The sequence below is a fragment of the Arvicanthis niloticus genome, chromosome 5 (genome assembly GCF_011762505.2).
Source record: "Arvicanthis niloticus isolate mArvNil1 chromosome 5, mArvNil1.pat.X, whole genome shotgun sequence".
NCBI lineage: Eukaryota > Metazoa > Chordata > Mammalia > Rodentia > Muridae > Arvicanthis > Arvicanthis niloticus.
This window is the reverse complement of record NC_047662.1, coordinates 20,461,004-20,582,899: the sequence shown is the minus strand read 5'-3', so window position 1 is coordinate 20,582,899 and position 121,896 is coordinate 20,461,004. Positions and strand designations below refer to the sequence as shown.

General features: G+C 48.4%; 8 protein-coding genes, 2 long non-coding RNA genes and 1 pseudogene across 17 annotated transcripts; 4 read left to right on the top strand and 7 right to left on the bottom strand.

Moving 5' to 3' along the window:
• Positions 1–312: 312 nt before the first annotated feature.
• Positions 313–16,128, bottom strand: Catsper4 (cation channel sperm associated 4). 2 transcript variants are annotated; one of them, XM_034503297.2, is made up of 11 exons: positions 15,446–16,128; positions 15,277–15,351; positions 14,735–14,878; positions 10,756–10,857; positions 5,876–5,973; positions 5,608–5,728; positions 5,281–5,414; positions 3,191–3,365; positions 1,982–2,187; positions 1,540–1,702; positions 315–789 (listed from the first exon to the last, which is right to left on the bottom strand). In XM_034503297.2, the coding sequence occupies exons 1-11, from the start codon at positions 15,509–15,511 to the stop codon at positions 739–741; spliced, it is 1,335 nt and encodes a 444-aa protein (XP_034359188.1). In that variant the 5' UTR covers positions 15,512–16,128; the 3' UTR covers positions 315–738. The 2 variants fall into 2 exon arrangements, with proteins under 2 accessions (XP_076790123.1, XP_034359188.1); XM_076934008.1 differs by having other exon boundaries at positions 313–789; positions 5,608–5,973.
• A 124-nt stretch (positions 16,129–16,252) lies between these two features.
• Cnksr1 (connector enhancer of kinase suppressor of Ras 1) lies at positions 16,253–27,115 on the bottom strand. Its single transcript, XM_034502679.2, has 21 exons — positions 26,886–27,115; positions 24,296–24,453; positions 24,007–24,188; positions 23,190–23,274; positions 22,734–22,775; positions 22,553–22,657; positions 21,939–21,998; positions 21,755–21,817; positions 21,311–21,412; positions 21,167–21,228; positions 21,018–21,091; positions 20,769–20,875; positions 20,660–20,690; positions 20,092–20,264; positions 18,620–18,693; positions 18,389–18,460; positions 17,823–17,896; positions 17,623–17,684; positions 17,449–17,533; positions 17,182–17,363; positions 16,253–16,854 (listed from the first exon to the last, which is right to left on the bottom strand). The coding sequence occupies exons 1-21, from the start codon at positions 26,935–26,937 to the stop codon at positions 16,594–16,596; spliced, it is 2,106 nt and encodes a 701-aa protein (XP_034358570.1). The 5' UTR covers positions 26,938–27,115; the 3' UTR covers positions 16,253–16,593.
• A 1,801-nt stretch (positions 27,116–28,916) lies between these two features.
• LOC143442325 (large ribosomal subunit protein uL11 pseudogene) lies at positions 28,917–32,477 on the bottom strand (annotated as a pseudogene).
• On the top strand, positions 32,446–34,669 carry Znf593os (ZNF593 opposite strand). 2 transcript variants are annotated; one of them, XM_076934007.1, is made up of 3 exons: positions 32,446–32,552; positions 32,675–32,740; positions 33,017–34,669. In XM_076934007.1, exons 2-3 carry the CDS (start codon positions 32,696–32,698, stop codon positions 33,161–33,163), a joined length of 192 nt encoding a protein of 63 aa, XP_076790122.1. In that variant the 5' UTR covers positions 32,446–32,552; positions 32,675–32,695; the 3' UTR covers positions 33,164–34,669. The 2 variants fall into 2 exon arrangements, with proteins under 2 accessions (XP_076790122.1, XP_076790120.1); XM_076934005.1 differs by having other exon boundaries at positions 32,521–32,590.
• Znf593 (zinc finger protein 593) lies at positions 33,431–34,298 on the bottom strand. Its single transcript, XM_034502400.2, has 3 exons — positions 34,099–34,298; positions 33,812–33,874; positions 33,431–33,715 (listed from the first exon to the last, which is right to left on the bottom strand). The coding sequence occupies exons 1-3, from the start codon at positions 34,296–34,298 to the stop codon at positions 33,574–33,576; spliced, it is 405 nt and encodes a 134-aa protein (XP_034358291.1). The 3' UTR covers positions 33,431–33,573.
• A 34-nt stretch (positions 34,670–34,703) lies between the features above and the next one.
• C5H1orf232 (chromosome 5 C1orf232 homolog) lies at positions 34,704–39,040 on the top strand. Of its 2 annotated transcripts, none has more exons than XM_034502398.2 (4): positions 34,704–35,911; positions 37,253–37,336; positions 37,439–37,536; positions 38,683–39,040. In XM_034502398.2, the coding sequence occupies exons 1-4, from the start codon at positions 35,705–35,707 to the stop codon at positions 38,978–38,980; spliced, it is 687 nt and encodes a 228-aa protein (XP_034358289.1). In that variant the 5' UTR covers positions 34,704–35,704; the 3' UTR covers positions 38,981–39,040. The 2 variants fall into 2 exon arrangements, with proteins under 2 accessions (XP_034358289.1, XP_034358290.1); XM_034502399.2 differs by having other exon boundaries at positions 34,704–36,208; positions 37,255–37,336.
• Positions 39,041–39,121: 81 nt separating this feature from the next.
• Fam110d (family with sequence similarity 110 member D) lies at positions 39,122–43,188 on the bottom strand. 2 transcript variants are annotated; one of them, XM_076934004.1, is made up of 3 exons: positions 42,994–43,188; positions 42,098–42,178; positions 39,122–41,240 (listed from the first exon to the last, which is right to left on the bottom strand). In XM_076934004.1, the coding sequence occupies exon 3, from the start codon at positions 41,145–41,147 to the stop codon at positions 40,329–40,331; it is 819 nt and encodes a 272-aa protein (XP_076790119.1). In that variant the 5' UTR covers positions 41,148–41,240; positions 42,098–42,178; positions 42,994–43,188; the 3' UTR covers positions 39,122–40,328. The 2 variants fall into 2 exon arrangements, with proteins under 2 accessions (XP_076790119.1, XP_034359340.1); XM_034503449.2 differs by lacking the exon at positions 42,098–42,178 and having other exon boundaries at positions 42,994–43,187.
• A 9,079-nt stretch (positions 43,189–52,267) lies between these two features.
• LOC143442323 (uncharacterized) lies at positions 52,268–56,052 on the bottom strand. Its single transcript, XR_013110397.1, has 2 exons — positions 54,859–56,052; positions 52,268–52,595 (listed from the first exon to the last, which is right to left on the bottom strand). It is a non-coding gene; the product is annotated as an uncharacterized LOC143442323 (long non-coding RNA).
• LOC143442324 (uncharacterized) lies at positions 55,252–61,853 on the top strand. 2 transcript variants are annotated; one of them, XR_013110399.1, is made up of 3 exons: positions 55,252–55,385; positions 56,832–56,900; positions 60,237–61,853. It is a non-coding gene; the product is annotated as an uncharacterized LOC143442324 (long non-coding RNA). The 2 variants fall into 2 exon arrangements; XR_013110398.1 differs by having other exon boundaries at positions 56,832–56,941.
• Positions 61,854–62,130: 277 nt separating this feature from the next.
• Positions 62,131–74,043, bottom strand: Pdik1l (PDLIM1 interacting kinase 1 like). Of its 3 annotated transcripts, none has more exons than XM_034503837.2 (3): positions 73,919–74,043; positions 70,415–70,716; positions 62,131–65,729 (listed from the first exon to the last, which is right to left on the bottom strand). In XM_034503837.2, the coding sequence occupies exons 2-3, from the start codon at positions 70,697–70,699 to the stop codon at positions 64,989–64,991; spliced, it is 1,026 nt and encodes a 341-aa protein (XP_034359728.1). In that variant the 5' UTR covers positions 70,700–70,716; positions 73,919–74,043; the 3' UTR covers positions 62,131–64,988. The 3 variants fall into 3 exon arrangements, with proteins under 3 accessions (XP_034359728.1, XP_034359727.1, XP_076790118.1); XM_034503836.2 differs by lacking the exon at positions 73,919–74,043 and adding an exon at positions 73,455–73,610; XM_076934003.1 differs by lacking the exons at positions 70,415–70,716; positions 73,919–74,043 and adding exons at positions 70,302–70,414; positions 73,455–73,533.
• A 25,037-nt stretch (positions 74,044–99,080) lies between these two features.
• Positions 99,081–114,448, top strand: Trim63 (tripartite motif containing 63). Its single transcript, XM_034502708.2, has 9 exons — positions 99,081–99,464; positions 100,507–100,679; positions 105,164–105,332; positions 106,266–106,361; positions 108,129–108,362; positions 109,942–109,964; positions 110,271–110,395; positions 112,566–112,637; positions 113,719–114,448. Exons 1-9 carry the CDS (start codon positions 99,306–99,308, stop codon positions 113,727–113,729), a joined length of 1,062 nt encoding a protein of 353 aa, XP_034358599.1. The 5' UTR covers positions 99,081–99,305; the 3' UTR covers positions 113,730–114,448.
• Positions 114,449–121,896: the final 7,448 nt, after the last annotated feature.

Below are 121,896 nucleotides of genomic sequence, written 5' to 3'. Positions count from 1 at the left end.
GGGGATCATCAGACTAACTGGCCATTTTTCCACCACAACCCCAAAACAAGTTCCCATTGGGAACTCCAGGCTAGCCTCCGACTCTTCAATATTCCTATCTTAGTCTCTCAGGGGCTGGGATTCTGTAGTTGTCACCACATTCAGCACAGACCGGTGGGTTTGTATGTACTGTTTTGTTAGAGATAGTGTCTCATGTAGCCAGGCTGGCCTTTCAATTAGTCACGTAGCTGAGGATGCCCTTGAATTCTTGAGTCTCCGGCCCCTATTTCCCAACTGGGAATAAGGTGTGAACCACCAAGCCCCAAGCAAGGAGGCTTTTATGATATGAGATCTTCTCTTTTCACCAAAGGCAGGGGTGCAGAACAGGTAGAGAACTAGCAGTCAGATGCATTGGTTATAACACAAAAGTTTATTTTTGGTGCACACGGTCTCACTGGCCTGGCTCTTCTCTTTATGGTGCTTGGGCCCACATAGGCCTTATCCAGCTCTGGCTGAAGCAGAGGTCAGGGATACTCATCTTTAGGCTAAAGCCTGGCTACGCCTTTGTGTACTTCCACTCTCTTCCAGAATCCTGACTCCTCTGGACTTGAGGCTCCCAGGCATAAGCCCTGCAGATGCTGCCACCTTTCCAGCCCCATGGCCTCTGCTGCCCGGGTGTAAGGGAGAGGGATGGGCTTCAATCTGGGCTGCAGCAGCTGGCCCTGTGTGTGCAGGCCCCTCGGTTCTCACTCTGCCTTCTCAGTGGCTGATCCTGTGTTTGGTAGCCATGTTTGTGGTAGATTCATACACCTGCAAACCAACAGATCTTTTTGTCATTCCACTTACCTTAATGGGAGAGCCTGCTTCTTCTTCCTCCTGTCTCAACAGCTGCCCCATCTGGGTAACTATAGCATGCTTAGTACCCACTCTAAACAGGAGAACTCAGGCATCCCCAAGACTCCGTTCCATTCCAGTCCCATGAGATAGGAGTCACAGACACAGACACACACACACATGGACACAAACACACAGACACAGACATGCACACATAAAAACACACAGACACAGAAACACACGGACACAGAAACACACAGACACAAACATAAACACACAGACACACACACACAGAGAAACACATAGACACACACACACAAGAGACACAGACATATAAACACATAGATACATAGAAACACACAGACACAGACACACACAGAGGCACATACAGACACAGACAGAGACACACACAGAAGGCCTTTTGCCCAATGTGGAGCTAAGCATCTGTTTCCAAGGAAGAGCTGAGCTGGCAAAAACCACTTAAGAATAGATTTGTAGGTGCAGAGGGTGGTGAACAACATGGACTGGCTCCTAGGGTGGAGCCTGATGGAAGGAGACAGGGCTTCTCTGAGAGAGAAATGGTGAGACTTTACCAAATTGGGTGGCCAGCTAAGATGAGTGGGGATTTTAATGGGTCTACGGGAAAAGGAAGGGCACCTTAGCTATGTGCCTGTAGGCTGTTGGTGTGGGGGGGCAAGGGGGCGAGGTAGGGAAAGGAACACGCACCTTTTCCCTGCTGACCAGCGCAGTGATCAAGTCTTGCTTGTTAGCCACCTCATGCATGTCTGGGGAGGACTCGCTTAGGAAGGTGCTTTTGGAGGTATATTTGCGCATTATCGCACTTTCCTGCTCCTGGTTGAAAAGGATGGAGCGCACCTCACCTATGATCCTGGGGGAGAAGAGATGCCGTGTTGGTGAGTGTTGTTGAAGCCTTTCCATCTCTTCCCTGGTGTGCACCCTCTTTTCCCCTCCCCACTAACTACTTCTACTGGCCTTTGAAACATCCCTCAAGGAGACCCAAGCCATGTTGGCCCCTCCTGGTAGACAAAAAACGACCCAAAGGTCAGGATACCAGCTCCTGAGCTGGGAAGCATGAACCCTGGGCATGCTACTTTGCAAATGAGCTTGAGGCCAGGCCCAACTCAGACTCCCCAGGACCCTCCCCTACATGTCAAGCTCCTCTCGGATCTCTTTGTATTCCAGCAAGTTCTCCTGTATTGCTTCAAGCACCAAGCAGAAGTTATCGAAGGTCTTTTCCGTGAGGTTACACAGGGGGCCCCCAACCAGTGGTTCCTTGGGAACGGTGGAAATATCCTTGCGGACCTCTGTACAATGCACCAGTGGCAGCTCGTCAGTCCATTCCTCTTCCTCTGTCTGGGGACAGTGGATGGAGGGAGAGAGACAGCTCAGGGTCATGGGGCTTCATGGAGGATGCATCTCTTAGAACACGTCCCCTTTAACTTTATTTGGTATTATGACGTTTTAATTTGTGTATGGTAGGGATGGAACCCAGGGCCTTCCAGCAAGCTAGGCAAACTGAGATGGACACCGTCCTTGGCTACAGTCAGTCTTAGTCTCCCTAGCTTGCTGTAGTAACTCACTCAATTTCAAGCACATAAGTCCCCCTCTTACCTCTGGAAATTCTTACTCCAGCAAACCTAAAGCCCTACCTATTCTAAAGTGATGGTGGTCATGATCCTTTAACCTTTCCAAAGTCCACTTCTACTCCATCTTATACAGATTCTGCCAAGTGAATACTGGGTAACTAACATTTACCCACCTGCCCCTGCAGGGGTTAATGGTGTGCACCACCATGCCCAGCAAGTATTTACTTTTATTTAATGAGTATGAATGTCTTGCCTGCTGTGTATATATAAGTAAAGGCACCATGTACATGTAATGCCTGTGGAGACCAGAAGGCTAGGGAATCCCTGGAACTAAAGTTACAAACAACTGTGAGTAGTCTTGTGAGAGGGACCCGAACCCAGGACCTCAGCAAGAGCAGCAAGTGCTCTTAACCACTGAGCCATCTCTCCAGTGCACTGGTTGGGTTCTTATGAGCCGTCATCAGATCCTTTGAGATTCTCATTAGAGTGCTGGCAAGCAGAGTATTGTTACCATTACAAATGTGTGGGTCTTGCCTCCAGGTCTTGGATTTGGGACGCACACCCTCACAACACATTCTCCTCCCTCCTGCCCTCCCCATCCCACACCTCACTAAAAGTTTCTTGTTCTGAGACAGGATTTTCCCCGAAACAGTCCTGGCTGTCCTGGAACTCCCTTTGGAGCCTAGACTGGCCTCAAACTCATAGAGATCCAACTGCCCAGACCTCCCAAGCACTGGGATTAAAGGCATGTGCAACCACACCCAGCTCACCTCATTAAAACTTATGTGCAGATGCCCCTCATCCTCGCCGGTCTTCATCATTTGTTCCAGATTTGTGGTCACCACGACAACAAACAAGTTAAGACCAATGAAGGCACCAAGGGTGATAAAGACAGCAAAGTAGATGGCAGCCCCGACCTCCATCGCTATCTCTCTGTTGTCTATTCTGGGAATGGCAGTCAGGAGCTCCATCACTTCCCTGGCCCTTTATGCCTCAGAGAATTAGAGCCAACTCTCAAACCAGCTGTCAGCACTCTATTGTGCGTCAAGGACAAGCTACAGTTGTACAAGCCACAGTCACACTTAGATCCACTGGAAATAGAAGCACTCTATGCCGAGCTGCGTTATAGAAGAGTTTGACAGAGTCTACTTTCTAGACTGTGATGTAGTCAATACTGTATTGTACTCTCTCACTATAAATGGCTCAGATAAGTAATAAAGCCCAGCTCTCAAGAAATAGAGGTAGGAGAGCAGAAGTTCAAAGCTAGTCTGGGCACCTGAGCTTCTGTCTCAAGCAAAACAAAACAAAAGCTGGAAATAAAACTTGGTTGGTAGAGTGTTTGCCTAGTATGTATGAAGGCCCTGCACAGCATGGGGGTCACATGTCTGTAAGCTTAGCATTTTGGGAAGTGAGAGAAGGAAGAGCCTGAGTTCAGGACTATCCTGGGCTATGCTAGACTCCATTTAAAAACAAAACAGATAAAACAAACCCCTCCAACTTTTAAAGGTTAGAGGTTGGAGCTATAGCTCAACAGTAGAAGGCTTGCCTAGCATGCCTAGGGCCGGGACCGTAAGATAAACAAATACATAAATAAATAAGCACATCTGTAACCTCAGCATTTAAGAGGCCAAGGCAGGAAGATCGCTGCGAGCTTGAGGCCAACAATGGAGTCGTTGTCTAATGGTCAGGGCCAGTGTGAGGGAAAATACATGCAGTGCAACTTCACTGTGAAGTCTACATAGGCCAGGGTGGCCTTGAACTGACATTACACTGCCTCTGCCTCCCCAGTGCTGGGATTAAAGGCAAGGCCACCAATTGTGCTCTGGCTGTTAGTGTCCCAACTTTTGTTGTTTTTGGTTTTGGTTTGGTGATATTTTGTGTTTGTTTGTTTGTTTGTTTTGAGACAAGGTCTTACCATGTAATTCTGGTTAGCCTGAAATGGGCTATATAGACCAGGCTGGCCAAGTTCTTTCAGAAATCCTATTGCCTCTGCCTCCTGAGTGCTGGGACTAAAGTGTGCCACTGTGCTAGCCTTTTTGTTTATGTTTTTAGACTGGTACTCATGTTAGCCCAGGCTGGCCTCAGACTGTACAATATAGGTGAATGCCACCAGTCTTGTTATATTCAGTTCTGGGGATTGAACCCAAGCTAGGCAAACACTCTACCCATTAATCTTTAGCCTAGCATGCCTCTCCTCCCACCTCTCCTCTTTTCTCCTTTTTTTGAAACACGTCTTCTTAATTATAGCCAACAATTAACTTGAACTCCTGATTCGCCTGTGTTTCCTGAATGCTGGGAATTCTGCTCCCTGTGTCCCTGGATGAACCATGACTGCAGAAACTCAACTTGGCTTCTACGCCATGGCAGGGAGTAGGATGGATTGAAACTGGACTTGGACTTGACAGAGAGGAAGCAAAGAGCAGAACACAAAAATGACCTTAGGGAGCAGGTCTGAGCATGAGTGGATTGAACCCAAACTTCCCGGGAATCTAGGGGGTTTGTCGTGCTCTGGTGCAAGCTGGAGACCACCTAGGAACCTCAGGCACAACCACAGACCTGCTTCCTGGCCAGAGGTTGAGTCAGCTATGCCGCATAGCTGAAGTCTCCATGAACAGGGTCAGGTGGTCCTACAGAATGTGTGACACTTCTATGGCAATAAGGTTCGTGCACCACAAAGCCAAAGGTCCTGCCCCCATGTTTCCTTGGGTATTTACTTCCTGTGAGGCCAGCTTCATGGAAGTCCCAGGAGCTCCCTCTCATTTCCAAGGAGCCCCCTCTCATTTCCCAGGATCCCCTTCTCCAGCCCTACCCTAGCCAGGAGGAGACGAAACTCAAGAGAGCTCCAGTGAGTTGTACTCACTGGAAGTCAGAGTAGATGTCCAGCCAGCCATCCTGGGTGATGCAGATGAAGAGCGTATACAGGGCAACCCCCATGTTCTGGAAGTGCTTGGGCACAAATGCACCAAAGAGGGTGACTCCAAACACAGAGAACACCTGTCAGAGAGACCGGAACCCACCTAAGCTCACCCAGCAGCCTTGGAGCTTGGCAAGACATGCAAATGAATGCAAGCAAATACTGCCAAGGATTCGGACCCAAGTCCTTTGCTTCTCTGGGCACCTGTCCCGCCCCACTGCCCTACAGGACATATTCAGGGAAAGAGACAGGCTGGGTCTGGGAAATACTTACCAGCATGAAGAAGAGAATGAGGGCCATGACGTTAGCCAAGTCCGGCATCGACTGCAAGATGACATTGATGATTCTGGCCAGGGGCTCCACTGCCATGCACACATGGACCAGCCGAAGGACCCTGTGGGAGGTGCCTCTCAGGGGTGCCTCTTGACCATTCCCAGACCCCTTCCTCCTCGTTGCCTCCCTCCCACCAATGGAACAATTTCTCTTCTCCTTCCTGGGAGCCAGACAGATGCCCCTCTTACCTTCAGGGCTCCCAACCCACCTGAGAGGGTAGGTGATGGAGATGATGTTAAGTTGTTTTATGAAGAACCCCATAAACAAGATAAAGACAATTGCGAAGTTGAGGATATTCCAGCCATCCTGAATGGGGGAGCAGCCCATAATGGTCTGTCAAGCCCAACCCGTGTGAGCATCCCATTGGCCTTACCACACCCCAAGCATGGGAGAGTCAACACCTCTAAGAACAAAATTAGATAGCTGCCAACTTGTGGCTGTCACCCTATTGTTGTCCCAACATGCTGCAAACATACAGAATCACAGTGTGACACCTATGTCAACAGCCATTCTCAGATACAGTTAACACACGCGCACACACACACACACACACACACACACACACACACACACACACAAGGCTAGCCTCTTAGCCAGTGACTTGACCTACAGTTCAGTGACTTGAAAACTCCAGGATGCTACTGCCTTAGTGTGATGTGTAACATACACTATAATTAATACAATTAAAAGTAGCTAGGCCTAGTGGTTACGTGTTTTTAATGGAAGCACTCAGGAGGCAGAAGCAGTTAGATCTCTGTGAGTTTGAGGCCAGCTTGTTCTACAGAGGGAGTTGCAGGCCTGGCAGTGTTACATAGTGAGACCATCTCTAAATAAGTTGAAGACTACTAACGGGGCCAGCAGTAAGAGGTTGATAGGAGAAGTGACTGCACAGCTATCATGCGGTAATATTAGAGACAGGTTTCTAGGACCCCCATAAGTACCACCAACTTAATGCAAAGCGCTGTTTACCAAAGGCTACTGTCAGAAAAGGAAGCACATGCCTAGTTGCCTAGGATTATAACCCAGACACTAAGCAGATAAACAGGGGCTGAAGAAGATTACTTAAAGAGGTGATTGAAGACAACAGGTTGAGGGGTTGGAGTGGACCTAGGACTCCACATGCTTTTCAATAAACTTTTGGCCACTGTGTCTGAAGAAAATGTTTTCAAAACAAACAAACAAACAAACAAACAAACAAACAAACAAAAAACCAGCCAGGCAGTGGTGGTGCACAGCTTTAATCCCAGCACTTGGAGGTAGGCAGATTTCTGAATTCAAGGCCAGCCTGGTCTACAGAGTGAGTTCCAGGACAGCCGGGGCTATATAGAGAAACCCTATCTCAGAAAAAACAAACAAACAAATGTAGAGTGAAAAATTATAAAAATCATTTTATAAAATGTATACAGGCTTTTCGTTAGGCCTCACTTTAAAGGGCATGGAAAATTTTCTCCGAAGCAAGCTAAAAATGTAGACTGGCCGGTTTCAGGAACCGGCTAACCAAAAGGGAAGAGAAGAATGCAAGTCATCTAGGTGGGGCTGAGAAACTAGTGACCACGATGACAGGGCAGGGCCGTGTTCAGAGCAACTGAGAAATAGTTGAACAAGTGACAGGGCAAGACCACAATGACAAGGCAAGGCCACAGTGACATGGCAAGACCACATTTTTGAGGAGAATGAGTATACAGAGTGTTTTCCACATGACCCTGACTCACTTAGGTTGGGCTCCTCTGGAATTTTCCACTATTTTTATGTTATGTTTCCTTAGCAACCCCTCACCCCCTCCTCACTCCCCTGGCTTGTGGTTTTCCCCTTTTAAAAAGCCCCTCAGCCAGCCGGTCTTTGTCAATTCAGCTCCTGCATAAGCAAACGAATTGACCATTAGCCAGCTAACTCTCCAGAATAAAGCCTCTGCTGTTTGTATCCAGATTCGGTGTCTTGCGAGTTTTTGGGTGGCCGTGACTTCCTGAGACTTGAGTGAGAGTCTCCCCAGAGAGGGGGTCTTCACAAACAAAGAAACAAACCCTAATTTTTTAATGGAGGATGTTTTTAAATTTGGGAGGCAATCCAATAAATATAAGTCTGCCCCCTGACTGTGGTCTGTGCCACATACCACACATACAGGGGATGTAGGTCTGCCCTGCTGTGGAATCAAGGTCTATAACCCCAGCCACTCAGGAGTCTAAGGTGGGGGTTGCGGCAGTGAAGTGGGTAAGGGTTCTTTGGAAAGTCAGTTGTGTTGGATGATATTTTGCTGGGGCAAACACGTGAAGGAGTGTTTTCACTGAAGCAGACACAGGTAAAAGGATGTTCTGCTAAAGCAAGCACATGAAAGGACGCTTAAAACTTCTGGTGGTAGGCTGCAGCTTCTTGCTACTTCAGCAGACTCAGTCTGATTGGCAGAGTGATGTCAGCTAAGACAGACTCACTTCTCGCTGAGGTAAGGCACGTGGTGAGGCAAGACCCGTGTAGGGTGGAGGATCCATAATGTTTTGGAGGACTCCATGGAACAGTGACGGAGGCGGAGCTGCTTATAGAACTAGCTGTGCAACGTTTGTTGGTCTCCTGTCTTCTCTGATCTCTGCTTCACTGAGAGAGGCATGGCCAAGAAAGCCTCTTGGCATCCTTGCTGGTCCAGATCCTTCCTGCAGACTCACGTTGAGGCCTGGTTGTTCCTGCTGAGTCATGCCACCGCTGCTGCTGTCCAGACGCTACTGAACTGGACTGCCGGCATATTCATGAAGTATCTGCAAGTGGACTGAGCTATCGCTGCAGACCTGTGAACTGAACTGCTGATTTCCTGACAACGCAGAGAGTTGCTCCAAAGAGCCATTTCTAACAGGTCCACTTCCCCCATATCTTTCTTATCCACTACCTCTGGTGGGTGATAGGCTAGAAGGGAGGTTAAAGCATTTAAGAACTATCATTAAAGGTAGATTTAAAAAAAAAATTAAAGTGACAAAGATGTCTCCCCTAGTCAAGGCTTGTCTGGGCTACAGTGTAAGCTTGGGGTCATCCTGTCTCAAAGTAAAAAGAGGGCCACAGGACAGGACATGATGGCACACACTTTTAATCCCAGTACTTGGGAGGCAGAAGCAGGCAGATCTCTGAGTTTGAGGCCAGCTTTGTCCAAAGAGCAAGTTCCAGGACAGTCAGGGCCACACAGAGAAATCCTTGTCTTGGATTAAAAAAAAAAAAAAAAAAAAAAAAAAAAAAAAGAGGGCCAGAGTGTAACCTGGTGGATGAGTAAATAAGCCTAGTGTGGTGGTTTGAATGAGAATGGCCCCATAGGCTAATATATTTGAATGCTTGGTCACCAGGGAGTAGAACTGTTGGGAAGGACTGGGAGGTGAGGCCTTGTTGGAGGAGATGTGTCATTGAAAGAGTGCTTTAACATTTTAAAAGCTCATGACTGGCATCATCTCTCTCCCTCTCCTCCCCCCTCTCTTTCTCTTTCCCTCTTTCCCTCCCTCTCCTTCTCCCTCTTCCCCCCTCCTCCCTCTTTCTTCTCCCTCTCTCTCTCTCTCCTCCTCTCTCTCTCTCCCTCTCTCTCTGTCTACTGCCTGTGGAGCCAATGTAAAGCTCTCAGCTATTGCTTCAGCACATTGCCTGCCTGCCTGCCTGCCGCCATGCTTCCTGTCATGATGATAACGAACTAACCCTTTGAAACTGTAAGCCGGCTCCAATCAATTCTTTCTTTTGTAAGAGCCTTAACTGCGTCCTAGTGTCTCGTCACTGCAATAGAACAACGAATGAGACACCTGGTGAGTGTGAGACCTGGTCTCAGTTCTCAGCATGGAGACCACATTGGCTTGTCTACAAATCCACCCAGAATTAAGCTCCCGCTGGATCCCCTATCTTGATCCATTTTCTGAGGAGACAAATTTTCGACTTGCTGGGCTCCCAGATTCTTTTGAGAGAGGCAGATAAAGAGTACGCTTTATCTCTACCAGACAGAAACTCGGAAGGAGACTCAGAGCAGCACAGGCCTATCCTGGAAGAGCCTTCCTGAAGACATCCTAAGGAGTCAGCATGGGATTTTTAAAGCAAGGGGAGAGAGGGGAAATGAGCAGAGTGGCTTGGGAAATGGGAAACTTACATGAAACTCAAACTGCAGTGTTCACACACAAAGTGCTTTGTCTGTCTTCTGGAGACAGTGCCCCATTACTTAGGCCAGGCAGGCCTTGAAATCATAACCCTTCTACCTCAGCCTCCTGACTACTGGGATTTAAGTGTGCATTATTGCGCTTGGCACAAATCAAGTCTTACTGGACGAGAGCCAATCCTGATAGTAGTCCCAGTTAGTTGATGCTCAGGAGCTTGGGGTCAGCCTGGGCAACAGTAAGACTCTCAAACAAACAAACAAACACTTAATCAACACACCTGTGGGGGAAAAAGCTTTTCTGGAATATAGCCACTCCCATCCATCCATGTTCTGTCCGGTGTGGCTTTGTGCTTACCTGACAGAGATGAATTGTTGCAACAGGGACTAGAACCCATAAAGCTTAAAATACAAATGACCTTGTTACAGAAGATGTTTAGAGACTACTGATCCAGGTCCATATAAATGAAGGTAGGTTCTCTCAACCCCTCAACTCCATTTCCCAGATACAGAACTCTGGGTTTGGGTGAAACAGAGAGAGCCGGGAAAGCAGGAGCAGGGGTTACAACACACAGAGGGGGCATTTCCTGAACAACTCATATCCTGCTACAACACACACACACTCACACATACATACTCACACACATACACACTCACACACACACACACATACTCACACACTTGCTCACACTCACATACTCACACTCACACACTCACACACACTCACACACACATACACACACATACACACACTCACACACACACACTCAGTCACACACACATACACACACTCACATACACTCACATACACATTCACATATATACACAGTCACACACACACACTCACTCACACTCTCACACACACACACTCACTCATTCACTCACTACCTCTCTCCAGACAAACCCTTTACTTTGCAGGGCAAAGACTCAATGTAGTACAGACAGCAACGGAGGGATTAAGTGCAATGCCAGGGATTCCCGGAGCTCACCTTCCAGAAAATCCAGAATCCGTTAAGCCAGCCAAGGAGAACCTCACAGATAAGGATGGTCAACACAATGTCATCTATGGTTGAAAATAACTCATAGTGTTTCTACGTGGAAGACAGAAAAAAGGAGAAAAAGTGTCAGTTAGCGGGACTCAAGCCAGACTGGAGAGAGGGTGTGTGTGTGTGGAGGGGGTAACCCCGGCTACTCTTCCTCCTCAATATCTCCATGGTTTCCTTCAGGGGACACTGCACAAAAGCCAAGCAGTACTAAGACTGTGTCATGTGACTCAATACTGTTTTGGATAGCAGTTTCCTCTTCTGTCGCATCTCACAGACAGGGAATTAGGAGACAGGTGCACACAGCCGCTGACCTTCAACCCTAACATCTAGAGAAGGCTGTTTGGGAAAGGCAGGTAGAAAAAGGGCGAAGCAGACTCTGGGACTTAAAGAAAAAGGCATGGCCCCCAGGAACTGCAGAACCCCAAATTCCAGGGAACTTCTCTGCTTGTCTGGTCCCTACAATCCCTACTGATTCCAGCATCTCAAGTTCTCTGGATCAGGTCTGAGGTGTCCTCCCCATTGTAGATCAAGGACATGTACCTTGGGTGTGTGATTCGGTGGATGGATGCCAGGGTCTGTCCCAAACCAAATTTACTCCTACCCAACCTAAATCTTGGTCGTTCTGCTTTCTCATAGCTGTGACCTACCCCGCCCCCCAAACAACTCCCAGTCCACAGAGTTAACCCCAGCAAACCAGTCACTGTGCCCCCTCTCTTTCTATACCCCAGCAGCTAACAGATTCCCTGCCCCTTGTGCGGGCCTCTCACTGTTCACACTCACTACTGCTGGATCTACAGGCTTCTAGGGATTGACCTTCATAGTTGCAAACTCAACAGTAGGGTCTCAGGCTTTATTTTTTTTTTCCTGTTTTACTATATTATCTGAGACAATCTCATGTCGTCCAGGCTGGCCTCAAAACTATGTAGCCAAGTACCAACTGAATTAGATCCTCAGCCCCAGTTCCGACAGTTTTGACTGAGACCCATAATAAGAGCTGTTTTTTACATCTTACAGAATGGTCTTCAGGGACTGGCAAGATGGCTCAGTGGTCAGAGGTGCATGCCCGAACGCCGCACAACCTTAGTTGGATCCTACAGTGGAAGGAGAGAGCCAACCCCTCCTTTGAGTTGGTCCTTTGACATCTACAGTCTTGTCATGGTACACAGACACACACACACATATGAAAAAATGTAATGTTGCTCCCCCTCCCCCTCCCTTCCTTCCCACCACCTCCTTTTATATCCCCAGCCCCATTTCACTCACAGATGCCAGCATCTGCAGTCTGAATTCATTTCATAACCCAACAATGGCTTGTGCATGGACCTCTACCATCCTCGCTGTGTAAGTTACATACGTGAGTTGCTGCCTCCCTGAGAGCTGGTTCTGGGAGAGGCCAAGGGTGCTAACTCTGGGAACACCTGTAGTCTCTGTCAGGCCTGCTTCTCACCCGGGCTAGCCTAATGACTGCTCCCTTAGCTGTGACTCTCCTGAGCTCACTCTTTGCCATTGGCCACTCCTCGGTTAGCTTTCCAGCTCCTCCAGTCCCTCATCTCATGGGGAAGCTGTCTTGGCCCTCTCCTGCCTTCACACTCAAAATGCCATCTCCACTCGGCCTTGCCCCCAACCCGACACTGGCAGCTCTCAGTGTCTAGTCTTTTCGATCTATCCACTCCCCTTGAGCTGTCCCCATAAGCACCAGCCCCGCACCATTGCCCATGCCAGAAACCCAACTTGCTGCAGTTCCTTTGACTACCTGCACGACATGATGACATGTGGTAACATAAGGTGGTACGTAGTAAAGGTTCACCAAACAGTAACTAGCAACTTAATTCATCAGAGAAGCCCGTGGTGTTGGGGCTACAGGCTGGTGGTATAATGGTAGCCTAGCATGCGCAAGGCCCTGGGCTGAGTCTAAGTACCATGAGGAGGAGGCAGAAGAGCCCATGGATATGATGCTCTTCTCAACTACCGCCATCATCCTGGTCCAGGTCACAGTATCTTTCCCCTGCACATCTCTGACTCATCTTGGTTCATCTTCTTTCATCCTTGGCCCTCTTCACTACATGGTCCACACTGTGGCAACCTGTGTCTTTTACAAGATTTTTTTTTCTTTTAAAAAGTGTGTGGTTTGTATGCATACCACACACTTGCAGGTATCCTCGGAGACCAAAAGAGGCCTAGACCTTGTGCTATAGGCAATTGTAAAACTGCCTAATGTATGTTCTGGAAACCAAGAGCAGCAAGTGCTCTAACCACTAAGCCATCTCTCCAGCCCCAGCCAGGACATTTTCTAACATTCAGTTCAATTAAATTCTAAATTTTATTTCACTTCAATGCTGCTTAAATCCTTTCCTGGGTATAAACTTACCACCCTTGACATAAAGACCATATGTGATCTGGGCACTGAGAACCTTTCTGAGCTCGTCTGTCATGGCCACCCTGGACACACTGAATCTAAACAGTATATATAAATACATCTCATAAGGAATTAAAGCTGCCAGGTGTGGTGACTCACACCTGGATTCCCAGAATTTAGGAGGAGGCTGTAGGTTTTCAAATCTGTCCTCGGATTATACATATACACACATACATACATATACACACATACATACATACATACATACATACATACATACACATATATACGCATACACACATACACATATGAAGTTGTCTTGGGCTATATGGAGCTCTGTATAAAGAACAAATAAAAAAACAAACAAACAAAAACCCATCAGGTGTGGTGGCATATATCTGTAATCCCAGGGTTCAGGTTCTTGAGACAAGAGAGTCATAAATTTGAGACCAGGCTGGACCACATAGTAAGATCCTGTCTCAAACCAAGGAGATAAATAAATAAAAACAAAAAAACAAACAAACAAACAACAACAAAAAAAACCAACCAAGAAATCTATCAAGTATCATGGCGCACAACTATAATGTCAGCACTTGCAAAGCTAACGTACTTTTGAGTTTGAGGGCAGCCTGGGAGAAACGGGAAGTTTGAAGCAAGTCTGGGCTCTCAAGATGGACATACACATGATGAATTCTCTCATGTTTCCTTTCTCTTTCTCCTCCTCTTCCTCTGTTTCCTATGTGTGTGTGTGTTCCTGTGTGAGTATGTGCCTGTGTGTATATGTGCCTGTGTGTGTGCCTGAGTGTGTGTCCCTGTGTGTGCACACTTGTGTGTGTGTGCCTGTTTGTATGTGTGCCTGTGTGTCCCTGTGTATATGTGCCTGTGTGTGTCCCCCAGTGTGTGTGTGTGTGTGCGCCTGCGTGTGTGTGTACACCTGTGTGCTTGTGTGTGTGTGGATGCACACCCACCTCAGTGTGTATGTGGAGATCAGAGAACAACATAAGAACTGGCCTCTGCCCACTTTGAGCAGGGTCTTGTCTTGCTGTTTACCACACTGGTGAATACTCCAGGCTAGCTAGCCTGAGTTTCTGGGGGATTCTGCTGTCCCCCACTTCCCATGTCTCCACAGGAGATCTGGGATTACAGACATGTACTGAACCATGGCCTCCAGCTTTTATTTCTATTCTGGAGATCCATCTTGGGTTCTCTGGAAGAGCAGCAAACACTCTTAGCTCTGAGCCATCTCTCCAGCCCAAAGAGTCTTTCTCAATTTGTAGATCCCATGCAAGGCCAACAATGACACACTTATTTACTTTAACATCATCTCGCTAGCCTAGCATAGAACCTTCTGGACAGATAAGAGGTCCATCTGCCTCTGTCTCTGCCTCTCTTCTCTGCCTCTGCCCCCTTAGCACTGGGATCAAAAGTTTGCTGCACCAGGTCTGGGTGGGGACCACACTTTAACAACCAATTCAATCATCACACACAAAGAGCCACGGGCCTGAGAGGAAAGCATCTTGTCCCAGGTCAGAGCCAGAGGGGGTAGAAATCAGGCCAGCATCCCACCTGATTGAGATAAGCATTGGTGCGGAGGGCAATGGTAATGGCGTTGGTCAGCAGCAGCAAGGCCAGCAGCAGCTGGAAGGCTGGGTGGCGAAGCAACTGCCTGACATACATTTGAGTGATGAACTCCTGCACGTCCCAGGCATCCTGGAAAGAGATGAAAGACCTTCCTTCGGGCAGGTGTCACTACAAGTGGCCTCTACCAGGACTGTTTAACTCCTTTGCCCCTTTCTGGTGAGTGGGAGTACACAGGGGTCTGCCCTAGAGGGTGATGTGGTCTGAGTTCATGAGATGCTGGTATGGGTGTCACAACCTAAATGGTCATCAAAAAGAGGACTACTACTGGGGACCGTTGGGAGCTTGGGGTCTCTGCTGATGAATGGCTATCACATTCTAGGGGTTTCTGTGAAGAATCACTCCAATAGGCATTATCTCCTAAGGGCTTCAGGGAGAGTACTTAAAGGGCAGAGAGCTGCAGAGGGACCTAGGGGTAATGGTCGCCTCTGATCTCCGCCCTGCCTGTTGCTGCCTTCCTCCTCTCTTACCTTCTTCTCCATGATGTCCCTGCGGTTGATGAGCACCTGCTCCTCATGCCGACCCATGAGCTCATAGGCTTTTTTCTGCAGAGGAAAGGAACAGACCTTCAGTGTGGCCACCGCCCCCACACAACCTAAGATGGCAGCTCGATGGCAGTGCCAGGCAGGGGCTCCCTACCTTAAGGCCCGTCTTTCGGCCCTCGATGTTCTCTGCATGCTGCCACCACTTTTGTTTTTCAGACATCTTTGCTCTGTCCCCTTCTCTTCAGAGACTGACTCTTGGCTGTGAGCCGTCTTTCTCCCCCTTGTGGTGAGATCACAGAGGCAGCTGTTACCAACCACCTTCTGTGTTCCACCCAGACATTCCAAGCAGAAAAAAAAAACCCAAAAAACAAAAACAAAACAAACAAACAAACAAAAAAAACACACACACAAAACATCTCCTCCCATGAGGTGTACCTCACAGAGAGAACCAAGTATTCATTCAGCCAAGGGCTTCAGGATGGGCTCATAGGTTAGAGGCTGGTGGGAATAGGTCTGGTCTCCCATACCATCTAAGTACAGTAAACAGAGGTCCCCTTTCTGGATCCAGTTACTAGAGATGGGGCCGAGTGAAGGGAAGACAAGAGAGATGCCCTTGTCTCCAGCTACATGTCCCACTGATGCCCACCTGGCCTTTCAAAAAGACAAGTTTCCTTATCTACTAAGTGGACGTGGCTCCCTGAGGCTAGGACAGGTCTGACCTCTAAGGTCTAAGGAGAGATAGACAGGCCAGATGCATGACCACAGAGCTTGGTACCCTGGCACAGGGGCCTTGAGTATATAACTCAGGGTAATGGGCTACACAGAGAGCTTGTCACCCACCCTTGATGGAGAAAGCATTCGTCCTAGCCTGTCATCTCTTTACCCCTGTGTGTGTTGGGGGTGAAGGGGGGCTGGGTGGAAGAGGGCACAGATTCCCCATTCTAAAGCAAAGACACATGGGTTCACATCAGAGAAATCAACTTTATTTGGTGGAAAAGCATCTCTCACGTGCTATAACACCTATCTAGATCTGGTCTGGGAAACCTTTTTGAATGACCCAGGGAGACAAGTACATGCCAGATCTGAGCATGAGTTGAGGGATTTCTACCTCACAGAGAGGAGGGGAGATTTCCTTCCACTTTAGGCGACATGTGAGCAGAAGTGTGGAATCCCAGAATAGAGAGATCCGTTTGGGGGTAAAGCTGAGGGCTAACAGTCCTTCCGGGCTCTCACAGACCCTTTGGACATGTCTTAAACACGTCAGAGACCAGGAATGAAGTAGTCCTCAGCCAGGGTCAGAGGTCAGGAGGTTGGAGGCTGTTCTCTGGGGTCAAGGGTTAGCTGGGAGGGCTCTTCAGGGTCAGGGGGTAGGGGCTGTGGGGAATGACCCCTAGAGTCAGAGTTGGGGTCTGGGGAGCTAGTCTGGGCCCACATCCCTCCCCAGGTCCTCAGGCCCTCTGAGTATAGCTCCTGGTTCTGTTCCTTCCACTGGCGGAACTTTGCTGCTGTGAGTTCAGGATCACCCAGCACTTCCTCCAGGGCCTGCAGTTCCTGCAGCTTTGCCTGAGATAAAAGTAAGGGGACAAAGATACACAGTCACCCAAGGAGGAGCAGAACCCAGACGTAGCTCTAAGTCCTGTGCCCACCACCAGGATACCCTGGCCCAAGAGTCTGGGTAAATATATAATCTCTTTACATGAAGCCTTCTAGAACTTACCTCAGAACACAGTTGAGCCTCGAATGGAGTATGGAGCTCAGGATTAGGCCCCAGAAAACCCAGGGTTTATAGCCTGCACTGTCCAGGGCTCACAGTAGAGCTGGGAACCAGACACCACCAGGGCCTGAAGCCCAGAGCCTTAACCTAGCTGGTGCCCAGTGTGCTCAACTCACCTTGAGTGTGCTCTGTAGTGCCCGGACTCGGTGCACACGCTCATTGAGATGAGGGTCACGGTTGCGTCTCATGAAAGAACTCCGCCACTGTTCATGGGTCAGGGGCTGTGGCTGGCCCAGGAGGGACACACCCCCCTGCCTCAGCCCCTGTACCATTCCTTCCAGGGCTCTGTCGCTGCTGTCTGTAGAATCAGGATGCAGGATGAATACATGTGAATATGCTCAGGACAGCCCCGAAGCCCAGTTCCCTGCTCCCAAGGGCAGCACCTGGCGAAGAGCCAAAGGAGGTCCTTGGACTCTGCAGCGGTGAAGCCACGGGCGATGTGTCACTCCAAGCATGGGCTGGGCCAGGCTGTGTCAAGGCAGGAGAAGGAGGATTAGGTGAGCCCCCCACAACCTGCCATCCAGCCCCAGCTCCTGCTGTGAAGTGAGACTACTCACAGAAGCTGAGCGGGACCCGGTCTCCTCATCAGGGTCTTCTGCTTCTGTCTCACTGTAGCAGTCTAGAGTGGGGAGTTGGAGAATCACAGACTGGGTTTGGAGAGCCATGGTCAGGGGATTTGAGTTCCTGCACCCAGTCTGAGGAATGGCAGGGACTCCATGGTGCCTGGGCTCCTTCTCCCACTCTGTGACACACTCACCTTCCTCTCTGGCAGAGGGGGCCCGGCCTGGAGCCTGATACTTGGAAATGCAGGTGATGAGATGCCGCACCCACCTGTAGGGAACGTGTGGGCTGTGGGTTTCCATTCACTCAGGCCCACGTAGGTCTGAGCTCTCCAGCCCTTACCTACGTCTTCTGATTTTTTCCCCCTGAATTTTTTGTCTGATCCTGAAGCCCACTTGAAGGAACCACTTGAATTAAGCTGTATTTTCCACTGTCTTTCCTGTTTTCTTGAGACAGTGTCTTACTATATTGCTCTGGTTGGCCTGAAACTCACCATGTAGCCCAGGCCAGCCTCATACTTGCAATCCTCCAGCCTCAGCCTTGTAAGTGCTGGAACTAGAGGGGTGAAACACCATGTCCCAGATCCACAGATCTGACACTCAGAGAGCAAGTGAGGTTGGGAATACTTCTTTGCCCATTTTTCAGATGATGAAACTGAGGCTTTCAGGGGGTTAGGGTTTTAGTCCAGTCCCCTGAGCTCAGCTCTTAAGCGCTTGGTAGCTGGGGACTGCATGGGAGTAGGGATGAAGAAACGGCACTTACATGCTCAGATCGGACAGGGTCTCAGCAGCAAAGATGAAGGGCTTGTACACATCATGGGTCAGCTGGAACACACTGCCAGGGAACAGGAAGAAGTTACAGCCTCCTCTGGGCGTGTCCTCCAGAAGCCAGAGAGAGGCTGGATCAGGAATCCCAGCCACTTGCCACATGTCCACACCACCTCTCTCTCCCTCTCCCCCTTTCTCCCAAGCCCATCTCATTCCACAACTTAACTATTTTTTCTTCTGGTCATATCCACTCTCCAGGCTGTAGTTGGAGACATTGATAAGCCCTTCGGCCTTTTCATCCTGGGGGGATCACAACGTGAAGGTCAGCACGGAGCCATGGGCCCTCAAGGCTCAGCCAGCTCCCTAGTTACTCCTCTGTGTTCCTGTAGCTCAGGACTGAAGGTGTGGTCAAGGGGTACCTCCATGCAGGGAAGGGGAGCAAAGGTATCCAGAAAAACAGCCAAAGGGGAGGAGCCCTGCTCAGGCATGCCCTTTAGCTGCCTTGTCTGGTAAAGCCTTTTTCTCTTCCTGGTTTTCCTTTCCTCTTTCATCTGACAAACATGAGAAGCTTCTAGGGTCCTTGGACCAGAATGTGGGGGACTGGACTCCCACATATCACTGGGGATTTCCTTTATCCTAGCACATGGTCCATTGTCATTAAGGATGTATTCAGCTGGGCTGGAGAGATGGCTCAGCTATTAAGAGCACTGGCTGCTCTTCCAGAGGTCCTGAGTTCAATTCCCAGCAACCACATGGTGGCTCACAACCACCTGTAATGGGATCCGATGCCTTCTTCTGCTATGTCTGAAGGCAGCTACAGTGTACTTATTCATATATATATGTATATATATACATATATATGTATGTATATATATATGTATATATATACATACATATATATGTATATATATACACACATATACACACACACACACACACACACACACATATATATATATAATCTTTAAAATAAAAAAGGATGTATTCAGCGCTTTCCCCATGGGCCTCTAAGATGCAGAGGGCCAGGGACTATCTGAACTTCCCTGTGGGCTTCAGTGCTCTCCCTCAGAGCTGGATCCAGCAGGCACCTGAATGTCTACTGAATGGCCTATCCCTAGGATGGATAAAATATTGGGAGAGAAAGAAGGGGTAGGGAGAATAAATGTGACTTTTTCTACACTTAAAAGAATGTTTTACATTGATTTACTGGGGATAGAGGCACCTTTCCACACATGCCACAAGATACATGGAGATCAGAGGACAGCTTGTCAGACCATGTGGGTTATGGGTATCATAGCCATCTCACTGGGCTATGTTCTCTGAAACATGCGTCTCACTCTGTAGTCTGGGCTGGCCTGAGATTTGCTGTGTAGCCCAGACTAAGTACCCACAGAAGTCAGAAGAGGGCACCGGATTCTCTGGAGCTGGGGTTACAGTTGTGAGCTACCAGGTGGTGCTGGGAACCAAACATCAGACCTCTGTAAGAGTTACAACTCAACTACTTCTTAACTACCGAGCTGCTTTTCCAGTCCCCCTAGAACATTCTTTCATATGCGTATAAACTTATTTCTTTACCAAGAGCCACCCCCACTTTTACAACAGGAATATTGGGAAAGTATGGGGCTCCCCTGTGCAGAAGATAAGAATGGTGACCCTCAGGTTCCCTTGTTACCTATGCAAGTGTGTATGGGGTCTCACCTGGGGTTGGCGGTACCAGTAGAGGGTGTGTCCCTTGAGCACAAACCAGCAGCGGCGCCAGCGTGGGCCCATAAAGCCACCAGGCACCTTACGCAGTAGAAGCCATCCATCACAATCTGGCAGACCCAGCTCTCGGCAGGACACCCGCCGGCGGCTCAGCCTCGTGGCTATACCTGCCCCAACACAGCAGACCCTGTTGAAGACGGGCTGACAAGTGTCCTTCCCTAAGTCAACCCCCACCCCACGGGACTCCCCAGCAGAGCTGAAGTCATACTCAGGGATTATAATGATGTTACAGACATCCTCAGATAGTGACTTTGACTAGAGAAGCTGAGCATATAGCTTGTGGTAGTGGGCAGAGCTCTGTGTTTCACACACACACACACACACACACACACACACACACACACACACACACACGATGAGAAAATTGACAACCAGAGGGAAGCTGGGGTCCATGTTTCCAGAAAAGGTTGTTGTATGAGTAGCAAGTATGTGCAATGATGAGGGGGTCATACCCAGCCCTGTAAAGATTTCTAAGACGCCACTCAGTCAAGGCCTCTCATACCTTTAGATTTCTTCTGACCAAGGATGGGACTCTGAAAAGACCATGAAGAGCTTAGAGAAGGGTCCAGATCCAGAGCCCACACCCTTCCCTGCTGACTCCTTGCGTTTACCTTGTCAAGGTGTCGAGAAGACTCCAGAGGTTCTGCTGTTTCTTCTGGAAGTGTGCCTGGTGGTCCAGGGGGAGTTGGCAGGGACTGAGCATCAAGGGAGGAAGAGTCTGTCAGACAGGGAGGAGGGAGAGGGAAAATCCATGAGTTTAGGCACAGGACTTTGGGCAGAAATGTTAGCATGGAGAGTTGGTCAGGCACTCAGGTGACTTGCCCAGAGCTATAAGCCACCTTCTGGGGCTGTCAAGCTACCTGTCCAGGCTGGACTGGGTCCAGGATTTCCATCTGCAGACAGGTTGAAGGCACAAAGACCTTCAGATGGAACCCTGTGGAGAGCAAGGGGACATAAGATGAGCCCATGGTCCTTGCTTCAAGACACACCCTAAGGTAAAGCTTGTTACCTGGGGGACGGTGGGTTCAGGGGCAGCGATTGGCTTAGCAGGTGAGGGGAGTCCAGAGGCGTCTAGGAAGCAACCAGAAACAAAGTGATAAAGGTGACCGACCATGAGAGTCTGAAAGCAAGTGTGGAGGGGTAGAGCAGGTACCTGTGAGGGGGTCTCTGGCACAGGAATCTTCTTCAGTACAAGGCTGACCCTTTCTGGTTCCCTCAGCAGCTCCCTCAGCATGTTCTTATGGGGCCAGCCCACCTGGGAGACAGGGAGACTGAGTTGGGGGTTCTGCAGCAACCTCACAACTCTTCCTTCTCTCTCAGAGTGCCCTGCCAGATCTCACTGGTGTCACACCACCTTCAGGGAGTCTCCAGGGACTCCCTTAACTGAGCACTGTGGAAGGTCAGGCTTGTTACCAAGTGAGATCCCACCCATCAGCAGTCACCATGAGACCTTCCTGTGTTGGCTCATGTCATGCATGAGGCAGCTCCCAAAGCCCTGGTCTGCACAAGGAACAAAACCCTCGGGTGACTTCCCCTCCCCGGCCAACAACCGTCCTCAGTGTCCCTCACCTCCAGCCTGCCCTTTTCTGTCACTCACCACCACCTGCTCATTGATCTGAACAATCTCGTCTCCTGGCAGGATCTGGGAGCCGGAGGCAGCCTGGTGTGAAGAACGGGGCTCAGAGAATGAGGCTTTCCTGGGGCCTGAAGCTGCCATGGCTGGCTTGAGGGAGAAGGCCTCCAGGGTAGTCAGGGAGAGTGGGAGTGGTTGGGGCTCTTACCTGAACCCCCACTCGGGACACAAAGTGCAGGCAGTTGCTGGTGGTGTGAATTTCCAGACTCTGTAGAGATAGAGGCCAAGTCAAGTAAAGCCTGGCTTCAGCAGAGGCAGTGAGCGGGACCCCACAGTGGACACGGGATTCTAAAGTAAGCAGAATAGTGGGAATAGAGCCCCACAATGTCATTGTCCTAACTGCTGTGTAACTTTGGGCTTGTTGCCCTCACCCTCTACATAAGGCCACAGGGAAACTGTGTACTTTCTGAGATAACAGAGCCATAGAAGTTTCTTGACTAGAAAACAGGGGATGATATGGGGTTGGGGGTGAGGGAGAGCAACTCTGACTTTCTCAACTGGTTGTTTCAAGTGTAAGTATCCTCTCTCATCTCTATTAATCTGCCCCATGCCCAGAACCCTGCCAGGGCTAAAATCTGCTGCCTAGACCCTGAAATTGCTCCTCTGGTTTGGGAAAGGTGCCTAGGAATGGTGAGACCCCAAGAAAATCCTCCAGGTCCCCATCTGAACACCTGCACACAGAAGACATGTCAATACAAGACGCAGGGGCTCGGACAAGGCTGCCAGGGGGTCTGCAGGAAGAAGTTAGGAGTCAGAACTCACAGAAGGGTCATCCACCTGTACCGGCTCCAACACGGCCCTCTGTTCCAGCAGCTCCTCGGGGCTGCAGCTCAGGATGTTGTGACAGATCCCAGCCACGTGGCTACACTAAGGGAGGACTTCAGGTTGTCTGGCTGCATCTGATTCCACACCCTACACCTCCCCACCCACCCAGGAGACTTACAATTCTCAGGATTTTGCTTTCCTTCTCAGCCTCTGGGCAGTCCTAAAAAGTAGAGAGTAGAGGGCCCCTCTTTAGAAAGGAGTAGGGGGTACCTTCTCCTGAGGACACAGGGTTGGGACCGGGAAAGTCCTCTAATGCTCTTCCCTTGCTTTGTCTACACTGGTGTCTTTACCAGAGCTATAATGGTCTCAGAGTTTCAACTCCAAAGTTTCAATCCGGACACCTGACTCAACAGCAATCACTCCCCACGTCCTAACCTCCCACCATTCCCAAATGTGACCTGCGCTTCTGCCAGGGAAACCCCATGACCCACCCCATGGCCTGTCACCCCATACCCAGAGACAGGCTTCTTCTCTTCTTGCTCACCACCCCCTAGCTCTCACACCCAATCTTGGTCTGATTCACAGGTTATAAAAAGCTCTGCAGCCTAGACCAGCCTGTCCCCTGTCCCCATACCTCCTGCAAGACTTGGCCCAGCTCCCCGCACAGCACGCCAATCTCCTGGCAGGCAGAGAAGTCATTTAAGTGAGAGAAGAGGTACCTGGCAGAGGAAGGACAATTAAGATGTTGGACATAATTGTCACCTGAGAATTGGAGATAATTCCTACCTTTGGTAGGATGTGCTCAGCACAGGATTTATTTGTCCTATATGTACCAGGCCCTGTTGTAGGCACCAGGGAGACAGCCATTAAATAGAAAGCTGTATCATTAATGATTTAACTTCAATTGTTCTGGACATTACAAATGAGCTGCAAGAGTGTTATACAGGAAAGACATCTCTGAAAAGGTGATATTTGAGGTAAGACACATAGGACAGACAATTGCTCTCCATTGGTTGAGGGACCAGGAAGATTATTCATTAGTAAAGATGCAAAGATGCTTGCCTCTAAATGACCTGAGTCCCTGAGTTCAGTGCCAGGGATGCCATGGTGGAAGATAAGAACTGATTCTTGCAAAAGATGCTCTGACCTTTGCCACACTCCTATGTGTGTGTGCGCATGTGTTCACACACACATACACACACACATACACACACACACACATACACACATACACACACACACACGTCAAACAAGCAAACAAAGACTCAACTGTTGATAAAATCATTAAGATGACAAGATCTAGGGTGGGGTGGGAAGCAAGGTGCCCCAGTGTCCCTGCACAGATCTGCTCTGACATATCAGATCAAGAGCCAAACACTGTTTTTCTGTCCCAGACCCTAGAGGATACCCAGGACAAGAACAGTCAGTCACTAGTCACCCATCCCTAGTACCTGTTGAGCCAAGAGAGGAGGGCATGGGCCTCCCGGACCAGCTGTACAGCAGCATTGAGGACATCAGCAGGTGTCTCAGCACAGTCTCCCAGACGGCCTTGGACCAAGCTTTGGAAGGCCTGGGTCCTTTCCAGCAGCCCCTGAGCCAGGCTCTGCAGGTTCTCTGTCTGTAGCTTAGAGCCCTGCATCAAAGCGGGGCATATTACTGTATCCGTCCTGGCAGCCAGCCCACATGGGCAAGCCCCTAAGCTGGTGGATGCTACAGCCAGCGCAGGCAGTGCTCACTCACCAGTGCCCTGAGCTGTTCCACCCCATCTAGAATGAGCTCCTGGTGGCCCAAAGGCCACACAGTCAGAGCCTCGAGGCTTTGGGGACAGAGCTGCAGCAGGTACTTTCCAGGCAGCTCCCAGTCCTCGAAGGGATAGTCCTGTAGGGTATCATCGAGGCCTGGAGCAGAAAGGAGTCAGCGTGGGAAACAGGTGTCATTGCCATTCTGAGATGTTATTATATCAGAGCCCTTCCCCGAGACCTTCCTGTCCCTAATGACAACCCCGAGCCCCTGGCTGGGTTCTGCCCTTCTCACGGCTGATGCTACTGAGTTGAAAACCATATACAGCAATGACTCTAGCATGTGTGTCCAACCTACTGGCATTGCAATCTACCAAACTCATGCTCAAATACCTTGACATATAGTGACCATGAAACACAACAAACAGGGGCTAGAGACATGGCTCAGTGCCGAAGAGCACAGGCTGCTCTCCCCAAGGACCCGGGGTTCAATTCCCAGCACCCACATGGTAGCTCACAATTGTGTGTAACTCCAGTTCCAGAGGATCTGGCATCCTTACATAGACATACATGCAGGCAAAACACCGATGCACATAAAAGAAATGAATCTTTAAAAAAAAAAAAAAAAAAAAAAAAAAAACCAACAAAAGAAGCTAGCAAGATGCTTCAGTGGTTAAGAGCAACACATACTGTCCTTGGCAGGGACCTAAGTTTGTTTTTCTAGTGTTCATAGCCCAAGCACGCGGAGGAAGGGAGACCTGAGAAGGGGGCTAACACTTAAGATATAGAATAGTTCTGTGCCTAAATTTCTTCACATAAAGCAGGAACAGGACTGGAGAGATGGCTCAGTGGTTAAGAGCACTTACTGTTCTTGCAGAGGACCCAGGTTCAGTTCCCAGCACCCACAGGGAAACTCACAACCATCTGACAGCACTCTCAAGATGCAAATACATATGTGCAGGTAAAAGACATCCACACATAAAGTAAAGACCATGGGAACCCTAGAAGTGCCTGCTTCTAACCACTTACTTTAAGATGATTGCTGTGGGCCATTCAGTCCACAGTCAGACAGCAGCAGCCATCACACTGCTGCCAGGCAGTCTACCGTGACCTTACTTTGTGTGAGGCAATGTTTTGAGAACTTTACCCATAGTCGGGTGTGGTGGCGCATGCCTTTAATCCCAACACTTGGAACAAGGAGACAGGGGGATCCCTGAGTTCACAACTGGGGCTATATATAGAAACCCTGTCTCAAAAACAAAAACAAAAATACGGGTTGGAGAGATGGCTTAAGAGTGGTTAAGAGCACTGACTGCTCTTCCAGAGGTACTGAATTCAATTCCCAGCAACCACATGGTGGCTCACAACCATCTGTAATGGGATCCGATGCCTTCTTCTGGTGTGTTTGAAGAGAGCAATGGTGTACTCGTACACATAAAATAAATAAATAATTACAAAATACAACAACAATTTTACCCATCTGGTACCTTTGCCCTTCACTTTTCTAGAAGATGGGGACCACCCACCATCATCCCTGATACACGACTGGGTAAACTAATGGAGAGAGATGTAGCAGCTTGCTCGTTCCAGGTCCAACTGTCATGGGGAGTGTGTAGTCATTAGGTGTTCCTCTCCCACTTCTCCTGTGCCATTAAGAGTGCTGCGTTGGGAGTTCAGGGGCCGGGGTTACTCGGACAATTTCATTCCCGGGGTTGAATGTTCTGGTCTGCCATCCTCCCTCCCAGAGAACACAAACATTTGAGCTACGCATGCTAGTCACACCATCATGGTCTCATTTTGTCCAATTCACGAATATACCCTGTGGTCACCGTCCTGACGAGCAGCGGTAGTGCTGGCCTGGGCCCCAGTGTGGGAGTCTGCCTGCTGCTCTCCTGGGCTGCTCACACTAAAAAGGCCTCCAAGCTGGCTCCAGCTGCCACCCCCCTCTGAGAGCCTCAAAACTCCCTCCTGCAGCCACAGAACGCCCTCATTTTCCTGAGTCTGACTGTGTTTGTGACTCTTGGTCACCTGGGGAGTGATCCTCACTCCCGACGGAAGCCCCAGGGTGGAGCTGTGTCACCTCTTCAGAATGACTAGGGTTTCTGTTTCTGCCAACCTCAGACAGGGAAAATGACACCAAGGGCCGGCCCTGTTCCAAGACTGAACAAATCACTTCCTGGCTCTGTGTATGTTTCTACTTCTGAAAAATGGGCTTAATAATAGCTCACAGGGCCCTGGGGCACCGGGAAGATGACGGAGATAAAGGGGGCGTGGGCCACTAGAGCCTCCCTGTTTTGCTTATTACCGCACCTGTCCGCCGCCTCCCTGGCAGGGCCCTGGAACACACAAAAGTCTAAAAAGACCCCTTCCTGCATCTTGGGCCCTCTAGTGTCGCCTGGCCCATCTCTGCCCGCACTGTGCTTGTACAGGGGACTCTGATAGGCTGGTACAGGACAGACGCTCTATAAATACCTGTTGACTAATAGACTCCGTAGGTTCTTTCTCCTTTTCCCTCCATACTTTTTGGTCCAAGGGGCACCCCACTAATCCCCTTGAGCCCAGCTCGCCCCCGCCTCTCCCGGTTTACCAACCTCTCAGCCAAGCTGCCACCTTCCCGGGGGTCCAGGCCTCCACCGGCTCCATACTGAGCTCCGCCCGCAGCGTTCAGCCCCTGCAGGAATTTCCGCTCCCAGTCCGAGCCCGGAGCCCGCGGGGCTGGGCCAGGGCAGGCAGGGCGGGGCGCTGCATACCTGGGCCCACGTGGACACCCAGGTGCGGCAGTGCCACTGCCATTGGTCCACCGCCTGTCTTCTTCCTGCCCTGCCCCTCTGGCATCCTAGGACTTTGGCAACTAGGCAGTTGGACTCCTGGGCTGGAGCCAAGGGGTGTGACTCAGGCAGTCCGGAACTGGCATGGGATTCCACTCAAAACTGGCCTCACCAAGGAGAATCTCTGTAAGTTTGACGTTAGCCCGGTCTACTATGTGAGTTCCAGGCTAGCCAGGGCTGTGCATGGAGACTTTGTTTCAAATAGCAACAAAACAAAAAACAAACAACTGGGCCCAACTCCCAGCCTAGAGAACCTGGTGTGAATGGTTGGTGCAGAAGCAAAGCACATGACTTGCCCCCAAACACCCACCCCGATCCCCGTGGCATCTTGTTATTGTCATCTGGAGTTGTCCCATAGACAGCTGACCTAAACTCTCAGTGTTCAGTTCCAGGGTATAACAGTACTTGTTTCAGGTATCTTATTTGCAAGTATCTGAGCAAATGATGGCTTTAAATGGTGACTCCTCCTTGTGATCTCAGGATTTTGGAGGCTGAGGCAAGTGGATCGCTCGAGTTCAAGGAGGACCTGGACTACAGAGCGAGCCCATTCCAAAACAAAATGAAACAACAGAAACTAAATCTAAATAAAAGTGTCAGCCTGGGACTCTGCCCCTTTGACAATCTGTTGAGTTTTAGAGGCCCTTTCTCAAAGTAAGACTTAATTCAGTTATTACTTATTTTAGGACACAGAGAGCCTTTATTGGTTGCCATAGTAAGTAAAGAGGAAACACACCAGCCATTCCTGAGAGACATTTGCAGATGTGTTAGCTGCCTCCTGAAAGTACTTTTACTCTTGCTATTCTTTAAAGATGCTTTTCATTCTGACTATGCCGCTCAGACTGCTCTACAACTCATGGGTTGTAGTGATTTTCCTGCCTCAGTTTCCAAAAAAAGCAGGGACCACAGTTTGCACTACACAGCCAGCTAGAATGATGTTCTTAAAAGCCCCCAAGCAAGCCGGGCGGTGGTGGCGCACGCCTTTAATCCCAGCACTTGGGAGGCAGAGGCAGGTGGATTTCTGAGTTTGAGGCCAGCCTGGTCTACAGAGTGAGTTCCAGGACAGCCAGGACTACACAGAGAAACCCTGTCTCGGAAAACAAAACTGAACAAAAAGCAAAAATGCCCCCAAGCAATTGGGGTTGTTGAGATGGCCAACAGTTAAGAACAGGCTGAGAGAGGACCCGGTTCAATTCCTAGGACCCATATGTTGACTCATAACTGTCTGTAACTCCAGTTCCAGGGGATATGACGCCCTCTTCTGACCTCCTCATAAACTGCATGAACATGGTACATGACACAGGCAAACCACCCATACACACAAAATCTCTTTTAAAAAACACAGAATGGGTCTAGAATGATGGCTCAGAGGTTAAGAGCACTGACTGCTCTTTCAGAGGTCCTGAGTTCAATTCTCAGTAACCACATGGTGGCTCACAACCATCTGTAATGAGATCCAATGACCTCTTCTGGTGTGTCTGACAGCGACTGTACTCACATACATTAAAAATAAATAAATCTTAAAAAAAAAAAACAAGACCCACAAAACACTGCTTAGAATTACACCAACAGTTATAATAAGACACAAATCTGTGGCCAGATGTGATAGTGCACACTTTAATCCCAGCACTCAGGAGGCAGAGGTAGGTGGGCTCTGGGAGTTCAAGGCCAGCCTGGTCTACATTGTGAGTTCCAGGACAGTCAGGACTATGTAGCACCCCAATAAAAATTTTAATGTAACCATGTAATATATATTTTATTTATATTTATTTTTAAAGAATGCTGACCAGGTATGGTGGAACACATGTCTCAAAAATCACAAGGGCTGCGGAGCTGGCTCAGTGTTAAGAACCCTGGCTGCTTTTCCAGAGGACCTGGGCTCAGTTCCTAGCGCCCACATGGCAGCTCAACTGTCTTTGATTCTAGTTCCAGGGATCAAATGATCTCTTCTGGCCTCTGAGGTCACAAGGCATGATAATGGTACACAGACATATATAGGCAAGCAAAGATGCATATAAAAAATATATAAAACTTTAAAATTTTTTTCCATTTGGTTATCAGATGCTCTTTTATTGAAATATTTTCTTGTTGCTTCTTAACTAGCTGGGCACTGCACCACTGTTGATGTCATCTATGATGTCATGAGGGTGGTGGCCATCCACATTGCAGCCCACAGACTGTGTAGTACCCAGGATCTCCTTGATAGTTCCAGAAAGTTCTCTGGCCAAAGACTGGTGTCTCACCTGCCGGGCAGTGTTGACAATCTCATCCAAGTGATGTTTCCACTGTGTTTAGTGTTCTTCTGCTTCTTCTTGTGTCTTGGTGGCTCCTTGAGGGCTTTGATAATCAGGGCAGAGGCAGAGGGCACCACCTCCACCTGAGCCTGTCTGTTCTGGATGGTCAGTTTCACTGTAACCCTTAGACCTTTCCAGTCACTAGTGGCCTTGGCAGTGTCATCGCCAACATCTTTTTGAAGACAGACCCAGAGGACTGATCTTAGGGGCCAAGGCAGATGTGGCACCGAGCTCACCTTTGGTGTACCTCAAGTACACCACTTTTATCTCATTGGGGTCCAACTTGGGCGGCATGGTAGAGGTGGCTGGTTTTGGGTGAACCTGAATTCAGGATGACTGAAGAAAGTTGCACCATAGCCTCCTCCAAGCCAAAAAGCTAATTTTTTCTTTACAAAACAAAGCCCAAGACACAAATGTGTGACAGGCTGAGGTACTATTAATAAGTAGCATTAGAAAAATTAAAATTAAATCTTACTTTTTAGTTGTATTAGGGCATCATTTTTCTTTTTAAAGATTTATGTAGCCAGGCGGTGTTGGCGCACGCCTTTAATCCCAGCACTTGGGAGGCAGAGGCAGGCGGATTTCTGAGTTTGAGGCCAGTCTGGTCTACAGAGTGAGTTCCAGGACAGCCAAGGGCTACACAGAGAAACCCTGTCTTGAAAACCAAAAAAAAAAAAAAATCATTTATTATGTATACAGTGGTATACAGTGTTCTGCTTACATATATGCCTACAGGCCAGAAGAGGACACCAGATCTCATTGTAGATGTTTGCTAGGAATTGAATTCAGGACCTCAGTGCTCTTAACCTTTGAGCCATCTCTCCAGCCCCAGGGCATCATTTTTCATCTTGAATGAAAACATAAAACTGGGCTGATGAGATTGTTCTATCAGTAAAGGCACCCTGCTTGTCCCCAAGCCTGACGACCTGACTTCAATCTCTAGGACCTACATGAGAACTGATTCCTACATGTGGTCCTGTGACTGCCACACACACACCACAGCACTCATGCACCCCCAATAATTTTAGTGTATTTATATATAGACTTTAAATATATTCCTTTTAAAGAACACTAGCCAAGTATGGTGGGAACACCCCTTTGACTCCAGCACTCGGAAGGGAAGGGCAAGTGGATTCAAGTTTGAGGCTAGCCTGGTCTACATAGTGAGTTCTAGGACAGCAGGATTACACACTGTCTCAAAATAAGAGCACTTAGTAGGATGAGTGGTCCAACTTAGCTCTTTGTGGTGCTGACTGAACTTCAGGTCTTACATGCTGGGCATGCGCTCTGACACACAACCGTGTACTCGGCTCCCCTCTCACAGATCAATTAGCAAACTATAAGACAGGGAATGCAGAAGTGTGACGGAGAAGTCTGGGCCAGCAGACTGAGAACCAGTAGTGGCCATTCAGTCATCCAAAGTCTGCCAGACACAGAGGTACCTAACCAATGGCAGCTACATGACATCGAGCCCGAGACAAGAGATGGCAACAGGAGTTAATAGGCTAAGGACAAGCACAGTCTTGAAACAGTTGTAAACCGTTTCTTTCCTTTGGATCCCAGATGGCCTGGGATTCCCTGCATGTCGGAGGATGATGACCTTGACTTTCGGATCCTCCTATCGAGTACTGGGGTTACAGACATAAGATGCTACATTTGGATTATGGGGTGCTAGGAATGGAAGTTCAGGATTTTACATGTGCCAGATGTGAACTTGAGTTTGACCCTGTATTCAGATCTGTATTCTTTTGTTTTGTTTGAAACAGGATTTCATTATATAGCCCTGGCTGAACTGGAACTCACTCTGTGGACCAGGCTGGCCTCAAACTCACAGAGATCTGCCTGCCTCTGCCTCCTGAGTGCTGGGATTAGAGTGTGCCACTCTGATGATTTGTATATGCTTGGTTCAGGGAGTGGCACTATTAGAAGGTATGCCCACTGGAGTAGGTGTGGCCTTGTTGGAGTAAGTGTGTCACTGTGGGTGTGGGCTTTGAGACCTTCATCCTAGCTACCTGGAAGCCAGTCTTTTCCTAGCAACCTTCAGATGAAGATGTAAAACTCTCAGCTCCTCCTGCACCATGCCTTGGTGATAATGGACTGAACCTCTGAACCTGTAAGCTAGCCTCAATTAAATGTTGTCCTTATAAGAGTTGCCTTGGTCATGGTAAAACCCTAAGACAGCTACCATGACTGGCCACCTCTGTATCTCGTTCTCTCCTTTTGTTTTTGAGACAAGGTCTTTCTGGCCTCCAGTTCAGAGATCCTTCTGCCTCCAGAGTTACAGACATGTGCCACCATGCCCAGCTAACACTCTTTTTTTCTCTTCTTTCTTGTGGTTCTGGGAATCTACTCCAGAGCCTGCAAACGACAGACAGGCTCTCAATCCCTGCAGCAGAGCCCTCTTATTCTTGATTTAGATATCCTACCTACTATTCTGAAAACTGTCCTGTTTTTCATTTTCACAGAAAACCAAAAGCTAAACATGCTACCCTACACCTTTAATCCCAGCACTCTTGAAGCAGAGGCACGTGGATCTCTGCTGAGTTGGAGGCCAGCCTGATCTACATAGTGAGTTCCAGGACAGCCAGGGAGCTATGTAGAAAGATTCTGTCTCAAAAAAAGAAAAAACGAGAGATAACAAAATACATGCACACAAGTAAATGTAGTTAATTTTTTAACACAATATTTTAGACAGCTTAATGGCACAAGCAAGTGTTTTTTGATCATGTTCAAGTCCACAAAAGAGATGTACTGTGGGAACTTCATCTTTGGGGGTGGGAAATGACGTGTACCCTCCCACCAAGTGGTTGAATTTACAGAACCCAAATGGCAAAGTGGCTAAGAAGTCATATGGCCTCTTTTGCTGAATGCTCACATATGGTCCAGACCAGGGCTGAGGAAAGCTGCCCAGTACCTGTTTGATGCCTGGACTCCTGGGCACTGCCAGCCAAGGCTTTACCTACATGCCTGGCCTGGCCTCTCTGGTAAATGGGGGAGGAGCTGATACTCAGGCCTGATGCTGATCTCTCCTGACAGCTGCTCCTAAGGCTGGCAAGGCAGCAGCAGGCAGGGGGGGAAGGGACCAGATTTAAAGATTCAGCCGCCCCGCCCCCTGCCAGACTTGGGAAAGCCAGCATCGGTGAGCATCCTCTGAGCACGCAGTGCCCAGGCAAATAGGTCAGGGACCCCTATGCTCTGGCTTCCATTTCTTGGTACCCTGGGCAACAACATCTAGTCCGCATTTCTGCTCCCATTTCACAGGCCAACAGAGAGACACCCACTATGAGATTTCGACGCCTGACTCCGGGCTATTTCCGGGTGCTACAGGTAAGTAAATCTAAATACCGGCTTTTGGCCCTACTGACCTCTTCCTCCCCACTTCCCCCAATGACAGGGCTGATACCCCCAACAGCCAGGCTGTCACATTCCCTACTGCCTGACTAGCCCGGACCCAGATGGGCAGTGAAGCGAGAAGGATTGGGGTGGAATCTCCCTGGGGCAGAAATGGCGTCGGTATCTTCTTTACCCAGCTGCGCCATCTTCTCCCCTTCCCGACTAGAAGCCTCCGCTGACCCTTCATGTGCACCCTCTGTGTTCTCCCAGATGCAGGTGGCTGGGGAGCTGAAGGCAGAGCCCCGGAGTCCACTGGTTGGGATTGTGGCTACACTGTTGGCTGTCCTCGGGTTAGGTGGCTCCTGTTATGCTGTGTGGAAGATGGTGAAGCAGCGGCAGCCATCACAAGCTCCGTGATGAGGCAGGCAGCCTCTCACCCAGGCTTAGGAAGTAGGTGCCTCAGGTGAGGGGGCTGCAAGATCCAAATCCCACTTTTTCCCCTAGGGGATTAGTCTTGGCCATCACTAGATCCTTCCTACTCCCCGGTTTTACGATGTACGTAGACTCCAGCCCGGATTCAAAGAAGCAGGCGGGGGAAACACGTTCCAAAGCTGGACCTAGTAGGGAGTAGACATCTTGGCCCAGAAACCCCTGGTAAGGGAAGTTAGTATCAGAGGTGCACCCTCTTGTCCAGGTCCTTTATTTTGGGCAGAATACCCAGAAGAAGAGAGCATATCTGCAAACTCAAAATCCAAAACATACACTCTCAGCCTAGCTGATGAACCACTGCCCATGGGCAGTTTCTCTGCCCTGCATCCTTAGGCCACTCAGGTGGATGTGTCCATCTCAGGAATCTCAGTGGACACTTCTGTGGGCATGCCCAGACGCTGGGGTTGCACATACGAGCCCATGCCCGCTGCCCTCTCAGCCTCTTCCTGACTGTAGGGTTCGACACTCAGCTGCTTCAGCCTGGAAGAAAAAAGAGTAGGAGATGGCGGAGCTCACCAAGTGCAAGACCTTCCTGCATGGCACCCATCCACCAGCCCTCTACTGACGCCTTCATACCTTTTCTTGTGGTCTTTGGATCGGAAGTGGGTCTTCAGGTTGGCAGAATCGATGAAGTACCTCCTGCAGAGATGTAGGGTGAGGGAAAGAGTGAAGGGGTGAAGTCTCTCAGGTATGCCTACCTCCCTGGCCCTAGCTCGTTGCCGGACATCAGATTCTGAGCCCGAACAGATGAGAGGCGGACTGACCCACGGGTCCCAAGACAGAACCTTCTCGGGTCTCGCGGCCCGGACCTCGCTGCTCCGGGCTGGTACCTCAGACCCTGCTCCTCCCCTGGCTAGACTCACGCGCAGGCCAGACAGCGATGCAGGCCGCCCCCTGGCAGGTCCGGGTCGGGCTCTGCGTCCCGCTCCCGCTTGGGCCGCGGGAGCCCCTGCGGCCTCAGCTCGCGATGGATCTCATCCAGGTCCGGCCGCCGCTTCTTGGCCTTCATCTGGCGAGCTAAGGAATGTGCTCGGTGCGCGCCGGTTCGCCGGGAGCGACCCATGATCAGAGAGAGACACACACAAGACCAAGAAACAGGGAGTAGGGAAAAGCTTCACACGTGTTGTCGCTTCCGGGCCGCTCGATGACGTCACGAGAGGCCCGCCCGGGGGCGGAGCAGGATTGACCAGACCGCCTTTGATGACGTCACGGACGGGTTGGCTGCTTGAGCGCCCCCCAGATGGTCGTTGATGATAATGACTGGGCTATGGCGGGGCAGGAGCGGGCTTGGGGGAGAACCGGTCCCACTATTCTGCCCGCCCCATCATCACTTCCCGGTTTCCACACCTCGAATTGCAGTGGTAGGGGATGCTTTTAACGTTTCTGGACAGCACTGATGCTTGTGCCATGAATAAATTACTTAATAAATGAGAATTAGTGTGGAATCACGGATGGATCACCCAAAGATACCCCTAGGTTCTAACAAAGAGCCTTCTTCCCACCCCCACCCCCACCCCTGGCGTTTCGTTTTACCTCTCTCCTCATCTCCCCCTCCCCGCCCCCCACTCTCAAATTCCTGGGGCAAAGAGCGGAAAATTGTTTCACAAAGAATCTAGCCCCTAAGGGGTCTGTCCTTGGAGAATGCTCTGCTCTTCATACAAAAAGAACTTTTTGTCTGTTGTTTGTTTGGTTGGTTGGTTGGTTGGTTTTTCAGAACTGGGGTTGGTGCTCAGTGCTTCATATAATCCAGGCGAAGAGTCTAATAGAGGAGTTTGGGGTGGGAGCACTGCATCCCTAGCCCAAGAGGAAATGTCCATAGAAGAACCCCCCACCCCCACCCCTGCTTTCTTTCTTTATGCCCAGGCTCATGGGGAGGGCTGGCAGGAAAGGGGACAATGACCAAGAAGTGGTGCCTTTGCTCATCTTGGCCTGGTGCCTCTCAGGCTGGCCAGAGCCAGCTCTACTATATGGGGGCCGAGGACCTCAGCAATAATTCAGAGTTCTGGCTCTTTGGAACTAGTTGCCAGGAAACAAGGAGTCAGGCACGTGCATCCTTGGGGAGAACAGGTTTCTAGGCCAGCCCTGCAGTGAAATGGAAGCCCAGGTGCTGACTGGAGGCCTAGGATCTTCTGACTCCAGCTCATGAGAACTGGGTAGACACAGGGTGGGACCCTGAACAGGACTCAGCTAGAATGGCTACTATCACAGGATGCATAGGTATGGCTCCTGGACTCAAGACTTTGAGTGGAAGACTTTTTTTCTACAGCCATTCTAAGACATGAATCACCATCAGTCTTCCTGTGTGCAGGCAGGAAAACAGACTCTCCAAAAAGCTGACTTCATTAACTTTGGCCAATATGGGTCAAGACTTGCAGCTGAAATGGCACAAGCCTGCCCCAACCTCAGAATCACTGGGATCAGGTTTACCTGTTTGGCACTGTGCCAGCAGGGGAGACTGGTGCATCTTTCATGAAGTCACCGGATCCCCGGGACAGGCTCTCTGTTCTTCCAAGTTTCTGGAGCCAGAGCCACTGGTGCCCATTGAGCTACCACCTTCCGTACCTGGGTGTCAGGCCCCTTTCTCCTGCAGCCATGAACCAAGCCTTCTGGAAAACTTACAAGTCCAAAGTGCTACAGACTCTGAGTGGAGAATCTGAAGAGGACCTGGCAGAGGAGGTGGGTACTGTTTATGTTTTCTAGGACAGACAGACAGACAGCAAAGGTAGGGAGTATGGAGAGCATTAAATAGGCCGGGGAGGAAGATAGATTCATTTGTGCAAAAATTGCAGGTGGGATTACAAACAGCATAGTGCAATGACAGAGATGTTCAAACAAATGAGAACAGAGAGATGCAGGGCCCATGACAGAACTGGTCGCTGACTCCAAGGATCTCATGAGCTGCCATATGATCAGGATTATCCCAGCCAGGCGGTGGTGGCGCACGCCTTTAATCCCAGCACTTGGGAGGCAGAGGCAGGCGGATTTCTGAGTTCGAGGCCAGCCTGGTCTACAGAGTGAGTTCCAGGACAGCCAGGGCTATACAGAGAAACCCTGTCTCGAAAAACTTAAAAAAAAAAAAAAAAAAAAAATTATTCCAACGCCAGAAGACACGGAAGGACATTATGCTTTATGCAGTTTTCTAGAGGACACAGCTGGAGAGTGACGAGCCCCTGTGGACCACAGCAGCAGCATCCGATCAAAGCCATACTTAGACAGTACTTAGACCGTACTTGGTTGTGAGGGAGAGGGCAAAAAAGACTTTGAAACTAAGAGAGTTTACGTCTAGAGGGTGTGGTAAATAGCAGGTTACACAAATAGACGTGGCAGGGGGCAGGAACTAGCCTGGTGAGGGGGGTAGATAAGCATATGACTGGACAGGTTGGTGTCCAAGGCTGGGTTTCTATGGATGTGTCTGTAAGAAAATGCTACAATTAGTGTCTCTGTGAAATGTCCAGTGCGGATGTGAACTGAATCTAGTGAGTTTTCATGGGTGTGTGTTTGGAGCGTTTGGAGCAGGATTCTGCTCCCGTATGCTTTTGTGTAGGCATTTACACAAATTTGGAGGGCTGTACATAGGTCTCTGTCTAGCCAGCTTCCTGCAGGAGGAGAAGATACAGGAATGAATTGCTTAGCCACATAAATGCTCTTGTGTGGGTGCCTGACTGCATATGTGTCTATGCAGTCTAGGGCGAAAGGTCTAACCACAAAGAGGCATGTATGTCTGTAGTAATGCACACTGTATGCCCTTGTCCGAGGTTTTGAGATCATTTGGATGTTTGGGAGTGGGAGGTGTATGTGCTCAAGGGTGTCTGCAGAGATTTACCGTGTAGGCCTGTGTATTTGAGCAGAGGCATTGGATAGAGGTAAGTGTACCCGTAAGCATTCCCATGGGCCCGAGTGGAGATGTAGGGCACACAGGAGATGTGCTTTTATGGTATATAGACTGCCTAGTGTGTGTGCACTGGTTAGCAGTGGGGCTCCTCTCATGCTGGGGGTGGGGGGTGTCTTGTGTCCCAGAGGGAGAGCCCAGCATTGGTGGAGTCTGAGACGGCAGAACCCATAGAGGAGACGTTCAATCCCATGTCACAGCTGGCCCGCAGGGTGAGTTCAACCGTCTTCCATCCAAGCCTGGGAAGCCTGACAGAGGCTGTGGTGAAGCCCTGGAGGCGTGTCCAGTCCTGACTCCCAGCTCTTTCCTCCCAGGTTCAGGGGGTTGGGGTGAAAGGCTGGCTGACAATGTCATCTCTGTTTAACAAAGAAGATGAGGACAAACTGCTGCCACCAGAGCCCTGTGCTGATCAGTATGTGTGTCCTTAGGGGGCGGGGCTGGAAGAGTCCTAGGATCTCTCTTCTGGCATGATGGCACCCTCTGTCTTTCTAATCCTGTGGGACTTTATAGGGACAGTCCCAGGATGCTTTTTCCTATCAGGATACAGCAGGCCTGTGTAGAAGATGGGGTTAAATCTCTTGGGACTGAGGTAAAAGGGAAGTCCTTACTGAGGTAAAGGCTCCCCCCTTTTCCTGAGGACAGCTGTCTCCCTAGAATCCAGGACAGCAGAGAAGACCTTTCTGGATGCTTGTGACTAAGGGTGGTCTAGATGGTAAACCCTCACTCTCCAAAGCAGTTTGCCACCAGCATAATTTCCCCTTCTGATTCTCTTGGTGTCCATGGAGACCTGAGGACCCGAGGCACACCAGTTGGGAACGCATTGCTTGCTAAGGTCTTCGATATTGAGAACAGACCCAGGGCTTCATCTCCAACTGGCTTTGTTTCTCACACATCTGCTTTTAGCCCTGTGCACCCACCACATTCCCTTCTTGCCTAGGACCTCCATCCATTACTTTTGCCTCAGGGGTCCTCCCCACCCCTCCCCCACCTTCCAGTCCCAGTTCTCCCAGGACTTTTCCAGAGGCGAGGCTCCTTCTTCAAGCCTATCACTCCTCCTTGACAGCCCTTCCCCACATCGACTCCCCGTAGCCCCTCATCTTTTCTAAGCATCTGTGCCAGGATTTCTTCCACTTTCTCCGTATACCAAATTCCTCTTTCCCTCAGTCTTAGAGCCTAACCTAACTACTTTGCTCACGTTACTCTGCTCTTTCCGGGGGAGAGGGATCTCTCCTATAGGACCTAAACAAGCCCACCCCAGCTCTCTCCTGCCCTTTTCCTCTCAGAGAACCTTCCTGGCTTTCCAGACCTGGCTTGATGGCCTGTCCTCTCTATACCAGAGTCTCTTCTCCAAACTTCTGACCGCCCCACCCAACTTGGGGATCCCGGTTCCCCTCTGCCCAGCCCTCTCACCTCTTTCCCTGACCCTGACCCTCTCCACCTCCCCTTGCTTACAGGCCCTGACCTTGCCCTGATTCCCTTGGCCGCACTGCTTGTCTTCTGTCTACTGCCCCTCTCTGGGACCCCGGGCCATCCTGTTGACCTCCTGCCTCTCCTGCAGCCCACTGGCTGCGCCTCCTTCCTCGCAGGCGGCCGCCGCCGAGACCGAGCCGCGCGGACCAGGATTCTGGGACGCGTTCGCCAGCAGGTGGCAGCAGCAGCAGCAGGCGGCGGCGTCCATGCTGCGCGGCGTGGAGTCCACCGCGGAGCGAGACCCGGAGATCCAGGACAAGCCTGCGGAAGAGGCCACCGAGTGCCCCGAGACACGGGAGGCGGATCCTGCGGCAGGCTTCAAGTGGGGTTTTCTCACCCACAAACTGGCAGAGATGAGGGTGAAGGCCGCGCCCAAGGGCGACTAGACGGCCAGCCTCGCTGGCGCCCGTCCTTCCCTACCTCCCATAAAATCTCCTGGATCGACACTCAGTGTCGCTGTGTAATTTTATTTTTTATTTTTAATTTTTTTTTTTTTTTTGCGGACAACTGGAAAAGCTACTCTTAGGTGGGCGACCTTGTGGGTGGGCAGCTTCTGGCTGTCACCTACTTTACTGACACAAGTGCCAAGGCACTCCAGGTGACAGGATGGGTGACCTTAGATTTAAGATGAGATTTTCCAAAAAGCCCCAGAAGACAGACTCTTCTTCCCTGTCCAGCTTCATTTCATTCGGCAAACCCTGCTGGTGGCCCAACGGCATACGCGAAATCGAAATGCACAATGCTGGACCAACGAGGTAGCTCTCCACCAGCGGGTCCATACAAGGTTTTGTTGAGACACAAAACAGGGCTGCCCGTGGGAACTCAGGGGACATGGGGAATTTTGGGACAGTTTCCCGGAGAATACAGAGTTAGGGAAGGAAATCGAAGCTGAAGGGGGAGAATCCCGAACAAAGGCTTCAACCGGAACCTGTGAAGAAAACCCGCGACTTTGTGTCGCCGTAAGGGGGTGGGGGGAAGGAACCCCGCTGGCCGTATAGTTGTTGGAGGGCTTCTCTCTGCATGAGGTCCTGTGTTCAGGCCCCAGTGTTACGTAAACCACAGTGGTTGGTAACAGGGTGAGGCTGACCTGGGACACACACAGACGATAGTATCAGAAGGTTCCGAACCCTGACCTAAAGGTGCCCCAGTTTTAGTGATTTCCCTCGCAGCTCCTCAGCGTCTCAGCCTTTCTTACCTCCGGACTCTGAGAAGGCGGGGCTGGGGTGCGAAGCTCCGGGAATTCTGGGTGATTTAAGCAAGCTACTGTGTATTGAGCATTTCTCTATTCCAGGCACATTCGCCACATGCATTACAGCTCCTCCAGGACGCTGTTCTCTGCCTCCTTTAATAACTGTCAAAGGCCCCCGTTTGGTCAAGGTCACACACTCAGACTGGAACCCACGCTCAAAACCCACACACTCAGCCACGCAAACCAGTTCTCCTCTTTCCTCAATATCTGCCCGCTAAGCCAAACTCATGGTCCTTTTATTAAATAAGATTTTAGCTTTATTCAGTAGTTCGCTCACCTCTCACCCCAAGTCCGTCACTGCTCACATTTAGCATCTGGAGAGGCCACGTGGCCACTCGACCCGTTTCCACAGTCCGCGCCTGGCCCCTGTCTGTGGTGCCCCCTGCTCAGCGTGCAGATCGGGGTGGGGGACCTGAGATCCAGGGGAAGGATTTGTTCACGGACGAGGCGAGCTCTCCGGGAGCCGTCTTCCCGTGTGTTGGTGGTCACACCTCGGACTCGCGCGGCGGGGCGCGCGCGCGCTGGCAGCCATACAACCACTGGATGACGCGCGCGTTGCGTTCTACCACCGACACCGTGGGGCGTCCGTCCCGCGCCGACCCCGCCGCCTCTGAGCCCCCGCCGCCGCCGCCCGCACAGTCTGGGCTACCCGCGTCCCTGTCGCTGGATGTCCAATCGCTGGTGTCCCCGGAGCCGGGCGGCGGCGACGTTGCGACCTGCGGACTGTGCTCTGCGCCCCAGCTCTGCGGAGAGAAGCGCTCGGCGCCCAGCACCTCCACCAGCGCGCGCTCCAAGCCGCAGTAGTTAAAGAATCGCTCCTTCTCCGACAGTGGCAGCGAGCACGTGGGACACAGTGCTCGCTTCCCTGTCGCCTCCGGAGTATCCGGAGACCCAGCCCACGTCGCGGGAGCTCCAGGTCTCTCTGTAGGTGCCGGGCTGCTCGGGGCAGCGTCCCGGGTGGCGCCAAGGAAGAGGCGTCGTACCAGCCCCTGGCCCTTGGCGTTCTCTTTGTTCACCGAAGCCTTGCAGTCCCTCTTCTGGCGGTAGAAGATAAGAGAGTCAGGTCTTGGCTGTCGCCTGCCGCTACCCCGGCGGGCAGGGCCAGGCGTTTTGGGCGATGCAGAGGCCCCCAGTTCATTGCAGGGGTGTGGCGTCAGTGGTCCTGGTCCCCCGCGCAGAGCTGGCTCCTGACGACGTACTATCACCTGGTGCGTCTTGACGTACTTGGCTTTGTCGGCCTCCAGCCTCTCCACGGCGCTGGGGGTTCGTCCCCTCGATGGTGTAGTGGGTGAGGCTAGGAGCATCTTAACGGAGCTAGGCAGGTCAGTGCTCCATACACAGTTAAGGATGCACAGGTAGCTGAGGAGCAGCGAGCAATTCTCTGGAGTTCCTGGCGCCTGTAGGGAGACAGGAATTGTCTGGAAGAGAGTAGGCTGTTCCTGTCCCTTTCCCGCAGGCATTCCTGGGTAGAGGATCAGCCAGTCACCCCTCCCCCACCAACTGGTGCCATGCCCAGAGAGCAGAAAGTAGAACCTCCCTCCCAATCCTTTAGAGGCATTGGGTGATTCTTGGGGAGGGGGCATCCATGCCTCTTTGAGAACGTCCCAATCTGGCCACTGGGCCATGTACACAGGACAAGCGGGACACTTGGAAAGGAAAATCAGGCGGGTCCCAGCCTGATTCCCGAAATCGGCCTTAACCGGAAAAAATACCTCTTCCCAACAGTGTAGCTTCAAACCCAAGACAAGGAGGTTCCCCGGCCACAGGCTGACTGCAGGCGACCCACCCTTCCCGCCCCCAAGCACCGAGGTCAGGGACATAACCATAGGGTAGAAGCCTCTAGGAACTGCTGCCAGCTTACTTGCCCAGACCTGGCAGTGCTATTCAGGAAGGAGAGGGAGGTGGTCCCCAGGCCATATCAGTCTGCGACTGCCAGCCACTCTATGCCCCTGCCAAGGGGAGTCCCAGAAAACCTAACCTTAATACCATTCCGTCCAGCAACACCCGCACTTCCATTTCAGAGCCAGGACAATGGCCTGGAAAGGAAGGGGTTTACACAGGTTCTTTTGAGAGTTAGGGTGCCACCTTGGAATCCAGATTTCTTGCCTTACTGTGCAGATCTGGGTCAGCTTGGACTACCTGCTGTTTCCCTCTGGGGTTTGGTTTCTGATCTTGCTGTTATAAAGCCGGGCAGGAATCCCTAGTGTCTCACTCATCGGTTCCCTCCACCGATTCATCCGAATAACTTACGCACCCAGAAATTGGCCCTCAGGGTCCCTGCCTCCTTCCCATGCAGAAACCTCTGACCTTTCTCCTTTACCTCCCTTGTGCTGTGCTGTGGGAAAAAAAGTCAGGAGGGAAGGTAAATCAAGAGCTGACAGTTTCCTTGTCAGCTAATAGAATGGGCCACCCACATGGTTCAACACACCCACCCCTGCCCTCCGATTTCCCGTTCCCACACAGCTGAGAGGGACTTATTAGTTCTGAAGGAACTTTGGATCTGGAGGCAACAGAAGAACAGACTAGACAAGGATATGTGAAGAAGGGGAGGGGGCTGCCCTCCACTCTTCACAGAGGCCTTAGAGCAGAGACCTTGGCAACTGCGGCCTCAGCCCAAACGGTTACAGGTTCCACGCCACACTACTCAGCACTGCGTTCCAGTAAACCTGACTAGACCGTGAATGGTTGAAACCTAGGCAGTAATGACAGTGCCCCGGTGCCCCGCGCTATTCTCTCGGGGACTGTACTGAGCAGTGGGTCAGATTCCAAGATCCCAGGAGGGCACTGAGCTTGTCTGACCTCAGGGATGGCCTCTGTCCTCTCCTCTCTTTAGCCTTGAGCAGAGAGGCTATAAAAAGTCCCTAAACACAAGGACCAAAATAGTCTACTGTCCCCTGCCTGTTCCCTGTTTTCAGGGCTGGCTTTGATGTTTGACCACAGACAGCCCATCCTGGACTGGTCTCTGGGCATGTCCTCTCTGTTCCACTGCCTAACCTCTCCCAGGCCTAGAGTTAGTAAATTCCAACTCTGTCCACTCCAGCTTCGGCTCTGAACACTGGCGCTTCTAGGTTCAGTAGCTTGGCACTTAGTCTCCTTGCCATCCATCCAAAGTTGCCCTCCCACCCCGTGTTGGACTCTGGATACACTCACCTCCGTGTGTCGAAGCTGAGTTGCAGTGGTCCTTGGCCGAAGGGACAGTGGACAGCGGGGACCAGGGAGTAACTTTGGTAGCAGCCAAGCCTTACTCTCCACAGGAAAAGCGAGAGCCTCCACCCCCTAGGTTAACCCTTCCTGACCCAGAACTCAGACTCAATTAACTCCTTCCTAACCAATTTTAGTGCTGACAGGACCCTTGGGCCGTGTTCCTGCAACTTTACAGATGGTTAGGTAGTCTCTGTTGGGTTCAGTGGTTGCCATGGAGGCACTGTAAACTTGGGCTGAAGAAACATAACCCCAAACAAGACCTTCTGCTCTGCAGGCTCACTCTGAAGTACCAAAGCTTGATGTAGGACAGAGAGCAGAAATAGGTGCCGTTTGCTTCTCCCGCCCCTCTGGAGGTTTAAGCCTGTTTTATTCCTGGTGTTGGAGCCTGGTGGGAAGCCTGCTCTTCCTAGATGGGAGCCTGGGCATCTACACCCTAAGGGTAGGTGCAGTGTGCAGGGGATGTGAGGGTTAAGCAAGAACTCAGGGGTACAACATAATGGTGGCAAAAGGAGCTAACAGGAAAGGTGACAAAGGTGACAGAAGAGATCTTCCAGGGCTAAGCCTCTATCCCTTGGCAGCCTACCTGGGGACTCCTAACACTCTAGCCTACTTTTCTCTGACAACATTTATCTCAAGGAGGGAAGCCCTGTCTGTAAAGGAACCCCACCCCTCTCAGTAGGTGAATCTCTTAGCACCCAGAGTTCAAAGGCCAGTGCTAGGCTCTGGTCTTAGCCTTTCTCCCAAGTTGTGCCCACCCCCTACCAGCCCAACCACTTAGCATGAACCCTCTCCCTCTCTTTCAACACTTACAATGTTTGCAAGGCACATTTGCATCCAGGCTCTCTGATCTCCTTTGAGCCCCCTCCTGTGGAGCCTAGATAGGACTCAGCAGTAGTAACCCCACTTAATGAGGAAGGAAATTAGTAAAGTAGGAGGGACCTGCGCAGACCCTCTAAATCCCCTCTCCCCTCTGCCCCCACTGTCTGTCTGGCAAGATTAAGAGTCAAAGACCCTAAAGCTCATAACCTGTGTAGGGGATGGAGGATGCTATTATTACCATATCTGGACCAGAATGGGATGGGAAGACTCCAGGGCACACAACATGCCTTGAGGGCAAATGGAGCTAGAGAGGGAAGAGTGTTTGGCTTCCTACCTGGAGAGCCTGCCCGAGTGCTCTGGCCCTGTTTATATATGAAGAAGCCCTTTCTTTCCACAGAACTCCTGTGGACAGGTGAACTCTCTCACCCCTCCCACTCTGGCCTCCTATGGGTTCCTGGATCCCTGTCCCACTGTAATGAAGGGAGAGTTTGCTTCTTTTTGTCCCTAACAAAACTGAGTTGTTGCAGTGTCTAGCAAATGCTCTCAAGTTCTGTCACCATCCATCTCAGGGACAATCTTTGAGGATTAGGTTTTATTGTTTTCCCCTCTTAGAGCTAAAGAGATGGGAGGGTCAGGCAGGGAAATGACTTATCCTAATTCACACAAGGAGGAATAATAGCTAACTTTTGTTTTGTTTTGAGGCAGGGTTTCAAGTAGCACAGGCTAGCCTTGAACTTCTTATTCTCCTATCCCCCCACTTCTAGAGTGCTGGACTTGCTGGACTTACACGCATGAGCCACCATGCCTGATTTTCTGCAGTACAACGCTGTGGGTGAAACCCTGGCCCTGCGTGTGTGAGGCAGGGCCTCCACCAACTGAGCTACAGACGACTTTTATTGTGCCAAGGGCTGCTCTTGCTACTTCGCACAATGATTCATATATTTAATCCAGCGAAATAGTCCCTTCTAGATGGGGTCCAGTAGCCCTGTGGCCTGAGTATGAAAGGGTTAAGCAGGGGGGAGGCTGGGTGGGGGCCCAGCTAGAATGCTGTCAATGGCAGGAAACCTGGCCTGCCAGGGGGAGGATGGGGCCTAGTGTCTCACTGAAGCCTCATTCCCACCCCCATCCCTTTGGTCTTAACCGGGCATCCGGGTGGGACTGGCAGGGGGCCCTATCACAGCAGTGTTCTGGGGATCAGGGACAGAAATTAGACTACTGGAAGGGGAACCCAGTGGGTATCACAAAAGTCATCCTGATTGGGTGTCTTTGTTTCCATGCTTCTGAAATGAGCCTGGCTCCCACTTCAGTACTCAGTCAGAAAGCAGAGACTTAGGGACCCTTAGGTAGAGGGCAGTGGCATAGCTATGCTCCTGGAAGGGTGGTCTTCAGTTGTGTTGGGGGTTGGGGAAGTTTGAGAGCCTTGCTCTCAGGGCCTTCCAGTCTGAAGTGTCAGTGCCCCGCACCAGGATGCCAGTGGACAAAGTGTTCAAGGAGAGGCAGAGACCTTGGACCACAGAGGCTGAGCAGAGGCACATGAGAGAAGGCTAATGGGGTGGACTCTATTAGGTGAGAGACTCTGAAAGAGCTGGAGGGGGAGGGTAAGACAGACAAACAGTGGAAGGTGGGAGGTCATGCATCTGTCTGTGCTAAGAGGATGGGGCCTCACATCCCTCTGTCCAGTGGCCCTGTTTCTCAGGGGCACTTAACAAGGGCCGGATCCTCTTTCTTTCTGGTCATGGGTCCCCAGGGAGATGGTTAAAGTGGCTCCTTCCTGCTCACTAGCTAGGATCTGGGGGAGGGGGAAGCCACGTCTGAGGGCTGTTTCCTTCCTACATCCGAGCTGGTTCCCGGAGCACCTGAGTTGGGAATGGACCTGAGTCAGAGGCAGCTCCTCTCAGAGAGGGTTGACACCAGACTGGGAATAGCTGCAGTCAGTGTCAGGAATCATGACTAGGGCTGGAGGAGCCTTCAGAGCTGTCACAGAGGGGATCCATGTCTACTTCTCTGCAGTCAGCCACAGTCCCTTCGGCCACACTTCAGTCCTGCCTTGATTCAAATCCTGACTTTCCACTTTTTCTACTTGGCCTCTAACAAAAAATGTGGCCTCTCTGGGCGGCCCTTGTCAAATGTGGGTGATGAAACCTGGCTTTTGTGTAGTTTGGTGGTAGGCTGAGAAGTTGCCAGCACCTTGGGGCGCTCTGGAAATGTTGGGTGATTCTGACTTCCCTTTGGGCTCTCCACTAGTCAGCCATCAGACTTGGACTGATACGTGTGACCCAAGCCTTTTGTCCCTAGCCCCCAGCCTCACCCTCAACTGCTGGTGACAGTTCATTTGGGAGACTTTCCCTGTGCTGTGGGGTCAGCAGACCGGGGTCACAAACTCTTGAGGAACTCCTCAGGAGGGTGGCAGCAGAGATGGAACAGGAGGGCCTCAGAGGAAAACCGATCAGCCCTGCCTCACAGAGAAATGAACAAAGCAGATGGGGGGTGAGCAGGGGCGATTTGTTCTGCCTGGGTGGGGTGGGGGAGCTTCAAAGAAGGGATTTGAGCAGGGGCCTGGAGGGGATTGGAGTTTGGTCTGGAGGTAAAAAAGCCTGAGAGCCTCAGGTCAGAGGACAGCAGGAGCTGAGGTCTCTGAGAGGGCAAGAGGCTTAGAGAGAAACCAGGATGCAGAAAATGTAGCGCCGAGAGGGGACTAGGCTTGCCCTGAGGCAGGGACTCAGACCTGGAAGGAGGCCCCTTGATGGGCTGGTGGCCTCCCTGGATCCCAGAGAGCAGAGCCGAAGCCCTTCTTTAATTTGTGGTTTTCCATTTGGGGAAAGAATCTTAGCCACAACAATAGCCTGGCTGCCCCTCAGAGGGGTGTGGCTCAGAGCAGAGCCAGGCCCCCAGCACCACCCAGACAGGACAGGGGGAGGCGGGGACTAGAGAGGGAGATGCCATGCCACTGAACATTTATTCCTCTGAGTACTACAGAGCTAGTGAACAATGTATAAAAGATGGACAAGATGTCTGCACTCTTAGTGTAGATGTGAGTGTTTCCAGTACTAGGTACTGTGCAAAAAGAGTGCTTTATACTCGGTACCTCCCTTACTTATAAACTCCGGTGTAAAGTAGGAATTATCATTATATGAATTTTCGGTTTTTTTTTTTTTCATTTTTTTTCAGTGCTGGGAACCAAGTCTAGGACCCCACAGATACTAAGCATTTATGAATGAATGATTTAGAGCCACCTGGAGGTACCACCTGGCCCTATTATCACAAGAGGGATAGTTAATGCCGCCATGATCACACAGGTGGTATACGAGATTTTACTTTTTTTTTTTCTTGTTTGTTTTCATTCCATCTTTTCTTTCTTTTTTCCTGTCATGCTGGTTGTAATACTTATCTTATTACTGCCACAAAATGCCTTACAGAATCAACTTAAGGAAAAGAAGGTTTGTTTTATTATGACGGCAGGAAAGGCATGGTGCCAGGAGCAGGAAGTGCCTGATCACATTGCAGTCAGAGTGAGGAAGCAGAGAGAGATGAATGCAGGTATTCCGGCTCCTTTCTCCTGTTTATTCAGTCCAGGACCACAACCGATGAAAGGATGCTACCCACGGTTAAAGTGTATCTTCCCACCTCCGTGAACTTAACCGGAAGGATCCCTTGCCGGCATGTCCAGAGGCTGGTCTCCTAGATGGTTCTAGATCTTGTAGGGTTGACAGCATTAACCATCAAAGTTTGTCCTTTGTTTATGTATGAGAGAGAGAGAGAGAGAGAGAGAGAGAGAGAGAGAGAGCCTATGAGGCGACCTCTGAGACTCACATTGACCAGGTTTTTTCTCGTATGTGCCTTTATCACTTTGCCAGCCAGATGCCTTCTCTCTCCTCAATGGTATTTAGATGCTTCAGTGGTTTTGTTTGTTTGTTTGTTTGTTTGTTGTTGGTTTTTGGATTTTTTTTTTTTTCGAGACAGGGTTTCTCTGTGTAGTCCTGGCTGTCCTGGACTCACTCCGTAGACCAGGCTGGCCTCGAACTCAGAAATCCACCTGCCTCTGCCTCCCAAGTGCTGGGATTAAAGGCGTGTGCCACCACTGCCCGGTGCTTCGGTGTTTTAAAAACTGGATTTGCTCATTTCTGGAGCTGTTCAAGCCAGGACATTGATGGTGATGTTTTGGTTTGTTTTGAGACAAGGTCTCACTATGTAGTCTGGCCAGCCTGGAACTCACTGTGTAGATTATTAAGCTGGCCTCAAACTCACAAAGATTCTCTTGCTTCTGTCTCCCACTTGCCAAGATTAAAGGAATTGGGCACTATGCCTGACCTTATCTTAAGGCAGGGTCTGGAGTAGCCCAGGTTGACCTTGAACTACATAGTCCATAATGACCCTAAACTTCTGACTCTCCTGCTTCTACCTCCTAAGTGTGTGTTACTATGTCCAGTTCTGTGCTGGGGATCAAACCAGGGCTTCCTGAGTGCAGGCTCTCCACTAACTGAGCCACAACCCTCTGAGGGTAACCCCTCCTTTTTGCACATTCTCATTCAGTACAGCATCAACACCCACTGCCTATGGTCAGAAAACATCTGGATTTAACATCTGGATTTCCAGGGCTTCTTACCCAGCTACATTCCCACTACTTCAGGCCACGTCATCATGCCCTGGCCTAAGATGCTGTGGTGGTCTCTCCTATGCTTCCCTCTGCCGTGCTCAGTCCCTGGAGTCTGTTCTCAATATAACGGCTACATTGGTCCTTTCAAATATACATCAGACACATGTGCCGTTGCATAGGCATGCGTGCATGCGTGCGCACACACACACACAATTTAAAAATACACATCAACCCTATGGCTTTTCTGCTCAAAACTCACACCAATAAAAGTCAATGTCAGGGGCTGTAGGAAAGGCTCAGTGGTTAGAGCACTGGCTTCTCTTGTAGAGGACCCAGGTTTGATTCCCAGCACTCCCATGGTAGCTCACTCCCTCCTGCAACTCCAACTATGGGCGATCCAACACCCTGTTCTGGCCTCCAAGGGCACAAAGCACACATGTGATATGCTGTCAAGTATGTTGGAAAACAACCATACTAGAACATTGGCTTAGTGATGCATTACCAGGAAGTTCATTCCTCACACAGAAGAAGCCAACCTCCTGCTGGGGTGCACACTTTTTTTTTTTTTTTTTGGTATTTTGAGACAAGGTTTCTCTGTGTAGTCCTGGCTGTCCTGGAACTCACTCTGTAGACCAGGCAGGCTGGCCTCGAACTCAGAAATCTGCCTGCCTCTGCCTCCCAAGTGCTGGAATTAAAGGCAAGTGCCACCACTGCCCGGTGGGGTGCACACTTTTAATCCCAGCACTCAGGCCTGGAGAGATGGCTCAGTGGTCAAGAGCACTGCTCTTCCAGAGGTCATGAGTTCAATTCCCAGCAACCACATGGTGGCTCACAACCATCTGTAATGGGATAGGATGCCCTCTTCTGGTGTATCTGAAGACAGCTACAGTGTACTTATATACATAAGATAAATAATATACATAATATAGATAAATCTTTTGAAAAAATATCGAGACACAGAGGCAGATGGACTTCTGAGCTTGAGACCAGCTTAGTCTACAGAGCTAGTTCCAGGATAGCCAGAACTACAGAGAAACCATGTTCCAAATAACAAAAAAACAAACTAAACTAAACCAAACCCAAACCCAAAGAAGCTAATACTCTTGGTGGCATGCAGGTTTCCTGCGGCCTGTTTTCTGTGACTTAGCCCCTAGCCCTCCTCCCTGCCTTGCCCGCTTCAGATGCTCTTGCTTTCCTGGTCTGCTCTACTCTTTGCTTTTGGGTTTTCTGCTTTGCAATAGGATCTTATGTTGTCCAGAATGACACCTAAGCGTAGGTGAGAATGCCCTTGACCTTCTGACCCTCCTGCCTCCACTTCCCAAGTGTCAGGATTGTAGGCCTGCACTGCCACAGCTGGCTCTGGCTGCTCTTTCAACCTACCACACATCTCCCACCACGAAGCAATGATTGATTGGTTCTCTTCTTACCGTCTGATCGTCCTGCTCCTTCAGTGCTGTTCAGACTTCACCTTGGGGGCTGAAGGTCTTTCACTTTGAATGTGTGAGGGGCTGGGAACCCAGACAGATCTCTGAGCTTGAGACCAGCCTGGTCTACAGAGCTAGTTCCAGGATGGCCAGGACTGGAGATAGTCAGGACTGACTGTTTGGTTCCCAGCACCATGATGGTGGCTTACAACTATTGTAACTCCTGTTCCAGGGGACCTCTGCTGGCCTCCAAGGGCACTAGGCATGAAAGCAGTAAATATGCATACCCTCAGGTATGAATACTTACACTAAGATTAAATATGCATGTATGTATATATGTGTATGTATGTACGTATGTATGTTTGATTTTTCCAGACAAGGTTTCTTTGTGTATTCCTGGTTGTCCTGGAACTTTCTCTATAGACGAAGCTGGCCTTGAACTCAAGAGATCTACTTGCCTCTGCCTCCTGAGTGCTGGGATCAAAGGCGTGTGCCACCACGTCCAGCTATATTTTTGAAGAATACAGGAACACAGGAAGCAAGAGTCAGGGCAAGGGCAGCTCGATCACCAGAACTCCGTGGACCTGGGGATTCATCTTTGGGTTTTGCAGCATTGAAGCTTCTGGTCCTCTTAAGGCTCCTCATGCTTTGCTTTTTTATTGCAAGTGTGTGTTCCAATCTGTGTGTGGCACTGCTCACAGCAGTGTAGGTGACCTCAGAGGCCAAAAGAGGGCCTCAGACTCCCTGGAGCTGGAGTTACTGATGGTCATGAGTCCCCTGATGTGGGTGCTGGGAATCGAACTCTGGTCCTCTGCAAAAGCAGCATGTTCTTAACTGCAGTCCTTAGTCCGGGACCCCATACTTGTCCATAAGAGTTGCACTGAACTACAAAGCTATCTATGGCTGCCTCTTGTGAATAAAGGCGTCTTGACATCCCATCTTTGACTCTGGTTCTAAGTAGGGATGTGGCCTCTGGAACACAGCAGGGATGAGGAGCAATGTGTGGGGTGCTTCTTGGAGTCCCTGTGTTGATAATTGGTAATCATAAACAGACATGTCATGCAACTCTGGCAGCAGAGGGGAATGAGAGCCAGGTGCTCAGGCAGTCTGACAGCATGAGGGTCTGCACTGTGACATCCTGGGAGCCACGGACGTTTAAAGAAGTAGTGCGGGGAGAGCTGAGAGAAGGGAGAAGACCCGCTGCTGCTGAGGCTGCCTAGTGTGGGCTGTGGCCTGGTCCTCCCACAATCCTTCAATTCCCTCAGGAAGAGCCAGCAGGACCTGAGGGAGCTTCTCTCTCAGTGCAGATGGCGGTGTGATCAGTACCAGTTTTCAAGGGAGGATTTGCCATCCACACATGGCCAGGGCTCTTAGCAACGTCACCTTGTCACCTTCTCTAATCTAAGTCCACGGAGGCTGCTGCCAAGGTCACTTGCTGCCCAGAACAGCCTGTATTTGATGATCAAAGAAAGTGGGCTATGAAAGTCAAGCCACTTGATGTCCCGCCCTGCCCTCAAACAGCCTGGGGCTGCAGCTCACTGGTAAAGCACTTACTAGCATGGATGAGGAGCTAGGATGTCTTTGTTTGATCAATGAGCTAGATGCAGATCACGCTGCTCCCCTTTGCAAGTTTAAGACATCCAGCCTGCCCCTGCCATTATTGACCATCAGGAGATAGCATCGCCCAAGTCTTGCTTAACCACACATGATAAATTGCCACCATAGTAATATTGCTTCCAAAGTCATCCCACCAGACCTTACAAAATCCATAGGCAGATTTGTACAATTGGAGCACTGCAGAAACTCTTTGGGGGAGTGGCTTGTGCCTGGATACCCCGAAAGTGTAGGATTGTCCAAATTTGTCCACCAGGGGGCAGGCTGCACCAGGCAGGACACCTTCCTGATTCCCATTGAACTTCCCCGTCTCCTGTGCTTCCAGAGATTCCGGGTCTGCCCACATGGCTGCCTGAACAGACGCCCCTAGCCACCTGGAAGGGTTTAGACTATTCTTGATGCGGACACTGGGTGTTCTGTAAAGGTAGTTAACCAACAACAGCAACCACTCCTCCATTAGTGTTCCTCCTGGGAGATTAGGAAATGGCTTCATGTTATTGTAATTTGGTTACCAGAACAATTTGGAAAAATAATTTGTTATTACAGCCACTCCTTGGAGGCTATGACATTCACAGAAGTTAAGTGGCTAGATCAAAGTCACGCAAAGTTTCTTCTGTTGCTGTGATCAGTTAACCCCAGACATTTATTAAGCTCTTCATGTGTGTTATCATGTGACAAGACTTTCCTGGGAACATGCAACACACACATCTACTCATCCCAAATATCGGGCTCACAGCAGATCAAAGTACAGATACCATTAAAGTCTAACTTTGGGGAACCAGTGGGTTTTATTGGGGTTGTTACATTGATATGGGTGAGGGGTCCTTTACAGGAGCAGAAGTGACTCAAAGACAGTCCCATCTCCAAAGCTCACCCCAACATGGCTGACAGTTTCCAAGGCTGGGAACCTGGAGCACACTGCACAGCTTGCAGGTGGTTCAACAGGTTGGAGAGTGTCCTTTCCAGGTGTCTCAGTTGGTCTAAAGCTCTTCCAGGCAGCTCTGCTGGTTTCTGCTTCTTTCAAGCAGCTGGGCTGGTGTCAGAGTCCTCTTTGTAGCTTGGCTAGTCTGGGAGTGACTCTCAGCAACTTGGCTTGTCTACTCATGGGAAAAAGAGACTTAGTGAATCTGGTCAGTTTCAGGAACTTCCTGAAGTTATTTTGAGTTGTTCAAGGAGCTTCCCTGTAGGATGTAATGGTTGTCTTGGCATAAACTGCTACAGAATACGTGCCAAGGTTGATATTTGGAAACCATCATCAGTCAGGCAAGATGGCACACACCTTTAATTCCAGTACTTGGGAGTCTGAGGCAGAAGTATCATGAGTTTGAGGTCAGCACAGATTCTACAGCAAGACACTGGGATGGCAGGAGGACTTATTTAATTCTGCAGTAGTTCTGGGACAGTGAATGACTGGATTTAGTTGGAGTAAGCAGAATACTGAAACAGAGTTCATTAACTGCTCAGTTCAAAACATTTATATTTTTACTTCGCTTATTTTATCAGTTAGTAAGAGAGATGTGTTAAATGTTTTGCTATAGCAGACTGTCAGGTTTCTACTAAGCCATTAGATATATGTCATTTCAGAAATGCTCTTTCTGGTGACTTGCAATTCAGTTTTTTAATCTTTATACTTATTTATTTTGTGTGCATGTATACTTGCCTGCATGCATGTTTTGCACTATGTAAATGCCTGATGCCCACTGAGGCCAGAGGGCATTCTCTGGAACTGGAGTTATGAATAATTGTGAGCCACTATATGGGTGCTGGAAATTGATCCCAGGTTTTCTGGACCAGCAGCCAGTGCCCTTAACTGGGTGAGCCATCATTCCAGCTTCAAGAGCATTTCTTTAAGTAAAACAATTTTTTTTTTTTCAAGACAGGGTTTCTCTGTGTAGCCCTGGCTGTCCTGGAACTCACTTTGTAGACCAGGCTGGCCTCGAACTCAGAAATCCACCTGCCTCTGCCTCCCAAGTGCTGGGAAAAACAATTTTTTAAAACCGTGTTACAAAGTGCCTTACACACAGTAGGGCTTGTTGTTTCCCTTTGCCATTTCCATACACTGGGGTTTATCTGTCCCAGGGTGGAGACAAAAGCTTGGCTTGAGCCCGGGGATCATGGACAGGTGGTTGAAAGCATGAGAACTAAGATCAGTGAGCTCTGACTGCTCGGCTTCTCACAGGACCAGACGTGCTGGCATAGGACATGAAAACCGACTGCTCCCATGGGCCAGATACTGGACCCTGTGGACCTGGCAGTTGAACATCCCCATGGAAGATGCCCTCTGCATACAACCTCAATCCAGGAGACGGGAAATCTTCCTCTAAGTGTCATGGGGATGTGGAGAAGAGTAAAGACATCTACATACTAAAATGTCACATATGCTGTTTCTAATCCTTTCTGTTTCAGAAGGCTTACTTTTCCTTCCTTCCTTCCTTCTTTCCTCATTTCCCTCTTCTTCTTCCTCCTCCTTCTAGACCGTCTTACTAGGTAGGTGTACCACCATGCTCAGCTGAGATTTCCTAAACCTCACTATCCTGGAACAAATTTATGTCAATAAGCCAGGTGGTCATGGCATTTGCCTTTAGACCCAGCGCTCAGGAGGCAGAGGCAGGTCGATCTCTTAAGTTCAAGGCCAGCCTGGTCTACATAGTAAGTTCCAGGCCAGCCAGGGCAACACAGAGAAACCCTATCTCAAACAAACAAAAAAACAAACAACAAACAAAACTTTTTTTTTTTTCAAGACAGAGTTTCTCTGTGTAGCCCTTGGCTGTCCTAGAACTCACTCTGTAGACCAGGCTGGCCTCAAACTCAAAAATCTGCCTGCCTCTGCCTCCCAAGTGCTGGGATTAAAGGCGCACACCACCACTGCCTGTCCAGCCTCTCACATTTTGACTTCTTTCCCCAGGTCCCAGGCTGGGAAATGCTCTTACAGTGAATCATATGGCTCTTATTTCTCAGTCTTATTTTTTTTTCCACCACACCTTCTATTTTCCATTTTGATTTGTTTGTTTTCCTTTTTCTTTTCTTGAGACAGAGTCTCTCATACACCAGGCTGGCTATGAACATTTTACGTAGCTGAGCTAACCTTGAACTCCTGCCTCGCAGTGTTGGGATTATAGGTGTGCACACCACACTCAGTTTGCTTTCTCTGCTCAGGACTGAATCCCACCCAGGCCCTTGAACAGGTCCGTAAGTGCTCTGCCTCACCAACTTCCCCCCCCCCCCCCCCCCGCCCCCCTTCCCTCCTCTGGAATTGAACCTAATGCCTCATGCACTCTCATGCATTCTAACGTGTGAGCCATATTTCCAGCCCTCTTTCTGTTTCTTGAGATAGGGTCTTTATATGCAGCCCAGGCTGACCTCTGACTCATGATGCTCCTATGCACGCACCGTTGCTGGTTTTACTCAGAGCTGGGGACCAAACCCAAGTCTTGAATCATGCTGGGGAAGCACTCCAGCCTCAGAGCCACAGCTCCGGGACTCCAGCTTTTAAATTTCCAGTTGTGAATTGTGTGTCTTCCTCCGCTGAGGGCAGGATCTATGTGGTCTTCCTTTGTGGCAGTCAGCAGTAATTTTCCAGGAATGGGCAGAACCTCTGAACTTCACAGCAGTTGTTATACCCAGGTCACTGACAATGATTAATTATTACAAAGACCCTTTGAACCCTTTGGAGCCCATGTACTTAAAGGAAATCCTGAGACCAGGAAGTTTCTCCTCTGAGGCCTGGGCCTAGGCTCAGATGTAGGCCTAGATAAGCAAGTGATTTAGCTCCAAAGATATCACACACACACACACACAGAGAGAGAGAGAGAGAGAGAGAGAGAGAGAGAGAGAGAGAGAGAGAGATCGCTGTAGCACACCATTACCTGCTGGCCTGGAGAAGGAAGGTGAGTATGAACTCATCAACACCATTGATGAGATTAGAGCCACAGGGCGGAGGCCCTAGGTTTCTCAGCTTCAGGAAATCCTACCCTTTGAACTGGGAAAGGCAGGGCCAGAAGGGTGAGTTCCTGAGCCAGCTGGAGAAGGCCCAGTACCTTGGCTAACTCCAGTAGTTGTATTCTGTGTATTCTAATAGGTGGGCCCTGAGGAGAAGGGTCTCCTGGGAGACAGCCTTTCCACTTCAGCCTATCCACTGTCGAGGACGATGAGTAATCCCTGGGGAGTCTTCCAATTCCTCCTTTCAAAGCCTCCTGTGCCTCGACCTAGAGCACTTGTGACAGATGCATTCCGTCTTTCAAGGGTGGGTTATGGGTGTTTGGATCTGCTGGTTGAGTGTGGTGATGCATGCTTATAATCCTAGCATTCAGGAGGCTGAAGCAAGAAGATCAAGAGTTCAAGGCCAGCCTAAGCTTTTGCTTGTAATTCTAGGGGATCTGCTTTCTTTGGTTTGTTTGATTTTAGTTTAAATAAATAATCAACCTAAAAAGGTTATAAACCACTTAGCACAGCTACAGCCCCTAAAGGTTCTTCTTGTGGGTTGGAATCTGTACCATGCCGCTGCACGCCCAAGTAAGCACGGGGACGTTTTCTGTAACTTAGTTTTAGAATATGCTATGAATTGCAAGCATATAAAATGTGATTTAGGGACTGAGGATCATAGTTTATAATATTGTGCAGGTTGGTTTTTTTCAACTTGACACAAACTCAGACACACCTGGGAATAGGGAGTCTTTATTGAGAAAATGCTTCTCGAATGCTTACACATAAATAAACGGATGTAATTTTAAAAGATAAACTAGTGATCAAGAAACACACTGAACTCAACTTCCGGCTCCCACACTTTATGTCCCCCAAGAGTTTGCATTTTGGAAGCTTCTCTGCATCTGCCTGTCTCTTTCTTCAATTTTGGGGATCAGCGGCAGCAGCATCTGCTCTGAAACCTGACTTTCCTTCCTCTCTCCCTATCCCCGGTCCCCTGTCCAGTCTTCTACTGTAGACCAGACTGCCCTCCAACTCATGGTGATCCTTCTGCCTCAGTTTCCCCAGTGCTGGGATTGACAAGCGAAAACCACCACACCTGGGGTGATTGCCTTTCTACAAGTTGATTATTTGGTTCCTCCAGCTTTTTACCTGGCTGAGTGGTGGATGGTGAGTTTCTGCAGTGTCATTAATCAAACCCAGGGCAAACCCTCTGCAGAGTGGTGTGTTTGAGGAAGGGTCTCACTAGCAGCCCAGGCTGACCTAGGACTGACCAGGCTGGCATCAAACTCAGACATGCACCCGCCTCTGCCCTTGTATGGGGATTAAGGGTGTGCACCAGCATGGCTAGTCCTAATACTTTTTAGTTGAATGAAGAAGAGACACTATAATTTCTTTCAATTTCTTCCCAGTAGCAACGCAGGACCTCCGCTACCACAGATTATGAAGTTGAGTTTCCAGAGTTCATAGAACTCGCAGAGGTGAGCACACCAGCAGTGCAAAGTAGGAGCCTCCCTGGTAGGTGAGATTATTGCACCTTTTACAATTTTTGGTTTTTAAAAAATTAATTAGTTATGTACACAGTGCTCTGTCTGCATATATGCCTGCATACCAGAAGGGGGCACCAGATCTCATCATACTTGTGAGCCACCAGGTGGTTGCTGAGAATTGAACTCAGGACTTCTAGAAGAGCAGTCAGTGCTTTGAACCTATGAGTTATCTCTCCAGGCTTCCCCCACCACCTTTTTTTTTTTTTTTTTTTTTTTTTTTTTTTTTTTTTTAGATAGGGTTTCTCTGTGTAGCGCTGGCTGTCCTGAACTCCCTCTGTAGACCAGCCTGGTCTTGAACTCAGAGATTCACCTGTCTCTGCCTCTCAAGTGTTGGGATTAAAGGTGTGCACCACCACCACCTACCTTAAATGTAATTTTAAAAAATTTTAAGCACTGAATAAAGTTCAAAATCATCTAATTATTTCAAAAGTTTTCCAATTCTCAAAAACATAAAAGTTAGGGCGGTGGTGGTGGCACATGCCTTTAATCCCAGCACTTAGGCAGATCTCAGAGTTCGAGGCCAGCCTGGTTTACAGAGCAAGTGCTAGGACAGAAAGAAATCCTGTCTCAACACACAAACAAACAAACAAATTACTTTTAAATGTAAAAAGAAAGTCTTTTGAAGAAGGGGTCAGTGGCATGACTGGCCAGAATGTGTCATGTGTACATGTTTGATGGCTATTCTTAGTCGTCAACTTGACTATGCCTGGAGTTAACAGTCAAGTGGCTGGGCAGACAGACAAATCCCTGTGAGGGATTTGGGGTATTTGGACCATATGAAGTGGGATGACCCACACTTAACCTGGGCCAGGTCTTCTCATGGTAGTCCATATAAAGGACATAGAAGAAGGAAGCGTTGCCTATGGCCTACTTGCCATGACTCTTGCTGGTAAGTTCATGTATCTTGCTTTTGTGATTGTCTCTCACTGGCATTAGAGACTACTTCTTTGTGATCCTGATATATACCAAAGACCAGCTGAGCCATCCATCGTCTTGGGCTGAACAACTACTAGATTCTTAGACTTTCTGTCGTAAGACGACCATTGTTGGACTAGCTGGATCACAGCTGTATGCCTCTTTAACATCCCTAGTATCTCTTAATATTCCTGGCACCTGCATATGAGAGACAGCAGATATCTTGAATTCTAATACTCTCAGAGGAACGAAGGTGGGCAACGGAGACCAAGACTTGGATCTGCAGAGGGTTGTAAGGCAAGAAGACTGGCTGGACATCGATGTCTTGACATAGAATAAGTTAACCTCATCAGTGGGGTAAAAATGGAAGCTAACTTTAATTTAAAAAATGAGCCAAAACCCCAATGTCTCTCAGCAGTAAGGGCAGCTTTAAGCTACTACTTTCTGACAATCCTCAGTGTCCTGGCACCAGTGACAGTTACATACTCAGCACATTTCCGCAGCCAGCTCCCTGTAGAGAACCTTCGCATATCAGGAGTTAAGAGTTCTCTCTGTGTAAATCCAGGAGGCTGAGCAAGGTGGTGTCTGTTATCTTAGCACCCAAGAGGCTGAAGCCAGCCTAGACCACAGAGTGAGACTGTCTCATTAATAATAAATACTCATGGGAAATGAGATTGAGGAGGTTAGGATACTCATGAAGTTACACAGGACCAGAAAGATGAAGGGCTGCTCCTTTTTCCTGTCAGTCACAGTGGACAGTCTCCATCCCTTGTGCACATCTTTTCTTTTTTCTTTCTTTTTCTTTTTCTTTTTTTTTTTTTGGCTTTTGCTTTTGGCTTGGTTTTGTTTTTGTAAGACAGGGTTTCTCTGTGTAGCCCTGGCTGTCCTGGAACTTCCTCTGTAGACCAGGCTGGCCTCATCCTGCCTGCCTCTATCTCCCTAGTATGGAACTAAAGGTATCTGCCACCACCACCCACTTTTGCTTTTGCTTTTGAAGCAGGTCTCACTATGCAGCTCTGCCTTACCTAGAACTGGCTATGTAGACCAGGCTGGCCTCAAAGTTACACACAACCCCCATCTCCCCCTCCTGAGTTCTGATAAATTAAAGTCATGCTCTGCCACTCCTGACTTCTTTTGCTTTGTGTGTGCATGATTTGGGGGAAGGAAGCCATGGCTTAGGCATGCTAAACATGTGCCCCACCACTGAGTCATACTCCCAGCCTCACGTTTATTATTTTAGGGATACGGCTCAGTTGGTAGAGTGTTTGCCCAGCATGCAGGAGGTCTTGGGTTCAGTCTTCAGCAATGCATAAATTAGATGTAGTTGGCACGTACCTACAGCCCATGCCCTTGAATGGTAGAGGCAGAAGGATCAGGAGTTAAAGGTTATTTTCAGATACATAGTTTGAGGCCAGTCTAGGGTAAAGAAAACCCTCTGTCTCTCAAAAAAAAAATTTTTTTTAATTGAAGTATAATAATATATCTGAAGTATAAAAATTGTATGTGTTAGAATTAGGAGCACTTGTCTTGCACATCTGAGGACCGGGGAGTCCCAACTGCAAAGTCTCATGTGGCTTGTTGAGTTTATACACCATGACACCTGTGTTGCCATCACCTAAGGCAAGAAACAAAATATGTGGGCTTACTAGAATCCCTGGGTGCATGGCACAGAGGTGCACTGGGCACCCCAACACGGGATCCCTCCACTTGGAGCTCATGACATTGGACTCTGGACATTTGTATTCCCTTGACATTATAGGCAAACATTTTCCTAAGGAAAGGTGGCAGTGTCTTCACCAGATTCTGCTGAGCTGGGGGACAATCAAAGCTGTATCTGAAGACTGGCTCGGTGATTCCTTCCTTCCTCCTCTCATGGAAATTCCTGGTGGTGGCTTTTGTTGACGTTGTTGTTGTTCGTGTTTTGTGAGAAAGGCTCACTGTCTGCAGCCCTGGCTGACCAGCACTCTGCTCTCCTAGAAACCTAAAATACATGAGCAAAGACCATTGATGAACTCAACATACAATGAGATGTGAATATCATGTTCATTTGGCAGCTTCGGGAACTGAGGCTCAAATGAAGCCACTTACCCAAGGACACACTTTACTTATGTGGGTATTTGCAAAAGTCTTCCGTACCGGATCTTTCGGGTGCTAGACCACAACAGCTTCAGTAATACCCAATTGCTTAACTTGAGATCAAAACAGGCTAAGCTGGAAATACCAGGTTGAACAGAACAAAGTTCCAAAGCCCAAGGCTTTTGTTTCCTTCCTTCTTTCTTTTTTTTTTTTCTTTTTCTTTTTTTTTTTTTTTTAAAGCAATTCACTTCTAACCAATGGAAACTCTCTGCCTAGGTGGAAGTACAACCTTTAAAAGATGCGGTTCGCCACCTAGAGGTGTGGCTTCTGTGGGTTTTCTCAGGTCAGAGTTACTTTCTACCCACAAACCCTCATTTCGGAGCACTTTGGAGGACGTCTATGATTGGCTGATCAAGACAGCAACATTTGAATTTAAAGGGAAGCCTTCACAAGGCTGGTTCCTTCCGCTGGAGAGATAAAGCTTTGCCGTAGGAGGAACACCAACTGGAGGCAGAGATTAGGCGGTATCACCGTCCTGGGGTGAGACCAACATCACCTGCTGTTTCTACCTTCAGTTCTTCACCAGGAATCAGCTCCTGCTTCAAGTAAAAGATATGAAAGAATGAACTGTAAAAGTGTTGATAACTGTTTGAAATTGGATTCTAATTTTCCCATTCTGAGACAGGGTTTCTCTGGGTGTAGCTCTGGGTGTCCTGGAACTCACTCTGTAGATCAGGCTAGCCTCAGAGATTTGCCTGCCTCCCCGAGGGATGGAAATTGAATTTTAAAAAGATAATCTCTAAGCAAAGCTACAAAGCTGGTGTTCAGAGGCTTTAGCTGCTGTAGGAGGCAGGCAAGGGACTTATTTCCTGTCCCTCGGCTGTTCCACTGGCTACTCCGGAGATTGTATGCTGAGGCAACCACACATTTTATAAAAGAGAATAGGCTGGCAATGACAATTTCTTTCCCTGAGGTTTCACTATGTAGTCCTGGCCTAGAACTCAGTATATAGACCTGGTCGGCTCAAAACTCTCAGTCAGCTGCCTGGCCGGGCTCCCAAGTGCTGTAATCAACGGTGTGGGCCACCACTCAGCCAAACCTGACTTCTTTAGAGGTTATTGCCTCGTGTTATCAAAAGAAGTTGCATCCACTTAGTACATTTAATAGGATAAGGGGTTGGGGGAAGATCTGTGGGTTAGAGAGATGGGTCAGTGGTTAAGACCCCTTGGAACGCTTTTGGAGGACCTTGGGTTTAATTCCCAGCACCTACATGGAGGTTCATATGGAACGCCAGGTCCAGGGGATCTGACACTTTATCCTTATCTGGCCTCCTTGGGCACTGCATGCACACAGTGCACAGACATATGTAGGTAAAACATTAATACACAGAAAATACGGATCTTAAAACAAGAATCTTAAACAATACATACTTCTCATATAAAGCAAAAATAGCCAGATAGCATTACGGTTTCAGAGAACTTGAAATGCTCCACTCTTGTGATCCAATCACTGTCCCTGGCCATGGTTTCTAGGAGAATGGTTTACTCCATAAGCTTAAATCCTTTTCCAGGATGTAGGTCACTTTGCACTCATGACTTATCGAACTGTACAAGTAGCGAGAGAACTTTCAAGATTTTTTTTTTGTTGAAATTCACTTTATTAAAAAAAAAAAAAACCTCATGAACAATAAATTACAATAGTTTCCCCCTTTATAAATTCTTCATAAAATATATTTGACAATTTTAAAAGAAAAGATTTAAAGTTGCTTCTTTTCTGATGTGCTGATGACATCTTTTTGTTTGTTTGTTGACTATTTTGTCATGCTGGTGAATTATTTTGTAGCTGCTACAATAGTTTGATTGGTAACATTTTACAATTAAAAACAAAAACCCAGACCTGCAGAAAGAACTATTCTGTGCTATTTATCTGACACTTAACACTTACTTCATCAGAATGACAAAGTATCCCTTAGCACCAAGAATCTACAGAACCCCATGTTTCTAAGTGACAACAGGTGCAAATTAACAACCTAGGAACTAACTGTACAACCCTACAGTGACTGGACACAGCTGCCTATAAGCTTTATTTGAAATATTTGGTCTTTTTCTTTTCAATTAAGACAAATTTCATAAAACACTAGAAACCATGGCAACAGACTATGAGGGGTAACTGTTTACTGAGTACCTATTATGGGCAAGGCACTGTGCACAATTTCTTGATTGCATTTTTCCTTTAGCAATTATCCAAAAATTCCCAAGTATCACTCATCTTTTATTTCTTAAATGTGTTTGAAGAAAGTGCATGGTTAAATGCCATTTAAAAAAATGGTTTGTCTTTATTCTTTAAATTGTGTGTGTGTGCACACATGTGCACATGGAAGCAAGAAGTGGGTATTAGATCCCCAGAAGCTGGAGTTAGGTGGTTGTGAGCCACTCAACCTGGATGCTGGGAATTGAACTCCGGTTCTGTGCAAGAGCATCAAGTCCTCTTAATGGCTGAGTCCTCTCTCCAGCCCTTACAACTGCAAATCTTAAATGGTTGCTGTATCAACTAAACTTAAGTGCTGAGCACACAGTAGGTACTTAATAAATATTCTTAGCTGAAAGAAGAAAAACAAATTACTGTCCTTTTGTTGATATCATAAGCTATTTTAGAATACAAGGACTTAAGAATGTTCTGGAAGAAATTTCCTGACCACCTCACACCCTTACCTCTAATAAAGGAAAAATTCTATTTCACAGATAAAAATCTTTCAAAATAAATTATAACTGGGGCTAGACATTTAGCTCAGTGCTAACACCTTTGTGTAGCACATGCAAGGCCCTGGGTTTGATCCCAGCACCGACGAAAACAAAAGACAAACCAAATTACTCATTATTTTCAAGGAGGCAGGGTCAAAAGCTATGTGCTCAGGACACCAAGGCTTCAAGTGCACAGGTATTTGTAGAGCAAAGAACGGTTGGCACACATCCCATCTCAATCTGATGAGGGCCAGGTCAATGGTAATCCATTATAATGAGACTTTTTCTAATTTCCTGTAACTCAATCCATGGTCAGATCTGTGTCAACTTGGTGACCCAGAGAGTCAATTACCATGAAGATCCAGTACACTTCTACCTCTTATTCCTGAAAGAATTTTTAGTTAAGTCTGCAAGTGATATTAAGTGTATGTGACTTCTTTTTTCCATTTGATCAGATTTTTTACTATAGCTTTCAGTTCATATATTTATACTTTCAGATTAATTCAGTCTAGACATTTTACATATTCCATTTTTTGTGTTTTATCTTTTATCACCTTCTGAACACGTTTATTGATTTGTTGATTTTGTGATGGCAGGGATTGAGTCCAGAGCCTTGTACATGGCAGGCAAGTGCTCTCTACTGAACTACAGCCAGACCTACAGTGAAAGTGTGGAGGTTCAAGTGCTGAGGAGATGATGAGAACTGCTTATAACAACAATATACTGATATTATTTTGCCTTTTGTATCTTAGTGCTTAAAAAGATCCCCATGGGGTCAGTGGTAGACTGCTTCCCTCACACACTTAAGGCCCCAGGTTCTACCCCAGCACTGGAGGTGGTCAGGTAGTGCTTTATAAAGCCTCACCTAGATACAATGGTAGAATCTAATTTATCCTAAAGACTGGTGTTCTGGTTTAAGAAAGAATCCTTTCCTTAATGTTCCTGAATTAACAAGAACAATCTGGAGGCAACCATGCAGTTAGAATTTCCCCTCAGGAGTTGAGTCTCTTGCTTTCTGACAGATGCCAGGTGACCATATGAAACCAACAATTTTTCTAATCAAAAGGCAGTTGATGGCATAGAATCTTATCAATTTGCCAAACTCTGTATGCATCATCTCTCACTTGGGAAGAGAGCGACCAGTATTTGTGACAGTGATTACCAGTTCCATTACTGTATCACATGAGACAAGAGAAAACAGTGTCAGTGTCACAGTGACAGAGACTCCAGTGATCCAACAGGAAGCCACACCAGGCCAGCAACTCGAGGGTGAGCTCGTTTGGTTTCTTCGACTTTATGCTGAGATTTAGAAAAAGTCTTAAAATTAAAAATTAATAATCAAGTATTACAGTTGTGCAATGCAATGTGTTCAGAACAGAATACCATCCTCAGGTTACAGCAGGTGCCGGAGCACCCGAGCGTCCCAGTGCAGTGGTTTAATTAGTTAAACAAATGCTCAGTTACCTGAAGGTATGAGTGAGCCATAGACATCCTTGTCGACCTTCTACCATGAGACTCAATGACTAATTCACGAGGAGCTACAGGGCTCTGGAGAGCTCAAACATATTCCAGCAGCTTAGAACTGCTTAGCTTCAGTTGTGTTAAATCAGCCATTCAGACCCTCCAAAATGATGCCTTTAAAAAGAGATGTATACTGGGAAAAAAACCCTAAACAACAACAACAAAAACACACCCTTAGCATGTTTCCAGTAGCAGGAGGGGCAGAGACGAAGACGAGGGGTGCTTTGTGTGGTTTCTATCACCAATTTCATCAGCAAATCTCAAAAACCCAAACCTGTATCAAATAATTTAAACAGAAGTGGCATTTTCTTCATGTGGAATGCAAAATGCACACATTCACATACTTACATATACATAAATATATACATATATGTTTCCTTTACAAAGCTTCAAAGGTTGCATTACCAGCACGCAAACCTCTTCTTCCACGGAAATGCCTAATACTGACAAGGAATGTCTAAAATACTTAAAGATATTTCTAGAAAATGGGACTTTTTTCTCTGCTTGGCTTGTAAGAGAATTTTTTCTGCCAACCTTTTACCAATGATCATTAAAAAAAATTTTTTACAGCCACATTGGTAATACACATTCAAAACATACAATAAGATGGCCTGCATGGATCAGGAAAAACAATAGAAAAAAACTACCCCACAATAAAACCTAAACCCTTAGAAAGTGGAGTCTAACTTCCGTCTTCTTTTCGGCCATGTAATGTATTTCCATTGAATCTGAAGCAGCACCATCTAAGATGCTTGCAAGCAGGAGGTCACGTTTCCCAGTTGCTGTCTTTAAATGCAATTTGGACTAATCTGAGTTCTAGTTCAAAAGCATCTGGGCGGTCCTGAGGGTTTGCGGCCAGCATTTCCTTTATCAGTTGTTTCATTCGCCCGTTCATCGACTTTTTCTTCACAGGGATGAGAAGTTCCATTTTGGGGTTTTCCAGAAGTGCCTCCCCAACAGGCACAATTTCGGTCCCCTGCTTTACATAACTCCCCAAGAGCTCCTTCTTTGTCTCTGTGTCTATGAAGGTGATCCTCTCCAGCATTGCCCAGATGATAATTCCCAGAGCAAAAATGTCAGCTTTTGCTGTGTAGTGTCCTTCCCACACTTCGGGGGCCATGTAGAAGTCCGTCCCGCAGGCCGTGGAAAGGAAGCACTTGTTCACACTGGCAGGCTCTTCCGGGTTCTGCCCAGACGCTGAGCAAACCTTACTCAGGCCAAAGTCGGCCACTTTCAATGTGGGTTCCAAGTCACTGGTGTCCAGCCTGCTCTGAGAAATCAGGATGTTGTCCGGCTTCAGGTCCCGGTGGATTATCTGGTTTTTGTGCAAGAAGGCCAGAGCACTGCTGAGCTGAAGCATGAAGCTGGTGTTAGTCTTTCGATTGGGTTTCCTAGACAACAGATACTCATTCATATCTCCTCCGTCACAAAAATCCATCACAAACCACAAATAATAGGCGCTTCTGGGATCAAAGGCAATTTCTCCTTTTAATGAAGTCTCTACAAGCTGTGAAGGATGAGAAGAGAAGTTATAAAATACATAAAGGTTAAAGGGGATGGGGAGACAGTCCAGCAGTTCTGAGCTTACTGCTCTCACAGAGGACTGCAGTTCAGGTCCTCAGTAACCATGTTAGTGGCTCACAACTGCCTGCAACTATAGCTCCAGTGTCCTGGCTTCTAAGGGCGCCTGCACTGACACACATATACCCACATACCCCCCTCATGCCAACATAATAAAAAATAAGGTAAGTTTTTTTAAATTTATTCTTGTTTTTTTGTTGTTTTGTTTTTTGAGACAGGGCTTTAGACAGGTGTAGTCCTGGCTGTCCTGGAGCTTGCTCTGTAGACCAGGCTGGCCTTGAACTCAAAGATCTACCTTCCTCTGCCTCCCAAGTGCTGGGATTTAAGGCTTGCACCACCACTAGCTATAAATCTTTTAAAAATATACTAAAAAGAAAGAAGGAAGAAAGTTAGGTCAATCTGCAGCTTTCTTTTGTCTCTGAAGTGTTGGGCATGGGTACACACATGCCAGGCAAAGGTTTCTTAAACTGAATGTAGAGGTCACAAAAAAATTGGCAATAGTCAAAGGTTTAGTGAATGTTTAGCTACCAAAAATTAACTCAAAACCAAACTGTATTTTTAGTACATATACAAAGTGGTCTGCTCTTATAGCAACATAATGGTTTACTTGGGGAAAACAAAGACTTCTGATATTTTCCTACTGTCATTCATCAGCAAGCAAATACCAAAGTAGTTTATCAGTGGATTGTGCTATGGTATAATGCTTCATTTGGGTATCTTTTTTCTTTCTTTTTCTTTTTTTTTTTTTTTTTTTTGAGACAGGGTCTCAAGTAGGTAGTCCACAAAGGCCTCAAACTCATTGTATAGTTCATGGCTGGCCTTGAACTCTGATCCTCCTGCATCATCTTCAGTGTTTGAATTACATGTGTGTGTGTCACTACACCTAGCTGAAGTGATCTCAAATTTAAGGCCAGCCTGAGTTACATAGTGAGACTGTCTCAGGGAGAGAGAAAGAGAGACAGAGACTAAAACTTGCTGTTTGAAGGCGGGTGTGATGGCACACACCTGTGATCCCAGCACTACAGAAACAGAGGCAAGAGGCTTGATGAAAGCTTTTAGGACAGAATTTCTAGTTTCTGAATCTGCCTTAAACACGTCTACCACTTTGTACTAACACAGTTATATGAAGTACTGTTCTCATCACTGTTTTTATAAAATACAAATCACCTACTGTGGAAAGAGCTGAAGATGCTCTATGTCCTAAAGTAACAAATTTCAATCCGAATTCTCTTGTGTGTGCACTCATGGATCATTGCACATGTGTCAGAGGATAACTCTGGGAAGCAGGTTCTCTCCTGCCACCTTGTGGGACCTGAGGATGGGAGGCAGGTTGTCAGGTCTGCATGAGAGTGCCTCTGCCCACAGCGCCATCTTGTCAGCCCAAGATTTACCTCTATGTAGAAATAAACAGGTACATTCACTTCATTAGTGTATAGTTTGCTTTCTACTTTAAGAAAAGGTAAAATTAGCCGGGCAGTGGTGGCGCACGCCTTTAATCCCAGCACTTGGGAGGCAGAGGCAGGCAGATTTCTGAGTTCAAGGCTAGCCTGGTCTACCAAGTGAATTCCAGGACAGCCAGGGCTACACAGAGAAACCCTGTCTCGAAAAACAAAAAGATAAAAAAACAAAAAAATTAAAGAAAAGGTAAAATTATATTTATACCAAAGGATTGCTTTAAAATAAAATTATTTATGATTCATTATTATCATGTTTGCTCTGCAGATGCTTTACACATCCATGGTTATGCACATGTTTTTCTGGTGTGAGGGCTTGAACAGAAGGGTTAGGAAGCCCTGCTCTGTCCTGCTCTGCTATGCACTGTGAGTCAAACTCCAGTCTCCAGCTTTAACTGAAAACCTCAAGAATATTTTATTTCATCTGTGTTTTTAATACATGCATTAAAAATTTTTTCCAGTACTTCAGAATGCCGCCTTTGTAGCAGTATTTTGGAGAGTGCCCAACCAGCTGATTCTTTCTATATATGTCAATACAGCTGAATTATCTCCCCACCTAGCTCATTACTTCATGAACAGACTAAAATATAGAGGTATACTGCTTTTAAATTACTTTTTATGTGGTGTTTAAAAAGAACAACAAAAGGGGAAGAATCAGAGTGGAACTGTTGAAGGATGTACAACTGACATACATTTATATCACAATCATTATAATTACTAATCACTATTCATCTAGTTATTCTGGCAAAAGCAAAGAACAGCCCTCATGCGCCAGCCCTGGCAGAAGGCAGCACCGGTTACAGCCTGCAGGAGCCTCCTTGCTGCACAGTGAACCAGTGCAGAGAGGCTGAAAAACGGGTGTGCTATTTGTTAACTTCACTTTTTCTGTCTTTATCCTAAAATATAAACTTAATAAATAGCTTTGCATAATGAGGAACACCAGCACTCAGACAGTGGCTTAGAAGGCAGGCACATAATACTGGCTTGCAAGAAGGGAAATAAATATATAGTTTTCACCCACTTATCTAGATAATGCTTCTTAGACTCTGTAAGGTTTAAATAGTTGACCATTCCTCTTCTTTTTTAAGTCCTTGGATAGGCTCTCACTCCCTCTGTACCTAAAGTCTATATGTAGCCCAGGCTGGCCTTGAACTCATGAAATCCTTCTTTAGTCTTAAGTGTTAGGATTACAAGTATGTGCACGATATTCAGGAGTTCATAATTCTTCAGCCCTAAGATGTATCAGATTCCCTATTACATGTTCCTACACCATCTATGCTATTTATCTGAAAGATGAAGACTGGAGGGTGAAAAGTCCCTATGCATGAAATTGAGCCTTTGTAACTGTTTTACATTTTCTCTTGGATGAGGTTTTTAGCTATTAGGAATTGATTTAATGAATCCAACCAAGAATAAGGAAAAACATATAAAAAAATGAAAATTTATAAATAAAGGCCATGCATAGGAACTCCCTAATTATAAAGGTTACAGATTTGTTTATTGATTTTATTGTATTGTTTTGATACAATTCTATTGATAAATATATGATCAATTAGCTGGGTGTGTGGTAGTATATGCTTTTAATCCTAGCAGAGGCAGAAGCAGGTGGATCTCTGTAAGTGTAAAGCCAGTCTAGTCTATATAGTAAGTTACAGGTTAGTCAGGTCTATATAGTGAGAATCTGTCTCAAAATAAATGAATAAAGAAAAATCAGGTTTGCTTATTAAATCTATAAAAAAGACTACTTTATTTCAACACAGGCACCTCTTTCTGAGTTCTTATGTACCGAATCTAGCTTTAACATCCTCTCTGACTTGGACAATGCCATAGAAGGCAGAATGAACCACATATGAACAGAGAGCTACTAGGAAATCTGGATTATTTATTTCAAGTCATTCAGACAGCAGAAAGTCCCATAAATCAAACACACATCTGCAAGGCTTTAAAAGGAAAACTGATTCACTAAAAAGGCAACTTAAGTGCAAAAATCACTTTAGTCTGGTACTTCATATCTTAAAACCCTAAAGGACTAAATAAAACCCAATCCTTATTACTTTGCTACTAGATCTGGACCTAGCACCACGTCATATGTGTTAGTATCTTTACTTTTCCATCCGAAGGGATTGTGTACCTTAGTCTCTAAACCCTAATGCAAAGGTGACAGGTCTAGGAGGGAGTGTAGCTCACGTAGTATGCCCCAATCCCGAGGCTCAATCTTCAGCAATGGCAAAAAAAAGGAAAAAAGACAGAAATGTTCCCAATATTTTCATCATGGCAACTTAAGTACTTCTAGAAAAGTAAACACTACAGTTTTTAAATTTTTAAAAATTATTTATTTGTTTTGTTTTGTGTGTGGGGAACTATGGACCACTTATGGAGGTATGAGAAACTACTCAGGAGTCCAGTCCTCTTTTTACCACAAGGGACCTGAAAACTGAACTTGGTCATCGGGCTTGTCAACAACTCCTTTACCCTCTGAGCCTGCTCACCAACCGAAACATAGGGTTTTTGTTGTTTCTATAGTTTGTTTTGTTAAATTATATTCACTTATTTTATGTGTGTGTGTGTGTGTGTGCGTGTAAATGCTTACATGCATGCATGCCACAGTGCAAGTGTGGCAGTCAGAGGACCTCCTTCTGTCCTGGAGCTCAGGATTCAGTCTAGAAATGTCTAGGAAAGTCAATATACAGGTGAGTCTGGTCTTGAACTCCCGAGCCCTGCCTCCGCCTTCTAAGTAGTAGGACTGCCGGCATGTAGCAGTTTACTCATCTAAGGCTTATGATGTTTAGACCCGTGATTAGGGAAGTCCAGTTACCATGGGTGTGGCTATTACTGACTGCTATTTTTTCCTTGTTTTTTGCGTTTATTTTCAAAATAATTGGTTCCCAGGAACTGACTTTAGGTGCTAGTCTCAAACCTCCTCTAGCTCCCATCTTGTTCTATTGCTATGCAGACTAGTTAAGTACCAGACACAGCAGTGGCTTGCGTTATTTTGAGGTATGTGCAGCACAAATTTAAAGCAGACACCTCTTTCCTCTACAGACCTCTGTGTACACCTGGCCATAGAACTCCTGCATCTTAGGGAGTCGTTCATCTGTGACTTGGGTTTCCTCTTGATGACCAAAATTAAGGCCATTTCCTAGGCAGTGACACATACCTGTAAATAAAGGGAAGAATTAGAGCCGTGGGACATCTTTTGCACCATCCCATCTTTCTGTAGGATGCACTCTTCCAAGTGAATCACATTTGGGTGCTGGCTCTTGATACTGCTTAGCGCCCAGAACTCTCGAAGGGCTAGTTCAACATTCTCGGGTGCGTGGCATCGAATTTTCTTCACAGCTACTCTCGCAGAGGTTTTTCTGATGACCGCTTCATACACCACACCGTAACTGCCTCGGCCTACCTCCCGTATTAGATCGTACTTTGGCTGGCTACTCACCATCTTCAAGGTCGAGGTTTCTGGAAAAATCAACAAAGTGCTCTGTTGAAATTAGGTGGACCTACTGGCTTGTATTCTTATGCATGATTTACCCTCTGATTTGCTGTCTGTGGTACTCCAAGGGTATCTAGCTATGCTTTGGAGCAATCTATCACTAATAACAAAAAGGATATTAGCACTTACCATGTATCATGAACTATTTCAAGTACTTTATAACAATTTTTAAAGTTTTATTGTCTTTGAGACAGAGTTTTGCAAAGTTTCCCTGGCTTGGAGCTTGCTACATAGATTATGCTGGCTTTAGAAGGCATAGTTACAGTATCATCATTCCTGACTTGTGTGTGAGTGCAGGCATTCCCATGCCAAGTGCACTTTTAGGAGATAACCTTGGCTCTCCTGTCATCCCCACAGCATATGACAGGGTAGCTGCCTTCGAACTCTGGAGACTCTCCTGTCTCTGCAGCTTATCTCACCATTGGAAGGCACATCTGGCTTCACATGGGTTCTAGGGATCCGAACTCAGGTCCCCAGACTTACTCAGCAAATGTTTTACCCACTGAACTTTCTCTCTCTCCAGGCTCCACCCACCCACTCCTTTTTTGAACAAGATCTTGCTATGAAACCCTGGCTGGCTTCCAACTGAGAGATAAGCCTGCTTCTGCTTTCCCAGTGCTGGGATTAAAGATTTGTGTCACCATACCTTGCTTCCAGTCCTTTTTTAAAAAAAAGACAGCCTCTTGTGATTATGTAGCTCAAAATGGCTTTCACTTCTTTAAGATTGTATTATATATTTTGTGTGTATGTGTGTAGCTTTCTGTAAGTCAGAGGTCAATATGTGGGAGTCGGTTCTTTCCTTCTACCATGTGGTTCCAGAAACTGAACTCATGTTGTAAGGCTTGGCAGAAAATAACTTTACCCATTGAGCCATCTCAACAGCCCTGGCTACCTTGTACCTTGGTCTGTGGAACTGGAATGGTGGTATTACAAGTGTGTGAAGTAGTCAAATCTGGCTTCTTTATATTAAGTTCATCTAATCCTCAACTGCTTGAAAATGTCATTGTTAAAAGTAAACCGAAATTTGAAATTTGAGAGGTGGTGGCTCACACCTTTAATTTCAGCATGTGGGAGGCAAAGGCAGAGGATCTCTGAGTTCAAGGCCAGCCTGGTCTACAGAGGGAGTTCCAGGACAGCCAGGGCTACACAGAGACCCTGTCTTGAGAAGAAAACAAACAAACAAAAACATGGAAACACAAAAATCCCTCACACTTAAAAATGCAAACACTTGACTTCTGTTTATGGACTAAAAGTGGACAAGATGTTTTGTTTGCAACAGTGTGTCAGCCCTTGCTGGGCAGTGGTGGCACACGCCTTTAATCCCAGCACTTAGGAGGCAGAGGCAGGCGGATTTCTGAGTTCCAGGCCAGCCTGGTCTACAGAGTGAGTTCCAGGACAGCCAGGGCTACACAGAGAAACCCTGTCTCCAAAAACAAAAAACAAAACAGTGTGTCAGGTAGCTCAGGCTAGCCTTGAACTTACTACATAGCAAAGGATGACCCTGCTCTCCTGCCTCTACCTTTCAAGAACTGGGGTTACAGACCTGCACCAGTATGCTTGGTTATTTATCTCTTACAAAATAAGCACAAATAAAATTTTTGAGGAACTATTCTCTCAAAATGAAGTAAGTCAATTAGAATAAAGCTACCTTTTTATAGTTGTTTAACGTAGCTATTTAAATCTAAGTCTTTTCTTGCCAAGGAGGGAGCACCTTATACATCAAAGGGAATTCTCTGACAAAGTTCTTTGGAGCTCTGAGTTTACAAATCATTTAAAAGCAAACTGGAGCACAGGCCCCACAGAGAAATGTGCTTCTGAGTGGAGAGTCTGCAGTGTGCTCACACACCCACTGTCATCGCTGGCAGGAAGAGCAAGATTGTATTTACATTGCACAACCAAGGAAACAAAGTGACTGACCCGGGGAACCCGAGACTCCCAGAACAACCACTTTAAGTTCATAGGCCAGATTTAAAAGAAAATGATTGTTTCTGATGTTTGCCTTGAGGGTTACTTCCTTGAATTGGTCACCTGCTCTTCAAGTTCTTACTGGATTTCCTAATTGTCAGGTTTCCTGTCACAGGCGGACATTCCGTCCTGCTCTGTGCCGATTCCCAGTTACTATGCGCTTCCAAGTGGCTCTGTCTCTGCAGCAGTCCCCCTGAGAGAAGGACACCTTCCTGAATAAGAAAGGACGGCGTCTATCAAATCCTTGGGGTCCTGCCCCGCTGAAGCATCCCTGGAGAACCCGGGTGCCTCGCGATGGCAGGTCCTGGACCCTCCTGCCTGCCATTCCCCCTCCGGTGCTAGGCACCGCCGGCGTGGACATGCACCTGCTGGTGCCGGGGAAGGGACAAGTCAGGCCAGAGGTGCTCGGACGCCGAGGCTCGGGCCGCGCTCACTGCCCAAGCAGCAAGCTCACTCCAGGTGGCCGTCCCTTGAAACCCCGAGGGACCCTCCCGTGGCCCGTCAGCAGGCCCCGCAGTCGCTTCAACTCCTCGCGGCTGCGGACTAGGGGCCGGTACCCGGGAGTGGCCCGGGCGGGAACGGAGGCCGCAGTCCCGGCCGGTGGCCCGGGCAGCACCGGGCCTTTCCCGGGATGACTCCGCTGAGAGGTCTGTGACAGGCCTGCTGGGGACAGAGACACATGCAGGGAGGTCGGTTCTGACTGCAGGGCATCCGTGCCACGACGAAGGGCCAGGTTTACCTCAGGGCAGCCGCCGCCGCTTCTCCCTCTCATGAGCTCTGCAGGCCGCCATTATCGGGCAGCTCGCGCCTCAGCTGCCGCGGCCTCCAGTCAGAAGCCGGCGCGCGCCCCCGTGGTGCGCGGACACACCCCCTCACGCCGGGCCCCGCCCCCTCCGGCTTGCCGTAGCGCGCGTGCGCAGCCGAGCGCCGCCTACCGGGCGAGCGCCTCTCGCTGCGTGTTCCGGCCATTGCACTTCGCCGCTGCCCTGGCGCTGCACACGGTCGAGCTTCGCCAGCGGTGTGCGCGCTGCAGAGCGGACCACTGCCGCCCTGGCCCGCCCGCAGGGGTGGCGGCAGGGGATGGTCGCCCTCAGCCGCAGCGGGGGCGCGTCCCGGGACTCCGGGGAAGCTGCGGCCACTGGCCCGAGCCGGCAGTGCACGTGCCCCATTGCGGGCCATTCTGCCCGCCCTCTTCAGACCTACCGAGCGGCGGGCTGGAGCGCGCGGTTCGCTGGGGCCGGATGCTCGGCGCATCTTCCTCGCCGGTGGCGGGGCTGGGCGGCAGGCCGGTGGGGAGGCTCGGCCAGTGTTGGCAGGCTGGCTGCACCTGCGATCCGAGTCACCGAGCCGTGTCTGCGGGCGGCACAGTGGCCCAGGCATCGACGCGGGGCTGGGTGCGATCATCTGGGAGGATGCCGTCCCCTGCCCCACCGGCGCGGTGGTATCTCCCTTAAAGAAGCCGGAACCTCATTGTTCCCGGCCGCGAGGATCGGGGCGTTCTACCGGGTGAGAGAGAGAGAGAGAGGGTGCGGCCGACCTGGCTGCGGCACCTCTCCTAGCTGTCCTGAACCCGAGTTGGGAGCCCACGTAGGCGGGCGCAGAGACACAAAACAGGTTGCCGAGGACTAAGATTGACGGCTAGAACTGCAGTCCCCGGAGTCCTAAGGGCCCGAAGCCTTTCAAATACCCCCAACATCTGTCAATCATATATATCCCTGAATTGTCCTGAGATCTGCCATCAGGGTGACAGTCACTCGGAGACCAGGACCAATTGGCCGCCCCGTCGTTAGTTACACAGATTCAGTAAGCATCTGCTGGAAACGCCCATTCTTTTCTTTATTATTCTGCACTTACTTGTTAGTAAGCTTAACCCTGCTCTCATTGCCCCGTAAGGCACATCAGCATCCCAGCGCCTCCAGTATCATCTTCCTTAGTCTTCTGTGTATGGGACTGATATCCGGGATCCGGGCAACTTTTTATATAATCCGAACCATATCCCAAAAGTCAACACTTTACTACTGACCCTGCTTTCATAGGAGAGAAAGCCAATGCCTGCCACATTTGACCAAAAGGTGTCTTTCTAGAAGACCCACTCCCGCCTTGGTGTGACAACCTCCAGCCTCTCTCCTAATAAAAGCCTAGTAATCTGTTCAGAGTTTGTCCTGAGGGTCATGCTGGTATCGATGTCCACCAGTTTTCTGGGAATACTGCCGTCAGTCAAGACTTGTTTCCTGCCCTGGAAAGTAGTGGGAAATAGGAGGGCTCTATAGACAGCCGGCTACCGGTGTTAAAAAGGATGGCATAGGAAGAGATCTCTTCATGAGAGCAGACTTTTTGTTCATTGTGGTCATCAAATGTCACAGGAACTTCAAGGGATATACCTGTTCTAGCTGCTTTCCTGTTGCTGTGATTAAAAAGAAAAATCACTGACAAAAATACCTCAGGGGAGGAAAAGGTTTATTTGACTTAAACCTCCAGGGAATTCATCCATCACTGAAGGAAGTCAGGAAGGGAACTGGGGAAGGAACTGTGGGGGAAGGCTACTCACTGGCTCGCTCCAGGGTCATGGCTCAGCTACCCTTCTAAACAGCCTGGGCCAGCCTGCCTAGCAATAACACTGCCCACATTGGGCAATCAGTAAACCCCCTCACAAATATGCTTACAGGCCAGTCTGATAGAGGCAATCCCCTACTGGATACTTCCTCAAATAGCTGAGCTGTCAAGTTGACAGCTGAAGCTGATGAGGAGACTAGTGTTTTATAGTGTGCCATCTTCTATGTGACTAAAAAAATTAGTAGATTATATTTTAAACCTTTTAAAGCCTATCAATCCAATACAGGAAGAATTACTCTACATTCTACAGTTCTTTTACCTTTGAGGCAGGGTCTTACTTCACAGCCCTGGCTGGCCTGAAACTTACTCTGTAGACCAAGCTAGCCTTGAACTCACAGAGATACACCTGCCTCTGCCTCTCTGCCTCTCTGCCTCGAGTACTGGGTGGGATTAAATGTACAACCACACCTGAGCAACCTTAAAAAGTATGGCTCCGTGTTTGTTTGATTTGTGTATGGAAATCAGTACAACTTAGTGGAGTTCATTCTCACCTTTTACCTTTGGGGGCTGTGGTGGTTTGAATTTTCTATGCCCCTTAGGCAGTGGTACTGTTGGAGGTGTGGCCTTGTTGGAGGAGGTGTGTCACTGTGGGGCTGGGCTTTGAGGTCTCCTATGCTCAGCCTATACCCATTGCAGAGGAGATCTTCCTCCTAACTGCTTGAGGATGACAGTCTTTCCTGGGTCCTTTCTAATCAGGGTGCAGAACTCTCAGCTGCTCCTCCATCACATCTGCCTGGATGCTGCCATGCTTCCTGCTATGATAACGGTGGGCTAAACCTCTGAACCTGTAAGCCAACCCCATTAAATGCTTGCCTTTGGAAGAGTTGCCTTGGTCAGGGTGTCTTCACAGCAATGGAAACCCTAACTAAGACAGGGATTCCAGGCATCCCCAGGCTTGTGTGTCCAGTGCCTATGCCTTGCTGAGCCATCACACCAGCCTGACCTAGAACTGTTGATCCTCTGGCCTCTGACTCCCCACACTTGGGGGGTGGGAGTGGGTAACAATGGAGCTGGCATGGTGGTACACACCTTTGACCCAAGCACTTGGGAAGCAGCAGGGAAGTCTCTGAGTTCAAGGCCAGCCAGAACTACAGAGTAAGCACACAGCAAAAGATAAACACTGGAAGAATGAAAGCTTCTGGAAGCGTTGTCTGTGCTCATAGGAGAGGGAAGACGTGGATGAAATTGTGCATGGCTGAGCTGGTGACATTCCAGTTCAGCGAGGCAGCCTGTCTAGATGCCTGAGGTCTAGTCATGCAAGTATATGTGTGTGTGCAGGCACACGAACACATTTTAGGATAGTTTAACAGTATATAAAATCATTTTAATTTATAATGTATATATAGTATTAGCCTGGCTATAATAATACTCATAATTATATCTAAGGAAAATATATCTGTTACCTCTAGCGTAAAGAAATTGACATTGCTAAAGATGGTGGTATACATTTAATCCCAGCACTCAAGAGGCAGAAGCAGGTGAATCTCTTGAGTTTGAGGCCCGGCTACTAGTCTACATAGTAAATTCCAGGATAACAGGGCTACTAGTGAGACTTTGTCAAAAAAAAAAAAAAAAAAAAAAAAAAAAAAAGGAGAAGGGGAAGGGGAAGAGGGGAGAAGGAGAAGAAAAACATTTGTCTTAGGACCATAGCTGTGAAGAAATGCCATGACCAAGGCAACTCTTATAAAGATGAACTTGTAGTTGGGGCTGGCTTACAGTCCATTATCATCATGGCAGGAAACACCACAGTGTACACATAGACACAGTGATCCATAGGCAGGCAGGAGGAGACCTCAAGGCCCACCTACACAGTGACACACTTCTTCCAACAAGGCCACACCTCCTAATAGTGCCATTTCCCATGGGCCAATCCTATTCAAACCACCATAACAGTTTTCTGGTCTTTTGTGTTTTATATCTCAGATAACTAAATAGTAGCTTTTATAAAGTTACTTTCTATAGAATTCCAACTAATGGGTGGACAAGAAATAAGATTAGAAAGGTAGAGCCTTTCAAGGCCTGGAGAAACGGTGCACCCAGAGAACGGTAATAAAGCTGTGATCAAGGGGGCTGGAGAGATGGCTCGGCAGTTAAGAGCACCGACTGCTCTTCCTGAGGTCCTGAGTTCAAATCCCAGCAACCACATGGTGGCTCACAACCATCTGTAATGGGATTTGAAGAGAGTGACAGTGTACTCATATAAATACAATAAACAAATCTTAAAAACAAAAACCAGCAGTGCGAAAAGTTGTTGTGAACATAAAGTTTAAGCAAACAACCTGAGCCAGCTGACCAAACTTACACCCAGGGGTTGACACAGCATGGGAGTCTGAGCCTAATTCAGATGTCTGTTTGGCAGATCTATAGGGGGGTGAAGAAGACCACAGTTGTCCCGCTGGACAAGCTCCCTGGTCTTCCAGGGCATTTCTATCCTGAAACGAAAGTGGAGCCTGGACTGAGGAGGTTGAGGCAGGAAGAGGATCATAATTCAAGGTCATCTTGAGGTGACATCGGGATGAGACTTCAACAGCAAAAAAGGAGCTGTAGCAAGTTAACATATACCAGCCTGGGCTACATGAAGCCCTGTCTCAGAAGACACTCCTCCCCCATTGATGTCTGTGATAAGATTTGGGGGATTAGTTTTTAAAGATAGCGTTTCATTTAGTCCAGGCTGAGTTTGAATTTGTTTTGAACTCCATGCTGGCCTAGAGTTTTAGATCCCCATTCCCCCACAGTAGTAGGGTTATAGGTATGGGATACCACACGGGGGTGGGGGGGGGTGGGGGCTCATGGGGCCGTGGATGTAACCTCGGGCCTTGTGAATGTAACCCAAGCCCTCTACCAGCTGATCTGTATCCCCAGCCCTGAACTTTTTTTTTTGTATTAACTTAAACATTTCTGAAATGAAAAGAATCATGCTCAAATCAAATGCGTGGTTGGACAAGTGGGAATTTGGATGGGACAAACCTGCCCTCTGGTGGTAGGTTCTGTGAGTGCAGCTGTCAGTTGCTGCTCCCTACCTCCCAACCCATGGCTACAGCAGGTCTGAATTCTGAATTCAAACCCGCCAATTGTCACTTCTCTGGGTTGGAGTGATGTCCTTTAGCTCACAGGAGCCCCATGGAGACAGTCTATAGCAGACCGTTATACACCTAAAACAAACAAAAAAACCGGACACTCACTGACTTAGGTACTTTTCTCACAGTTGAAATAGGGAAGGACTCAGATGTTGGCAAGCTCCTTTCACAAATCTGTCCTTACTTTCAAGTCTCTGTCTATGAGGCCGAGAGGCTGGAAGCACCTGACCCTAATCAATGATGATGGTTGTGTGTGTAACTTCACCAGGAATAGTTGATACCGAATACTGCTTGTTCTGAGCCGGACTTTATACTCACATACACACTCAGGTTACACGATAATCTTCATAGTTTCACCCTGTGAAGTATGTATTTCTACCCATTTTGCAAACAGAGAAACTGAGGCAAATAGAGGTGAAAGACCTGCCCAGGGTCACACAAAGTGGATTGACAAATTAGAGCTGTGGGTGGTGATACACACCCATGATCCCAGCAGTTATGAGGTGGAAGCAGGAGGATCAAACATTCAAGACCATCCTTTGCTGCTCGAGTAGTTCCAAGTCAGCTTGGGGTCTAGGCTATAAGAGAGTCTGTTCCCACATAAAAGAAAAAAAAAAGTAAAGCAGAGCTGGAGGGTCCTCAAGAGCAGAGGGTCTCAAAGGCCTACTGTGCTAACGATGCCCCTTGGCTGGGAATGTTAGAAGATACCAGCTCCAGACAGGGAAGTAACTCAAAGTAGACAGCAAGGAACAGAGACTGGGGACCATAAGTACCTAAGCCTGAATGAAACCTTGGCCTACTCGAGGCAGAGCTGTGCTGTCCCTGGGTGGGGACAGCTGCCCCTGTCATTTGACTCTCCATTCTAGAAGTCTGGGCAGGGGCTGGCTCCATCCTTACCCCCTGGGGACGGCTGTCAGGAGGCCCAGACCAACAGGCCAGTCCTACGGTGCATGTGTCCACCGAAAGGATGCTTCTTGGAAGTCTATGTCCGCTGGCCCCACCCCATCCCAGTCTCTGGGTTTCCTAAAGTCCAAGGAACTGGACCCGCCAGTCCACTGCTCAGCTAGGCGCCCTCTGGGGCAGGGCTCAGTTTCTTTGGCTTAAACCATCCAAAGGGTCTGTCTGTCTCAATCTTGGGTGAGGTGAGGCTGAGTACATCGCATATATGGAGCCGGAAAGGGACTGGGAAATGCCGACGGATCGGATCAGCTCAGCCACTTGTGTGACTCGGGCAAGTGAACGCACCTCTCAAGAGTCTCAGTTTCCCCATTTTTTGTTTTTAAATGGAGATACCAGAAGTATCTGAAGGGACAGCCATGGGAATGCACACGTGAAGGCAGGTGGTCTATTTGTCTCTTCAGCAGACACTCAAACCCGGGTCGCCATGGTGAGAAGAGAGGGAGGAGAGCCTGTTTGGAGTCATTGCCTGACGGGGCGGCCAGGGGATGCCTTTCTTATCAGTACAGCCTCAGAGCCGGGCTATTAATACTCTTGGTGCCCCACAGCCTGAGAGCTAGCATTCTAACCTCGAGGTGCAGAGGTGGGAGGGCGGGGCTGCGGAACAGGTGGCCTGGATGGGAGCGATCCTGTCCAGTCTCAGCGGGCGGCACTTGGGCCCTTCTGCCAGCCACCCTCCACCTGCAGACTAGGGTCTAGACAAGTGTGAAATTCCTGAATGAAGTCGAGCCTGCGGCAGGCATCTTCCTAGTCCCTTAGGAGCGTTGCACTGTCCTTCCAGGGATCCAGCTGCCCAATAAAGCAGGGCCCTGATGGGTGCCAGGAGCAAGCCCACGCCTGGAACTGCGGGCTGTCAAAGTGAGAAGGCAGGCAGACAACTCCAGCCTGCTTCCCCGGTTCACAGGGCTCCCTCCAGGTTTGCCCAGCGACAGGAAAAGGCTCCTTCAGCTTCGGTCCCGTCAGGCCTGAGAGCACTAGGGATCTGAACCCTTCTATATACTATAAATCTTTGTTAGCCTGGCATGCTGGCACACACCGGTAATCGTAACACTTAAGAGGCTGAGGCAGAATCCCCAAGCCAGACTGCAGTTACATATTGAGACTTTGTCTCATGAAAAACCTGTATACAGAAGCTAGGATGTAGCGCAGTTGGTGAAGGGCTTGCCTACAACACAGAAAGTTCTGGGTTCCGCCCCCAGAGTCGCATAAAAGGAGTGTGGGATTTATTCCACATCTGTAATCTCCACACTTCTGAGGCAGAGACAAGAGGATCAGCTGTTCATATTTAAGGCTAGCCTGGGCTACACAAGACTTGAATTTGGCTGTTGAAAACACGAGACAATCAACACAAAGCACGGGAATTAGTACGTCTCCTGAGCCGAGGCCATCCACACAAAAATGGTGGCAAATCCCAAGGAACAAAGAGCTTACAGGAATTCCCTCTTTTACCACTGAGATTAGTTTTACAGGACAGTGCTTCTCTGTTTCCTTATATTGATTATAAAAATCAATGGCAGGTGATGAGCTGGCTCAATGGGTAAAGTCCTGCACCAGGACTGGCAATCTGGGTTTGATCCTTGGGACCCAGGTGGTGAAAAGAGAGAAGTCACTCCCTCAAATACTCCAGCAACCTTCAAACCCCTGTCATAGTCAGCATCTACCAATAAACATGCCCACACAGTAAACAGAATGAAATAAAAATATATCAGTATAATAACAGGGAAACATAAAGAAAACAAAAATAAGTACATTGTGATAACATTTTTGATTGATAGCAATTATTTATTTGTATATTTATTTGTATTATGATATAACACTTATTGAGACCTTGTATTAAAACAAAACAGAGCCAGGCAGTGATGGTACATGCCTTTAATCCCAGCACTTGGGAGGCAGAGGCAGACAGAGTTCTGAGTTTGAGGCCAGCCTGGTCTACAGAGTGAGTTCCAGGACAGCCAGGGCTACACAGAGAAAGCCTGTCTCAAAAACAAACAAAAAAACAAAACAAAACAAAAAACAAACAAGAAATAAACAAAACAGAAAATCCCACAAGTGCATTAGCATTATCCCATTTAAATGTCACCCCTACCCACACCCTATAGTTTACATGGTTTCTTGTCACAGCTGAGGAAAACAGACTCTGGAGAACTAAGTCAGCCATTGCCTGAAGGCTCTTCCCAGAGCACCTCTTGCTCCTCTTGGCATCGGTCGACAGAGGAGAGAGCCATGTTGTCACATGACTGGCAGTCCATGAAGGCTGGAGCCTGACACTGCTGGTGCTAGCAGCTGGAGCACCTGTATGGGGCCCCTCCTCATGCTCCCCACGTAGTCCTCAGAGCTGCTCTCTGACGTTTCCTTTCCATCCCTTAGTCTTAGGTATAAATGTTCTGGTTTGTTTTTGAGATGGGGCTCATGTAGCCCAGGCTGGCCTCTAACTTGCTATGTAGTCAAGGATGACCCCTTAACTCCTGTTCGTCCTGCCTTCACCTCCCAAGTGCTGGAATTACAGACATGCTACTCCATGTCTGTGGTTTTGCAAGTAAAGCTTTATGGTAAGTCCAGGGTGTCTTAGCGTACCTGTTCTTCCACACATGCCAGGTAACTAACAGCCGTTCAGAGATAATCATTCTTCCTATTAGGTAGCGAGCCTCTTAGGGGTAAGGGGCCATGCCAAGGACAGTTGTAGAGCCTGGGAAGTCTAGTGTCTTGTACCTGGTGAGAGCCTCCCTGCTGGGTCAGCCTACAGTGGAGTCTTCAGAAGGGGGAGTTGTGGCAGTTTACTGTTTTTTCTTTTGTTTTGTTTTTAAGCTATTTGTAGTGGGGACCAAAATAGGGCTTTAGACATGCCTAGGCATGTACTCACTAATAAGTATACCCTTAGACAAGCCTATATATTTTACCTTCAAAAACAATTATGTGTGCATGCATGCTTGCCTGCGTGCATGTACATGTAGAAGCCCATAGAGGCCAGTAGAAGGCGTCAGTTGCCCTAGGGCTGGAGTTACAGGAGTTTTGTTTTTAAGTCACCCAGTGTGAGGGCTGGAAACTGGACTCTGGTCCTCTGGGAAATTAAAATGGATTTTTTAAAAATCTTTTTTTTGTTGTTGTTTTTGGGTTTTTTTGTTTGTTTGTTTGCTTTTTTTGTTTTTGTTTTTCGAGACAGGGTTTCTCTGTGTAGCCCTGGCTGTCCTGGAACTCACTCTGTAGACCAGGCTGGCCTCGAACTCAGAAATCCGCCTGCCTCTGCCTCCCAAGTGCTGAGATTAAGGGCGTGCGCCACCACCCAGCTAAAAAAATCGTTCTTAATCTCTAACCTATCTCTCCAGCCTCCTCTCTTTTCTTTTATTTATTTATTTATTTATTTATTTATTTATTGTCTCTCTATTATGTAGCTCTGGCTGCCTTGGAACTTATTATGAAGACCAGATTGACCTTGAACTCACAGACATCCACCTGCCTCTGAGTTCTGGGATGATCCTCAATACCTGACTTACTTTTTTTTTTCATTACTTTCAGACTTCTTTTATCTTTATTCAGATACATTGTGTATGTCTGTGCACATACACCATATGAATGTAGTGCCCCTGGATGCCAGTAGAGGGCATACGATCCAGAAAAGCAGTTGTGAGTAACTGCTCTTTCTGAGAGGCTGGGTTCCATTCCTAGCTCCCCAGGACACTACACAACCCTCTGTGACTCCAGCTTTCATAATGTTCAGCAAACCATTTTGCTCACAGCCATCTGTAAGGAAACAATTTCTGTAAAGTCTCCCCTCCCCCACCACTGTGTCTTACATAGAGACCCCTGAAATAATATGATATAGGCACCACATTTAGGGCTGAGAGCACCAATGTCTCTTCATATATATATATATATATATATATATATATATATATATATATATATTATTTATATGAATACACTGTAGCTGTCTTCAGACACATCAGAAGAGGGCATCAGATCCCACTACAGATCTACAGATGGTTGTGAGCCACCATGTGGTTGGTGGGAATTGAACTTAGGACCTCTGGAAGAGCAGTCAGTGCTCTTAACCTCGGAGCCATCTGTCCAGCCCCTCTCTAGCCACGCCCCCTGACTCTTTGTGTAATGACCAGTTGTGAGTTTCTGTGTCTATCTGACCATGGCCAAGGATGTACTGCTGTGTGGGTATAGTGATCAGTCACTTTTATCACTGTGTCATTTAAGCTGAATAACAATAGCAGGTTCTCTCCCAGGGCCCATGACCTATTGGATTCAGGTTCCAGGGGTAAGGATGTTATAGAACCTCGGTGAAGTCCAGCTCTGGGGCATTTTCTCAATTAGTGATCAATAGGGAAGGGCAGCCCATTGTGGGTAGGGTCATGCCTGGGCTGGTAGTCCTGGGTTCTATAAGAAGACAGGCTGAGCAAGCCAGGAGAAGCAAGCCAGTAAGCAGCACCCTCCATGGCTCCTGCCTCCAGCTTCCAGCCCTGCTTGAGTTCCTGTCCTGACTTCCTCCAGTGATGGACTATGGTCTGGAAGGAAGCCAAATCCTTTCCTCCTCAACTTGCATTTTTGTATGGTGTTTTGTCCACAGCAATGGAAACCCTAAGATTCCTTCCCAGTGGGGAATCAGTCTCCACCTAGAGACAAGAAAAAGGCTTTCTGCTAGAGCGTGTTCAACTGGAGCTCAGACCCAGATAAGAGCTGGCCCTGAACAGAAGACTTCACTATCTTAAATATCCCTTAGGCTGGTGCAGTTCATATATGCTGCCTTCCTTAAATCTCTGTTAGGTCCTGGCTCCAATTTAAACAGAGACTGGAGACTGCAAGTCTGGCTGCTGGGGAAAATGGGAGATTTACACAGCAGAGATTGCCAGAATCATTTCTTAAGTACACCAGCACTGTTCTTTTTGAATAGTTGTTCCCCAGGTCATCTTGCCCACCTGGCAGAAGGATGCTTTTTCTTAAGAAGAGAACTGGGGGGCTTTATGGCTTTATAGCAGACCAGGACTTAGCATTGGTTGTGACCCTGTACTGTCCCCATGAGCTGCCTGTTAGAGTCCTGTTCTTTGGGGGAGGGACCTGAAAGCTAGTCCATCCTGGTGAACAAACATTTGCATCTAATGTCATAAATTTTGCTTATCTAACAGGCCTGATTAACAGACTACCTATCTTTGGGGTGATTTCGGGGCAGGGCTCCTTTGGCTAAATTCTACTTAGTGTGACTTAACATCCTCTAAGCAAATCTATTGGTAAATTCTTTATAAAACCAATCCTATGACCTGGAGTTTCTTCTACATCAAGGGACACATTTAAACAGAGTGGTTAAGGAAAAGGGGACAGCTCAACCAAAAAGGACTAGACTATTTATTATAAAAACAATTTCATATTTCTTCATTTATTTTACTGTGGCAGGTGTGAGGGGCATGCACACCCAACAGAGCATGTGTAGAATCCACAGGGCAGCTGTGGCCACCAGACTCTCAATCCACCCTATGAGTTTGTGGACCCAACTCATGTCATCAGCTTTGGACATCTGTGCTCTTACCTACTGGGCCATTTCACCAGCCCTATTCATTTGTTTTGTGACAAGGTCTTACTCTATAGCCCAGGCTGACCCCAGCTAGCCATGATCCTCCTGCCTCAGCCTCTGAAAGATTGAGACTCCAGGCAAGAGCCATCACATTTAGCTAGAGGCAGACTTTTGATGTTTGGAGACAGGACCTCTCTATGTAGCTCTTGCTATCCTGGGACTCACTATGTAGACAGAGCTGGCCTCAACCTCGCTGAGATCCCCCTGCATCTGCCTCCCAAGTTCTGGGGTTAAAGGCGTGCTCTACCTGGCCTGGCAGGTGCTGACTTTTTAAGGCAGAGAACAAAGCAACATAGGCATGGCGTTTAGTCTTGGGAAGAAGAGAGATGGTCCTGAGAGGGTGGCAGGTCAGAGTCCCGCTGCAGCCCTGAGCAAAGGGCTTCTCCCCCTCCCAGCCTCATCCAGCTTCTGAGTGTAGCTGTACTTTCCCCGCTGCCTGTGGGTGGACGACAGAGAGCAATCACTTGAAAGGCATATGTCCCTTGCAAGCAGCTCCCACTCCTGACCTCTTAGTCCCCTTCTGTGGAGGGGCTCCCTGCCCCCACTTTACTATTCTTCCCTCCCTGCTTACCTAAGCTGAGCTGCTGAGTGCTGTGTTGCCTATAAGAGGACTTTGGTGGTTCTGGTGGTCCCGGGTCCACAGCCTAGTTCTGACATTCAGCTCCTGTCACTGGCCCATGTCAGGGGAGAACTTTACTGGTGGCTGGAGCCTCAAATGGGGTGGTTACGTCTGTGACAGCAGCTGGCACCCAGTGGATGTTTGATAAATGGCAGTGCCCTGCCCTTTCCTGCCGGTCTTAGGACTGTCTTATTTTTTTCACAGTTTGATTCTTTCCATCCGGGAGGCAGAGGGGTGTTTTAGATTTGGGGTGCCCACTGGCTCCCTAAATAGCTCTCTGAAAGAGCCAGATGTTCCTGCTAGTCCCATGTGGAGGAACCTGGAGCAGCAGCTCAAGATTATACCAGGGACTCAGGCTCAAGGTACATCTGTCACCATGCTGTTGAGCCATGCTGAAACTTGCTGGTCTGCTATTCTCAAGGTGGTCCATCCTTAGCTAACTAGAAGTCCGTCCTTAGCCTCAACACACAGTTTAGAAACCAAGGTTCAGAAAATTAGAATCATTAAACCATCCAGAAATGAAATGGAGACTGGGATCGTTTTTTCCTGCCACCACAAACCAGGCACCCTGTCACCAGGCCACTTGGCTTTACAGCCTCCCTAGCACACAGGTCAGGGGTCAACAAGCCCCATTCCCTATAGAAGCAGAACAGAGAGGGGACTGGGCTTCTTAGGGTCACACAGTCAACTGGTCATGAAATTAGAAAAGTGTAACCCCTGATCCCCAGCCCCAACTGAGAAAATGGACAGTCTGAGACTTGAGGGTGGCCTGCACCCAAAAATTCAGACCAGAGGCTGCTCTCCTCCCTGCCCCCAGCAATGGGGTTTTAAACATGAACAGTTAGCTCTCTCACAAGGAAGATGAGCTGAGTCAGTGTATTTATAGCTGGGCCTTCTGCCTCTCCTCCTTCGCCAGAGTGTGCCAGGTTCATCTGAGGCGCAAGCGGAGGGTGACAACCTGTTTATCATCCAAGGTGCCCGCCCAAGCAAGCTGTTGAGACACTTCTGAGAACGAGGTCTGGATGCCGGCCCAGGCTTAGACCTGACCTGACCCTCACAATGCCCAGACCCAGGCAACTCTTCCCGCCTCCAGTTGCCCTACCCTCTCCCAGCATTCCCCAGGGTACCTGAGGCAACCACACACCAGGGAACTCAGACTTGTACTAAAATAGGACAGAACTGCTGCTTCTTCCAGGAAGTCTGCCTGGGTCCATCTGGAGGACTGCAAGTTTTTGCTGGCCCCACTGCCACGAGTCAGGTGGTTAAGCTACCCACCATACTTCCTGGACCGTCTACATACCAGACGCTAAGGGTTTTCACATTGCCTTTTCATATGTTTATGTATTCTTTTGAAAATAAAAGACAGAGTCTCTCTATAGCCCTGACTAGCCTGGAACTCACTATGTAGACCAGGCTGGCCTCAAATTCACAGAGATCTGCCAGCTTCTGTGATTACAGAGACAGGCTCCCCCGACCCCTCACCCCCAAATTGGGATTACAGGTGTATGCCAAAATAACTGGCTGTGAACTGTTTTTCTGAGACAGAGTAAGACTCTATTGTAGCTAGGATAACCTCCGATTCATAATCCTCCTGCCTCAGCCTCTCGAGGACTGGGATTACAGGTCTGCTCCCTGATACCCCAGTAAAATCACATTTCTCAGTAGTACTAGAATCAAACCTAGGGCCTTGAGGACACTGAGTAAACGAGCCGTTCTCTAGGAAGCCTTTCATTTTCTCTTACTTATTTATTTATACAGTTGTTAATATTATGTGTGTGAAGGGCGTGCTGACTCCTGTGAAGATCAAAGGACAGGTTGCAGGAGTCAGTTCTATCCTCTTAATATGTGGGATTTGGGGGTGGACTTTGGGTCTTCTGGCTTGTCGGCAAGCATCTTTATCTGAAGGGTTTCTCTATTCCATCCAGACTGGCTCTGGACTTGGGATCCTCCTGCATCAGCCTCTAGAGGAGCTGAGATTACAGGCCTGCACCATCGCATTTGTCTTCCATGACGTTATGCAATCCTAACAAATCTCTAAATTGGGTGTTAATTTCATATAACCTTTATAGGTGAAGAAATCAAAACTTAGAGTAAGCAACGAGCTGAGACCACACAGCTGAACAGGGCTCGGTACCAAGTCATCCTTGGCTACGTAGCAAGTTCAAAGCCCACATGAAATCCTGCCTCAGGAACAAACAACAAGCGGGGTTGTGGGGTGGTGGGGTGGTGTCACATACCTTTAATTCCAGCACTGGGGAGGCAGAGGCAGGTGGATCACTGAGTTCGAGGATAGCTTGGTCTACAGAGCGAATTCCAGGACAGTGGGGGCTACACAGAGAAGCCTGTCTCAAAAAACTTAAAAACCAAAACCAAACAACAGGAGGGCTAGGCTCAAAATGAGTCTTCCTGGGTCCAGAGTTCCAGCTGCGGGCAATCTTGGAGGAATTACGGCCTCCTCCTCTCCTGCAACCGACCCTCCAGTTCCTTTTCTGTACCTACCTCCCACAGAAGTAAGGGCTCAAGAAACCTGCATACACTTTTCAGTCAGATTTCACTGACTATGGCCCTTTCAGGAGATGCTCCCTCTATGTGGCTTGAACAATCGCCAGGCCACCCCCAGCTCCAATTTCACGCCAGGAACCTAAGACTCGGGACATTCCAGGGCTTTGCTTTGCCTCTCCCAAAAGCCAGGGTCTGGGTTCCCATAACTCAGAACAGAGTTAAGGGAGCTAGCCTTGGTTTGGCTTTTGGAATCTATTCTGTCTGGCCTCTGGGCTGCAGGAAGCTGGAGCCTGAGGTGTCAGAGTCAGAGCAGTTGACCCCTGGGGCCAGATGTAGAGGCCCTAACCTCGGCATGGCTGCAGCCTGGGCCTCAGTGGCTCTGGAGTCCAGCCATAAATTTCCGGTCTTGTACCAACATCGCTGGGCTCCCCTGTTTTTGATCCACCAGCCCCATGCAGCCCTAACTGGTTCAGCTAGATTCCAGTTCAAGGCCTGACCATGTGTGACAAAGCTGCTCGCTTTGGGGAAGTCAGGGTTGTGGGAACTAATTGGTGATGTTCCAGGGTCCAAGGCTCTCAGACTTTCTGGCCACTCTGATTCTAAATGTCCCTTAGTTTAATGGCCAGGGCCCAGTGCCTACCGTGTTCTCTCTCTCTCTCTCTCTCTCTCTCTCTCTCTCTCTCTCTCTCTCTCTTTCTCTTTCTCTCTTTCTCTCTCTCCTTCTCCTTTCCTCCCTTCCTCCACTCTAGGTGTGAGTTTCAAGACAAAGTCTCTCCATGTAGCCCAGGCTAGCCTCCAACTGGAGGCAATCCTCTTGCCTCAGTCTCCCAAGTACTGACAGGACAGGTGTGAGCCAGCACATCTGGCTACCATGTTTTCATTGTTATTTTTGAATTGAAAGAGTTTTTGTGTAGATTTGCATACAAATTTGCTTCTGTGTGTGACATTGGGGATACAGTTTGGGGTGTGCTTTTGCTTTATTTACATTTGGTTTTGAGACAGGATTTAATTGTTTAGCCCGAGTGGTTTGTTTGTTTGTTTCAGGAAACATTTTAGATGTAATTCCTTAGCACACTGTTTCAAGGTGTTCTCACAAAGTGAGCAGACCTGGGTCAATCACATCTGGGTCAAGGACCACAACCCTATACTTCAGAAGTGTCCATGGTTCCTCCTAGGGCCCTCCAAGGGTCACCACCACTGCCATTCTGACTTTTGTTTGTTTGGGACTTTCTTGTTTTGAGTTGACCTGAACTTGCTATGTAAACAAAGCTAGCCTTAAACTCACAGAGATCCTCCTGCCTCTGCCTCCTGAGTGTTGAGATCCCCTGCCTGAGCCAGCATGCCCTGCCTTGACTCTTTTGTTTTGTTTTTGAGACAGGGTCTCATAGCCCAGGTTTTTGGCCTCAGATTTGTTTTGTAGCTGAGGCTGACCTTGAACTTCTGACCCTCTGGTCTCTGCTTCCCTAGAATTTGGATTACTGGTGTGCACCAGTACTCTCAGTTTTATCCGGTACTGGGGGTCGAAGCCAAGCATTCAGACAGCACTGTCTTCTGAGGCAAACACTCACCATCTCTGTCTGCTTGCAAAAGATGGTTGAGGCTAGGCTGGTCGACAGCCGAGGTTCACTCTTAGAAGGAATGAGAAGGGACTGTCACCTCAATACCCAGACATCCCCTGATTCTTTCCTGAGTACACATAGCCTCTGAGTCTTGGGAGGGGATAGAGTCTTTGGTCAAGTGGAGGATGAGGGGAAGGGAGCTCCATTGGTACAGCTGTGAAGAAGCCATCATCTATTCGGTGGAAGAATAGATGTATTGTGAAGCCGTATGCTGTGCAAAGTGCCGGGAGCCAACCTTACTCCATTTTGAAATAGTTTTAAGCTTTGTTTTTCCTCAGCTATAGACTCCTGAGAAAGCAAGTGGCCAATGGTCGCTGTGCTCTAAGGAAAGTGGTTGCTGCACCCTGAGCCAGACAAAAACATTGGGGCTGCAAGATATCCGAGGTGGCAGAACACCCAGCTTCTGTGAAATTCCCCCAAACACACTATCCCCTTCCCTGCCTGTATAAATTGCCTGAGAAAATACAGCTCGATGGACCTTGATCAGAAAAATTGTCTTGGTCTCGTTCTTTGCATCTCCTGTCCCTTCCATTCTCACCCCTTCTCTCTTAGGGTCCCTGCTGGAGACCCCAAGGCCGGGGCAGCAAAGAAGCTCAATAAAGTCATTGTTTCCCTGGGAAACAGTTCAGGTGTGTGTGTGTGTGTGTGTGTGTGTGTGTGTGAGACCTTGGTGAACTGAACTCTAATTTGTCATTGGGACTTTTAGAAGGGACAGGGCAAGCATTACCTGCATGTCCTCTAGTTTGCCTTCCCTGAGAAAATTCTCCAAACCCCGGGGCCCTGTGCATGCTTGACTAGCACTCTACAAACGGAGCCACGGCCCCAGGCCTGGCTGCTCTGGCTTGTAGCAGCTTAGGTTAGTCTGCAGGCTTTGAGTGTTCTAGAAACAAGCTCCAGCCTTCAGCTCAGCACTGTTGACAGATTCATCCTTCGTTCTGATCTCCTGTGGTCTCCCACTGTGACCACTGCTTATGTGTTTCTCCCAGTGGTGGGCATCTGGGTTGCTTCCAAGGTTTGTAAGATCCAATGTCATACACACACACACACACACACACACACACACACACACACACACACAAATCTTGCAAGCCTTTGGTAGCTCAAGTCTGTAATTAGCACTCTGGAAAGTTAAGCCAGGAAGACGGCTTCAAGTATGGGTCTAGCCTGGTGTCTTAGAGTTTTACTGCTGTGAACAAACACCATGACCAAGGCAAGTCTTAGAAAGGACAACATTTAATTGGGGCTGGCTTACAGGTTCAGAGGTTCAGTCCATTATCATCAAAGCAGGAACATGGCAGTGTCCAGACAGGCATGGTGCAGGAGGAGCTGAGAGTTCTACATCTTCATCCGAAGGCTGCTAGCAGAATACTGACTTCCAGGCAGCTAGGATGAGGATCTTAAAGCCCATACCCACAGTGACACACCTACTCCAACAGGGCCACACCTCCTAATAGTGTCACTCCCTGGACCAAGCATATATAAACTATCACACCTGGGTTTTATATTCAACCACCTGCCTCAAAAAAAAAAAATCTTTATATGTTGCACAGCTAAAACATGTCTATCATACGTCTTTTGATGATTTCATAAATCTGGCTCCTCAGAGTACAATTGCTGAGCCCTATGTATGAATATATTTACATTTTTGTTATTTTATGTGTATGGGTGTTTGGCCTACATGTATGTCTGTGCACCATGTACATACAGTGACCAAAGGAGGCCAGAGAGGATGTTGTGCCCCCCTACCCCACCCCCGGGAATTACAGACACTTTTGAACTCTCATATGGCTGCTGGAAGTCAAAGCCATGTCTTCTGCAAGAGCAGCCAGTGCGCTTAACCGCCGAGCCATCTCTCCAGCCCCCTGTGTGAATCATTTACATTGTGATTTTTATCACATTGCATTCCCCAAAGTCTCAAGAGGAGCCAATATTTGTTTTGCCAGTTTTATAGAAGAAAATCTGACTTTATTATATGCCTTTGATGTGAAGTTTATAAGCAAATGCAGATAAGCACCCTGCCTCCGTCTTTGTCGGGGGGCTCAGTGCACCAGTGCCCTGTGAACCACCTTTGTGTGCCCTTTGTCTTCTTACCCTTTGACCTCCTCGAAGCACTGACACTCTGTCTGGACACAGCTCCGGTGTTTTTGTCCCTTAGTGTGTTACTTGTCTTTTAGTCTTGTTTATGGAGCAACGGCAGTTTTAAATATAGTCTGTTTTTCCCCTCCTTGTTGTTTGTGATTTGGATAGCTGTGTGTGGCAAGCCCCAGGTTCCAGCTGGTGGGGGTGGGGTGCAGCAACAGCTGGACTCCCAAGACCGGCTCTCTGAGGTACAAGCAAAGGGGCAGCAGGGGCAGCAGAGAGCCACTGGCTGGCAGTGTGCCTGGCACACTTCCTCCAGTTCTTTCCGGGTTCTTCTGAGGAGTTCAGGGTACCTACCAGGGAGGGCACTCTCTTCTCTGGAAGTTCGGGAACCAGCCAGTATGCCCAGGACAGAAGAGGAAGTGAGTGTCCCTTAAACTCAAGCTTGTGTGAATATTCTCTGAGTCTCTTGTCTCTGTCTCTCTGTCATCCTCCCCCACACACACATGCAGAGTTAAAAATGCAATTATCTACTTGGGCTGCCATAGCAACACTAGCAGACTTCAACACTAGAAATGGATTTCTGACAGTTCTGGAGCCTGGGGAGTCCCTTGCTGGGTGTTCATGTACATCATCCTTGCTGTGTGCATGAAGGGAGGAAGGGAACCTTCTCTTGTGGTCCCCCACCACCGTTTTTATTATTTAATTTTTTAAGGCATCCCAGGTTGGCCTTGAATTTCATATAAAATTTATCTCCACATATCCCCCACTCCCAGCTGTGGCTGTAAATTTGGAAGCAAGTTAAGCAAGCTTCTGGCGTCTAGAAATTTTCTGGGAGTCTAAGGCTGGACTTATTACCCAGTGTGAGAGCATATGACGCAGCTTCCTTATCTGTCTGATGGGGATGGAACTGGAGTGGACTTCGTGAACTAATAAATCAGTACCTATAAAATGCTTAGGACAGCCTGGAAAGCCCGCAGTGGCTCCCTCGGCAGCTTGCTTCCTCCGATCCACGCCCTTGTGTGAGCCCCTTTCACTGAGCATCAGGGAAATTCAGCCCAGTAGAATTCAGTCACACCGAGAGGAGTGTCTGGCTATAGAGCCAGCTCAGGGTTCGCCGCTAAGTCTGACCTGAGTTCTATTCCTGGGCCCCATATGGTGGAAGGAGAGAACTGATTCCTGCACGATGTCCTCAGACCCCCACACACTCAAGTACACACATGCAAAATAAATAAATAAAAATTAATTTAAAAAAAACGGACAGTGTGTGACTTCCAGGCCACCTCGCAGAAGGCGCCGCCATTGTCTCGCTTTTCTGAGTCACTTACTCTGAGCCATGGTTTGGGAATGCACCAGGGGACCTGTGCACAGGTACATGAGCTAAGGTCTATAACTTGTAAACACTGGGCAAGCTCTCTTGAAAGTGACTCCCTAGCTCAGATGAACTGGCCTGTAGTCCAGCCAATGTCTTTACTATAGACTCTTGGAGGCCTTGAGCCAGGAACACCAATGTAGCTCTTCTCTACTCTGTGATCCACCAAAACTGTAATAATCAATGTTTTATTAGAGTTTTAAGCTAAATTTGGGGATAATTTGTTAGACGGCAAAAAACAATCTATAGATAGAGGTTGTGGGGTGAGGAGCTGAAGCTGAGGTGGGCGGGCACAAGCATGAGCCTGGGCTGTGTATGGAGACCTCACCTCAAAAAGAGGCCAAGCCAGCAGGTGGCTCACACCAGAAATCTCAGATCTCCAGAGGCTGTGGCAGGAGAATCACCATCAATTGGAGATCAGCCTGGGTTATAATGCAAGTTCCTGGTCATCTGTGCTTACATATTGAGACCGGGTGCAGCTCAATTGGTAGGGTGCTTGGGTAGCATCTGTGAGGCCCTGGGCTCCATCCCCAGCATCACGGTGGACCAGATGTGGTGGTACACACCTGTGATCTCAACACACAGGCATGAAGACAGGAGGATCAGGAGGTCAGGCTTACCCTCAGCCACATACTGAGCTCAAGGCCAGCCTGGGATAAGACTTATTCTTAGCGAACAAACACACAAACATATCTTTAGACTGGCAAGTCCCACTAAGCAGATGGTAGCCAGCCCTGCCCACTACCCAGAATGATACGTTTTGTGAAGACCTGTCATGGATCAGATATAGGCTCCCGATTCGTGCTGGAGAAGGCTAGAAGGCTAGTCACCGTGAAGTCTAGACTCTTGGCCCAGAGAGATCTCTGCTCTACCCAACTGCCATTTCACAGGTCAGCAAACAGAGATGTTGGCTACCTTGCCCAAGGTGACAGAACTGTTGTTGCCTTGAAGGATTTCACCTCAGCTGCTTGGCCCTCTGTGGCCTCTTCATGGCTCTCAGGGACTCAGGGTGTGGCTGCACCACACCTCACACTTCCCAAAGCCCTTTCATGCCCTTCTTCAGGCCCATCCATCCACACAGCTGCCTCTCATGCTTGGTGTCCATGAGACAGCCCCTTTATTTCTTTGATTTTTTTTTTTTTTTTTTTTTTTTTTTTGAGACAGGGTTTCTCTTTGTATCTCTGACTGTCCTGGAACTCACTATATAGATCAGGCTGCCCTCAAACTCACAGAAATCCTCCTGCTTCTGTCTCTTGAGTGCTGGGATTAAAGGTGTGCGACACTATGCCTACCCTAAAGTCTCTTTCTTTAAAGACTGTCCACTCCCCAGAGCTCTCAACTTGTCAACAAGTGTTGTCCCCAGGGACAATAGAAGGCCATGGGGCTCCTGGCCTAGGCTTCATGTGCTGAGTTCCTGGGACACTCTGCTCCTTTCCGTGGCATGTGGGTCAGGCCCAGTGGACATCATCCTGGCCCCTGGGGCAGTGCATCATGCCCCGGAGCCCATGGGTCCGACTCTGCCAACTTTAGCCTCTAGATCAAATGACCATTCGTTTGGTCCTGTCATTTGGGCTGATTCTTCACTGAGGGTGACGTCAAAGCCTATGACTGAGACCTCAAGCCCTAGCCAAACAACCGTTCCTCCCTGTTCCTATTCCTGGGGGAAAGTCCAGAGCAGAGGCAGAATGAGCCCCACACCCTGCAGGAGGGGCAGGCAGGTGGGAGCAGAAAGACACCTGAGACAGATCTGCTTCGTGATGTACTGTGATGAACCAAGGAAGCATTTCAACAAGCCGGAAACAGGAGAGCATGGAAGGGAAGATGGGTGATTCCTTCCCCTGTGGCAACACTCCCCCGGCAATTTTATCATCTTGGGCCAACTCCCCTAAGAATAGGACACTGGGAAAAAAAAAAAAAAAAAAACCCAACCCTTGGGGATCCACTCCAGCAGTTCTTCCCTTTGGCAGATGAAGCCACCCGTCGTGGGTGTGGCCTGCTGGATGTCACATTGCAAGTTTTGCTCAGAGGGAGTCACAGCCTAGGATCCAGCCCTTGGCCAGGGTTCTCTCCTATGATCCAATTGGTCTCAAACTCTCGGGTTTCTGAAAAGTCCCTTTTCTAGTGACAATCCCAACGAGCACAGACTTAGGGATTAAGTTCCAGCCATCCCAGTACCAGTTGTGGACATGTGGTAACCAGACAGTAATCTGTTTCCCCATCTGTCAATCGGAGACAATGATCAGAACCGGGACAGCTAAGAAGTCCAGCCAAGCCTGTCAGTACAGTGTGTCTATAACCCCAGCGGCTTGGAGACTAAGGCAGGAGAATCGGAAGCTGAAGGCAAAAAAGGCTACAGAGTGAGTTGAGACCAGCTCTCTCATCTTGATAATACCCCATTTAAAAAAAAGAAAGAAAGAAAGAAAAAAGATTGGCAACATGATTGTTTAGTCAGAGAGAGAGAGAGAGAGAGAGACAGAGAGAGAGAGAGAGAGAGAGAGAGAGAGAGAGAGAGGTAGTAGGTTTCTTCCTGTAGTCCATGGTCTGTCTCCCCAGCCAAACACTTTGAGCAGGTTTAGGGAACCAGCCACAAGTTCACTATGATGCATCATGGCGTCCTGTGCTTGTTATCTCAGCACTTGGAAGGCACAGGCAGGAGGATCAGGCCTTCAAGACCACGTTCCCAGCTCTACAAGAGACCCTGAATTAAAATAATAAATGAATAATAAGTAAATAAATGAATGAAGTCTGCAATGCACACCTTCAACCCCAGCACTTGGGAGACAGAGGCAGGTGGATCTCTGTGAGTTCATGGCCAGCCTGGTCTACACTGTGAGACTCTTGTCTCCCCTCAAAACAGCCCTGGGCCGGACTCGGCATTGATGATTGGTATTGATCTCTTCAACTACTCATCCCATGGCTTTCTAGTTTGTTCTAATGACTGGTAGTGACTTGGTTTATAACTTCCCGGTGATGCTGCTGGCTGTCACCTGCTTCTGGTGGAGCTTGGCCAAGTGACTGCGGGTCTCTGAACCTCGGCAGATCAGCGGGAAGCAGGTGCTAGCCTCTGCCCCACCGAGTCACCTGGAAGACTGAAAGACAAAAGAGTATGGGAAAGTCTCAGTACCGTGCCCAGCCCATAATAAGCACTCAGCACCTGCTCTAAATCAGGGGCACGGGTCTGAGAGTCGCCCTGGCATTTGTGGCTGTGTGACATGGGCCAAGTCAGCTACCTCTCTGGACCTCATTTCCTGCTGGGAAAGGAAAATCTCAGCTCTCCCTGATGGACAGGTGTGAGGCTCGGATGACTAGCCGTGTCTGGCTGCCCAGTGCCGCCCACATGGGAACTTCCCCATCTCACCCCTTGACTTTCAAAGGCCATGGCCTTACCAGTGTCCAGCCTGGAGGCTGTCCCACTGTCCGTTTGCTGGGACTCTGCACCTGGCCTGTCCAGTGTGGCTGGAGAAAGTCAACAGGAAGCTGTGAATTGCTCCTCCCAGGTGACAAACAAGCAAGGCTCGTCCTCCTTGGACACAGCTGATCTAAAGCCTCTCTCACAACTGCCCAGGCTGCTGCTGCTGCCTTCTGCTTGAACTGTTCTTCAAGACAGGGTTTTTCTGTGTAGTCCTCGGCTCTCGTCTCCTTCTCCCCCCCCCCCTTCAGGTGGTCTGAACGTCCCAAACTTGTCCCAAACACACCTCCACAGAGACACAAGCTCAGACTGGGCTGTGTTTCAGAGCCACTGCTGCTGGCTGTGTGACTTTCCACGGGTTGCTTTGCCTCTCTGTGCCTGACCTGTCTGTCCATGGCTCTCCCACTGTAGACTGTTCAGGTAATGAAATAAAGCAAGTCAAGTGAGTGCTTAGCACAATGCCTGGCACATAGCAAGTGCTCAGCAAACACCAGCCACCAGGATTTGGGAATGAGAGGACCCGCCAGAACTTCAAACATTGACATAAATAGCTTTGGGTTGACCTTGAACTCACAGCTTTCTCCTGCCTTTGTTTCAAAGGCCTCCTCCTCTAATCTTGTTGGGACTGGTTCCTCCTCATCTCCCTTTTCCTGAGACTGGCCCCTCTCCTTTTGGGTCTCCCCCTAAGGTTTTTTGTTCCCTGGGGATAGGTGGAGAACTGAACCCTAAGCCCTAATCCCATGTGCTAGGCAAATGCTCTATCATTAAGTTATATCTTCAGCTTCCTTTTAAAAAACCCTTTAAAAAGGTATTTATTTTTATTCTTCGTATGGGTGTTTTGCATGTATGTACATCTGCACACCATGTGCCACCAGAAGAGGTATCAGATCCCCTGGAACTGGAGTTACAGACAATTGTGAGCCACCATGTGGGTGCTGGGATTTGAACCTAGATCCCCTGAAAAAGTAACTGGGTCTCTTAACTGTTGAGTTATCTCTCCAGCCCCTATTATTTTAAAATTTTAATTTATTTTATTTTTATGTGTATGAGTGTCTTGCCTGTATTCAAGCATGTGCGTCACAAGCATGCAGTGCCCATACAGGCCAGAAGAGGGAGCCAGACCTCCTGGAAAGGAAATAACTGTTGTGAATCACCCTGTGGATACTAGGAGCTGAACCCTGGTCTTCTCCCTGTCTCTTTACTTTTAAAAATGCATTTTTAAACAAGGAAGTGGTTACACACATCTTTAATGCCAGCACTTGGGAGGCAGAAGCAGGTGTTTACAAAGCAAGTTCCATAATAGCCAGGAATATACTGTCTCTTAAAATAAAAAAAATAAAAAAAAAACCCAACGTATTTTGATACCTGTTCTTTTTGGGTGGTGTGGTTTGTAGTGAGAGGTCATGGTGGTGACAGGGAGGGGGCATGTAGTGACAAAGTGTAGCCATTTTGTTATTGGTCTCATGTAGCCCAGGACAGCTTTGAACTCCTGCCTCTGCCTTCTAAGTACTGGGGTTACTGACATTTACCCATCATGCCCTCCCTGCTTTACCTTTTTTTTTTTTTTTTTTTTTTGAGACAGGTTTCTCTGTGTAGCTCCAGCTGTCCTGGAACTCACTCTGTAGACCAGGCTGGCCTCAAACTCAGAAATCCGCCTGCCTCTGCCTCCCAAGTGCTGGGATTAAAGGCATGCGCCACCACCGCCCGGCGCTGCTTTACCTTTTATTCTGAGACATGATATCACCATGTAGCTCTGGATGGCTTTAAACTTTGGGTCCTGCCTCAGCCTCCTGAGGAGCTGGGAATACAGACTTGCAGGTCACTGCTCACTCCTGTCTCCAGAGAGCCATATAGTCTAACACCTGGGAGGGTCTTCCTGGGGCCCAAGAATGAGCATGTGTGCGGAGAGTCCAGAGGAGCCTCTGGTGGACTTCCGGTGTCAGGGCAGGGTTCTGAGGCAGCACAAGGAAGTTCGTGTTTGTCTCCTTTCTGGGCTGTGAGCAAGCCAATGCAGGGAAATGAACCTGTGAAGGCAAGTTGTCAGCCTTGGCGGCAAGCACCTTTACCCACTGAGCCATCCTGCCGGCCCTCAAGAAAGCCTTGTCAGCATGAAGTGTTATGATTGGCTGAGGGCAGTCAAGGTGGGCTGCCCAACATGGGAGTCTCAAAAGACTATTGAAATGCTTGAATGGAGTCTGAGGCAGGAGAAAGGGCTCACAGAAGGGCTATCCCAAGGCCTTATTTTAGAGCAGTTCCAGATCCAGAAAGGGGAACAGACTTAGGTTGCTAAAGGATTGCAGGCTGTTAATCCCTTGAATGCCAGCCCCCCTCTCCCCACCCCCCAGGTTCCATTCCCTTACACCCAATTGACTGGAGTGGGGACGGAGACCAACTTCTGCAGGAAACTAGGGTATCTGGCCCTCCCCTGAACCTGGCTCTGAACAGTCTGTTCTTGTTTACGACCCCCATTACAGGGCAACAGCTATTGCTCACCCTTGCATGTGATCTGAGAGGGCCAAATCTTTGAGGCCTGGAAGAAACTCAAGCCCCAGCCAGCAGCTTGGCTTCGGAATGCTCAGCTGGTCCCCTCCTGGGGCTCATGTGACCGAGGTGCAGCTATAAATATCAGAGGGGCCCCAGACCAAGACAGAAGACGGGCGTCAGGAGACGAAGACAAAGAGGATCCGATTGGGTTTGGAGACAAAGACAAGCCCTCCATTCTACTTGGTGTGACGCAGGTGGAAGAGGCAGTCGCATTTCGAAGCAATATGGATTATAAATCTAGCCTGATTCCGGACGGAAATGCTATGGAGAACCTGGAGAAGCAGCTGATCTGCCCCATCTGCCTGGAGATGTTTACCAAGCCTGTGGTCATCCTGCCCTGCCAGCACAACCTCTGCCGGAAGTGTGCCAACGACATCTTCCAGGTCAGTGCTAGGCAGGGCCCGGACCTGGAATCCCCACCCTGCCCGGTGCCCTCGGAACCCGGATGGCTTCTCAGACGCCCCTCCCTCTCAGCCTAGGACACTACGACCACTTGCTCCATTGAGAAGCCATACAGAGACCCCTGGGAAGGGCTAGGGGGCCGGTGTGCGTAGGGAAGGGGCGAAGGGGAAAGGGGAGGTGCTCCGGTCCTTCTCCACGAGGTACCCATCCAATCCCACCCTGCCCACAGCTCCCTGCTCTGCCTGAACCGCTCGCTGTTGATTCCCCAGTCAAGAGTCAAATACCTCAAGTGATAAAAGGGAAAGGTGGTTAGAGAGGAGAGAGAAACCAGGCCCTGGGGCAGGAGCCAGCTCCAGGGTGGCAGGGGGCCCAGACTTTGGGAGGAGGGTGGCGAGAAGAGAGCATCTCAGAGGCTGCGTGCTCCAACATGGGGGCAGAAGGGACTCCATCTTCCTGAGGAGGGAAAGGGCACAGTTGAGACGACTGCACAGGGAGGAGGGTCTGAAGCCATGACAACGAATGCTTTTCCAAACTCAGGTCTAGTTGCATATGTCAATAATCCCACATTCACGAACCTGAGGCAGGATGATTGCTCAGAGTTTAGGGTCAGTTTGCACTACCCAATTAGTTTGAGATAGCAAGATCCTACCTCAAAAACAAAAACATAACAAAACAAAACAAAAAAAATTTTTTTTCCACAGTTGTCTTTAAAGTAATAGCCTAGGAGCTGGCTCTAATTCTAAGACCTGTGGTATCAGTGGTAAACTGAGGCATAGAGAGATTATGGTTGCTTGTCTAAAGTCACATGACTTGTACTCACGTTAGCTGGTACTGACCCTCTTGCCTTGTTTGTGTGTTTCAACCAAGATACTTCACCACATGGGTGGGCTGGTTCTAGGTCAAGGCCAGGAGCCGGTGGGTGCCCTTGGGTTTGGCCAGTGTGTTTGGAGCAGCTGGGGCAAGGAGAACTGAGACTGGAGAGGGTAGGACCGCCTGCCTCATCTTTGCCTTGGCTGTCTGCAGGCTGCGAATCCCTACTGGACCAACCGAGGTGGCTCAGTGTCCATGTCCGGAGGTCGTTTCCGTTGCCCGTCGTGCCGCCATGAGGTGATCATGGACAGGCACGGGGTGTACGGCCTGCAGAGGAACCTGCTGGTGGAAAACATCATTGACATCTACAAGCAGGAGTGCTCCAGGTCGGTGCGCACCAAACGGCCCCGCCTCCTGCCCCGCCTCTCCCACAGGCCCCTCCCACCTCGGGGAGGCAGCAGCCAGATTCACCAGCACAGAGAGCCAATACCCTCTACCTCCGATAGAACCTCGGTTCTTTAGATCTGGGTATACCAGGGGCATGAGAAAGAGTCCTGAGACTAGGGTGCAGGTGTGTGTGTGTGTCTCACTGTGTGCATAAGAGGAAGAGAGGGAAGGAGAGAGAGAGAGAGAGAGAGAGAGAGAGAGAGAGAGAGAGAGAGAGAGAGAGAGAATGAATGAGAATATGCAAGCCCTTCATCCTGTGGGATCATCCCTATATAGAAAAGGAAATGGAATCTCAAAGGACAGAAATCAGTTAGGTGTGGTGACTCAAACCTATGAACCTATCACTCGAGAGGCCGAGACAGAGGGATGGATTACAATGAGGTTCAGGTCAGCTTGGCTTACAGAATGAGACCAAGTTCACCCCTTCTCAACAATAATATTAATAACAACATCAACAACAACAGTAATTATTATTACTGTTTTGGACAATTACCCAAAGTTTACCAGTTGGGAAGGGGGTGATCTCGGCGGAATTTGTGCATAGCAGGGGCTGTGTAGTGTTGGGCATCAGACTAGAAAGTGACACAGCTCCTTGGGTGATGTTTACAAGGAAGGGCTCCTGGCTGGGGCCCAGTGGTAAGACTTCCTGAGGTGAGGCACCCCTAAGAGCGCCCTGGGTGCTGGGATCCCCAGCACCAATGCCAATTGGTCCATTAACCCATCAATCAAGGAAATCAGAACATGCCAACAAGAACTGATGTCCATGAGGACTGCTGTCCTCCTGGCCTCACAGCCTAAAACCTTCACCAGGCCAGTGAAGATGGGGCATATCTGTAATCCCAGCATTTAGAAGGCTGAGACAGGAAGGCTGAGAGTTCAAACCCAGCCTGGGTAGCCAGACTCAGTCAAGAGAACAGACAATAGGATTCGTGCTCGTCAAAGAGGTGCAAAAATATTATATATTCACAGAGTATTGAGTGCTGCCCTGTGCATTTCCTGTCTAGTCTCTCCGTGAACTCACAAGGCCACCTCATACCTGAGAGGGTGTGACCAACTCCATGGTGAACATTCTCCTAGCTCTCTCTCTCTCTCTCTCTCTCTCTCTCTCTCTCTCTCTCTCTCTCTCTCTGTGTGTGTGTGTGTGTGTGTGTGTATGTGTGTGTGTGTGTGCACTCGTGGTAGAGATTGGACCTCACTGGGCAAATGCTCTACCACTGAACGACATCCCCAGAGCTTGCATTTTCAAAATGGAGCCTTGACATGTAGCTCAAGCTGGTATCAACTTGAGAGCCTTTTGTTTCTTAATTTCAGCTTTAAACATATATTTACTTTATTTTGCTTACATATAGGTGTGTGTGTGTGTGTGTGTGTGTGTGTGTGTGTGTGTGTGTGTGTGTGTGGATGCACGTGCCTGGTATCTGTGGATATACTAGAAGAGGGTACTGGTTCCCTATATTAGTCAGGGTTCACTATAGAAATATAAAACATGCAACACACACTAGTTGTGTAGTCCACAAAGCTGGATGTCTTAGCTGGTCTTCATTATATGTCAGAGGCCCAAAAGAATAGGGTCTAATGCCAGTAAAGGAACAGACTTGCTAGTGAGATTGAAGGCAAGCCAGCAAACAGAGTGCTTCCTTCTTTCATGTCCTGAATATTGGCTGCCAGGAGACGGTGTGACCCAGATTAAAGGTGGATCTTCCCACCTCAAAAAAAGATATAGATTAAAAGTGGGCCTTCCCACTTCAAATGATTTAATTAAGAAAAAACTCCCTGGCCAGGCAGTGGTGGGACACACCTGTAATCCCAGCACTCAGGAGGCAGAGGCAAGTGGATCTTGGTGAGTTCCAGGCCAGCCTGGTCTACAGAGCGAGTTCCAGGACAGCTAGGACTACACAGAGAAGAAACCTTTCTCAATAAACAAACAAGCAAACCCAGCCACTTGGGTTTTAGTTAATTCCAGATGTAGTCAAGTGGGCAAGATATAGTTATCAAAATCACCCTGGAACTAGAACTGAAGTTACAGACAGCTGTGAGCTGTATGTGGGTGCTGGGTGAACCCTCATCCTTTGCAGGAACGGAAAGCTCTTACTGGCTTTCTCTGTTACATTGTGTCTCCTGTAGGTAGCACACAGCACTACAAACGGACATTGTTGAGCCCCAGGCATGGTGGCATATGCCTGTAATTCCAGTTAATTGTGAGTCTGAGGCAGGAGGATCTCAGTTTCAAGGTTCATCCTGCCTGGACAACTCAGAAAGATATTGATTCATAGTAAAAATATACTAATCAGAATAAGGGTCTGGGAATGTAGGTCAGTAATAGAACTCTTATCTAACACAAGGCTTTGTCCAGTCTCTTCCACAAACAATGCATACATATCCTTTTTTTTTTTTTTTTTTTTTTTTTTTTAGAGCTGAGGACCGAAACCGGGACCTTGTGCTTGCTTGGCAAGCATTCTACCACCGAGCTAAATCCCCAACCCCCTACATATACATTTTAAAAATATTTTTTATTTATTATTATTATTAGCGTGTGATGTGGGTGTGAGTGTACACCCACTGTGGCCCGTGTGTGGCCGTCAGGAAACAACTCTGTGTAATCAGTTCTCTCCTTCTGCCTTTACATGAATCCCAGGGATCGAACTCAGGTTGTTAGCCTTGTGCTGCAAGTACCCTTATCTCCTGAGCCATCTTGTCAGCCCACAGATGCTTGTTTTGGATCATGGTGATGGTGATGTAATTTATTAGTATACTTACTTCAGCCTAATGCTGTTGAGTTTTGAAGATCACGTTGTGCCTTGGAGGTTTTCCCTAATGAGGAAAGACAGTGGTAGTTGCCCTTAAGCAGGGTCTGTTCAGAGCTCCTCGGGCCACATTCTGGCATGGTTGGAACAGCTCTGAGAGACACTCGGGCGTGAAGGACTGGGATCACAGAAGACAAGCTAGTGTTTGACCCTGAGGCCTGGCCACAGGGAGGGAGGTGTTCTCAGGCAGCAGGCCCTTTCCATCCTGCTGTACACTCTGTACCACCGTCCCAGGGCATCGCCACAGGTGGCAGTGGCACCAGGGAAATCCCTGTCCCTATGGCTATGGTGTGGGGTTTCTGAGCTCAAAGATGAAAAAAAAAAAAAAAAAACCAAAAACCCAGTATTTGGAAAGGGACTCCTGGAGGAAGCAGTAAAGCCTGGATGTGACCAGCCATGCTGGGCTGTGGGGAGGTGCCACAGGGACACTGATGGAGAATAGTCACTGTTGGAGATGGATCGGCATCGGGGGCGGGGGAGTGCAGACCTGACAGCTTATCCTAAAGGAATGTAAGGTCTAGCTAGCCTCGACTCTAAAACCCCAGTCAGGGCTGGGAAACAACTGATGTTGGAGAGGAACATGCCAGGTACCCTAGTCAAAGGAATCCATAAAGGGAGAAGACAGAAAGAAGAAACTCTGGGGCCAGCTAGATGGCTCAGTGAGTAAAGGTGCTTGCCGCCAAGCCTGATAACCCGAGTTCTATTCCCCTGGACCCACATGGTAGAAGGAGAGAACCAACTCCTTCAAGCTGTTCTCCGATCTCCATGGATGTGGTGTAGCACTCATATCCCTCCCCAAAATGCATGCATATTAAAGAAATGCAGTTTTTAAAATGAGAGAGAGAGAGAGAGAGAGAGAGAGAGAGAGAGAGAGAGAGAGAAATATATATATATATATATTCTGGGCTGTGGAGAGTCTTTGTGTAACGGAGGTTTGCTCTGGGCTTCTATGTAGCCCAGGCCTCCACTACGTGCACTTGTATGGCTTAGGGTGCACAGACTGCCCCCTTCTCTGAACTCTAGGACACCCTCAGGATGTGTTTACTGAGGTACTCTTTTTACCTGTATTTTATTTCCAAGGTCAGTCTCCGAAGAAGGTACTGTATGTTATAGACTCGAGGAAGAAAAACAAGCAGGCTTCCCTGCCCGGTTGGAGGGTATAGTCTCATGGATTAAATATAGACGTGAAGGCAGCCATCAGAATAAATGGCCCAGGCCCCAGCAACCAAATCTGTGGGGTCTATAATTAGAGCACAGGAGGTCTGGCCTCTCCTGCTGCTGGGCCACGGTGGGCCAGTTCATTTCTTTCCTGCGACTCTGTCGTGTCTCCCATATGGTTAGCATCTTCTGGTCTGACTGGGATTCTGGGGTCGTCCCCATGCCCTCTGTGCCAGCTCAGGCCAGGTCCAACACCGGAGCCTGAGTTTTAAGGTTGGAAACTGGTTTGTTTGGTAGCATTAGCTTCCTTGACCGCGGGCTCCCAGAAGTTAAAAAGGAGAATGTTTGGAGCAGCCTGGCCCCCTGGCAGCTCGAATACGGATGGGTGGCTTCTGGTGCTTAGAGCTAGGATGAGACAGGGAGATGGGACAACCCTGACCTGTGATTCTCCTCCACCTCAGTCGGCCCCTGCAGAAAGGCAGCCACCCGATGTGCAAGGAACACGAGGACGAGAAAATCAACATCTACTGTCTCACGTGTGAGGTGCCTACTTGCTCCTTGTGCAAGGTGTTTGGGGCTCACCAGGCCTGTGAGGTTGCCCCTTTGCAAAGCATCTTCCAAGGACAGAAGGTACTGGCTACAGCTGCTGTGCCCAGATGATTCTGGGGGTGGATTTGACCCTTGTAGATGTGCTGAGCCGGCCTTTCAGGAATAGTCCCTCTTAAGGGACTTCCCAGGCCACAGGGACAGCAGCCGTTGCCTCCCTGGGGGAGGTGGCTGAGCTCATGGGTTATACTTAGAGCCACTTGAGAGCACCTGGGTGTGGTCACAGGGAGGAGTCCATGGCTTCCCTGTCCTGTCTACTCTGTGGTCCCACCTGAGCCTCTCATGAAGCATAAGGCAGAGGTGAGGCTCTTCCCTGGGCCATGGCAACCCAGCATCTGCCATGCAGTGAGTTGTAGCCCTACTTTCTGAACAATCTGTTTGTCACACTCCACTCCTCTCTCTCTCTTCTAGAACTTTTCAGTTCTATTCCTTCTCTCAGAAAGTAGCAGCTGGGGATGGTAGCACAGGCCTTTAAGCCTAGCACTCAGGAGGCAGAGGCAGGATCATTATGAATTTGAGGCCAGCCTGATCTATATATATTGAGTTTTGGGCCAGCCAAGGCAACACAGTAAGGCCCTGTCTTTGAAAAAACAAGAGAGACACACACAGAGAGAGAGACATAGAGAGGAAGAAAGAAAGAAAGAAAGAAAGAAAGAAAGAAAGAGAGAGAGAGAGAGAGAAAGAGAGAGAGAGAGAAACTAGTTTTCTTTTTGTTCCTTTGTCAGTGCCTTGCTGTGTATTTTGGGTTCCTCAGCTCCCCTCTCTGGGCCTCATAAAAGATACATCTGTGGTAGTCTCTGCTTTAGACATGAGCTGCACCCCAGAAGGAGGGATAGCAACACTATTGATGACTCTGTCAGACAGAGGGAGCATGGACACCATGTTGCTATAATGCTGTAGAAGCAGCCGGCACTGAGTCTATTTCTGTCTCTCCTCTCTCACCCCGCTGCCATCCAGACTGAACTGAGTAACTGCATCTCCATGCTGGTGGCAGGGAACGACCGAGTGCAGACTATCATCTCTCAGCTGGAGGACTCCTGCCGAGTGACCAAGGTGAGGGTGCAGAACCGCCCTGTCAGGCGGTGAGGGGTTCAAGCTTCCAGTGCAGCTGCTCTCTGGGGAAGACCAGAGCTATGAGTGCAGGTGGGGTTTGGAGTCTTGGGTGCCCCATAGAGATGGCAGGAAGGGACGCAGTCATTTCTCCGTTCCCTTGGCAAACACAGCAGCTGTGTCAGATCCTGCCGAAGGACAAGACAGACCCCCATTGGTCCCTGACTGCAGAGACCCACCAATGTTTCCAGAGTTACTCATTTTGCTGTAGAGCAAAACTCCTAGACCTTTAAAAGCTCACACTTGACTCAGATTATGAAAGCTCAGAGGCTCTGGAATGATGCAGGATGCTGCACTTCTTCCTTGCTTAAATTTTATTTTTTATGTATATGGGTGTTTTGCCTGCACATGCCTGTGCACCATGTGTGTGCAGTGCCAGAGGAGACCAGAAGAGGGAGTCGGATCCCCTGGAAAAGGAGTTCAAGATAGTTGTGAGCCACCACATAGGTGCGGGGAATTGAATCAGGGTCTTCTGGAAGAGCAGCCAGTGCTCTTAACCACTAAGCCATCTCTACAGTCTTCTTCCTGTCTTTCTACCTTTTATTTGATGTTTGTTTGTTTGTTTGTTTTTTGGAACAGGTTTCTCTGTGTAGCCCTGGCTGTCCTAGAACACTCCCTCTGTAGTCTGAACTCAGAGATCCACCTGCTTCTGCCTCCAGAATGCTGGGACTGAAGGTGTACACCACTGCCTGGCAGATTTGACTTTTTGAGACTAGGTCTTGTGATGACCAGGACAACCTTGCATTTATATGTAGCCTAGACTGCTCTTGAACCTCTGCTCCTCCTGAAACTACCTGCCAAGTGCTGAGATTACAGGCATCAGGTGCCTGGCTGGAAATTTGCATTTCTACTGAGAGTTGGCAGGCTGTTGGTTCTACAGACTGCAGAAGGCTGAGGTAGCTTTCTTAGCCAGATGTGATGGCACATCTGTAATCTCAGCATTTGGGAAGTGGATGCAAGAGGATCAGAGAAGTTCAAGTCCACCTTCCTATACATAATGAGTTTGAGGCCAGCCTGGGATACACGAGACTGTCTCAAAAACAAACAAAAACAAAAGTAGAGAAAGAAGAGGAGAAAAGAAAAGAAAAAAAGAAGAAGAAAGCTTTTCCATTCCTGGAAGAATATTCAAAATTCTGCTCTTCCTGGATGTGGTGGCACACAACTCTAACACCAGTGCTCAGGAAGAAGAAGCAGGTGCATCTCTATGAGTTTGAGGCAAGCCTGCTCTACACAGTGAGCTCCAGGCCAGCCAGGGCTACACAATAAGAACCTGTCTTGAAAGAAAGGAAGGAAGGAAGGAAGGAAGGAAGGAAGGAAGGAAGGAAGGAAGGAGGGAAGGAAGGAAGAGAGGGAGGGAAGGCAGGCTGGAGGGATGGAGGGAAGAAAAAATCTGGTCTCTTCTTGAGATGGGGGTGGGGAGGAGGGACATCATAAGCCCAGGTGGGCAGAGCTGTGGAGTGCAGAGGAACATCATTATCCTTCTGAGAGGCATCTCATTCCGAAAGGTGCCACTGCCAACCCATTTGACTTTTTACTTTAAGACAAAGGCTCACTAAGTTGTACCAAGTCAGCCTTCCGTGCAGGCATTTTCTTCTCCTTAGCATCCTGTGCGATGGAGACTCTTCTTGCTGCAGAGAGTTCCTGGGGCCCTTCTTTCTCAGAAAGTGGGTTGGGACCCCATGGGATGTAACTGTAGGATTCTGTTCTCAGGAAAACAGCCACCAGGTGAAGGAGGAGCTGAGCCAGAAGTTTGACGCCCTCTACGCCATCCTGGACGAGAAGAAGAGTGAGCTGCTGCAGCGGATCACACAGGAGCAGGAGGAGAAGCTGGGCTTCATCGAGGCCCTGATCCTTCAGTACCGAGAGCAGCTGGAGAAGTCTACCAAGCTTGTGGAAACAGCCATCCAGTCCCTGGATGAGCCCGGAGGGGCCACCTTCCTCTTGGTGAGTGCAATCTGAAGGGATGGGTAGATTTGAACTATACTCTTTATTTTTTTAATTTCTTTTTAAAAATGATTTATTTATTTATCTTATGTTTATGAATACACTATCACTGTCTTCAGACACACCAGAAGAGGGCATCGGAACCCATTACAGATGGTTGTGAGCCATGTGGTTGCTGGGAATTGAACTCATAACCTCTGGAAGAACAGTCAGTGAGCCATCTTTCCAGCCCGCTATACTCTTTCTAAACCCTCAAATGGGCAGTTTAAATCTTGGTGAAATGACAGGCATCTCGCCACTACAGGCTCTTGACTATAATCCTAGTTCTTGGGCAGCTGAGACGGGAGGATTGCAAATTTAGGAGAAATCAGGGCAGTTTGGTAAAATATTATCTTAAAATAAAACATGCCAGACTAGGCTTGGTGACACATGACTTTGATCCCAGTACTTGGAATATACATGCACAGGTGAGAGGATCTCTGTGAGTTTGAGGCTAGCCTGGTCTATATAGCAAGCTCTAGGCTAGCCAAGACTGCATAGGGAGACCATGTCAATAAACAAGCAAACAAACATAAAAAATATTGAGGTTGGAGAGAAGACTCTGTGCTGAAGAACATTTCTTGTAGCAAACACTTTTAATCCCAGCGCTGGGGATACAGAGGCAGGCAGATCTCTGTGACTTTGAGGCCAGCCTGGTCTACAGAGTAAAGTCCAGGACAGCCAGAGCTGTCTCAAAGAGAACTTGTCTCAAAACACAAACAAACAAACAAACAAACAAAAAACAACCAACCAAAGAAAAGTAACATTTTGGTTTTGTTCTTGCAAAGGACCTGGGTCCAGTTCCCAGCACCCACATGGTGGCTTACAACCATCCATAACTCCAGCTCCAGGGCACCCAATACCAATTTCTGGCTTCCAAGAGCACCAGGCACATATGTGGTGCACACACATACATGCAGGCACTCATACATACACTTAAAACAAAAATAGATCTTTTACAAACAATATCAACAAAACCCAGAGGGGAAGGGCTGGAGAGATGGCTCAGGGCTCAAGAATACCTATGATTCCTTCAAAGTACTCAAGTTAAGTTCCCAGTACCCATGTCTGACAGCTTAAAAATGCCTATAATTCCAATTGCAGGAAAATCTGACACCCTCTTCTGACCTCTAGGAGCTGCAACATACATACATACATACATACATACATACATACATACATACATACATAGAAAAATTTAAAAACATACAAAAAAACCCTACAATACCCAGACCACGTGCCTTGAAGCTTTTATGGTCTGCTTTGTCCAGCTCATGGTCTGAAAAGGAAGTTTGGTTGACTCTCATTCAGGAGACTTCAGACATTGTAAGTGCTTGGTCAGAGACCCTAGTTTCCTGACAGGACAGTGGAAGCATACTGGGGTACATGCTGGCCAAGATCTCTGCTAACCTGGGACAAAGAGAAAGTGTCTGAGTTCTAACAGGACAGGAATCAAGTTACGCCTGTATTATGGAATGGTACCTGGAGTCTATCTATCCTTGGGGGTTTCAATGTTAACCTTTGTTCTTTCTCTCCACAGAGTGCCAAGCAGCTCATCAAGAGGTCAGTGTTTCCACGACTGTGGCCCAAGACCCTAGTTTCCCCCAGGGCTTCTGACACCTGTCCAATGAGATCTTGTGCATTAGTTCTCCAAGGATTGGGGCTCCCCCACCCCCAACCCCGACCATGTCCCCTACTTTCTTAGATCATCCACTCGGCTTGACCCTAAAGAAGAAGTGTTCTCTGTCTCTTCATCTCCTCTGTTCAGGGATGGATTGTGGGGCTGAGATGGACCCACATAGAACCAAGGCTAAGCTGTCCCTTCCTGCAGGGAGCCCGAGACCTCACCATGCCTCTCTCCTCCCACAGCATTGTAGAAGCTTCCAAGGGCTGCCAGCTGGGGAAGACAGAGCAAGGCTTTGAGAACATGGACTACTTTACTCTGGATTTAGAACACATAGCAGAGGCCTTGAGGGCCATCGACTTCGGAACAGGTAAAGGAAGTGACGACACTACTTACTTGCACATATTTGACCTTCGAAAGGCAGCGTTCCTCTTGACCTCTGATGGGAAGAAGATTCATTTAAAAAGTCAATTTTACATAGTCAGTGTTGACAGGGTCTCTCTATGGAGCCCTGGCAGTCTTAGAATTCTCTAAGTAGACCAAGCTGGTCTGGAACTCACAGAGATCTGCCTGTCTCTGTTTCCTGAGTGCTGGAATTACAGGCATGTGCTCATCATGCCTGGCTCCACGGTCAACTTTGTGATGAATACAGAGCCTAGCACAGTACCTGGTACATAATTGTTACTAAATAAATTCTGTGTGGCGCCAAAGTTTATGACATCTGGCATTAGACAGATCTGACTTCAAATCCTGATTCTGCCATCTGTGTGACCTTTGGCTCTTTGCCACCCCACCACCACCTTTGTGGTCTCCTGTTTTGGTTGCATTTTTGGTTTTTTGTTTGTTTGGTTTTTTGGTTTTTCGAGACAGGGTTTCTCTGTGTAGTCCTGGCTGTCCTGGAACTCACTCTGTAGACCAGGCTGGCCTCAAACTCAGAAATCTGCCTGCCTCTGCCTCCCAAGTGCTGGGATTAAAGGCATGCGCCATCACTGCCCGGCATGGTTGCATTTTTGGAAGGATCCATTACTGGTGATCAAACACAGGGCTTGGAGTCTTACTTAGCATTTGGGAGGTTTAGGCAGGAAGATGGTGAGCTGGAGACCAGCCTGGGCTACATATTCAAGGATATTCAAGATAGGTTGCACTGTATGAACATAACTTATCGGAGGCTTGCACTGTCCACGGCACTCCCAGCAGGGGGAACAGCATTTCTTGAGCTCACTTATAAAGACCAAGCTGGCCTCGAAGTCACAGAGATCTGATGGCCTCTGTCTCCTAAATACAGGCATTAAAGGCATGTGCCACTATATCCAGCCCTGAGCCCACTTATTGGTTGGACTTTCCATGCTCTGAGCACCGAGAGGCTGTTGTAAAGATGTAAATTCCATCACTTAATACAACTCTAGGATGTAGCTCTGTTAGTGCATCAATGTGTAGCTTAGGAAACTGAGTTTAAACAAAGCAATCCCTTGTTCAAGGCCACACAGCTAGTAAGTAGCTAATGGAGAACTCATTTGGGGCCACTTGACTTACCAGACTGTCTGAGGACATATGAGACAATATGAAGACACCATGGGACCTGCCCATAGTGATTCTCTGGGGAAGACTCTTATGAATAGTAATTATGGTTTAGATTAAACACTAGGCCCCCTGTATTATCAAGATTATACATAGATCCTGGGTCTTTGGCTGGAGGGTTTACTTGACAATTTTGTTGTTTTGCTTTTTTTGTTTGTTTGTTTGTTTGTTTCTTGAGACAGGGTGTCACTATGTAGCCCAGGCTGTCCTTGAATTTGTGGCTAGTCTCTCACCTCAGTTTCCTGAGCGCTGGGTTTACAAATTAAAACCATGGTAGGCGCTCTGGTTTGTAGACGGGCCTGTGAAATGTTGACTCTGCAATTTCCCAAGGCCTGGAAAGGTGTGGGGAGGGGACAGGGTCCTGTTAGGAAGATTTGAAGGTCACACCACAAGGTGAGAAAGTGTGAATCCAGGTTGTGGGGTTGTGGTTGGGAGATGGGGGATGGAATGGAGACATGAGACTGTCCCACTCTCCTTAACTGAACTCCTCCACCCCCCCTCCACCCACCCTGGCCAAGACTGCCTCTCTGTGGACTGAGAAATCAGGCAAACAAGGAGATGCTGAGCCAGCAGATTTCAAAGGCTGAGCAAATTCCTTTCAGCCAAGGACTCTGATCCCTGAGAATAGGAAATGTTTATGCTGTCTCCCCTTTGTGATGAGTCTGTTCCGCTGAGATGCACAAAACCCTAAGGGTGCCTCCTGCCTCCCTGAGGCTGCAGATAGGCCAGTGATGAAGGATGCTAGTGTCTTGGAGCAAAAGAACTATGATCTGGGAGGAGGAGGCATGGGATGTGGAGGCCGGACTCCATGAGCTTGAGTCTCACATGCCACCTCCCAGGTCCCTGCTGCCTTTAAGTGCCCGGTGGGGTCCAGAAATGGGGACAGAGGTCCCCTCTAGCCAATCTTCTAATAGCTGCTGTAAGAAGCCAGTCCCATCCTAACACACTTGGTCTCGTCACAGATGAGGGTGAGGAGGAGTTTACTGAAGAGGAAGAGGAGGAGGAGGAGAGCGTGTCCACAGAGGGTAAAGAAGGTAGGAGCCCCGCCCTTGTGCTTTCCCTGATGGGAATGCCAGGCTACACATTGCCAGGGTGTGTGCTTGGTGTCAATCTTCGTTCTCTGCTTTTGTTGCACATGGGGGGGGGGTTATGCACACATACACACGTGTCTGCACACTTCTGTGCTCAGGGGTGCCCATGCAAAGGCCCAAGACTTACATCCAGGATCTTTTAGATCACTCTCCACTGCATTCACTGAGGCAGGGTCTCTTAATAGAACTCAGAGTTCATGGATTTGCTAGTCTAGCTAGCCAGGCGGCCCGGGGATTCATTTTCCTATCTTCAGCTTTCTGGCATCACAAGGGCTACCATGGTCATCTAGCATTTCTTTGAATGCTGGGGATCTGAATTCTGGCCCTCGCCTTTATGTGGGGACCCACCCACCAAGCCACTTTCCAGTTGCTGCTGCTTTCTCCTCTCCCCCTCTTCCTCTATCTCCTGCTCTACCAGCAACACTACCACCATCCTCCTTTAATGTACCCATAGTTTGCTAGGAACTCACTATGTTGGGGGGTGGGGGACTGCTGGCCTCTTAGACCTGGGATCAAAGGCCTGCACCCTTACACCTGATTAGTGTTCAACCCTAGTTACTGGAGCCAAATTCCAATCCAGCTAAAGTAACCAGCTCCAAAGAGTTTAAGGCAGCCGTTCTCAGCCTGTGGGTTTCGACCCCTTCCAGTGTTGGGGTGGGGGTGGGGGGGCGGGGCGGGTAGAATGACCCTTTCACAGGGTCACCTGAGACCATTGAAAAACACAGAGATTTACATTACAGTTCATAACAGTAGCAAAATCACAGTTATGAAGTTGTAATGAAAATAATTTTATGGCTGGGGTCCCCACAACATGAGGAACTGTACTAAAGGGCTGCAGCACTGGGAAGGCTGAGAACCACTGCAGTAGGTTACCTGTAGCCCATTGGATTCTGACCGATAAATTCCACCCAGGCTAGAGATGTGGAGACTTGGCTTTATTTGGTTTGTCACCACAGCTCAGGAGGCCCTGGGTCCTCTTGAGTCTGTGTCTCATCGTGAGTCTGTGTCTGATTTTCTCTTTCAGGACACCAATGAGGAACTGGATGAGTGAGATCTGCTCTGGATGCAGAGATGGGGGAGACTGGGGGAAGGGTACAGGCCCATCTTGGGAGGGGGTTAGAGCTCCTTGGGGGCACAATAGGGAAGTGTGTCTTCTCTCTGCTCAGAGAGCAGGGACTAGTGTAGACCCCCCCCCCCCACCCAACTGTGTCCAGCAGCTGCTGAAACACAATTGGAAATGTATCCAAAACGTCACAGGACACTTTTCTACGTTGGTGCAAAATGAAATATTTTGTATGTTTTTAAAATGTGATTTTTGTATATACTTGTATATGTATGCCAATTTGGTGCTTTTTGTACGAAAACTTTTGTATGATCACTGACGAGCGAGTGTCACAAACAGGGAAGGAAGCCAAGCCAATAGAGCTTCCCACTTCCTTTCCTTGGTGGGAGGGCTGGGTCTCACTCAGAGACCTTGAGAGGAGCAATGTACTGTATATTTCAGTGCCCACCCCCAATCATGGGGAGGACTGAATTTATGTTATATGTTGTTTTAATAAATGCACAAGGGGCTGGGCATTGGGGCCCACACCCTTTGATCCCAGTACTCTAAAGGCAGAGGCAGTTGGATCTCTATGAGTTCAAGGCCAGCCTGGTCTACATGGAGAGTTCCAGACCAGCCAGGGCTACATAGAGAAACTCTGTCTCAAAAATAAAAATGAAAAAGAATAAAAAATAAACTCACAACGCTCTTTTCCTGTAACTACGAAAGAAGTGTGATTTCATTCAGCTTGAATGTGTGTGTGAGCGTGTGAGAGTGTGTGTGAGAGTGTGTGTATGTGAGTGTGTGTGTATGTGTGTGTGATGTGAGTTTGTGCATGTGTATGTGTGTTGCTAGCAGTGAAACTGAGGGTCCTGGAAGCACGAGATGAAAGTTCTACCCTGATCTACAGGAGGGCCCACATCAGACAACCTCTAATCCCAGCACTTGAGCGTTAGAGACAGGCCAATCTCTGTCTACAGAGACAGCGGGTGTCAATAAGCAGAAAGCCTGATGGACGGCATAGCCAAGGCTAGATTTACCTATCCCACACTTCCCCACACTTCCCAATGTGAGCTCCATGGAGAACCAGCTCTGCCACAGGCCTCACAAAACAGGTTCTAGTTCTCCCAAAGACCCGTACCTGGCCTTTCAAGGGTTTTACCCAGAGGTCCCATTCAGGGTAGACAGCAAAGGAGGATGGGACCAAGGCAGGAAAGGAAGAAACATATATGTGGCGCATGTGACTGAGTGGCTACTGCTTCAGCACCCCAACCTGGCTCAATGGTAGTGATGCAAGATGTTTCCAGTGAGTGGGGAAAGACACTGCTTGACTGAAATAGTTCATGGGGATTGGGGGTAGGGGGCCAGGGGGAGCGGCAGGAGAATTGAGAGCTTATCTGCTGGCTTCTCCCTATCTCCCATTTCTCAAAGCCCCAGTTTGCCTCCTTGAGCATTTCCAGGTGGGATCTCTTGGTCCCTGGAGTCTTCTCCCAAGCAGTGAGAGGGCTTCTCTGTTACACTTGGTGATGCTCCCGTTTAGTTTGCAAATGGTGGGAGGAGCCAGAGTTTCATGGTCCAGAGTTGTTGGGTCTGGAACTGCTGCTGTCTATGGGCAAGAGACTGAATGAAGGTCACAGTGGAGCCCAGGCATCTTCCACGGAGGGCCAAGACAACCTCTAGCTCTGGGAATGAGGCAATGGTACAAAACACAGCAGCTTCAGGCTCTCAAAGGGGCAAAAGGTGAGGCTCAGGGCAGGAGAGGCAAGGAGCTATTACGCCTTGTCTAATCTCAGAGAGCTTGGAGAGTCAGATCCCATCAGGGAAGCAGAACACAGGAGCAACAGAAACACCGGAAGCAGCCTACCATAAGAAAGCGGGTGAGCCCCCGAGCTTGGCATGGTAGCAGATACCTTGAATCCCAGCACCTGGAGGCAGAGGCAGGCTGATCTCTGTAAGTTCAAGGCCAGCTTGATTCCAAGCTCAAGAATAGCCAGAGTTGGGTAGGCAGGCTCTGTCTCAAAATAAAATAAAATAAAATAAAATAAAAAGCCAAAAAGCCCGACAGCTGGTGAGGCTGGCTTGGTGGTACACACCTGCAATCCTGTTGATTTGTGAGATGGAGACAGGAAGACCTGATGTTCAAGGCCACCGTCAGCTACACAGCAAGTCTGAGGACAGCCTGAGACCCTGTCTTATAAAACAAAAGCTGACAAAGCTGGCTAGGATGTATGCCTGTCATCTCAGCCCCCAGGAGGCTTTGCAACAAGAAGGCCATGAGTCTGAGACCACGCAGGTCTCATTGCAAGCGTCAGGCCAGATAGGGCTGCGTGGCAAGACATGGCTTTGACAGTTACAAGGCAAGGGGATTAATGGAGTGACTTCGGAAAAGTCATGAGGTCAGAGGTTTGATCCCCAGCTTGGCACAAACCGACTGAGGTGACAAAGTCTATAATCCCAGCACTTTTGGGCTAGAAGCAGGGGGATCAGGAGTTGAAGGCCAGTCTGGACTACAGAATCAATTTGTTTTTGTTTGTATGTATGTATGTATGTATGTATGTATGTATGTATCTTAGTTAAGGTTTTACTGCTGTGAACAAACACCATGACCAAGGCAACTCTTACACATTATACACAATATTTAATTGGGGCTGGCTTACAGGTTCAGAGTTTCAGTCCATTATTATCAAGCTGGGAACATGGCAGCATCCAGGCAGGCACGGTGCAGGGGGAGCTGAGAGTTCTCCATCTTCATCTGAAGGCTGCTAGGAGAAAACTGACTTTCAGGCAGCTAGGACAAGGGTCTTAAAGCCCATGCCCACAGTGACACACCTACTCCAACAAGACCACACCCCTAAATAGTGCCACTCCCTGGGCCAAGCATATTCAAACCACCACATTCCACTCCCTGGCCCCCATAGGCTTGTTCAAACACATGAGCCTGAGGGCCAAACCTAGCCATAGTATGTATAATAAAAAATACATTTATTCCAACTTCCAAACTCCCCATAGTTTATAGCACTCTCAACAATGTTAAAAGTTCAAAGTCTCTTCTGAAATTCATTCATCCAATCACTTAACTAAACCAAACTTAACCAAAGCAAGACAGGAAACCAGCTGGGCAAAGTCCAAACTCTGCTTCGCCATGGCTGATGTCAAAGTGTTCTTCAGCTCTCCTTTTTCATCTTTGTTGACTCCAACAAACTTCTTTCTCCTGGGCTGGTTCCACTCCCTGTTGGCAGCTTTCCTCAGCAGATAGACCACGGCTTTGACATCTTGAACATCTTCGTGTCTCCAAGGTAACTTCAATGTTACAGCTTCTTGTTCCAATATCTGGGATCCACACGTAATCTTCTGGAGTCTTCCAAAGGGTTTGGGTCACTTCTCCAGCTCTGCCCTCTAGCACTCTAGGCTCTGGGTGACTCTACTCCACTTCTGCTGCTGTTTCTGGTGGTCATCCCATGGTACTGGCATCTCCAATACTCTGGGATCTTCTGCTGCAACTAGGCTTCACCAATAGCCTCTCACAGGCTCTCTTCATGGTGCCAAGCCTCAGCTTCTTTGCATGATCCCTTCAGTCCTAGGCAGTCAACTGTAACTGAGGCTGCACCTTCACCAATGACCCTCCTCGGCCTCTTACACTGCCAAGTCTCAGCTGCTTTCCATGACCCCTTCATACCTTCAAAATAAGTACCAGCTGGGTGATTCTTACACATTACCAAGTCCAGCTGCAGCACGAGGTATAACCTTGACTATTTCTGGAACACAGCTTCTCTGTGCTCTCAGAAAACACTTCCCAGAATATATCACTTCAGTGATGCTGGTCTCTTCTTAATCACTGTTACTTAACTCCAGCTAACCAACATCAATCGTCCCAGTAGTCCCTTCTGGTTTTGACTCTAAAGCCAGAGGCACATGGCTGAAGCTGCTGAGTTCTACTGCTTGCAGGAGCTGGAACATGGTCCCCTTTTCTGTTACATCATCACCAGCTTTCTGTTTTCCAATTCCTTCACTGCCTTAGCTTGGCTGTCCTGGAACTTGCTCTGTAGACTGACCTTGAACTCAGAGATCTGCTTGCCTCTGTCTCCTGAGATTAAAGGTGTGTACCACCATGCTTGGACCTCAGTTTAGCTGGGTAGGATCTTGCCCCAAAGTCACCACTCCCTTAATCTGCTCTTCTCCTTGAACACAGGATTCACCTACATTTCACTTCCTGGTGCCCCTTTATTGCTTGAACCACAATTTTATATTTTTCCTTTCTCAGCTTGATCCTTTTCATTACAACACTCTTCATAAGACTAAACCAGAGAACAAAGTCTCTGCTGGGCTTTTTTGAGACTTCCTTCGTCAGTGGAATCAATATAAATCTCTTTGCCTCAGCCTCAGGTAGACTCTTTAGACAAGGACAAAAAGCAGCTACATTCTTCACCAAAATACCACAAAAACAGTCTCTAGGCCACATTCTGAAATTCTTCTCACAAAATTAGAAAAAAATAAAATTATTGAAAAACAGGAAGAAAAAAAAAAAGAAAAAAGAAATTCTTCTCCACTGAAACCTCCTAGGCCAGCAGGCCTACACAGTTCAAATCACCCTCAGCACCACTGTCTTCCAGATTCCTACTGAGATGGCCCATTAAGCCCCACTTAAAGCATTCCATGGCTTTCCAAATCTAAAGCACCCAAATCCACATTCTTCCAAACAAAAACATGGTCAGGCCTATCACAGCAATACCATGTTCCCACCCAGTACCAACTTCTGTCTTTATTTATTTATTTATTTATTTATTTATTTATTTATTTATTTTTTGGTTTTTCGAGACAGGGTTTCTCTGTATAGCCCTGGAACTCACTCTGTAGACCAGGCTGGCCTCGAACTCAGAAACCTGCCTGCCTCTGCCTCCCAAGTGCTGGGATTAAGGGCGTGCACCACCACCGCCCAACAACTTCTGTCTTAGTTAGGGTTTTACTGCTGTGAACAGACACCATGACCAAGGCAACTCTTACAAGGACAACATTTAACTAGGGCTGATTTACAGGTTCAGAGGTTCTGTCCATTATCATCAAGGTGGGAGCACAGCAGCATCCAGGCAGGCATGGTGCAGGAGGAGCTGAGAGCTCTACATCTTCATCTGAAGGCTGCTAGCAGAATACTGACTTCCAGACAGCTAGGTTGAGGGTCTTAAAGCCCATACCCACAGTGACACCCAACAAGGCTACACCTCCTATGTGCCACTCCCTGGGCCAAGCATATTCAAAGTACCACAGTATATTTGTATGTATTTATTTAAGACAGGTCTTTCTACAGATACCTATTTGAAACAGGGTCTTTCTATAGATCCCTGGCTGTCCTGGATCTCACTCTGTAAACCAGGCTGGTCTTGAACTCAGAGATCCGCCTGCCTCTGCCTCTGCCTCCTGAGTGCTGGGATGTGTGCCACCATAATCAGAACATCCTGAATTTGTGGACAACCCTGGGATTACTGAGATATATAAAAAAAAAAAAAAAAAAAAAAAAAAAGCCCTTAGAGCCCCCACACATACATTCCTGCATGTTAAATACTCAACCCAGCAACTCCATGATTTCCAGTGTCCCTGTTCATGTGACTCCATTTAGAATTCACCTACAATGGAATTCACATTGGTCAAGCTGTTCCACCTGTGTCTCCATTCAGCGTTTCCCTCTGCCAGATTAGGACTCACTGCCAGTCCTCCAGACATCGTTCTTTAAGCTTTTCCTATTTTCAGGTGTGTGTGTCGTGTGTCTACAGAGTGCACATGTGAGTGTGGTACGGATGCACACGTGTGCATGTGGAGACCAGAGGTCGATATGAGGAAGTGCCCTTGTTCTCACCACTTCCTCCCCCTTTTTGAGGCAGGGTCTCACTATGTAGCCCAGGCTGGCCTGACATTCTGGATGTAGGCCAGGTTGGCCTTGAACTCACAGAGGTACTCTACTTAGTGTTAGGATTAAAGGAATTTTTTTTTAAAAAAGAAAAGAAAGGGCTTCATTATGTAGCCCAGGCTGGTCTTTAACTATCTCTGCCTCTTGAATGCCAGAATTACCAATGTGGGCCACCATACCTTGGCTAATTTTTATTTTTGATATGCAACTTTTTTTAGTTTGCAATATGTACACAGTTGTAAAATCTAGTGAATTATTGTAGCATATAACTACTTTACTAAAGTCAAGCTAAGAAAAAGAATACGAGGTAGTCTTGGAACCTTCCTGTGCCCATGCTAGCCCAGCTTCTGACTCTGCAGGGGCCATCACCCTGTTGACTTTACTCTCACACACCTGTGTTTCTCCTCTTCCTCCTCCTCTTCTTCCTCCTCCCCCCCCCCCTTTTTTTTTTTTGACAGGGTTTCTCTGTGTAGTCCTGGCTATCCTAGAACTCATTCTGTAGACCAGGTTGGCCTCGAACTTAGAAATCCATCTGCCTCTACTTCCTGAGTTCTGGGATTAAAGGCGTGCGCCACCACTGCCCCACTATGTTTCTTTCTCTCTCTCTCTCTCTTTTTTTTTTTTTTTCAATTTTTTCTTTCTTTCTTTTTGGAGGAAGAAGACACCACAGTTCAACCTAATTAAGGGTAAACAACTTGGGGGCTGGGAAGCCGGCTCTATGACTGAATACTTACTTGCTGCTATTGCAGAGGACCTGGCTTTGGTTCCCAGCACCCACATGGTAGCTCACAACTGCCTATAACTTCAGTTCCTGAGCTTTCAAAGCCCCCCTCTGACTCTAAGGCCACCGGTGCACAGACACACATGCAGGCAGAGCACACACACATATAGAATAAAATAAACAAAGCTTTAATAAAGAAAAGAAACATAGTTTTACAACTGAGGCCTTTTCTTTAACTCCCCTGCCTCAAGCCATGTATTCACAGGGAATGGGTTTCTGTCTGTTAAGTCTCCCAACGCAGGCTCCTCTGGGTGGGGTGGCTGGTGCTTCGGGCAGAACCCAGGTGCCTGTTTCTTTGGCTTCTGCTTTCCTTCCTGTGTCAGGAGTCACCTCAGACCATGCTCAGCATACAAGTTAGTTCTCTCAGAATCTTGCCCCTGACCTGGTTGTTTACAGTGCCAGCGGCACTGGGTGACACAGTAGACTCTGCCAGCTTTGCCGTGGTGACATCTATGGCACGGTCCACTTTGAACCATAATTGTTTCTTTGATGTCTTCGGTAAGGCTGTTTTGTAAAATCATACAAATGTGACCCAAAGAATAAGTCTGTGTCGTCTAAGCTCAGTGAGCAGCGGTCAGGTGCCTCCTCCCACCCACCCCCCTTGTCAAATGACTGGGAGATGGCAGCTCTGGCTGAAAGCCCTTACCTTCTTTACAGTCTTTTTTTGATTCTTTACTTATCTTTACTGATGTGGGGGAGGGGCAACCCTTGCCGCAGCACACCTGTGGCGGTCAGAGCAGAACTAACAAGAAGTCTGCTATCTCCTCCCACCACGTGGGTACCAGGTCGTCTAGTTTGGTGAGGACCAGCTTCCTCTGCTGAACCCTCTTCAGAGTCTTATTCTCAAGTATTCTCCCACAGAAGACTTTAAAGCCTTTAGAAGCCAGGAAGAGACAAGTGGGACATGATGGCCTTGGATTCCAGCCAGGGATTGAGGCAGGAGAATTAAGAAGAGTTCAAGATAGCCTGCAATACATAGGTAAAGTATGTTTCAAGAGTGGATAATTTAGGGCCAGAGAGATGGCTCAGCAGTTAAGAGCACTGACTGCTCTTCCAGAGGTCCTGAGTTCAATTCCCAGCAACCACATGATGGCTCACAACCATCTGTAATGGGATCTGATGCCCTCTTCTGGTGTGTCTGAAGACAGCTACGGTGTACTTATGTAAATAAAATAAATTAAATCTTAAAAAAAAAAAAAAAAGGAAGAAAGAGTGGATAATTTAAAACTGAAGACAAAGGCTTTGACCTCCTTGAAATCGCAGCATAACCGTATATAACATCCTGTTTCCATGTCATCTATCCATGTTACTGACTGGAGAAGCAGGCATTCCTGTGGCTCCATGAGCCCTTCATCTTGTTACTTGTCAAGAGGAAACAGGAAGAAGCATTTGCTTGCTCCAGATAGGGAACCAACAAAGTACAGATACCAAGGTCCAACGTGGTGGACTAATGAGCTTTATCTGGGTTACTTACAGGAAT

Excerpts from the sequence above, each read along its gene's own strand:
- Fam110d (XM_076934004.1), bottom strand. The coding sequence starts at position 41,147 with ATGCTCCTAGCCTCACCCACTACACCATCGAGGGGACGAACCCCCAGC.
- Pdik1l (XM_034503837.2), bottom strand. The coding sequence starts at position 70,699 with ATGGTGAGTAGCCAGCCAAAGTACGATCTAATACGGGAGGTAGGCCGA. Across the intron at positions 65,730-70,414 it reads ATTCTTCCCTTTATTTACAG|CTTGTAGAGACTTCATTAAA; the intron begins GTATGTGTCACT and ends CATCCTTCACAG.
- Trim63 (XM_034502708.2), top strand. The coding sequence starts at position 99,306 with ATGGATTATAAATCTAGCCTGATTCCGGACGGAAATGCTATGGAGAAC. Across the intron at positions 106,362-108,128 it reads ACTCCTGCCGAGTGACCAAG|GAAAACAGCCACCAGGTGAA; the intron begins GTGAGGGTGCAG and ends TTCTGTTCTCAG. Across the intron at positions 110,396-112,565 it reads GGCCATCGACTTCGGAACAG|ATGAGGGTGAGGAGGAGTTT; the intron begins GTAAAGGAAGTG and ends GTCTCGTCACAG.
- C5H1orf232 (XM_034502398.2), top strand. The coding sequence starts at position 35,705 with ATGAAGTCACCGGATCCCCGGGACAGGCTCTCTGTTCTTCCAAGTTTC. Across the intron at positions 37,337-37,438 it reads TGTCACAGCTGGCCCGCAGG|GTTCAGGGGGTTGGGGTGAA; the intron begins GTGAGTTCAACC and ends CTTTCCTCCCAG. Across the intron at positions 37,537-38,682 it reads CCAGAGCCCTGTGCTGATCA|CCCACTGGCTGCGCCTCCTT; the intron begins GTATGTGTGTCC and ends CCTCTCCTGCAG.
- Znf593 (XM_034502400.2), bottom strand. The coding sequence starts at position 34,298 with ATGGGTCGCTCCCGGCGAACCGGCGCGCACCGAGCACATTCCTTAGCT. Across the intron at positions 33,875-34,098 it reads CATCGCTGTCTGGCCTGCGC|GAGGTACTTCATCGATTCTG; the intron begins GTGAGTCTAGCC and ends ACATCTCTGCAG. Across the intron at positions 33,716-33,811 it reads TCCAAAGACCACAAGAAAAG|GCTGAAGCAGCTGAGTGTCG; the intron begins GTATGAAGGCGT and ends TTTTTCTTCCAG.
- Cnksr1 (XM_034502679.2), bottom strand. The coding sequence starts at position 26,937 with ATGGAGCCGGTGGAGGCCTGGACCCCCGGGAAGGTGGCAGCTTGGCTG. Across the intron at positions 24,189-24,295 it reads TGGAACAGCTCAGGGCACTG|GGCTCTAAGCTACAGACAGA; the intron begins GTGAGTGAGCAC and ends GCTTTGATGCAG. Across the intron at positions 20,691-20,768 it reads CTTCTCGACACCTTGACAAG|AGTCCCATCCTTGGTCAGAA; the intron begins GTAAACGCAAGG and ends TGGTCTTTTCAG.
- Catsper4 (XM_076934008.1), bottom strand. The coding sequence starts at position 15,511 with ATGTCTGAAAAACAAAAGTGGTGGCAGCATGCAGAGAACATCGAGGGC. Across the intron at positions 15,352-15,445 it reads GCCGAAAGACGGGCCTTAAG|AAAAAAGCCTATGAGCTCAT; the intron begins GTAGGGAGCCCC and ends TTTCCTCTGCAG. Across the intron at positions 10,858-14,734 it reads CCAATGCTTATCTCAATCAG|AAACACTATGAGTTATTTTC; the intron begins GTGGGATGCTGG and ends TCTTCCACGTAG.
- Znf593os (XM_076934007.1), top strand. The coding sequence starts at position 32,696 with ATGAGATTTCGACGCCTGACTCCGGGCTATTTCCGGGTGCTACAG. Across the intron at positions 32,741-33,016 it reads GCTATTTCCGGGTGCTACAG|ATGCAGGTGGCTGGGGAGCT; the intron begins GTAAGTAAATCT and ends GTGTTCTCCCAG.